Source organism: Durio zibethinus, chromosome 20 (assembly GCF_047325235.1).
Source record: "Durio zibethinus cultivar Kanyao isolate XHJ-2024 chromosome 20, ASM4732523v1, whole genome shotgun sequence".
Lineage (NCBI taxonomy): Eukaryota > Viridiplantae > Streptophyta > Magnoliopsida > Malvales > Malvaceae > Durio > Durio zibethinus.
The window spans coordinates 4,463,032-4,604,467 of NC_143181.1; the positions used below are offsets into that span (position 1 = coordinate 4,463,032).

At 32.1% G+C, this 141,436-nt stretch overlaps 15 protein-coding genes, 1 non-coding gene and 7 pseudogenes across 34 annotated transcripts; 14 read left to right on the forward strand and 9 right to left on the reverse strand.

The window, feature by feature from the left end:
• Nucleotides 1-1,505: 1,505 nt before the first annotated feature.
• On the forward strand, nt 1,506-2,632 carry LOC111315571 (protein PHOSPHATE-INDUCED 1-like). Its single transcript, XM_022917400.2, has one exon. It carries the CDS (start codon nt 1,590-1,592, stop codon nt 2,532-2,534), a length of 945 nt encoding a protein of 314 aa, XP_022773135.2. The 5' UTR covers nt 1,506-1,589; the 3' UTR covers nt 2,535-2,632.
• A 4,894-nt stretch (nt 2,633-7,526) lies between these two features.
• On the forward strand, nt 7,527-9,493 carry LOC111315570 (7-deoxyloganetin glucosyltransferase-like). Its single transcript, XM_022917399.2, has 2 exons — nt 7,527-8,315; nt 8,441-9,493. The coding sequence occupies exons 1-2, from the start codon at nt 7,799-7,801 to the stop codon at nt 9,376-9,378; spliced, it is 1,455 nt and encodes a 484-aa protein (XP_022773134.2). The 5' UTR covers nt 7,527-7,798; the 3' UTR covers nt 9,379-9,493.
• Nucleotides 9,494-11,657: 2,164 nt separating this feature from the next.
• LOC111314942 (7-deoxyloganetin glucosyltransferase-like) lies at nt 11,658-13,858 on the forward strand (annotated as a pseudogene).
• A 2,330-nt stretch (nt 13,859-16,188) lies between these two features.
• On the reverse strand, nt 16,189-17,574 carry LOC111314943 (protein TRANSPARENT TESTA 1-like). The gene is made up of 2 exons (XM_022916562.2): nt 16,944-17,574; nt 16,189-16,832 (listed from the first exon to the last, which is right to left on the reverse strand). Exons 1-2 carry the CDS (start codon nt 17,328-17,330, stop codon nt 16,407-16,409), a joined length of 813 nt encoding a protein of 270 aa, XP_022772297.2. The 5' UTR covers nt 17,331-17,574; the 3' UTR covers nt 16,189-16,406.
• A 1,585-nt stretch (nt 17,575-19,159) lies between these two features.
• LOC149513066 (uncharacterized) lies at nt 19,160-21,617 on the reverse strand. The gene is made up of 2 exons (XM_089749291.1): nt 21,154-21,617; nt 19,160-19,982 (listed from the first exon to the last, which is right to left on the reverse strand). The coding sequence occupies exons 1-2, from the start codon at nt 21,487-21,489 to the stop codon at nt 19,668-19,670; spliced, it is 651 nt and encodes a 216-aa protein (XP_089605417.1). The 5' UTR covers nt 21,490-21,617; the 3' UTR covers nt 19,160-19,667.
• A 3,925-nt stretch (nt 21,618-25,542) lies between these two features.
• On the reverse strand, nt 25,543-27,227 carry LOC111314944 (putative RNA-binding protein ARP1; annotated as a pseudogene).
• Nucleotides 27,228-30,186: 2,959 nt separating this feature from the next.
• LOC111288854 (zinc finger BED domain-containing protein RICESLEEPER 2-like) lies at nt 30,187-30,876 on the forward strand (annotated as a pseudogene).
• Nucleotides 30,877-31,047: 171 nt separating this feature from the next.
• On the forward strand, nt 31,048-31,857 carry LOC149513067 (zinc finger BED domain-containing protein RICESLEEPER 3-like). The gene is made up of 2 exons (XM_089749320.1): nt 31,048-31,722; nt 31,816-31,857. Exons 1-2 carry the CDS (start codon nt 31,048-31,050, stop codon nt 31,855-31,857), a joined length of 717 nt encoding a protein of 238 aa, XP_089605446.1.
• Nucleotides 31,858-44,880: 13,023 nt separating this feature from the next.
• LOC111315572 (putative pectin methyltransferase QUA2) lies at nt 44,881-50,109 on the forward strand. Of its 2 annotated transcripts, none has more exons than XM_022917401.2 (9): nt 44,881-45,098; nt 45,803-46,521; nt 46,632-46,764; nt 47,125-47,365; nt 47,839-48,064; nt 48,204-48,379; nt 48,502-48,805; nt 49,270-49,408; nt 49,531-50,109. In XM_022917401.2, the coding sequence occupies exons 2-9, from the start codon at nt 45,812-45,814 to the stop codon at nt 49,687-49,689; spliced, it is 2,088 nt and encodes a 695-aa protein (XP_022773136.2). In that variant the 5' UTR covers nt 44,881-45,098; nt 45,803-45,811; the 3' UTR covers nt 49,690-50,109. The 2 variants fall into 2 exon arrangements, with proteins under 2 accessions (XP_022773136.2, XP_022773137.2); XM_022917402.2 differs by having other exon boundaries at nt 48,234-48,379.
• Nucleotides 50,110-50,321: 212 nt separating this feature from the next.
• LOC111315575 (protein WHAT'S THIS FACTOR 1 homolog, chloroplastic) lies at nt 50,322-55,513 on the forward strand. The gene is made up of 2 exons (XM_089749384.1): nt 50,322-55,234; nt 55,343-55,513. Exon 1 carries the CDS (start codon nt 50,500-50,502, stop codon nt 51,679-51,681), a length of 1,182 nt encoding a protein of 393 aa, XP_089605510.1. The 5' UTR covers nt 50,322-50,499; the 3' UTR covers nt 51,682-55,234; nt 55,343-55,513.
• Nucleotides 53,037-56,388, reverse strand: LOC111315573 (uncharacterized). Of its 5 annotated transcripts, none has more exons than XM_022917403.2 (5): nt 56,323-56,388; nt 55,452-55,881; nt 54,032-55,364; nt 53,799-53,945; nt 53,037-53,673 (listed from the first exon to the last, which is right to left on the reverse strand). In XM_022917403.2, exons 2-5 carry the CDS (start codon nt 55,503-55,505, stop codon nt 53,156-53,158), a joined length of 2,052 nt encoding a protein of 683 aa, XP_022773138.2. In that variant the 5' UTR covers nt 55,506-55,881; nt 56,323-56,388; the 3' UTR covers nt 53,037-53,155. The 5 variants fall into 5 exon arrangements, with proteins under 5 accessions (XP_022773138.2, XP_089605509.1, XP_089605508.1 ...); XM_089749383.1 differs by having other exon boundaries at nt 55,452-55,931; XM_089749382.1 differs by having other exon boundaries at nt 55,452-55,975.
• Nucleotides 56,389-60,125: 3,737 nt separating this feature from the next.
• LOC111315576 (uncharacterized) lies at nt 60,126-66,569 on the forward strand. Of its 3 annotated transcripts, XM_022917408.2 has the most exons (6): nt 60,126-61,219; nt 62,050-62,191; nt 62,285-63,893; nt 63,978-64,195; nt 64,527-64,977; nt 65,925-66,569. In XM_022917408.2, the coding sequence occupies exons 1-5, from the start codon at nt 60,198-60,200 to the stop codon at nt 64,896-64,898; spliced, it is 3,363 nt and encodes a 1,120-aa protein (XP_022773143.2). In that variant the 5' UTR covers nt 60,126-60,197; the 3' UTR covers nt 64,899-64,977; nt 65,925-66,569. The 3 variants fall into 3 exon arrangements, with proteins under 3 accessions (XP_022773143.2, XP_022773142.2, XP_089605511.1); XM_022917407.2 differs by having other exon boundaries at nt 62,285-64,195; XM_089749385.1 differs by having other exon boundaries at nt 62,285-64,195; nt 65,594-66,494.
• A 384-nt stretch (nt 66,570-66,953) lies between these two features.
• Nucleotides 66,954-70,033, forward strand: LOC111315577 (5'-adenylylsulfate reductase-like 4). Its single transcript, XM_022917410.2, has 4 exons — nt 66,954-67,576; nt 68,079-68,266; nt 68,356-68,480; nt 69,373-70,033. Exons 1-4 carry the CDS (start codon nt 67,379-67,381, stop codon nt 69,822-69,824), a joined length of 963 nt encoding a protein of 320 aa, XP_022773145.1. The 5' UTR covers nt 66,954-67,378; the 3' UTR covers nt 69,825-70,033.
• Nucleotides 70,034-77,906: 7,873 nt separating this feature from the next.
• On the forward strand, nt 77,907-78,013 carry LOC149513068 (small nucleolar RNA R71). The gene has a single exon (XR_016330869.1). It is a non-coding gene; the product is annotated as a small nucleolar RNA R71 (small nucleolar RNA).
• A 1,189-nt stretch (nt 78,014-79,202) lies between these two features.
• LOC111315578 (14-3-3 protein 7-like) lies at nt 79,203-82,625 on the forward strand (annotated as a pseudogene). Its single transcript, XR_016330714.1, has 6 exons — nt 79,203-80,134; nt 80,355-80,619; nt 80,702-80,789; nt 80,924-81,030; nt 81,288-81,439; nt 82,482-82,625. The product of XR_016330714.1 is annotated as a 14-3-3 protein 7-like (transcript).
• A 10-nt stretch (nt 82,626-82,635) lies between these two features.
• On the reverse strand, nt 82,636-84,644 carry LOC111315128 (cryptochrome-1-like; annotated as a pseudogene).
• An 823-nt stretch (nt 84,645-85,467) lies between these two features.
• Nucleotides 85,468-86,867, reverse strand: LOC111315129 (transcription factor MYB93-like). Its single transcript, XM_022916724.2, has 3 exons — nt 86,659-86,867; nt 86,413-86,542; nt 85,468-86,312 (listed from the first exon to the last, which is right to left on the reverse strand). Exons 1-3 carry the CDS (start codon nt 86,789-86,791, stop codon nt 85,580-85,582), a joined length of 996 nt encoding a protein of 331 aa, XP_022772459.1. The 5' UTR covers nt 86,792-86,867; the 3' UTR covers nt 85,468-85,579.
• A 9,310-nt stretch (nt 86,868-96,177) lies between these two features.
• LOC111314945 (signal peptidase complex-like protein DTM1) lies at nt 96,178-97,638 on the forward strand. Its single transcript, XM_022916563.2, has 2 exons — nt 96,178-96,544; nt 97,261-97,638. The coding sequence occupies exons 1-2, from the start codon at nt 96,303-96,305 to the stop codon at nt 97,325-97,327; spliced, it is 309 nt and encodes a 102-aa protein (XP_022772298.2). The 5' UTR covers nt 96,178-96,302; the 3' UTR covers nt 97,328-97,638.
• A 195-nt stretch (nt 97,639-97,833) lies between these two features.
• On the forward strand, nt 97,834-98,827 carry LOC111315130 (multifunctional methyltransferase subunit TRM112 homolog A pseudogene; annotated as a pseudogene).
• Nucleotides 98,828-105,848: 7,021 nt separating this feature from the next.
• On the reverse strand, nt 105,849-121,856 carry LOC111315579 (uncharacterized). Its single transcript, XM_089749387.1, has 11 exons — nt 121,179-121,856; nt 119,066-119,512; nt 113,089-113,248; nt 110,539-110,894; nt 110,320-110,460; nt 109,994-110,221; nt 109,057-109,264; nt 107,834-107,970; nt 107,261-107,341; nt 106,473-106,539; nt 105,849-106,385 (listed from the first exon to the last, which is right to left on the reverse strand). Exons 4-11 carry the CDS (start codon nt 110,853-110,855, stop codon nt 106,086-106,088), a joined length of 1,479 nt encoding a protein of 492 aa, XP_089605513.1. The 5' UTR covers nt 110,856-110,894; nt 113,089-113,248; nt 119,066-119,512; nt 121,179-121,856; the 3' UTR covers nt 105,849-106,085.
• Nucleotides 113,108-121,653, reverse strand: LOC111315131 (putative mitochondrial adenine nucleotide transporter BTL3; annotated as a pseudogene). Its single transcript, XR_016330715.1, has 5 exons — nt 121,179-121,653; nt 121,054-121,075; nt 120,361-120,642; nt 119,066-119,512; nt 113,108-113,248 (listed from the first exon to the last, which is right to left on the reverse strand). The product of XR_016330715.1 is annotated as a putative mitochondrial adenine nucleotide transporter BTL3 (transcript).
• Nucleotides 121,857-124,704: 2,848 nt separating the features above from the next.
• Nucleotides 124,705-132,288, forward strand: LOC111315580 (synaptonemal complex protein 1-like). Of its 10 annotated transcripts, none has more exons than XM_022917413.2 (19): nt 124,705-124,972; nt 125,056-125,105; nt 125,358-125,565; nt 125,658-125,783; nt 125,940-126,038; nt 126,893-127,569; nt 127,654-127,902; nt 127,988-128,116; nt 128,195-128,263; nt 128,333-128,443; nt 128,649-128,756; nt 128,844-128,954; nt 129,031-129,117; nt 129,822-129,911; nt 130,054-130,161; nt 130,295-130,399; nt 130,555-130,617; nt 131,281-131,381; nt 131,856-132,288. In XM_022917413.2, the coding sequence occupies exons 1-18, from the start codon at nt 124,819-124,821 to the stop codon at nt 131,377-131,379; spliced, it is 2,643 nt and encodes an 880-aa protein (XP_022773148.2). In that variant the 5' UTR covers nt 124,705-124,818; the 3' UTR covers nt 131,380-131,381; nt 131,856-132,288. The 10 variants fall into 10 exon arrangements, with proteins under 10 accessions (XP_022773148.2, XP_022773149.2, XP_022773152.2 ...); XM_022917414.2 differs by having other exon boundaries at nt 130,316-130,399; XM_022917417.2 differs by having other exon boundaries at nt 127,238-127,569.
• Nucleotides 132,289-134,668: 2,380 nt separating this feature from the next.
• Nucleotides 134,669-135,673, reverse strand: LOC111314947 (uncharacterized). The gene is made up of 2 exons (XM_022916564.2): nt 135,333-135,673; nt 134,669-135,202 (listed from the first exon to the last, which is right to left on the reverse strand). Exons 1-2 carry the CDS (start codon nt 135,549-135,551, stop codon nt 134,768-134,770), a joined length of 654 nt encoding a protein of 217 aa, XP_022772299.2. The 5' UTR covers nt 135,552-135,673; the 3' UTR covers nt 134,669-134,767.
• Between the last annotated feature and the right edge of the window lie 5,763 nt (nt 135,674-141,436).

Below are 141,436 nucleotides of genomic sequence, written 5' to 3' on the forward strand. Positions count from 1 at the left end.
CAAAACTAATTAGAATACCTCAAACCTGCACGAGTGATGCTTTGCAAATCTAACTTAAAAATTAAATTCTGACACTCGTCCACTAGCGGATAGGCAAATACTAGTTCTATTCAACAAAAAGTAGTATAAAAACATGATCAACTTAAGCCAAGATTGTTGTTATTTGATCTAAACAATCTTCAATATCTGATATATATGCAACTTGAATTATGTTGTTAGATCGTATTTAAAACTGTAATTTAGATTAATGGTATTGAAAAATTAGAATGGTGATCATTCAATAATCAAATCAATGTGAGTAAGAACAGAGAGGGTAAAAGAAAAGGGTACGCAAAAAATTGATGTTCCTGACTTAAATGAAGACTAATATACTATAAATATGGTGGCTAGAAAAATTGCTATAAAGGGGTTTAACATTTAATTTTGCATAGTCTTCTGTTTTAATTTTGCCAGGAACACTTATTGTAAAGGATTGGAACAGTGTTTTTATTGAATTTTTATATACTCACTATGTCGCTTATCTAAGCAAGTACCTGACCTGTGGCTTCTGAGATTTAATTTTTACATGCTTGCATTAATTGAGTAATATTTCTCAAAGATTGGGAGGTTGAGAGCTTTAAATTTACTTGATGGTTTTGTTCATTGTTTCTGATTATTAAGTTTGATAAGTTGTCTGGTCAACCACTTGCAATTTCAAGCATGGCATCCGACCCTACAAAGCATGGGATGCGAGGGCTCTGGTTCTAATTCTTGTAGTTTAGTTTGAGAGGTTCTGGAATCCCATGATGTGACAGTACACTGTCGACAAACGAATTAAAGGATGAAGCTACCTTACCTACAGCTACATGTATGGGTATAAAGATTCTTTTGGCACAGAACAGAGCACCTAGAACACCCATACAAAATTTAATTGAACCAAAATGGCAAATTCTACAAAGTTTATAAGCATGAACAAACTGATTTTAATTAGTTATCCATGAACTTGAGAACCAACTGAAACAGGGATTTGAATACTGACCTAAAATTTTAATCTTTTTTAGAGTAAAAGGTTCCTGCAATTTGAATGATGTTAGGGTTTGAAATGATACTCAGTTTAATGACGTAAGATTGTGGGAACAGTTTCAACAACAATAATAAGACGAACATCGGTCCAAGAAACTGAAGTGAATCGAAATGCGAGCCAGCCTAGCTAAGAGCTTTAAAAACACATGCTGCCCATAGCTCCAATCTATTGGCAATCAAGGTAGGACAGAATTGCTTGCCATATTGGTAGCTTTGAAATCGATGTAAGCATTGGCTAAGTCTCCTAAATCTCCATGAAAACAAAATGGTTCAAAAAATAAAAGGGAGATTCTCGCCAGATGTCTCCCTCTCTCGTCTTATCTTTTCCCAGTTCTCGTGATCTCTGTATTTTAACTGCGTAGCTGCCAATGAAAGCTACCGCGCAACCCCTACCACTTTCTCAGTGCATGTACCAACTCACCTATAAATACCCCCTCACACTTATCCCGAAATCAAATTCAAGCTCCCTTTGTCCTTTGCAATTTCAGAATCTTTCAACACCCGGTACCAAATTTTAAGTCTTTCAAATGGGTTTCTATCAGTTAGCCAAAACAATGCCTCTTGTTATTGTACTTATTTACCTAAGCTTAGCTGATGTTTGTCTTGGAGCAAGAAAGCTAACCTCTCTATACCAGCCACCGCCCATGGCCCTGACTTACCACAAAGGGGCATTGCTTGAAGGAAATCTTCCTGTCTCTATTCTTTGGTATGGTGAATTCTCACCAGCTCAGAGATCCATCATTGCTGATTTTCTACTTTCTCTCAATCCACAACAGGAACACTTGGGTCCCTCCCCTGCAAAACCCTTAGTATCTCATTGGTGGAACACTATCCAAACTTATATGAAAAGAGCTGGCAGAAGCGATGCCCGTATTGTCTTGGCAAGCCAAGTCACTGATAGGAACTGCTCCGTCGGCAAAATTCTTAAAAGGTCCCAAATTTCCAGGCTGGCTAGACGAGTCCACTTGAAAGCTGGTGGATTAACTCTAGTCCTTACAGCCAAAGACGTGGCTGTCGAAGGCTTTTGCACGAGTAACTGCGGGTTTCATAGCTCAAACGCCAAGGAAAAATCCGTCTTTATCTGGGTTGGAAACTCAGTGACTCAATGCCCAGGCAATTGCGCGTGGCCATTCCACCAACCCATTTACGGACCACAAACTCAGCCACTCGGTGCCCCCAATGGAGACGTGGGTGTGGATGGCATGATCATAAACATAGCTGGTCTTTTGACCGGGGCTGTGACTAATCCATATGGAAATGGCTATTTCCTGGGCTCGGATGGCGCTCAGCTTGAAGCAGCATCGGCTTGCCCAGGAGTGTATGGTAAAGGGGCGTACCCTGGATATGCTGGAGAGCTGTTAGTGGATCGAACCACTGGTGCCAGCTACAATGCACAAGGCAACAATGGAAGGAAGTACTTGTTACCAGCCTTGTTTGACCCTGCTACTTCTCAGTGTTCAACGCTTGTGTGAGGGCGATTTTACTTTGCATTGTCTATTAATCTGCCCTAATATATGTAAATAAATTTTAATATCGTTATTATTATAAAAAAAACTCTTTCAAACAAAAATCTTGATTAATTTTTAGAGGACGAAAAGATTAGAAATCATATTTCAATGCCCACGTTTCTCTTCCCGTGTTAATAGTAAAAATTGCTGCAAAGTTCAAAATTTTTTCTATTGCCAGCCAGCGGGAATTGATAGCTCAGGAATCAAGATATGCAATTGTTAATTACAAAGGCAACTCACTCTCGGAATCTAAAGTTTGTATATTACTTGTGCTTAAAATTGGAATGCTTTCAAAATTTTGTAGTGGTAAGTGCTTACTTTTTCAAATGCCTTCGAGTTCTGCATCCATTGCTAGAAAGAACTTCCTTCGTGGTTCAACGGTAATTGTTGTTATTATTATTTTTTTTTTGCTGTCAATTTGCAAGCAGGAAAAACAGGCTGATGGGTTTGAAAAATACCTTTGCATTTCCTCTCCTCCAAATTTGAGCTGAGCATGAAGAGATTTGCTCTACCCACGTCCATGAAGGTGGGAGCAATCTTAGATGCCTACGCTGAGGTGGAAGCGAACTGGACCGTGACATTAACCCTTTTAACTTGGGCTCATTACTATCGCATCTTCCGCCCACATGAATTGGACTCCATTTTAGGCTGTCAAACCAAGCTTAATAACCACAAAGGAGGACCCTGCCCCAATTACAAGCCTACAAGACAAAAAAAAATTGTTGAAAAATGAACTCGAGAAAATTAGACATTTTTAAGATAAAAATTGCTTAATTTCCCGTATATACTGCATTTATTTACTTACAAGTTGCTTTAAATAACCATAAAAAACAGAATTAATTTCAATTTCTTTTATCCTTTTTCCTTTAGTTAATAAGGGAAATTAATGGGTTAAAAAAAAGATAATAGCGTTTTTTGTTTCATAATTCATTTTGAGTTTTTTTTTTTTTTAAGAATTGAGAAATAATGCACGCATGAAAAGCCAATTCAAAGTGAAAAACAATGATGAAGTCAGGGGTTTTTTGGTATTCTTTGTAGTGCATTGTTAGGTTTGCTTCCCAATTCCCCTTTTGTGCCAAAATTAGTAATTATAAAATCTTGAATTTTTGCGCCTATCTACTATCGTCTACAATTTTGACTTTAATCTAATAATAAAATATTTTTTTGAAGCAAATTAGGAACCTGACCGCGTCTGCGAGGCCAAAATCTTGAACTCAAAAGCCTGAAAACATTGTACTGTCAAATGCATGTTCAAAGCACGAAATTGACGAAAAAAATTGTAATAGAGACGTAAATCAATGGAAGAAGCAGCATCACCTGCCTCCTTTTAATATTCTAATGGTTTCTTTGCATATCAATTTACTTCTGCGTATGCAAACACAAATTTTATTTTATAAAAGTTTGGTCGAAAGGCAAAAATTAAAAGTACCGTATAAAGCCAAAAATATCATCCATTGCCTTACTGTCCATTGTCTTAATTTTGGGCGACTCAAGAACATTTCATATATTTATATATATCGTAAAATATTGATAATTTATATTTGTATAATATTTTATTTTAAAATTATATTTTATATTTTATATTAATATAAAACATATAAAATATATTTTTTAATTTATTAGATTTATATATAATTTATATTTAAATTCAATTTTAAATTATTTTATATTAATTTTAAATGATCAAATCTACTCAAGTTGAAGACTGATCAAATAATTGTGTTATTAGATGTTATAAAAAGATAAGTAAATGCCTACTAAGTCATGGCTGCTGTTTGACAATCCTCACCTGGGAAAAGACTCAATCGCTTGCCTATGCGTTGCTTTCAGATGAAGGCTGCAGTCAGTGATCATTCAAATGCGCGACAGGTATTGTTTTAAATCAGAGGTATATTTGGAAAAGTAAATCGGACAAGTTATACAAAATCAAATGATATTTACAAATTGAGGTAATAAAAAGAAATTATTAGAATAACAATGAGAAGAAATATTTATTAAAAAGGACTGTTATGCTTTTTTTTTTTTTTTGAAAGAATGGACTTTCTTTGCATAGATTTATTTCTCGGGCTTTTTCTTAGAAAGAGAGAAAGAAAGGAGGAAGAGGACTTGAGAGAGAGAGAAGTGAAAGTTAATTTTATTTGTTAATTCAAATATTTATTTTTTAATTTAAAAAATAAAATAAAATTAGTCAGCAATTATAAGTCAGATAATTATTATTGAACAATTACCCTAATTTGTAATTTTCCCCTATTTTGGCAGACACCATATTGCCATATACGATCAAAATTTACAACCGAGATATCTGACGGCTGGAAACAAGTCGCGCATGGTCACGCATTTAAGGTGTCGCTGACTATTGTCGCCATCCTGCTTTCAACAAGACTGTTGTCGCCAAATATTCAATTTAGCTCATTTTTTCATTTAGTCAATAGCCAAAAGGAAAATAAAAAATGAAGACCAATATGTATATAAGAACCAATCTGAAGTTCTGGAGGTTTCAATTCTGGACATTTTGCTTCAGCACACAGTTTATAATTCTGTTTCATTAGGTTTTATTTATTTATTTTAATGTTTGCTTTAGTTCCCTTTCAATACAGTTGAATGCTTCAGCCACATATTGGTAATTAGACAGTGAGATTGCATCCTGTCCTTTTTTAATAAAAAAATATATTTATTGTTTAATTAAAATATTTTTTAAAAATAAAAATATATTAATAATACATGATACTAATAATTAAAGATGTTCATAAATCATGTGAAAATTTTTTTTTTATAAGAAAAAAGTTTAGAGTAGATAGATTGTTCAACCTCTCATATCATAATAAAATGTATCATACTTGACAATTTAAAACAAATGATTATAAAACATATATTCGAGATGATCTTAACAAATAACTACCAACAAAACTCGAACCCAACACTTCTTCATTCATTTATATTCATCTATTTTTTAACTAATATTATTTAAAATTATATTTAAATATTAAAAAAATATTTTTATATACATATTTTTAATACATTTTAAAAATAAAAATAAAAATATTTTTATTAATTAAATAATATAAATAAAATGGAACTCAAATTTAAAAATTTTCATCCGAAACCTAACTCGATTAGTAAGGCCCGATCTATGCCTAACAAACTGCCAGACCCATGTACAAATTTACTATTAATAACGAGCAGTTGTCATCATAATTAGAAAGTTTTTTATCTGGGGTGAAAAAATGGAAATTATTTGTATTTATTTATCAGCAGTTTTCTCTATTGACAATACCTTGGCAAAAATAGTTATATTTTCATTGGAACAAACAGGTATGGGCAAATTCCATTAAATGTGCTCATTTATATTAGTGATAAATGCAATTTTTTTTTAAAAAATTTTTTTTTCCTGCGCCATAGCTATCAATGCACATTGCGCCTTACAGGCGGCAAAGTCTTGGATAAGAAAGTAAAGGATTTGGATTTTCTCGGTCCATTGTTTTCCCATTTTGGGTATTAATATTGATAACGCACAAATAAAATAAATAAATTTTAGTATAAAACCTAATTAAAAGAGCTATATAGTATGAGCTGAAAGGTCTGTGATATGGATTTATAGTTGGTCTTTAATGAAAATTATGATCTAAAATGTAAAATTAAAAAAAAAAATCAGATTCAATGTGTAGCCGATTTCTTGGAGCTGCCGTGGACCAACATCTTTCCCAAATCTTGATGTTTAGGTCCAATATCCCACCTATTTAATCAACAGATACAACTATTTGGTAAAACTTAAGATCATCTCCGTTGCTTTTAATGCAAATCTTTTTTTTGAAAAAAAAAAACCTTTTTTTGGTTATAATTAGAAATTTACTTTTAATATGCTTTTTTTGGACCAAGTACTTTTAATATGCTATTTTAAATTTCAAACACCATTTAGTTTTTTTTTTTTTACTTGAATTGGAAATATGAATATGTTTGTGCACGTAGATATTAATAATTTTTATATATGTAATTTTTTTTTGTAATGTCTACTTCAATTTATAAACACATATTTAAAATCAATTAGAACTAACAAATCTTCAGTTGATTTCCTCTTCAATAATTTTTCGAATTGCCCTCCAACCATGGGCACGAATTTTTGATCCAATCTATAGTTAAATATATTGCACCATATATAAGGAAATAATTCGAAAGGAAACAAAAATTAACTTAAAAACATATTAATTTGTGCATTTTTTTAGAGGAAAAACATAAATACAGATTCTGATTAAGGGACAAGAAAAAAATTACAGAAAAGAGTAATTTTTCATACCTTCAATCCGATTTTTTATCTACTTTCTTTTCAAGAAGTCCTAGGAATTACTTCTTCTTTTTACATTTTTAAAAAACTTATTAGTCTTTTACTAGTTCTTTTAATTGCTGTTATTTTGACAGTAAAAGTATGAAATATTAATATTATATAATATATAAACTATAAAATTTCAATATAAAACAATAAAGTCAAACAAAAAATTAGTAGTTGTTGGGTGATGAGATGAGATAATTATGGAAATTTATGACATGGTTATTAAGGCATTGATGACGATGATGATGATCATAATCTATGTATCTATATAAAAAGTATGTAAGGGATATGATTTTTTTTATGTAATAATTGTCTTTTGACTTTATGCAATTCTTTTTAATTGTTTGATTTTTTTTTCTAGATACTTTAATTCTTACTTCACTAATGTTTGGTTTAATTTTGATTTGTAATTTTGTATATAATTTTATGTTTTGTGTATGTTTTATGTTGAATTTGATCGAAATATCAAATTTTAATGAAAAAATTTATGATATTTTAATTTTATATCGAAATATTTTAAAATTTTATAATAATATATAAATCAAAACTTAAATTCAAATTTGTAAAGTATTTTTTTATTAAATAAAATTATAAAATATTTATATTAAAACGGATAATACTTATGAAATTGAGTAATGATCTTTCATGTGATTGCTCCGTTCATAGTAGTATTTTTTTTTGGTTTCGGCTTGCCTGAATTGTTTGACGTTGGACTTTTCTCCTAAAAAATGTGGACTATCAATTTATACTAATTTTTTAACAGGTTAGTATTGTAGTCGAAAGGCTATAAAAGGGGACCTAAATCTTTCCCATGGAGCATATACAATTCCCAATCTGTTGTTCATTTGAGTGTTTGTTTTCACCTTTTAAGTTTTGGCCTGCTTTCCAAGTGAAAAGATAGAGAATGGGTTCTTCGTGTTTTACAGAAAAGCCTCATGCGGTTTGCATTCCTTACCCTGTTCAAGGCCATATCGGTCCCATGCTAAAGCTAGCCAAAATACTTCATCAGAGAGGCTTCCATATCACCTTTGTCAACACAGAGTTTAATCACAAACGTCTTCTAAAGTCCAGAGGTCCTGATGCTCTTAATGGTCTCCCTTCCTTTCGTTTCCAAACGATTCCTGATGGCCTTCCTCCAACTGATGCTGATGCTACCCAAGACATTCCATCCTTGTGCAGGTCCACCAGGAAAACCTGCTTACCACACTTTAAACAACTTCTCCATCAGCTCAACGACTCCTCCTCATCCAACGTTCCTCCTGTCTCTTGCATCGTGTCGGATGGAGTCATGAGCTTCACTCTTGATGCAGCTGAAGAACTTGGCGTCCCTGAGGTTCTCTTTTGGACCACAAGCGCATGTGGCTTCCTGGGTTATGTTTACTATCGCAAACTAATGGAAAAGGGTTTTACACCTCTCAAAGGTAATTATAAATTATAATAATCCAAAACCAGTTCTCTAAAGATTGTTTTAAGCTTAAAATTTTTCCATTTTTATCATTTAATTTCACTGTCATTGATGCTAATTATTGCTATCTTTAATTTGCAGATGAAAGCTATTTAACGAACGGATACTTGGATACTGTCATAGATTGGATACCTGCAATGGAAGGTATCCGATTGAGGGATCTACCATCTTTTATCAGGACAACTGACCCAAATTTCATTATGCTTGATTTTATTTTCGTTGAAACTGAAAGAGCTCGAAAGGCCTCAGCAATAATATTGAATACGTTTGATGATTTGGAGCATGAAGTCTTGGGTGCACTCACTTCAATGCTACCTCCAGTTTACTCTGTGGGTCCCCTGCATCTTGCTTTGAATCATCAAGTCCATGACAATGATTTGAAACAACTAGGATCAAATCTTTGGAAGGAAGAGCCTGAGTGTCTCCAATGGCTAGACTCAAAAGAGCCCAACTCTGTTGTTTACGTGAATTTTGGAAGCATCGCTGTCCTAACAGCTGATCAGTTAACTGAGTTTGCTTGGGGGCTAGCAAATAGTAACCAAACGTTTTTGTGGGTCATCAGGCCCGATCTTGTCGGTGGTGAGTCGGCAATTGTACCAGCAGAGTTCGTGGAGGAGACCAAAGATAGAGGAATGTTGGCAACTTGGTGCCCACAAGAACAAGTTTTGAGCCACCCTTCTGTTGGAGGATTCTTAACACATAGCGGATGGAATTCTACCATTGAAAGTATATCTGGCGGCGTTCCCATGATATGTTGGCCATTTTTTGCAGAGCAACAAACTAATTGTTGGTATTCTTGTACTAAATGGGGAATCGGCATGGAAATTGACAGTAATGTTAAGAGGGATGAAGTTGAGAGACTTGTTAGAGAGTTAATGGAAGGAGAAAAGGGCAAAGAGATGAAGAAGAAAGCTATAGAGTGGAAGAGAAAAGCAGAGGAGGCCACTGGCAATTCCAAAGGGTCATCTTACAGGAATCTGGACCAAATGATCAAAGTTCTACACTCTCCACGAGATTAAGAAAAAATGCTTCAAACATTTTTATAAGCAATTGGAACATTGATATTGTGACTTAATTTCTATCATTAAGCTGTACTTTATAAAATATTAAATAAAGATTCAAAGACTATAAACATGCTGTTCTCGAAATTGTATGTAATTACTGTTTTCTTCATAGTTGTTTCAAACTATAACATGTCTCTCCATTATTCTAGAATTGATGCTGTATATCACCTAATCTCCTTGCTACTTTAAGTCTTTGGATCAAACCAAATAAAGAGGATGTGAAACTCTGGCAGGCAGGCAGAAACATTGGTTATAAACCATTAAACAACCCGTAAACTGACATAAAAACTCAAAATTTCTTTATAAAACCATGAAAGAATTTGCATAATATCTATCTGCAATGTTTGTAATAAAGTTTATGTTTTAGTTTTACTAAATCCAAGTATAAAATCTAGTAACTACATCAATCATATGCATTTATATATTACGTATGTCAATTTTGCCTTGAAAGATCTAGTATTGTCAACTTCGATGTTTTAAGCGGCTGATATACATTTTCTGGGTCAAGGTAATCAAGCAAGATGATCCAATTGCACCAATTAGCAGCACCTTTCATGTCCATATCAAAGAAAAGAATTGTTATTATTATGGCCAGCGTTTGGCGCTTTCAATACGTTTTTGATGCAAAAATTTTTAAAAAAAGGACAAAATTTAATGAATTTATTTAGGAAAAGTTGGTGAAGGTTTTTTTTTTTATTATTATTAAAAATGATCTAATAAAAATATTAATAAAAATTCAAACCAATAAATTAAAAGATTTTATTATATATATTTAGTATACAAAATTAAAAAAAATTTTAAAAAATTTTTGATAATTTTTCAAATTGATATTTTTATTAAAAAATTTTAATCAAATTTTTATCTGAAATAATTAATAATTAAATTTGAATTATAAATGATATTTTTAATACTTTTTTTATCTATTATTAATTTTCTCATTAAATTCAATCAATCCATTGATTTGTATTTTTTATTAACATTTTTATTAAATTCAACCAATAGTGTGGATTGTCTCCAATTTACTTGCTAATTGGAATTTTTAATTTTCCATTGAAATTCATCTATTAGTTGCTCGTAATTTAAGTCCCAACTAAAATTTTTTATGCATATGACCGTAATTATGAAATTTTATGCTTTGGGAGGCGTAATTATGAAAATTTTATGATAATATTGTGTATAATTTTATATATCTTGCATAAAAATATTACAAAAGATAAATGTTCTACATTTCAAAATGTCAATTTTGTTAATAAAAAAAAAATTATGAGCATTTTGTTTTTTCTCATGAGAAATTTGTACCGTCGACAACGGTGGTTCCAACATTGAATGGTGTTTGGCATTTAGGCTTTTTCCGTAGCCAAATTAAACTCAATGCCAAACAAAACCTGCTTTTGATTGTTTTAATCTAAATTCATTATACTTTTCTCCTTTTGTTTTCCATTAAAAGAAAGGGAAACAGGAACTACCAATCTGAGCCTAATCACATGTTAATGTTGTTAGAAAGAAACAGTATCCTAATTGTTTGTGTTGCTTAATAGTTTTCCACTGCATAAAACACATAATTCGCCCAAACAAAATTTATATAAAATTTTATAACTAAAATTCGTGAAATTTTTTTATTAAAAATGAATAAATAAAAAATTTAAATGGATAGATTAATAAAATTTAATGTAAATATCAATAATACGTAAAAAATTATTAAAAATATTATTTATAATTTAAATTTTATTGATATTTATTTAACGGTAAAAATTTTATTAATATTTTTATTAAAAATATCTATTGAATAATTATATCAAAATTTATTAAAACTTTTTTAAATTTTAAACAATTAATCTATATGATAAAATTTTTTAATTCATCAATTTTTATTTACTCATTTTTAATACGAAATTTAATAAATTTTACTTATAAAATTTCGTATAAGCGTTTTACTAGTTCGCCCTATGTAGTTGAGTTGCCATGTTTACGGCTCTACGCTTTTTACTTTTTAGCTTCTTCAGGAAAACCAATAACCCAAATGATTGTTTTCTGATCGCATGATTTATTCCACTTTCGAAAATTTCAAATATACTATTCTACGGTTCATCGAAGTCAAACAAAGGTGAATGTACTTGCTTTGTTTCACTGAATGGGGTTATGTAAAGGAAGTTCGATTTCTCCATGGAAGCAAATCCAAATTGGTTTTGCATCTGCATATTTTGAATTTTTTTTTGCCTGCTTTCCTAGTGATAATGGGTTCCTTGGAGTTCATAACTAAGCCGCATGCAGTTTGTATTCCTTTCCCTGCTCAAGGCCATATAAATCACATGCTGAAGCTTGCCAAACTACTTCATAACAGAGGCTTCTATATCACCTTTGTCAATGCAGAGTTCAATCACAAACGTTTGCTCAAATCCAGAGGTCCTGGTGCTCTCAATGGCCTCCCTTCTTTTCGATTTGAAACCATTCCTGACGATCTCCCTCCAACTGATGCTGATACCACCCAAGACATCCCATCTCTGAGCGAGTCCACCTTCAAAACCTGCTTACCTCACTTTAAGGTACTTGTCCATAAACTCAACGACTCTTCCTCAGCTGACAATGACCTTATTCCACCTGTCTCTTGCGTTGTTTTGGATGGAGTAATGAGCCTCATGTTAGGCTAAATAACTCCAATCCAATCAAGTCAGCGAAAGTGAAATTAAACAATCAATTAATCACACAACATATAACAATTTAACGTGGTTCGATCCAACCGATCAATATCTATGGATGAGAAACATGATCCATTAGTTGTAAAAAATATAAATATACATCAAAACCTATCAACCACTCAATAATCAATATTCATAGACTCTCTCAATCTCTTCTAGTCTTATGAAATATTTTCAATCCAAACAAACACATACTCATGTGCACTTTTTTAACATAATCAAACACATACCCATATGTACCCATACATCATACTTATGTGGATCCTCTCAGTCTCTTCTAGTTCATTCAAAAACAAACATACATACCCATAAGACGTAAAATCCCAATACTCATATGAGATGTCTATCCCACAAAACTCTATAACTCTCTTACATCTTTTTCTCATACATAATTTTGTAAATATTTCACCTATTTATAATTATATAAACTTGCCTATTAAGATTTTTTTTTCTTAAAATTTTTCTTTTGCAAGTTAAATTTATCTATTAAAAATCTCATTTCTCTTAAAATGTTGTTTTTATAAATCTTCTTATCTATCAAATAATATTTAATAAATCCGAAATAAATCTCATAAGGAATTTCGGTCATTATTCCTAACACTTCACTCATGATACAGCTGAAGAACTTGGTGTCCCTCAAGTTCTCTTTTGGACTACAAGCGCATGTGGCTACTTGGGTTATGGCTACTATCACCGACAGATGGAAAAGGGCTATATTCCTCTCAAACGTAAGATTCCTTTTAGTTATTCTTACTTTTTGTTTCTTTTAGTGGAACTGCTTAATCTAATATGTTAATTATTAATGTTATAGTTTCTTTTATCTGCAGATGAAAGTGATTTAACGAACGGGTACTTGGAGACTAGCCATGAAAGGTGGGATTTGCCTACCTTTATCAGGACAACTGACCCGGATTTCTTCATGCTAGATTTCCTTCTCAGAGAAACCGAAAGAGCTCGAAAGGCCTCTGCAATAATTTTAAATGCATTTGATGACTTAGAGCATGAAGTTTTATCTGAACTCTCCTCAATGCTACCTCCTATTTACCCCTAGGTCCCCTGCATCTTCAATTGAATCATCAGATCCATGATAACGATTTAAAACAACATTAGTCAAATCTATGGAGGGAAGACATGGAGTGCCTTCAATGGCTAGACTCAAAAGAACCCAACTCTGTTCTTTACGTGAATTTTGGAAACATCACTGTCATGACACCCGATCAGCTTATTGACTTCGCTTGGGGGTAGGCTAATAGCAACTAAACATTTTTGTGGGTTATCAGGCCTGATTTAGTAGGTGGCGATTCTACAATTCCACCACCAGAATTTGTGACAGAGACCAAAGACGGGTTTGCTGGCAAGTTGGTGATCACAAGATCAAGTTCTAAGCCACGCTTCTGTTGGAGGATTCTCAACCCAAAGAGGATGGAATTCTACGATTGAAAGTATATCCGGTGGTGTTCCAATGATATGTTGGCCATTTTTAGCTGAGCAACAAACAAATTGTTGGTTCTCTTGCACTGAATGGGGAATCGGCATAGAAATTAACAGTGATGTTAAAAGGGATGAAGTTGAGACTCTTGTTAGAGAGTTAATGGAAGGAGAAAAGGGCAAAGCAATGAAGAAGAAAGCTATAGGGCGGAAAAGGATGGCAGATGAGGCCACCACCAATAACAATGGTTCATCTTACAAAAATCTAGACCAAATGATAAAACCAAGTTTTGCCATCTCCAAGAGATTAAGTCAAAGTAAAATTGTTAAAAAAAAACCAAAAAATTTATATTTAACTCACTATTGTATATTAAAATCTTATACGCTATCAGTCCATCATAAATGGAAATTTCATTAATAAGCAAAGTTAAAGTTTAAAGACCCTCGAAAATATGTATCAATAAATTAAGTATTTAATTAGAAAAGAGAATTACGTGGGGAATTAAGGATTTTTTTGGTTAAACTTTCTCCCTTTTCAATCTTCCATTGTGTAGAGAAAATTGAAGGAAAATTTTTTTTCTTATTAACGAAAATAGATTTTTATGTTGATTGTGTGGTTTTGCAAGCAGCTCTCAGAAAGTTAAAAATATGATTGAAAAACAATTAACATGTCTTTCATGCTTTAACAAACACCATCAAAAAAATTTTTTTATTGAAATATATATCGCCATTAACGTTAGCTTAAAGCATCAAATTCAAATTTTCGATATCTCTTTACTAATAAAGAAAACAAGAAATCACGTGACTTAAAAGCATTTTATTTTCTTAAAAAAAATATTTTACTTTTGAAGGGAAGGGGATATCCTCCCAATTTTTTGAAACAACATCCAATCACAGTATCACATTACCTCATTTTGTTTGTGTTAAATATAGTTTTCTGTATTTTGATTTTTTTTTATCTTAAATATATCCCATGTGACAAGCACTTTTTATTGTTCTTTTTTTTTTTTTCTATTTTAAAAGGCCACATGGCAAGTTTGTTGAATTTTTTATCTCAAAATACTAACCGGTAAGTTTTTTTTTTTATTATTTTAAAAAAAATTTATATTTGATATATTATCAATTTATATACTATCAGTGAATCAGATAATGACAATTCATTAATAAAATAAATTATATTATAATACATCATTAATGGTAAGTTATTTTAATTTATATACATTAATTTTAAGAATTAATATTTATTCATTAATGAGTTGTTATTATCTGATTCATTAATAATGTATAAAATCTAAACAACAACATTATGTCAAATATAAACTTTTTTAAGAATGCCAAAGTCAAGAATCAAGTGTTAGTCACACAATGGCTTTTTTTTTTTTTTTAACAAAACAAAGTTGCAATACAAAAATTAAAAATTAGAGAAGAAATTGGAAATACTAAAACTAGAATCTCAAACTTATTAAATAATATATTTTAAAGATAATTATATGAACTAATTAAATTAAATTTTAAATTTACTAATAAATAATATAAATATAAATATTATAGGTTCTACTATAAAGTTGTCAAGTTCTTTCAGTCTCAAACCTTTGCGACCATGCATGTTGCATATCAAGTATGAAAAGAAAAAACCTTACCTCGTTGCTCAGGGTGGTGCAGAGCTTAGTTGTTCTACTTATTAATTATTTACCCTAAGTTTAAACTTTAATAGATTTTTTTTGGCCTTTTTAAAACTTTAATAGATTAATCAGTTATTAATGTTTACATAATAATATTTTCTTAGACTTCACACCCATGCAGTGCCAATGATAACTTTTCCATTCATTCTGAAAATAAATTGGTAAGGGTGAATTGAAACCTTTTCTTTTTACTGAATTATTTTGTCTTATACTCGGTATACAGATAATAATTTTGACTATTTATTTGAGATATTTTTAAGACTATAAGAAAGAAACAGAAAGTTAAATGTCTTCATCTTCAAAATTTTGTATTTTCAATAAAAGAATATTATATGATGAGTCAAAATTCCAATGATAAATACCTTTGAAACATATATTTGCCATAGATTTATGTACATGACTTTTGATTGAGAATTTTGTTGGTTCTATCACAGTAATTCTCCGGATGTACTTTACATTTTACCTCATACGAAACTAGTTTAAGTTATTATACTGTTGCCCCAGAACTAGGATTGAGCGTAATGTTGATTTTCAATGTTTGGCCGAGCAATACATAATATATCCTAGACCCACTTCTGCTACATACAAAGTAGCAGCCGCACACATATGACCACAACATGTTTTGCCAGTTTTCATTTCAGGGGCAGAGAATTCCTTGCACTTCATGATGCTTTGTTACGTCAAGAATCCAATGTTTTTTCACTTCAATATATCCTATTGTTCTTGTTTTGTTTGCCAAACATAGCACTATTCCTGTACATGATTGTCTGTAGCTGATGTCTCAGTTCTCACTCAACAGGAGATACCCTAATAATGTTCGAGCAAAGCCTATAAGTTTCCATCGTTACATTGTTGTTTTTATCCTCTCACCTCTATCCTTTGTTCAAGAGCCTGAAAAATCAACTCTAGGGAAGCATCAGGCTCGTAATTGACCTGCAATTCACTATTGCGGTACCCGAAAATGAAGCAATATTGCTCCATGCAATAATCTAAAGAAACAAAAATTTAGAATTTAGGGATCATTTTGTGTTTGAAAAACTTTTGTTTCAATCTCGAATGGGTATGATCATTAATATTCGACAACCATCATATTCATTGATTAATTAAATAAAGAGCCGGTCTAAATTTAGTGAAAAAGAAATACTAGTATTTATTTTAGGAGTTGATCGGGGAAATTTCAGACATGGAGGGAAGAAGCAGTATCCTCAGGTACCTCAACCCCATCAAATGATGGAGGTAAAGGACCGTGGCCTGAACCAAATGCCTTGATGTGGTCTTTGAGTGATCTCTTATGCTTGAAATCGGAGCCACAAACACAAAGCCAGCGCTTGCCACAGTTTTTCTCATGAGTTCTCCAGTCACCTTTCACTGCCAAGAGCTTCCCACACTTGCGGCACATGAAGGGTTTCAGCCCATGTTTCCTCTTATAATGTGTTTGCAATGTCCTAAAATCTTTTAGTGGCTTTGATCTGGGGTGTTCTATGTTGTTTTTGCATCCTTCGGCACAGCAGTAGCATGGAATACCTAGAATGGCTCGCGGTTGGGTTCCTTTCAGGGACTCAGGTCCTTTACGATACTGTGAACCATGTCCCCACATGTGCATCTGCCATGGAAATCATTGCATATCAGTGGAAGGAAACGGAAGGAAGGAAGGAAGTTAGAGAACTTACTCTTATTAAAGAGGTAAGTCGCACACAAAGAATAACATTTGCACCTGAAGGTTATTGTAACGATTGAAGGTTTTAAAGCAAACATGGCAAGAAAAATGTGTGAAGCCAATGAGGATTTGTTCAGGTGTTGGGATCCAATACTGTTTAGCTGCTCCATTTGCATGTTCCTTGCTGTTTGGATTGATCATGGAGCTACTGGAAGGATCAGGCAGAGCAATTTGCAAGGCCACGTTGACATCCTCTTCATCTGCACTGCATGCTTTAGGGTTTTCATCCATTGTCGTCTCGGTAGAGCCAAGAAAGCAGCTCAGCAATGGCATGGGCTCAAGTGAACTTCGCATTGAGCCTGGAAAAAGATCAAGTGGCTCAATATCAGTGTGATTTGTGCTAGAAACAAGATCAGAATCATATGAAATATCTGAAGGCTCCATTGACACAAAAAGGGCTGCAAGAGAATACAATTGCAAAGAAGAATGTGGTTTTATTTTATTGAATTTTGGGAGGTTTTATAATTGGCTTTTGGCCAATTCTACAGGGTGATCGTGAGAATTAAAGTCTTTAGTAACAGAAAAAAGTTGAGAGAATGAGAATAGAGGTAGGGTGTGGCTGGAGAATAATGCAGTTGAATGAAAACAACCTCTGTTCAGGGGCTCATAAATATCTCCTGCTTTTTATGTTTATCTACTCTTGGGATGGAAAGGAAATACTTTAAATTCTGTGGCCCAAGGCTTCTTACTTTAGCAATAATTGCACTACAGAATGTTGAAATTCTATGGCAATGTATTATATAGTCTGGTTTACTCTCACCAGTACGTAGTCAACACCCCGTTGGATATTGGACTGACAATTCCTTGCAGGAATGAAATGACTCTATTTCTACTATTGGGGACTATGACTCTGAAATCTTTTCTTTTTTTCTTGCTTTATTTATATGTCTATTCAACATTACAAACATTAATTAATTCACATCATAACGGAGAAACTCTAAATCCACAAGCGCAAGGACAGCTCAAGTAAAAGTAGCATTAATTGTCTCAATTCAAATTAAAACTAATTGTAAAATATGCAAAAAAAGTAACTGTGACTGTGAATTAGGATATAACTTTACTTTTAAAACAGGTTTTCCTGTGTGCACGGATGTCCCTGGTATGCATACAGTTACTTGGACAATGATGACTAGTCAACTCCACTTGGCATGAAGCTACTAGCTGTGGCCCGTTTGGCAGGCAATGCGTGGTCAGGAAATTTGTTGCTGAAGATATATATTGATCTTTCCTTGTGTTATCTAGGATGCAAAAAACACAGCCCCGGACCACATATTAATCCTTAGAAATACCACATATTGAAGATTGATTGATGCCATTTTTTTCATTTTAGTTGTGCTCCATTTCAGCCCTTCGTTCGACATCTCTCCAATCTAGCTAATTGTTCTATTTCTATTCGACCTAGTGCTTACAGCCATCAATTATTCAGAACAATTTATAATATTGGCATAACTACTGTTTAATTAGTCTACTGAAATAACAGATGGTGATTCGTGTTCTTTTCATCTGAAATATACTTCCATTATATTTGAAGGCACCAATGCCCTGAATCCGGCTGCTGATGCAGAGTTGACTAACACTAGTGTAGTAGTAGTAATTATCAGAATCCTTAACTTCTTCATATGCAAGGCATCCTCTTGACTTTTCAGTAAAAACTTTGTTGGACCCATTTCATAAAATGTGTGTAGTCCTCGCAAGAGAATGATATATACAACTGAAACAGTGTACTATGAACCTCATAATTCATTAGAGATAGTTGTTAAAAGACTTTAACTAACCTCCATTTAAGACATTGGCCAGCCGAAAATTTTGTGAAAAATCTAGTTTGATAAATTTATAGGCTATCATCTCTAATTAGACTTAACAATTCATGTCATCGTATCGTATAAAATATTGTATTCATATAATATTTTTCACGAAAATTATATGTCACAATTTATATCGACATGAAAATATAAAAAATATTTTATGAAACCTATTTATAATTCTTCTAAAATTTTAAGTGGTGTTATCTTCATATCATTTATTTATATCATTTTCATATCGTATCATCGTATCGTATTTTAAATTGTTAGGTTTACCTGCAAAGAAATTAGCTTTTTACCGTAACCTTAGGATATATAGCTACTATTGAAACTCTGGCTTTTTTTTTTTAATTGAGAATATTGGGATTTAAATCTTGATTACTAAAATTAATAGTTCAGTACTTTATCAAGATCACAAGGCTGTTGACATATTGAAACTCTGGCTTTGAGTACGTATAACTAGTTATGGAACTAATTTCAAATGGTAACTCTTTTCCCATCATATTTGGCATTTTATTTCCCTAACAATCGAAATATCGATAAAAATGGAACAAGAAATGCCTTGCAGACTTATGAAAGCTATATTAACAAGATATTCTGCTTGAACAAGAAATGAAAAAAGGACACGTTTTCATTGGCCCTCATTTGGATAGGATCCAGGGGAACAAATTTGTTGAACAATGCCACCGATGGAGGGTCTGTGAAGTGTTGTAAAACAAATCTTCTTTTATATTTCTTGGACATTAACACCATGCAAAGAAGCCATAAATGTAAATGAGCTAGTATTGCTAACTATAACTGATCCCATTGTTTTCAAGTACGAATTAATTCCCATTAAAACTCACTCTATCTGTTTCAAAAACTCAATTTCAAATCTTGAAAATGTATTGCTAATTAAACATAATTTCCAATTGTGATTTCAGACGGAGCCACCAAACCATATATTATGAATACCAACTGTATGTCTGGAGTTTCTCCATGTTAGTATCATAATGGTGGTTGATTTAGTCCTCCTTTTCCTTTCATAGGCCATAGCAGTAACTTGATGCAGTCCTCTCCTATTGCTAAATTGTTGAAAATATAAGATAAGGTGATAAGAAAAACATAAACTTATCAAGATTGTACAATTTGAACATTTTGGCAGGGATAAGTTCTTCCCTTTAGGTTTTTGGACTTTCAAAAGTGATGGCCCCAGCTTCAGTTTCTGTGGAGGTATGCTGTGGGGTCTGAGAATCTGACACCAAAATCCATAATAAAATTTATGATGAGCATAGATGTGAAAAGTGAAAACAACAATCTAATGAGAGAGATGAAGTCTAATTTTAAAATGTATATATATTTCCATAGTTACAAAAACAATGCCCAGCAAGTGATGTTTCACTAAGAAACAGGGCCACTCTGCTTGCCTAGCTTCCATGATAAGTCTTTATACATCATATTGGACCGGGGGCATCGTAAATTTGGAAAACCAATAACCATGAAACTACCATAGAAAGAGTTACCGTTTTACCGACCATTGGTACAGAAAGACCGATATCTCAGCATATTAAATGATGATAATTTGGGTTAGTGTTGTTAAACTTAATTGGAATTTCAGGACAATTTTTCGGCTATTTTTCTGCCTCAAATTACTTAACTATATAGAGTTGCAAAGTCATTCTTTATTTATATGTCATATTCCAAGAGAGATATTTGCCGCGAATATAAATAAAAAAGGTTTGATCTGTCAAAAGGATATCTGAATATTAGCTTTGCTACTAAATTTTGGTTAAACCTTTTCATATTCATATAAGAATAAAAGATATGGTTAAGAAATGGTTAATACAGTGGCAGTCATAGCATGCATGGTTAGTGGGCCTCTCCGCATTCGATCACTTGACTGCATGATCAGATTCAGAATCAACCATCATCCTTGATACTGAAACCACATGCAGTCACTATTAGCTTACAATTGCTCCTCTATCATGACTTTCCATTGAGTCATCATTTGGGTTGTGGCAATAACCAGACATCGTTCATTCACATGTTTGAAGTTGCTCATGTGGCCCCCCTCCCCTTTGGCGCATGCTACAATAAACCCTAATACTATTTAGTATCTGTGTCAGAATGTGTATATGAAAATCAGAGGAAGAAGAGAGAAAATTACTACTTATTAAGAATTGATATTAAAAGCACTCCAGCATTTAGGTCGATAACTGGTGAATTTTTTTACTCAGAAGGGTTGGATTCGAATTCCTCATATCTCAATGTACAAAAACAACAAAGCGATATTAAGAGTTCATATCATTTACATATAGCATTGGAAAAGTAGATAATTCAGTATCATATATGTGAAGCCTAATTTATGTTGGGATACAATGGTAGTTAAAAAATGGAAGCATTAGAGACTGATAAGAATTATTTACCTGTGGAAGAGGCGAAAAAATGCCTAGTGATATGAAAGGGTGGGGGAGGACAGGTGGAGAAGGACCCCTCCATCTGAGTAGGGTAGTAAAGATAGGACGGTCAGGGGATATGCTGAGCCTGGAGTGCAGGAAACGTTCCCCTGGGAGCTTACAAAGAATAGCCATAATATTATGGAGACCCCATTGTGGTAGACGATGATCCATACAGTTGATGATAGTATTGTGGCAGCTGAATTTGTGGATTGTAAAGAACCTGCATGCCCATTCAATAACATTCTTACCAAACATTATTGGCTGAACTATTTGCTTAATATTTGAACAAACACAACTTATCATTATTATGTCTTAATTTTGAGCTGAATTATTCTTCAGGAATTGAAGAGAAAGAGGTTCAGGACTGTAAGTTGGGTACCTGTAAACGTAGAATTTGTTAGAAAAAGAAAAAAGAAAAAGAAAAGAAAAGAAAGAAGGTAGAAATAGGAAACTAAAAAAAATTTTAAAACAATTTCTTTCTCTTAGAATCAAATTGCAAGAAGCAGCATCCTTATATAATAAGGAATCAATGGTAGCTAGCATATAAATATAACGGACTTATTGCAACGCTACCTTCTACCATGATATCAATTATTAGTACAAATGACAACATTGCCTTCGGTAGGTATTGAAAATTAATTCAAGGTATCCGTCTAATAAAGTTTTACACAAATCTAGTACCAAAATATCTGAGGACGATATAAATATATATATATATATAATGTAATTGACAGCTAAAATAAAATAGTTTTAGTCAGGAATATTTCATTATGTATTAATATCTATTCTTCGAATGTGATAATTTTTTTTTTGGTAAGAAAAATTTGGAGTAAATAAATTATTCAGTTCCTCATATCAGGATAAGATATATCTTATTTGATAGCTTAAGACAGTGATTGCAGGTTGTACATTCAAGATGATCCCAATAAGTAATCACTGACATAATTTGAACCAAGATTTTTTCATCGATAAAAACGAGCTTTAACCAATTGAACCAACCACTTATTGATGAGTGTGATAATTTTTATCTATATATTTATCCTTTTTTTCCAAATAATACATGTAATGTATAAGCTAGTTGTGGAGATTAGGCGCGAGAGGGCTACCTCTATAGGTTTTCCCCCCTCAAATCAAATGCAGCTAACAGCATTTAAACCTAGGAAAACCTAGGAAAAAATGGATGGGCATGAATCATGATCTTAGATGATAAATGAGAAGTAGCTCAAGCTCTACTGATATTAAAAAGATTGTCATAACAATTTTTCATTCGAAGGACTTGATCGTTAAATTTCGTGAAAATTTTTTAGAATCGTCATCAATCTTTTATAAGATCAATCTTTTATAAGATGTGATTAATCACCCAAAATATCATTTTTTAGTAAAAATTTTAAAATGAATTAAGAATTACTAAAAGAAGTTTAAGTCTACGAAATCAGAATTAGATCTGAGAGTACGGTTACGAGTGAGGAAGGTATTAGCACCCTCACATCGCCCATTCGAAGAACGGTACTAATTAAACATTTGTAATCTTATAATTTTGATAGCGTGGTTTTTTTTTATATTTAAATTTAATTTCTTGAAATCTATTTAAAAATGTATTTTTTGTAAAATTAGTATTATTATTTTATTTTTTTATATTCTATAAATTTTTCAACGCTTTAGCGAAATTTATAGAGAATCGCTATTTAGAAAATATTTCGAGAAAATTGATCATTCACAAAATTCTTGAAATCTCGTCATAAGATATTTTATTTATTTGTTTTAAAAAATTAGGAACATCCCGACTCTTTAGTGAGTTCCCAAAATTTATTAAACAAATTTTACGATTATCATGACTCTTCGGTGAATCCTAAAAATTTTTAAGCAAGTTTTAGGATTATTTCAACTTTTTGACAAAATCCTAAATAAAATTATTTTTTTATAATTAAAGGAATTTATTAATTAATTTTTATTATGATTATTTAAAAAAAACTTTTTATTATTTATTAATTATTTGTATTATAAAAAATTTAGATTATCCTAACTCAGCGAAGAAATCTAAATATTTATATTTTGCTTGTATTAAAAAAAATCGAACTCTTTCAATTTTTTATATATTTTTTAAAATATTCAAAATATCAATTATTATTATTTTCATTTTTCATTTTTATTATTGTTTTACATTGTCTAAATCAATCTTTATTTTAGTAAAAATAATTTTGAATTATCCCAACTCTATAGTGAAATTCGAAAAAATTATTTTTACTTGTAATAATTAAAGAAAACTAAACTCTTTTAGCTATCTTTAAAAATTACATTTAAAAGATTCATTTAAACATTTATATTTATTTTATTTATTATTTCTTAGCAAAAATTATTTTTTAAAATTATCTCAACACTTTGATGAAATTTAAATAATATTTTTACTTGCAATAAAATTTTATTTTCATTAAATAGTCATTATTATTAAATTTTTTTGCATATTATATTTTTAGATCTTTATTTTATTTTAGTTTCATTTTTTTATTCTACTTATTTATTTTTTTAAAAAATTATTACCAGTAATAATATAAAATAACAATAATAGTAATAATAATAATAATAACAATAACATCATAAAAATAAAAAAATAACATAAAAAATCAAAATCAAAACGAAAAAAAAAAAAAAAAAAAAACCTGCGAAGCGAGTCGGATTCAGTCCGGATGTCCAAAACGACGTCATTTTGAAGGGCCTATAAAAGGTATGTTTCTGTTTTTTTTTCTTTCCCCCCTCTCTCTCTAACCCAGAGCCTTTCTCTCTAAAAATTCAACCCCTCTCGTCGGCTGTAGTAAAACCTAATTTTCGGTTGGTCGTCGCCGTGCACCGGTGGCCGTAATCTTCAACGATGATGAAAAATTCAAATATCCTAGATTCCGGTGGTTGAAAAATTCAACGATCACCGAAAAATTCAAACTTTTTCAGATTTTAGTGTCAAAAAATTTAATGGTCACCAGAAAATTCAAACTTTTTCAGTTTTTGATGACCCAAAAAAAATTGAAAATTTTCCAAAAAAAATCCTAAATTGTTCCTTTTTGTTTTCTGAGTACTTCCTCAAACCCAAATTTTTCAAAAAAAATCTCAAACATCCTAGATCTAAAATTTTACTTTTGAGAAAAAAATTTTTGTTTACTATTGGTTCCTCAAAGAGGACTGTGATTGTTTCTTTTTGTAGAACCCCAAGATTTTTCCCCTTCTTTCCCTCTCTTGCATAACTTAGCTTAATTTATAGAACTTCTGGGATTTCAAATCCCATATCTTCTTAGATTTTCTTGTGAAAAATTTGGGTGTTTATCTGATGACTTTTGGTCATCTGATATCATGCTGTCATGTTAGGTAGTGTCAAGAAGAAATTTGGACCACTCTGATAGCTTAATTTCGGCTGTCAAAGTTGAAATCAAATACTTCTTTTTTTTTTTACTTTTTTTTCTTTTTGTTTTAAAGAATAATAATAATAATAATAATAATAATAATAATAATAACAATAATAATAAAAGAAGAAGAAAATTGGTGCCTACAAAGATGATCACAATATGTCACATAAATTCATGTAAAAGATAGAACAAATGCAACAATAGTTCATCATTACTACAAATGTCTATGTTCATAGGTATAATCGATTTCCATGCTTTAGACATTTTATATATGTAGTTGTCGTTTGCCTCTAAGTATGGCATCTGCTAACAAAACCCAAACTAAAAGTTCAAAGAACCCCAATCCCAGAAGCGATCACATAATTTATTTGAAAAAATTAAAGCCAATGAAGAGGAATTGATCTATTCTTTTATTAGAACTTTGATTAAATGCATCGTGCAAATGACTAAATGTTAACTGTAAATGAGCTGGATCATTACTTGAAATTCTCTTGGCAGATGAAGGCATTGAACAACTTCATTACTACTGTAACCATATTTTTATTTCTTAATAAGTAATATTTTTCTTTCACTCTGAGCTTACTAGGAATATAGGCAAATAAAAAGCATATAATGCAGAACATACTAATTACCTGGCTAAAAATGGATCCCTTTGTGTAAGCTCATATATATTTTTTTGAACTTGAGATTACCCTGATTTGGATCTTGATCACTAAAACTAGAAATCTAGTACTCTACCAATCGTTCACGCAACTGTTGGCATAAACTCATATATTTATATAATTTCGGAACACTTGGATAGATACATTTGGGTATTACAATGCACAGCCATACTTTCTGCTAATCTTACTGGATTTCCCAATCTGATTACCTGACTTAACTTTCATATGCCATAAGAATTAAACTTAGATTATAAATTGGTTAATACGTGGAAATATGATCGTTCATAATAAGGGATTATAACAAACTCAAATGTGCATTAGGATCACTCACGTTCATAGCTCTTCAATTTTTCTTATTATAAAAGAAAACAAGGAATCTGCCCGTCTGATTAACCTGTTTCATTTGTTTTCTTTAACCACAGCAGTGCCTCTAGCGGCTAGCCTCTCTCAAGACTCAGATTTATGCCAGTATATGCCACATACACTATATCATTGACTGCATTGGTATGGTAAAGTTCCGAATTTTTTTCTTTTTTTTTTTTAATGTTTTTATCCTAGTGATGATAAACTTCTAGTCAAATGCATTATTATTTGACTATGTACAATTTGATGTCCCAACTTTATTGAGGAAACACATAATTAAGTATAATGTACGGTTAGCATTAATATGTCCATGCTAAAATTTCAATGCATGGACCAATTTGGCACTTTCCCTATGTAGAGCATGGACAATTAATATCTTAAGTAAAAACAATAGGGGTACTCACGCATAAGGTGGATAAATGACAGGAGGTGGTGGTGGCGGAGGTGGAGGCATTGCTGCTGCAACTCCACTGGTCAATTCCACTGCTGCCTTGATTTCTTACTGCATTAAAATCTAGCATACCCAATTCATTATTCTCATCATCTTTTTTTTTTTTTTTCGCTTTCAATAATTGAATGGGGAAACTGCAGCTCATATCAAAGAGTAAGGGCCATGGGGACCTTGTGGCGGTGAAGGTCTAGTTCTTCCAAGTGGAGCAATCTTACAGTTTGCTCTTCTTCGATCAATTACAGGATTTGGATCAACACAAGCTCTCCTAGCTGATTCAGGATCACGGAAAGTAACCTACAGAAATGTATCGATATTTGTCAAACACCTTAATGCACAAGAAACTTAAGCCATTAACATAGTAAACTGATATATATGTATATATGAGAAGAAATCAGATAAAACTTACAAAGCGATATCCTTTAGATTTCCCTGTGTTTTTATCAGTTATGATAACAGCTTCAAGAATCTCTCCAAATTGCTCAAAACATCTACGCATTTCCTCCGTTTGTGTATCCCAACAAACACTTTTGTAAATGTTGTGTCACCAAAAGGTGATCGGTAATGTGGACAAACCATGGCATCTGAACAATGGGTAACTTTCCTTTTCCATGAAACTCTTTTGGTGGATCAAAGTTACTGCTGACAAGAATGGAGTAAGCCGAATCATCCGTAATTCCATCTCATTCCCCTTGCTCTCTATATCCATTTCCCAGGCCTCCTTTTTGCCACAAAAGAATGATAGAAGAGGACAGAGAATGAGATGAAGTCTGGTTCATGATGTTATAGAATTTGTTGCTGTTGTTATTACTTTATGGGTTGGTTAATCAAAGAGAGACAGAACGGGAAAAAAAAAAACAAAAATACTAGTTTAAAGACAGAGAGAAAGAGAGAGGGAGAGACCCGACAGCTTCAAACGCTAAGTTTCAGTCCATGGAGATATCGAGAGAGGGAAAGGGAAGGGGTTTGACTTTCTAATAGCGTATGCCAGCTGCGTGACTAAACGCGCTTGAGCCTATCTTCCCTGTCTCTGCATTAATGTACTCTCCTCATGAGCCACTCAATCCATAGTCCTTAGTTATGTTTTTGTGCTTCTTTTGTATGTTGTTTTGTTGAGTCTTTGTCTCAAAAATTAAACCCTTTTTTAGCTTCTTAATGTTTATTTATGCATTTGCATGTTTGTTATTTATTGATATGCAAATTAATATATTATTATTTAGGGGACCTTTTTGTGCGAGTTTATGTCTACATGTTAATCAAAATCCTCTGGCTGATAATGAAAATAATACTAATTAATACTTCTTCCATTTCATTTTAAGTTTTTTTTTTTTAATTTTCGTATATTAAAATTTTTATTTTTATATATTTACTGTTATAATTCAGATTTTTTTTATAATATTGATATACCATATTTTTCATTGTCAAAAAAATAAATTTTAAATATAAAAATGGTAAAATATAATGTTTAAAAATGAAAAAAAAAATACGTTATTTTTTGGAACATTCTAAAACACTTAAATGGGAAAAGGAATATAATTTTGCAAAGACAAATTATTTAATGTGATTAGGGGTGTAAATGATACATTAGTACTCGCAAGCTACTCGGATTCGATTCGAAGAAAACTCGAATTCGGTTCGATTATTATCGAGTCGAGCTCGAGTTCGAGTAGCTTGACTTATCGATCGAGCCGAATTCGAGTATTCTTATATCCGGCTCGAGTAGCTCGCGAGCCTAATCGAGCTTTTCTATTATATATTTATTTTTATTATTTTATTTATAAAATTACTTTTTTACCCTTAGCTAAAAAACCCTAAAATTTTATTTTCTTTCTTTTTCCCCGTCTTTCTCACTCACCAACAGCCCTACTTGCGGTGCCTTTTCTTCCCGAATCCCACTCCATTGTCTTCAAAGCTTGTTCCACCCTTTCGAAAGCCCTTTCTCCTCTCTCTAAAAAGCTTGAACAGAACCCGATCTTGAACAGAACCCATTCGACGTTTGCAGCAGCTTCAGCAACAGCTTCAACAGAACCCATTCGACGTTTGCAGTAGCTTCATTCGACGTTTGCAGCAGCTTCAACAGAACCTGATCTTGAACAAAACCCATTCGACGTTTGCAGCAACTTCAACAGAACCCATTCGACGTTTGCAAATAGAACCTGATCTTGAACAGAACCCATTCGACGTTTGCAGCAGCTTCAACAGAACCCATTCGACGTTTGCAGCAGCTTCAGCAGCAGCTTGAACAGAACCCATTCGATATTTGCAGCAGCTTCAATAGAACCTGATCTTGAACAGAACCCATTCGACGTTTGCAGCAGCTTCAACAGAACCCATTCGACGTTTGCAGCAGCTTGAACAGAACCCGATCTTGAACAAAACCCGATCCTTCAACGAAGCCCTGCTCGTTCCACCCATTCGACGTTTGCAGCAGCTTCAACAGAACCTGATCCCTCAACGAAGCCCTGCTCGTTCCACCCATTCGACGTTTGCAGTAGCTTGAACAGAACCTGATCTTGAACAGAACCTGATCCCTCAACATAGCCCTTTCTCCTCTCTCTAAAAGGTAAGCTCGTTCCACCCATTCGACGTTTGCAGTAGCTTGAACAGAACCCGATCCCTCAACGTAGCCTTTTCTCCATGACATACTTTTTTAGTGCCATTTTTTTATTAAATGTTTTTATGTTAGGCTTCCAATTCATGCTAAAAGGTGGTTTAAATAAGAATGCCTTAATTAAATACCTTTATGAATGCCTAAATTAAAAACCCTTATGAATATTGTGGGGATGCAAATCGAGAACAACAATGAAAGGGGGCAAGGTGTTATAGCTATTTGTTAGTATTGATATTCTCAATTCTGATTTGTTTGTCAAACACTATCATATTATACTTTTATTTTTGTTGCAAACTTGTGAAAAGCAGTATGTTCTTTGTGAAGTTGCATTTAAATACTGAATTTTGTAAACCAAAAATCTCTATATTATTAGCAAGAAAGTAATTGAATTTGGGCCACTTCAAGACTTGCACAATACGCTTTATCAGTAGAAAAACTTTTGGATGGTTCATATTATTTAACAAAAAAAAAAGGTCATTGGCTCTATTGTTTTTAGTCATAATCATAATTTGAGCTTTCATATAGTTCATCACTAATTTATTGGGGACTGTTTAATGTGAATACTTTTCTTCTTTATGCATATTAGATTTGTTAGAAAATAACCTGACACTTATTCTAATGAGATTGAGTTAATGTTATATAAATACTAAATAGGCATGTATAATTGTAAAAATTAATAAGAAATATTCATTTTAAGAAATTGATTTTAGAAATTGAAATTATTATCGAAGTAGGTAATCTTAAATTTATTAAAATTCCTACAATATTAGTATATTTTCCCAAAGAATAAAATTTTATACTCTTCCAATAATTTGTTCTCGTAACTTGTTTAGCATGTTTCTGGCAATAAAATTTACCACACATGTTTCTAACAACTTGTTTGCATTATTGTTTGATCCTAAAATTATATTATTGTTTTGATTTATCTTTTTTTTTTTTTTGCTATAGGAAACTAAACATGTCATCAACCACACCGGATATCTCTTCTATACCAGTTCAGCCGACAATAAATTTTTTACTAGTCGAATTGTGTCAGATAATGGTAATGATTCAATGAATGAAGCTTTAGATGCCACTAATGGTAACACAGATAAAACACCAGTCATTGATGCCAATGATAGAGAATGTGATAATGCTGACCCTGAAGAGTGTGAAGAAAGTAATGAGAAAAAGAGGCAAAAGACATCTGCTGTTTGGTTAGAATTCAAAGAAGTCACTCTTTCTGATGGTTCCAAAAAAGGAGAGTGTGTCCATTGCAAGAAGAAGCTAGCAATAAATACAAGTAAAAGTACAACTCAATTTAAGAGGCATTTGATAACTTGTGTTAAGAGAAAAAATTTTCAGAATCAATAACAAATTATCAACTTTCAGCCAGTAAACACATGTGGTGATGTACAGATACTACCTGCTCTCACAGATGGCAAGTTTGATATGGTAAAGATGAGAGAAGCAGCTGCACATTAGATACTTATGCACAAGCATCTTTTTTCAATTATAGAAGAGGAAGGTTTTAACATGATACAAAAACGTGGAATGCCTGAATGGGAAAAGGTATCACGTAATACTATTAAAAAGGATTGCATGCAAGTTTATGAAGCAGAAAATAAGAAATTAAAGGCATTGTTGAAGACTGTCAGCAAGATTAGTTTGACAACAGATTTGTGAAAATCAAATAATCAAAAGATTGGGTACATGATTCTTACAGCACACTTTGTAGATTCTAATTGGAGATTGCAAAAGCGTGTTATTAACTTTGTTCACATACCTCCTCCTCGTCGCAGTGTTGAGATTGCTGATTGTATTTTTAAGTGTCTAAAGGAATGGGGAATTGAAAACAAGGTGTTTACACTTTTTGTGGACAATGCTTCAAGCAATGATGTGACGATTAGAATTCTTAAAGACACTTTTTCAAGAAATAAGATGTTGCTTTGTGGAGGAAAATTATTTCATGTTCGGTGTTGTGCACATATCTTAAATCTCATGGTTCAAGATGACCTTTCTGAGATTAAGAATGTGATTGGTGATGTTCATGAAAGTGTCAGTTTTATTAATCAAAATGAGGCAAGACTTAACTCATTTTTTGATATAGTACAACAGTTACAATTACCTGATAGGAAACTCATTCTCGATTGTAAAACACGTTGGAATTCGACATTCGAGATGTTGTCGATTGCAATTAAATTCAAAGAAGTATTTTCGAGACTCAAAGAGTGAGAATCTCATTATGAATGTTGTCCAAGTCATGAAGATTGGGAAAAGGTGGAGAAAGTTTGTGAGATTTTAGAAGTTTTTAATTAAGCCACTAAAATCATCTCTGGAAGTGATTATCCAACTTCAAACCTGTTTCTAAATGAAGTTTATCATGTGAAAGTGTTGTTGGATAAAATGATGAATGATGAAAATGAATTTGTTCAAGCAATGGTTCGTAAGATGAAAAGTAAATTTGATAAGTATTGGGGAGAATGTAATTTGTTGATGTCTATAGCAGCAATCTTGGATCCAATGTGCAAAATGAGGGTGATTGAGTTTTGCTTTCCTCGAATGTACCCTGATAAAGAAGCAAAAGAAAATATTGCTAAAGTTCGAGATGCCCTTTATGAGATTTATGATGAATATGCTCGTGAGTATCAATTTGGCAATGAGCATAATGCTGAAACTCAAGTGCATGATAATGGTATTAGTGGTATGAATATAGAAGCTTCTTCTTCTGGTTGGTTTGAATTTGCAAATTATGTAAAATCAGTTGAAACTGCTCAACCACAACAATCTGATTTAGATGTCTACCTAGCTGAAGGTTGTTTTATCTGTGAAGGAGATTCCACTAAGTTTCATGCTTTGGAATGGTGGAAAGCGAGCACTTTGAAGTATCGTATTTTATCCAAGATGGCTCGGGATATACTTGCTATTCCTATCACTACAGTGGCTTCAGAAGCTACCTTTAGTGTAGGAGGTAGAGTTATTGATACTTATCGTGCTTCTTTATCTCCTGACACAGTGCAAGCATTACTTTGTGGAGGAGATTGGTGTTGGAATCTTCATGGAGTGAAGAAGAAGAACAAAGTGATTTTTTTTTATTATTATTTTGTTATTAGGTGACTATCATTGCTTTAATCTAATTGTTAACTATTATTTTCCTTTACTTTATCTATGTAGAAAGAGAAGAAATCAATTGAGATTGCATTTAAAATCCCCTAAAGTGAGGATATCTAATATCTTCTATACAGGTATGAAATATTATTATTAAATACTTTTAATTTGTCACAACATTACTAAAGAAAAATAGGTAGTAGCTAGTCTAGATTGAGCTTTTTGCATTATAATTTACGAACCATAGGTTAACTAATGATAGAAACTCATGTTAAGGTAATTGACAAGATACTGTTTATATTTTTTTGCTCTGATTATAAGACAACTGACAAGATAAAATCCATGTTGATGCTAATGTTAAAAATTCAAAGTTATTGATCATTGTAATAATATTACAATCTTTTTCTTGTATGGGTACTTTTATCGTTATTCTTATTGTTAATTATAATTTCTTTGTTTTGTAATTATTCTTTTGTATAGGTTTATTGAAAAGCAATATGAGCCCAATGTTCATTTGAAGACATAATATTGTGAAGGCAGCATATGTATTGTTGTTGATTTGTTGTAACTTATTTGTGAACTTATTGGCTTGGATATTTAATATCTTTCAATTAGGATTTTAATTTTTAAGTTCCATTATGTCTTATATTTGTGTGTTGTATTTGAATCATTTAATGAGACTTTTATTTGCTTAAATTTGGTTGTTGTGTAAGTTATTATTATTATTATTGTTGTTGTTGTTATTGTTGTTGTTGTTATCTTGAAAATATAATATTTATTAGGTTTGATAAAAATTAGTTGTAAAAGATCTCGAGCTCGAATAATCGAGTTTTTTTTCGAGTATAAAAATCAAGCTTTTTTTTATATATTAATCGAGCTTAATCGAGCGAGCTCGAATAGCTCGAATTCGATCACGAATCGAGTTCGAGTTTGAAAAATAAAACTTGATCGAGCTTGAGTCGAGTATCGAGCCCCGAATTGTGAGTCGAGCTCGAGCTCGAACTTCTCATTATTCGGCTCGGCTCGGCTCGTTTACAGCCCTAAATGTGATAGGTATCTCCACCAAAAATAAAATTGGTGATTATACAACTTTTCAATGGGAAATTAAAAAAGAAATACTAGTAATGAGCAAAACAGTGATTGCTGATTCTGACAGACAACATAAAAGAATTAACCAGACTTGTATACGGCATTTAGAAATCAAATTGGAAATGCTTGTTTGTCATATCCTTTGTTGTAAAAGATAATCGAGTTTTTCTCTAAACAAACCCTTTTTTGCTAATGAAAACAGAACCGCAGGCACAGACAAACAAAGGGCCATTTTATCTTAGCTTGGGCCAGCGTTAGGTTCGAATAGGATTGATAATGATTGGGTTCGATTCCTTTTTTTGTGTTACATACTATTATAAAAATTTAAAATTTAATTTAAATTGAATCAAATAAAATTTTATTAGATTTATCAATTTTAATTTGTTTGTATTAGTTAATATAAAATTTTAATATATTTAAGTAAAATTTGATATAAAATTATTATTTTTATTTTATAAAAATTTAAAATATATATAAAATTTAAAAAAATATATAATTCAATTCGATTTTTTTATCAATTTTTTATTTTTTAATTCGATATAAACCTAATATATACATATATATATAATATTTAAAGTTGATTTTAATTAAATAAAAAAATTGATCCAAATCAAATCGCACGTTATAATTTTGAATAAATTTTTGAATTTTTTGATTTTTTTCCTTATTTGTAAGAACGAAGAGACAGCTATAACAAACCCTAATTCTATCACTATGAGAACAACGAGCTGGATTTCATCTACTTTCTTTTACACAAAGGATACCATTTCTCTCTCGCCTTTGTTTTTTATTGTTTTTCTTCTCATGGGTGAGGCCCATCCTACCACAAGCCAATCAACGGCAATTTAAAGTTGCAGTCTCTGTGCATCTCTCAACACAAGTTGTTTTCTGAAAAATAAAGCATTTTTCCCCAGTATGCTTTCCTCAGAGTCTGCTTCCTATGGCCATCATGCTTCAATTCTCCTACCACCAAAAAGAATTGCCCTTTTTCAAGTAGTGAAGAACCACTGTTCCCTTACCTAATACCTAAAGCTGATTCTCCTTTCACTTTCTTTCCGGATATTTTCTCACTTCAAGTACTCCTAAATACAATATTGTCAGCAAAAATCTTTTGATCAACTTCCTTAGATTGTATATCTTGATTCTAAATTCCTAGCTGCATATGTTCTAAATTGAAAAGGTTGGGATCGAATACATTTATCTTGAGTTTTGTATCTTCATAATAATTGAATTTTTTTAATAAATTAAAAATATCAATAATTACATGATTTATTAATAAATATTGAATTTTTAATTTTAATAATTATGATTTAAATTCTGACAATTTTAAACATAAAAAAATATTTTTAATATATGAAATTCGATATTACCATATTAATTTCCATTATCATCAAATTAGTTACAACGAAATGATTAATTGCAATAGGTGTCAAAAAAATCTTTGTTCTCTTATAAAGCAACATCCTAAATCCATGCAAGGGTTTAAGTGAATTTGTATTATTATAAAGAGTTTGGGTGTCAATTTTTTTTAATAGTAACATGATTAAGGATTTAAATTACAATTACGATAATATTTTTTATTACATTGCATTTATCATGGTTACAAAAATAATGGAGATTATTACAATCGTAAATTTTTTTTTAATTTTACATAATTTATTATAAAATATAATAATTATAATAATAATCATAAATTTTCTTATTTTATAATTTTTAAAATAATTTATAACACTTTATATTTTTATTTTTTATATTCACAATTTTTTTAAGATTATAACAATGAATTCAATTTTTTTTATCAAATTTTTGCTTGAACCAAAATTATCTTCAATATTATAACAAACTTACTAAATTTTCCATTTCCTTTCAACTATTCACCCTAAACATACCCTCCAGCTAGCATTAATGCCAACCAATATATCAAACCCACTCACCCGCCACATCCCTCCAAATTTCCTATTTCTTTTTTTTTTAAGTCTTTATTTCCTTTGGCTTTCATTCACTCACCCCCCCATCCCTCCTGCCTCAGCCTCCAATCCAGTGTCCAATACCGACACACTCCAGCCTTCATTCCTCCAGAGTCTTGTCTTCATGTTTTTTTTTCTTCACTCTTCTTCTTATCATCTTTCTTACAAAGACCCAAAGCTCAAAATTAATAAATCAGTAAAAATCCTCCCCTCTCGGCCTCTCCTTCCCCATCAATTTCAACACACACTCAACTCACAGCCCATAGCTTTTCGGCGTCCCAATTACAAATCAATCATCAGAGTTTTTTTTTTTTAACAGCAATATGCAATAAGCCAGTAAATTTTCAAAAAAAAAAGTGTAATTTTAATTTACTCTTACCTTCATATTGCTTGTTCTTCTACACTTAATCTTGATTGAAGTTCAATTTTGATGAATTTGATTGATTTAATTTTTTTTTTCTTTTAAAAATAAAAAATGTGGACAAAAAATGAGATAGTGGCAATAGTGTATCATTATTTTCGCTATTACCCATTATGACATTCTCTTATGGCCAAGTGTGTTTCAAATTCACGACCGCTTTTTTAAAATAGTGGTGACGGTGGGAGATGCTCCCACAAAATAACGGCCATTATTTTACTGTTGCACATTTACTTAATTTTATGAACATGTCAGTTGGACGTCAAGCAGTTCAGGAGTTACAGCGAAAATTTTAAACATTAAATTTTTTTAGTAATGAAATGATAATCAAGTGTATCCTGATTTAGTGAATATGAAAATTGATTTTATTAATTAAGAGATTATCGTAACAAAGCTCTTTTAACAGCTGCTCTAACTCATTACTATATGTTCTTAATAGATTTACAATGTCATGTCCGTGAGATACGATGCAATTAAGCTTGCGTGTAGCATTCAAAATCTATATTTGAAACCCCAAATGAAAAAAAAAGGCATTCAAAGCCCTAACAAGACTGAAAGTTGGAAGCCTAAACTGCCAACACTTGGTGTAAATTAATGGGCTTCAATGATTGGATGTGGCCTCTTTACATGATGCAAAAGACACTAATATTTGGCATCAAAATAGATCACTAAACTATGGGTTTCAAATTTATTAGTCTGTAGTCAATTATGGAAGAATTGGTTTGCAAGTTGGCACCTGAGGGTGCAAGTGCAACTTGGGTTTGGTTAACTCCAGAACCAGCTCAACACGACTAACAGGGATTGGTTTGGGTCAGGTAATAGCTGAACATGGTTAAGTCGGGTTGACACCCATACGGATCTGGTCCAGACTGGACCCAACCCAAGTTGCATCTCTGTTGACGAGTGGCAACTACAGAAAATTGATGTGATAGACAGCATTCATTGGAGAGCACAACTGTTTGGAAAAGAAGGAATACAAGAAAATTAAAGTTTTTTGTCTGGAAATGAATATATCTGAAGGAATTATGAAGAACATGGAGATCTATGATTATAATTTCACAGTGAAATCTGTTGTCCTGACTTCGTAGACAAAAATTCCTCACTCATTCTTATGAGTAGGTATGGCCCATAGATTTTGGACTACATATAGGCTTGATTAATTTTAAGGCTGGGCGTAAAGTTGGCCCAGCGAAGCTTGAACTAATATATAACATTAGCTTGTAGTAAAAACACAACTTTTGAATGTAAGTGCAATACTAAGCACATTATGATTTGTGTTAAAAGCATTTTTAAATAGATAAAGGTGAGTCAATTATAAGTGGAGTGGTGGTTTGAAATTTATGATTTAAAAATAAAATTATCAAATATTGATTTAATTATTTATTTTTTACGAAAATAATCTATTTTTTTTCCAACATCATATCTTTTTTAGATATTTTAATTTTTCACAAAAATTTTTTAAAATAATACTATATATTCAAAAATCTTCAAACATAATTTTTTATAATAATTTATTACCGCACTTTTGAAATGCATTTTTTTCAAACCCGATTTTTTTACACTTACAACAATAATGCTAAACTAAGAATTTTCAAAAATTAAAATTAAAATTTATTTTTATACAAATGATTCTTTTAATTTCATAAGTGAAGTGAAGAAATTATCACGATTCGAATATTATTGAAACCTTTGGGCGTCAAAACATGTAAATTATCTAGAATAAAATTGTCACTTGCTTTTACATGCCTTGGCTTTGCAAATCTTTGGATGATGAGTGGAATAAAGTTTCCATTTGCACTTTCATTCCTCCCATATCTGATCTTCGCATATGTATGGAGAGCTGAACAAAGTTGAGGATACTGTCTTTTTATCCTATCATCATTCTCCTTGCAGTCTAGAATAACTTGAAAGATTGGGGCCTGAAGAATTGAACGAGATATCAGCATTTATTCTTCAAATTTTATCACCAGATCACAAGGCTAGTTGTCCTCCCTTCTTCCCTTTTATTTTATTTTATTATTATTATTATTTTTTTGTTTATCACTAGCCTATTGATGATGTTGGATGTGGTAGCTGCAATACAATGATTAGTTGCTTTCATGGTCACGGTTCTCAGTCGCCTCCATGCTTATTCTCTTAATAAAGACACTAGTATTTTCATCGATCATTTCCAACCCTTGTTCAACCACCATCTGCTCAGAAATTTACTTGGGTGGCTAAATCCCAGCCATTTTGTTGATGATCTTGTTACAGTGGCTTTACTTTAGTTGGGATAAGAGCCACTTGGGTCAATTTCAACTATGAAAATCCCGTTCAATTTGCATAGGATATGGAAGAAGTCATTCCAAAAATTATTGGCCTTTAGGGATAAGGATGGAGACTTTGTCTTGGACAAGTTGTGAAATCGTAAGCTTTGGCAAGTTGTTGTTGGCCCTCTAAAAAAATGGAAATGTCATAATTATGATAAGCCAAAAGCTTAAGTAGGGGTTGGTTGAATAGATATATCAACCAGGTTAACTCAAATCCAAAGAAGTTTCTGGCATTGATCTGTTTTGGTTTCTTCTGCCTGTGAAAAGAATGGTAACTCTTTAACATTGATTGATATGGTTATCAGTTATCACCAATTAAGCGGTGCTCCTTTCTTTGTCTTGGCCTAGTCCCCACGGGAATGACCGAGTCAGAATTTTCAATCAGGCTTCAGTGCAAGGAAAAGTACTTATGTTGGGAAGTGGGAACATATCTTATCGCTGGTTCAAAATCAAAACCCAATTTAAGCTTTTAGCATTTTAGAATATGGCGTCCCAATTCGATGTTCACACCATCGCAGCAAATGGCGTCCCATGCAGAATTCATGAATCTCGTAATTATAATTATATTTATGTTGGTGCCGAGTTGCGTTTTTAAGGGGTAAAATTTTGAAATCAAAATAAAATAAAAAAAAGAGTGGTTAAAATTAAATATTATGAGTAATTTTAACATTTGTATTTTAACATTTAAATCAAAATTGACTAAAGAAATAAATAAAAAGGAGATTGTAATGAAATACAATAAAGTAAGATGGATCATATTATTTTTGAAAAGTGTTATTTATACGTAAGGTGAGAATTTTGAGCAAATTAAATTGTTTGAAGTCAATTCTTAAATTAAAAATGATAAGATAGATCGAATTAAATTAAACGTTAATCACACAATCACAGAATAATTAGTCAACATTTAAAAAGATTTAGTGAGTAAATTGATGAGATGACAGAACTAACATGATCTTATGAATTTAAATCGATTTAACAAGTCAGCTCGATTTAAAAATAAAAAATATATTTGATTATTTGTTGACTGTCTTTTAATGAAAAAAATATATTTTACCTTTTCAAACTAAAAATACCGTGTAATATTTTTTAATCTATATTATTACAGCATTTAATTTGATGTTTGCATAAATCATTAAATTGCTGAAGTTTGAATACGAATTTACATTACCTACAAATTTGAACGAGTTTAGATAAATCATTCGGGCTATAAATTGTTTATTCTTGATCACAAATCATTAACGTTTTTCCTCATTCTTGATCTTTTCATATGCTGAATCTTAGTCTATTTGGGAAGCTGCTGTGTTTTGGATATTTCGATTTTGCAGGGAATGTTATGGTGTCAGGGGACCTATGAAACTCGCTGACACGAGGGCTCACATGCAAAATTTATAATTGCTATACAGGAAAGAAATGGGAGAAGTATGGAAATTATGAATTTATGACTTTTTGTCTAACCATCCAAAATTGAAATAATATGGCCCCAATGGCTTAATATAATCATAAAGGTGAATGGGCCTAAGCTTTACATATAATGGTTTTCAATTTTCGTGATTATTATTGCATTGGATTGCAATAGATTTGTCTCTTTACTTAGTTTTAATTTCAGCAGAATTTACTGTGGATGATAAGTTTTGAAGATGAATTATGCTCTTGACTTAATAGCCAATTTTCCACTAAGTTTTTGGAGTGTGGTGGGCTCCCATTTTCATCGACTTTGCTAATGGTGGGTGCGGAATCTATCAAAATTAATAGACAATATGGGTAATTAGGCGATTAGGCCATTCAGAACAGAAGTGAACAAGCCTAAATTTGTCTCATTAATGAGCAGTTGAAGTCACTCCAACCTTAAATTTCCAATCATTGTTATGTTTTCCCAACATCAAATGATAATGATGTCTGCTGTTAAGCCACTAAACATGCAATGGCGCCCTCGAATGAGCTAGGTTTGTTTGATGAAGGTCAAAATAAAATACAAAGGCATCCCGAGGCAGTTTGCTGCCTGTCTTGTGCTTTACAGGTAGAAAAGTTTTGTCTAAAAAAAAAAATTATTTTTACACTAAGATTTGAAAAGTAAAATTTTGAATGCTTTAAATTAGTATGTACAATATTTTTTAAAATCGTTTTAAAAAATTTAAATTCAAATAAATTTCAAATATATTATTAAACAAATTTTTGTAGGAAAATATGTTATTATTTTTTTATAAATGACAGAATTTCTTATTTATATGAGAACATATTATTCTATTAATTAATCCAATAAAAAAAACTAAAATTTGATTCGATATGTCCCTAAAAACGTGTCAACTTCGTTTTTATTATTCTCAATCACTAAAAAAAGTAATATAAAGCAAAAAAAAATTATTTTAAAGAAGAGAGAAAAGAAAAAAAAAAACCCATTTGATTTAATTATTTATTTTGCACTTTGTTAGATTTATACGTGTGAAGGCTTTGAATCTGTGCCCTCAGACTTTGAAAATTTGCTGGCAAATAGAGAATACATCCTGCATGGACCACGGTGGTCCTGATTTCATCTGATTATTTCGCCGACGCTGACGAATCTCACTTATTTAAGGCTGTAATTGCGAGGAAAAATGTTTTAATGGGTGCAAAAATAATGGTTTTGGCATTTAACGTGAAAAGATCACCAACGTCGTTTCCATGGAAACGTATTTCACTTGGTTGCGACCTTCGTAAACAAGTTGTTGTTTTGAATTATTGGTTTAAGAGTTTTTAGTTGATTTATGTATTTATTTTTAAATAATAATATCTAATAAATATAAAATTTTAATTTCAATAAAGTTTTATTTTAAATTATAATCTCTTTTATTAAAAAAAAATATTGAAAGAAAAAAATTTTTAAATGTCAAATTTTTTTCTTTGAGTTTTGTTTTATTTTACAAAATTTGAAAGTATTTATAAACATTACACGTTAAATTTTAGATCCTCCTATGTTTAAGGAAGGTGAGACCTAGACAATGATCGTGGCACTTGAAAGCCAGATTGAATTATTACGGAAATGGAACGCCATCCATGCACGTATTGTTCACTGAAATTGGCTTTAGATGTTGAGAACCATGAAGAACAAGTTTTCGGTGGAGGGACACCATATTATTAATTTCTTAAATTCATCAAGAAAATGAGAAAAAAAAAAAGGAAAAAAAAGCCTTCCCACCAAATAAATTACTAGTATCAGATAAATACATTTTTTAAACGAAACAACCATGCGATAAACGTAATTAGTTTGATGATGCAATAAAAACATATCGACCTCTAAATGAGCAATTTGATTTGAGCAATGTGATAAGATATTATCGTTAATTTTGAAGGCTAATATTTTATCTTGTTATCATCGTATAAAATAAATTGTTAATAATTTTTTAAATTTAAATATTTAATTTAAAAATTTATATTTGATGTATTCTTAATATATAAATTTTATATATTATAAATAAATGAAATGATAATTTTCATTAATAAATAAATTTTTGAAAAATTATTAAATTATTAAATTTTAATGTATTTATTTTAAAAATTAATATTTATACATTAATGAATTAATATCATTTTATTCACTATTCATATATAAAATTTATACACTCGTTAAATATAAACTCTTAATTTAATGATTGCTTTATATGATTTTTTACTTAAAAATAAGGTTTTTTTTTTGTTTCAAAAATAAATTTTTTTCTCAGTCATATGATTTCACATTTTTTAATTAATTTTTTTTTAAATATACCTTAAATTTTAAATTTCACATTTTTAATCTCATTTTTGAAATCTAAAAATTTTACTGTTATTATATTTAATAATTTATCTTTGTATATTAACATCCAATACTAGTAATAATAATAAACATGATATAAAATTATTTTTTTTAAAATCAAAACATTTTGATTCGGGTGCGAGTAAAAAATAAGCCATACTCACATCAAATCTTTGCATAAACAGAAGTTAAAAAAATATATATCTTATAGCATGCAGTAAAAAGGGCTGACCGATCGATGCATAGTTTCCATACTAGAATTTAGAACATCTTAATGGTGAAAAAGGAATATTTTGCACGACCTACAAATCTAATTAAAAATATTAATATTTGTTAATTCGAGTGATAAAAAAATTAGTTTTTAATTTTATAAATAAAAAAAATAAATTTGAGAAAGCTTTTTTTTTTTTTTTATGAAGTTTGATTCAACTTAACTACAGATTAATCAAAATTTAAAATGATTTTCAAACACCAAAAGATACTAAACAAAAAAAATATATCGTTAAAAATAAAGTTCATATTTAAATACAAAAAAAATTATGAAATCAAGATTGAAATTTCAAATAAGTTGGTTGTGGTGTAAACAAGAAGGATTACCATTTTTCTTGCTTTATGTAATTGTAAATATTTAAAACATTTACAAAAAAAATCTTCTTAGCACATATATGTCTAATAAATAAATATATTATATATTAAGAATTGTCATGTAAACATTAATGAATTTACATTTTTTATTAAAATAACAAAATTATTACTAATATTAAGTTATCAGCACATTCATATTGATATAATAATGTTTAGTAACATATATTCTTTTAATTCATTAGAATTACACTTAATAGGGAAATATTATAATTTAATTATAAGGATTAATTCAATTAATAAAGGGTTAATCTATCAAAGATATATAATAAATAAATTGATAGCAGCTAAGATCCTCTGCATCGCATGGAACCTTAGCGGTCGCCTCCTTAACTGCCACGTCATTTTTATTCTAACTGACAGAGCGACGCGGCAGATCCGGGCCCACATCGTCCGACCCTTCTCCGAATTTTTTTTTTTTTGAATAGCGCAAATCTACTTTGTTTGCATGTTACTTTGATTGCTGTTTTGTTCTTACAACTAGAAAATTTCCCCAAAGTTAAAAATTTCTCCAAAGTTTCACATAAAATGGTAAATTTAAATATGTTAAAGGGTCAAAAAAGTCATTAAAAAAATTCAATAATAATCTAAACTTTATTAAAACTTAATTAATTACTATAAAATATTAAAATTTTAAATAATGACTAATTTTAACAGAGAAAATTTGTATCTTTTGCCATCTAAATACTAAGTCCTATGATTTTTGGTCTTTTAATATTCAAACTCATTTACATGGAACCAAATTTTGATGAATTTATCTTGATCCAATGCATCTCTTTACCAATCACATTATCCGATGTGACTAGATAATAATATAATAAATAAAAATTATATTTGGTACGTAAAATAATATAATAATTATTTTATATTACGTTTAATTTGTATCTAATTGAAATAAACATGATTATAAGAAAAATTATCATTTTTTTAATAGGATCAATCATCTCAAAATAAAAAAGAATTATTTTTAATTTATAATATTAAACTTATATATCTTATTATAACCTTAAAAATTATATCATTAATTTAATTTGTATAAAATTTGAAAAAAAATAATTTTAATCAATAAATAAATTATCTTACTTTAATCATTGCATACATCAAACATAAAATAAAATGATATTATTTAATTTAATCATATTTATAATATTATCTTATTCTATCATATCATAATTTTATGTATCAAAATCACCTTTTGCTAACTTAATTCTACAAGTATATTATTTTAACAATGAAATGATTTTTTATTATTAAAAAATATATTATATATCAACACAGATACTTGTCTTGCTACCATTATTCTTGATATTGTTTTTAAATTAGTTAATATATTATTTATAGTAATAATTTTGTATTAAATATAATAATTGACAAATTTATTCATGAATTTTAATGTATTGAGTGAAAATATTATTTTATATATTATATATATTAATATTAACAAATCTCTTCATAATATTTACCCTCAAATATTGTAAGATTTTCCTTATGTGAATACATCTTAATGTAGATTTAAGATAATTACTCATTTAAGCTTATTCTTTTATTCCCTATGCTAATTGCTAATAATTTTAAGATTATTAAAGTAATTTAATATCTAAAGCAATCTTATTACTACAATAATTTTATTACTCATAATTTAAAATCATTTTATTTGGTTAACTATTATTAATTTTAGGAATGAAAAATGACTATATTTTGTATTATTAAATGTTACGTATCATTTAAAAATACTAAAATAATCATATTATATAATTACAGAAATTAATAATTTTAATATTGTATAAAGATAACAATTTTGTAAAATATTAGTAATACATTATTTACTTTACAATAGAATATGATCAACTTATTAAATTAACAATTATAGTTATTGATAAATAAATAAAATTTTAAAAAATTGAATATAGATAATAAAACTAAATATATTAAAAAATAATTAAAAAATTATAAATATATTAAAAAATAAAAGAAAACGCATATTTTTGTTTAATTTGGTATAATAAATATTATTTTAAAAAAGTAAAAGGATAATATTACAAATAACCCTTAAATTATAATAAAATGTTTAATATAATATTAAATTTAAAAATCTTTTAATGTAACACTTAAATTATAAATTTAATAATTAATATGATATTTGAAAAATTATTTATTCATTATGTGTTATCATTTAAAATTAATAATGTTAAAAATAAATAACACATTAATCAATAAATTTATAATTTAAATATTATATTAAATATTTTATTATAACTTAAAGATAATTCGTAATATTAATTGATTGATAATAAAATGAAACAAATGAGCCACTTGGGATGGAAAATGGAAGATTTTTTTTTTTTTTACTGATAACACTAAACTCAGTTAACAACTTTATAAATAATATTGATTTTAAGGTAATTATTTTATACATATAAGTAAAGGGCTAAAAAAAAATTACTGCTAATAAAATTTGAATTAAAATATCAAATCTCAAGTCTAGTTCGTTCTAAGAAAAAGAGAGGAAATTTTAGACATCCCAATAAATTTTTTTACCATCAGTGAAATATTCCAAGTTGAGTAGTCAAACAAGTGTTCCTGCAACATAGTCGGGTAGGGAACTTCGTTCTTTGAATTTTCTCTCTCCTAAAGTCTTGAATAATAATTAAATGAAAAATTAATGTGATTTGAGATTTGATTAATACAGTTTTAAGATAAAATAATTGAATTTTACAGTTCGGATCCAACTGGACTCGTGGCGATTAAGCGCGTTTATTAGTAGAGAAACACTGTCTGAAGATAATAGCTTGGGGGAGAGTTTAAAAATTGACAAAACATTGTCTATCTTTATTTATTAATTGTTTTACATGTGTTTAATTCATTCAATTTTTTTTTTCTTTCTTTGAATGATTATTTCGATTATTATATAAAAAGAGATTGATTTTTCAGCTTTTCTCTAGCTCTGTCGTGATTGGATCGATACAAAAGTCGCCTACACTCTAACTGTGAGTATCGAAGGGAGCTCGAAATAAGGAAGGCGACAAGAACAAAATAGAGTCTTCTGTAGTTTTAACAAATGGAAAATTCTTCTTAAATCCGCATTTGATGAAATTACGCTGAGTTTAAGGCTGGTTTTGCGCCATCTTTCCATTTCCAGCTCCGCTCCTACAAACAAGGTACTGTTTTTTTATTCTTCTTGTGTGTGTTTTCTAACTGTTTTTAAATTTGTTAGGTTTTATATCATTTCTATTTTCCAATGGTTGATCCAAAATGGGTTTTGCTAATTTCAATCTGGGTTTTCATTAGATTGTAGTATTGGGTAGCAAAGAGAAGTGAATTTTAATGGAAAAGAAGTGATTTTGAATGGAAATGAGCTTACCCTTTGTTACTCTAAGGTGGCGGAACTCACTCAAAGAGTTTGTTATATGGAAATGTATTCACTTTACTTTCCTTTATTTCCATCAAGTCTTAAATTTCCCTTCCTTTTATTTTTTCCCTATTGTTGTTTCAGTCTTAGAATCGTTCAAAAAAGCCACATTTTTTCTTCCCTCTTTTTTTTTTTTTTCCCTTTCATTGTTTTAAATTTGTTTTCAAAGTGGTTCACTTTCAGCAGGGTTTATGGATCTAGTATCTTAAAATTGGGAAAATATCTAATTTTGATCTTATCTTAGTGCGGCGTTTCTTTGCTTAAGTTAAACCATTTCATGATTGTCCTTACTAAGATTTAACGTTTTTGAGAGGAATATCACTGGTTTAGCTTGTTTCAGAGAGTGGTTTAGGTGGTATTTTTTTGGGTTTCAACTTTAACAACTTCACTGGGTTATTTCTTGAAAGTTCACCTTTTCTTTTTTCCCCTCTGGCTAACTGTTGGGGGTTTCAGGTTAGAAAAATGTCCCGGCCTCTGCATCGAGGTGTATCTGGAATGCAGATCTCGGGCAGCAGCAACGATTTTTGGGACTCCCAAGTGCAAGTTCAAACAGAAAAGGAAGATTTGGATAGAAATCGTTCTTCTAATCAGAGCTATTTATCGCTCAGGTTTCCTTTAAGGTTACATTTTCTGGATAATTCACCTTCCAAATATGGTGACACTGAGAATGGTTTTGCATCTGATCCCTTCAGTGTTGGCACTCCAAGAAGCCGGCATAAGTTAACAATGCTATTTTTGAAGTTAAGTTTAGTTGTGATTGTGATTCTTGCTCTGACTGGATCATTTTGGTGGACTGTCTTGATATCAACGTCGACTAGGGCTCATATATTACATGGTTATAGGCGACTTCAAGAGCAGCTTGTCTCTGATTTGTGGGATGTAGGGGAGCTTTCGCTTGGTCCTTCAAGGTTGAAAGAAATAGAATTCTGTCCTGAGGAGTCTGAGAATTATGTTCCTTGCTTTATTGTTTCGGAGAATCTTGCTTTGGGTTATTCTGGTGGTAATGAGTATGATCGACTATGTGGACATGGTTCAAGGCAAAGTTGTTTGGTTCTTCCACCTGTGAACTATAAAATTCCTCTTAGATGGCCAACTGGGAGAGATGTTATTTGGGTTGCTAATGTTAAAATTACTGGTCAAGAGGTATTTTCCTCAGGCAGTTTAACCAAGAGGTGAGTGGACGTTTCTCTTGTCGGTGAACTTTCACATCTAACTGCCTTCATCCCCCTCATTCTTTTCTTATAAAAGTGTTTCTTCAACTCCTTGCTTTATGCAATAGCAGGATGATGATGCTGGAGGAAGAGCAGATTTCTTTCCGTTCAGCCTCGCTCATGTTTGATGGTGTAGAAGACTATTCCCATCAGATTGCTGAAATGATTGGACTGAGAAATGAATCTAACTTCATACAAGCTGGGGTAAGGGGGAATTTTCCTTGGAACTTGCATGTTGAATTGAACTGTTCCATTATTTGTGATTTTTTTCCTTTGTCTATTTTATTCTTGAAAGGTTATATCTGTTTAGCTTCAAAGTTGGCCTACTTTTTAAAGTTACAATTTACTTCACAGCATGAGTAAATTGTTAATGATACATTTAATCGCCACCTTTGGCTTGCACATTGCAAATTTGGCAATATAGGCCTGAATTAGCTTAAAGCCTTCTTTCAACAATACTGGAATTCCACAGCACCATCATTCCATTAGCATCTTTTGCATTATCAATAACAGTTAATGTATCTAGTCCCCCAGCCTGGTCTGAATTTACGGCTACTGTTGCAGGTAAGAACCATGTTGGATGTAGGATGTGGTTATGGTAGCTTTGGAGCACATCTCTTTTCCAAACAGCTCTTAACCATGTGCATTGCGAACTATGAGTCCTCGGGCAGTCAAGTTCAACTCACTCTTGAAAGGGGCCTTCCTGCAATGATTGGCTCTTTCAATTCAAAACAATTACCTTATCCATCTCTTTCATTTGATATGCTACATTGTGCACGCTGTGGCATTGACTGGGATAAAAAAGGTATCAGCTATCAGTTTGAAACTTTGCTAGTGTAAAATTTGCTGCTTCTTTTCCCATCCTTTCATCCCCCTCTCCCTACCCTGATATGTTATAATTTCTTATGTTAATAGAGTCAATATGTGTTGACATAGACTTAGGGCTAGAATCATTTTTTTTATTTAAGTATGGACAGAAAAAATTTTGTTAAATATTCCATATATGAAAGGTCCTTTTTGACTGCTTTTTGATGCATTTGGTGGTGTTCACACCTGCCAACTGATGGTTAATTTAACAGAATGCACAAATACCATGGTCAACTTCCTTCTTACTGTTTAAAGACCTACAAATTTGCCACACCCTCACCAACTTTTAAGTTGGCTAATTTTAATTTGTGATCATGTTTTGATTCCTAAAAGTGTCCTGTGTGGCTGTGTCAATGTTTTTGCGTTTGAGCTGGTTGTAATTAAACTTTTATGCTAAAATGTGCGTTACAGATGGTATTTTCTTGATTGAAGTTGATAGAGTTCTAAAGCCTGGTGGATACTTTGTGTGGACTTCACCTCTTACCAATGTTCAGAGTTTTCTTCGGAACAAAGAGAAGCAGAAAAGGTGGAACTTTGTTCGTGATTTTGTAGAAAGTCTCTGCTGGGAGTTGATGTCACAACAAGATGAAACTGTTGTGTGGAAAAAGACTAGTAAAAAAAGTTGTTACAACTCCCGGTGAGACAATTTTCTTGCTTGATTTACATTAATTTCCTTAAAAAATGAGTGTATTTGGACTATATAAATCATGAAAATCTTTATTACTTGACAGCAATAGGTGGTCCTTATTATTGTTATTAATCATTCATGTTTCCAGGAAGGCTGGTTCTGGTCCTTCTATCTGTAGCAAAGGACAAGATGTTGAATCTCCATATTATCGTCCTCTTCAAAACTGTATAGGTGGAACACATAGTCGTCGATGGGTTCCCATTGAGGAGAGAGCAACGTGGCCCTCTAGGTCTAATTTGAACAAGAATGAACTAGCTCTATATGGTAATTTGATGTTTTTGCATGATTATTTTAGATAACAATTCCATCATGATAAACAATGATGACAGAAATTTCTGACTGCACTCTGATTTATCTGTTTGCTAATCTTTTTGATATTTTATCAGGTCTACACTCAGAAGAACTCAATGAGGATACTGCAAACTATAAAACAGCTGTTTGGAATTATTGGTCTCTTCTGTCACCCCTAATATTCTCGGATCATCCAAAGAGACCTGGTGATGAGGATCCTTCTCCACCTTATAACATGCTCAGGAACGTGCTAGACATGAATGCTCACTATGGTGGTTTAAATGCTGCATTACTGGAAGCAGGGAAGTCTGTCTGGGTCATGAACGTAGTCCCAACAAGTGGACCCAACTACCTTCCCTTGATTCTTGACAGGGGCTATGTTGGTGTATTACATGATTGGTAATCCTCTTTTTCTAGCTAAACTTTTTATTTTTATTTTTTGCTTTGTTGTTTTAATATATTCCTGATATGAAGATGGAATATGACTGCTTCTTATAGTAATTCCTATGTTGCGAAAATAATTATTTTCAGCAACTTAATATACTTAGTAATATACTTTTCCCTCTTGAAGTAAAATCAAATTAGTTGCAGTGAATGGAGAAAGAATTTACATATTTAAAATGTATTCCGTCCTGTAACATTGATAAGACTTAAACTCAAGCAAACTCTGCTAGAGGATGTCTGTTAAAATTTGATGTGTTCACTGAAATTTGAGTTTGAAGTTTGGACTTCATATTCACAGTTGATTAACCACGCATATTTGTAAAGATGTGATTTGCCATAATGCTTTTTTGAGCAAAATATACCTTTCATCGTTTGTTTCATGCTTTATTTGTCTTATGATCCATTTGCATCACTTTCAGGTGTGAGTCATTTCCAACATACCCCAGAACGTATGATATGGTGCATGCTGATGGACTTCTATCCCTTGAGACTAGTCAACATGAGAGATGCCGCATGCTTGACCTATTCACTGAGATAGACCGGCTGCTTCGTCCAGAGGTACTAAAACCAAGCTATCAATTATCAAATCAGGCCACCTTTTAGTTCCTTTCCAATGCTTTCAATGGTTTTGTTTTCTACAGCTATGTTTTAATATGTGATAGATTTAATGGTTGGTGCAGGGTTGGGTGATAATCCGTGACACAGCTCCTCTTATTGAATTAGCTAGACCTCTAACAACTCGGTTGAAGTGGGATGCCAGAGTCATAGAAATTGAAAGTAACAGCAATGGGAGACTCCTTATCTGTCAGAAACCTTTCTTTAGGAGACAAGCAAGCTAAGAACAATTTTCTCGAGAAACCCAAGTTGAAGTCGTGGTATTCAAATTCATTTTGTGCATGCTTATGTAATCATCATAAAGCTCCACCGTGGAAGGGGGACACCATATATTTTGAACTGAAAGAGGAAAGCAGAAAGATGGTAGATAGAAAGGAAAATGAATCTTGATGATGTGACCAACGACAACTCCTATGTAGCCGTAAGGCATTCATAGGGCTTTGTAATTACTAAAAGCGTGGCACCAGCGAAATTGAGAAGTTGAGGATTAGATTTTTATTTTTTTATTTTTAAATTTCATGTTATGTCTCATTATAACCATACAACCACATGATTGAGATTGTGAAGATGATTTACGGAATAAGCAAGTGCTACTAGCTGTGCAGTATAGAAAAAAAAAAAAAATTTCCTTGGCATTGCATTTATGATGAAATTTGTGTTCATTTCTCTTTTTCTTCAATATCATTTATGTTCAATGGAAGGAAACTCATTTTGAACAGCAATATTGCTGTACAAATTAAATGATTTATTGCATTATTTTTGTCTGATATAATCTGTAATATATAATTTTTGTATAAAATATATATGAATATAGAAATTATCATAAATACAATAACTGACAGAGCTCTCATGTAGCAATGCCTGCATCAAGAGGTGCATATGATTATATGGAAAGCGTACGCCCGATTCAATTCAACACTGAAACCCTTAATCAGATTATATATGCCACAAGACTGAGTGTGAGAAAAATCGTTAAATTATTATTATTATATATAGTCATGCTATTTCACAGTCAAACTCTTAATTAAACCGTCATGGCTTGGCATTTCTTCTTCCTCGCAAAACCCCTCTTAAACCCTAACCCTAAATTCCTAAATCCACGCTCTTTCTCCACCTCTTTCCTCATAACAAAAACCCCGAAGAAACACAGACCCAAACGCCCCAAACCCGACTCTCCTCGCACTCGATCCGTGACGCCCGACTCAAACAAAATCCCTCACTTCGAATCCCTCCTCGACCGCGACGCTACCTTCCGATTCCTCACGAAAACCAAAGAATTCCTCTCCAAACAACCCGAACAAATCCTCCGCCTCGACGATGCCGGCAAACTCTATCGCGAACTCGGATTCCCCCGTGGCCGCAAAGTCACCCGATCCACTTTCCGCCACCCGCTCCTCTTCACCACCTACCGGCACTCCGACAACAAAATGTGGCTCGGCTTCACCGATTTTATGGACCAATTACTCCTCGAAGAAAAAGCAATCATGGAAGCCATGGAAGAAGATCGAGTCACGAGAATCCGTAAATTATTGATGATGTCGAAAAATAAACGGATTCCGTTAAGTAAGATTTACCATAAAAGGCTTATATTTGGAATTCCAGAGGGTTTCAGGGACAGAATCGAGAAATACCCTGATTATTTTCGCCTTGTGGTTGAAGATGATGGGAAACAAGTCCTCGAGTTAGTAAACTGGGATCCGAGTTTAGCGGTAAGTGCATTGGAGCGGGAGTTTTTAGTGAATGAAGATAAGGTGAAGAAAGCTTTCAAGTTCCCGGTTAAGTATGGGAAAGATTTAGGATTGGAGGAAAATGATGTGAAGAAACTTAACTTGTTGAATACATTACCGTTGGTTTCGCCTTATTCTGATGGGTGGAAGTTGGATTTATGGAGTTTGGAAGCGGAAAAATATAGGGTTGGAATTATACATGAGTTTTTGAGCTTGACTTTGGAAAAGAGAGCTTTGATACATCATATTGTGGAGTTTAAGGAGGAGTTTAGTTTGACTAGGCAGACTTACGAGATGCTCAAGAGACAGCCTCGGACTTTTTATTTGGCGGGGACAGAGATGAACTGGGCAGTGTTTTTGAAAGATGGGTATGATGAGAATGGGAATTTAATTGAAAAGGATCCACAGGTGGTTTTCAATGAAAAGCTTTATAAGTTTGCTCAAATGCAAGAAGAGGAATTGAGTTCTGGATTTGGAGAGAAATTATGAGATTTGACATTTTTTTAGTGGTTAATCATTGGATTGAGTTGCTGAATAACAGAGTCAAAATGGGCTTGGAATACTGCTGGAGGGACAGAGAGTTTTACGATCAAGATGAATGGTGCATAGTACATATGTAAGGTATCAAAGATTAATTATTTTCAATATGCTGCACTGTTCTTTTATGTTAATCTTGTGATGAAAAAAACTTGGTGTTGCTTCCCTGTTATTGAATATAGTAAAAAAATGCATAGCAGCCCCAAGCTCTAATCTTTTAAATTCAACAATTCAAATGATTATAATTAGTCATGAATCTCATGATCACATGAAATGATGTGTTAGAAATTATGTTTTCTGTGACAGTGGTTAAAATTACCCCAGGACTTGTTTTGCTAATACTTCCATGTACTTACTAATATCCTATTGTAGTAGTATTCTCTGCAATTAATATATTAATCAAACAGATCTTTTCTTTTCTTTTCTCTTTTTTTTTTCCCCTTTTGTAGTGGGAAAAGAAAATGAAATGGCGTCTGTGATACAACTCCTACCTTTTAAATATCACTATTAAAGTGGTCAAAATTCATAGACACTCTGTTAAGCTTTTTATCTAAGCAAAATTATTCTTTTTTTACATCGTTTTGCCTGTTATTAGTGATTAATATGCAATAGTAACTTGGTGAAAAGTGAAACATAGCACATTTAGTTCAGAGTCTTCATCTGAGTTATATTCCTTTTATATGATATTATACAAACAAATGATTAAATTTTATCTCTCAAGAAAAGGGTTTATTACGTAATCCATAAGAGTGAAAGGAAGTGCAAAACGGGAGAAGAAAAGGTTTCCCGTTGTGACTGGGATGATAGCCTCCGCTTGTAGTTGAGTCCCATTTAAAAGCATCCCTAGATTTCATCTTTTGGGGCTCTTCAACCAATTGGCTTTTGTCTGTGCAAAGAAGGTTTAAGTGACATCACTTTAATTTCCAAATCACACTTTTTTATCTGAAAATCAATTAGACTTCTCTTTCTACTTTTTCTCTTTATTGCACAATGACCTTTCAGGAGACTTTATTTTCCTAAATAACTTTTATCCATCAACTAGCCTTCAACTTCCTAAATTGGCACCTTTCATGAACCAGCTGTATATTTAGTATATTTCTGGCATTGATATGCATATTTTATTGAGAATGGTATGTGTGGTGAGCGCAGCTGCTTAGCCTTCCTTGATAAATCATAGGGCTGAAGACAGGACATGGTAAATTTCATGCTACTAATCTTAATCTTGTCTTACCATGCCTATATGTGTAACATCTAACTTTTCCCATTAGGTTGAGCAAGATAGAAATTAATAGATCATGCATTAACACTTACGGAAAATAAACTCAAATCAAATTACCGAAGCAAGCAGTTTTTAGGGTCAAAATGCAAAATAAAGGAAATAAAGGAAAAATTCCCTTGAATTCTCCAGAAAAATTACCGGCAAAATCTAATGGGATGAAGAAGCTTGTGCAGCTGACTTCACAGATAAGTGATGACGACTTCGGCTCTTTGATTTATTTTTGTTCTCCTGCTCAATAGCTACACTACTTCTTTGCGCACTGGAGCATGTTGATCCACCTTGGCTTGCTCTTTTTACCGTTTTTCTTCGAGAGCTCCGACTGCCACTCCCTATGGCAGCTTTGGCAACGCTATCAGTGAGCATTTCCCTTGCCCTCTGTGGTTTGATGGGTTGCTTGTTCAGGTACATCAGCTTAGGGAATAAGCTACACACTGTCTTGCGCAGCTGGTTATCACTAATGTTGCTCTGAACTGGATTTCCCAACAGATTCAATGCTTGCAATGAATTGTAGTTGGCAACAAGCTGACCCAGCGCTTTTGTTGTTGTTATCTTGTTGAAGCTGAGGTCTAAGACTTTTAACTTCAAGAGCCTATGTAGCCCTTCAACATCACTTATCTTGTTGCCATCAAGGTACAGTTCTTTGATCAAGGTGCAGTTTGACAACCCTGGCATCATAAAAATACACAATGCACTTTTAGAATTACATGCAATTATTTAAGGAGGATGTCTTTCAGAAAATCCAGAAAAGGTTTTGTATGAAAGTTGCAAAACAGGTTCACAAGTTAATTACCATGCCCAATTCGAGCAATGCGGTTGTAACTGAGGTCAACTACTCGCAACCGAGTTAGTTCTTTAAGTCCTTCAATGGTGTTGATCTTGTTTCTTGACAAGCTGAGTGTGTGAAGGCCCTTTGGCAGTGATCCTGGAGTAACATGGGCTGCCATGACAGCAAGAATCATGGTCATATCTGAGTTCAAACTAATTAGCATCTTAAATGATCATTAACTTTTTTTAAGAGCATACCTATAAAGTTGTTTGACAAGTTGACAGACCGAAGGCTGGAGAAACCTGCAATGACTGGTATAGCTTCCAAACCTATTCCTGAAATGTGAGCAACAGTTGAGGAAGAATTGAGAGTCTGAATGACGCTATTGTCATGTAAAATCTCTTCAGAGAGATTGATATCTGAACGGCGAGTCAAGTTGGTTGTGCTTCTTGCTGGTGATTTACCAGTGTCAGGAGAAGGCGGAAAGGTTATGACCTCTTTGCCATTCACATCATCAGCAGGCTTTTTGATTTGGGTATCAAGATCTCTCACCCACTCATCTACTCTTGTGAAAGATGATGATGAAGCAGGGAATGCAACCCATTGGTTCTGGGGCCATAAACCAGAAACTCCTATATGAAAACCGTTCCAGCTCTGGTTGTCATTACAATTCCTAGTGAAGTCTTTGTTCGAGGACTCTGCAGTAAATGATCCAGGTGATTCCACCTTGCTCAGTTTCGTTGCTTGATGTGGCTCAATTGTATCTGAAGAGTAGCCACCAAGCTGGTTCAAAGTAGCAGTGACAGGAAGAGGCTGTGGTTTTGTCGTCCAATGTTTGTGTAAGTTCCGGTCGCTCCATAGGAACAATTTCCACCATAACCTTTTGCTTCTTGATGGCAGAACTTGACTGGAAGAATGTTTTTTCAACATCACTCTGTCAGCACTGCAACAAGTCATTACAGAAGCAGGGCTACAGGGATTGTCCCTTGATCTTGCAGATAACTCATGCAATTCTTCAAAGGACTGAGACGTAGTAGGAGGCAACTGAGCAGCTACATTTCTTAGCACATCCCTTGTCTCCAAATTAGAGCAAGAGCGCTTAAGCTTTGGTGAAGCCCAGAACTCAGCCCGCCCGATCCCTGGATCACTGATATGTCCACTTTGAATCATATCAACAACCTTATCAACATCTTTCTCTGCTTTGTTGAGAAACTCTTCCTTTGCTTCAGTTTCAAATGAATCTGAAGAAGCCAACCTTGTAGTTCTGAATTCAAATTCTTCTTTACCTGAATTGGCCAAATGGTATTGGAGATTAAAGTCGGAGAATTCTCTCTTAATTGAGGCATTCTCTTCATGCTCATCTTCACCTTCGTATGCTATTTCTGCTGCATCACATCCAACAGGACTCTCATGGCTGATTACCTTGACATTGCAAAGAGAATCCTCCTGAGAGCCAACAGGTACAGGGACGGTAAAAGTTGTTGATTTCAATTCATCATTCTGAAAAGGCTGCACCTTTTTTTCGAGCTTAATTTGGAGGGTTCTAACCCCTTTCTTTTGTTCACCAGCTTTTGAAGATGCACCATCCCCCTACAAATAAACAGATTGAAGAAGATGAGGCCGGAAATCACTAGGTACACAGAATTGAACTAATATGTAAATTATAACCCTTCTCACCTTATCTTTCTTTTTCCTCCTGGTCAATAAAGAGAAGCAATTGAATTTTTCCATTTGACAAAGGTGAATGATTCCAACTCTCAAAGAAGACTGAATAGATGCACTGTTTATTTCGTTTTTCCCTCCCTTATCCTATTCCTCTTCTCGAACTTAGTTTAGTGATGCTCGTATCTCTACCCAATTCTTAATTATGCTTTAACAGTGAAATTTGAGTTGAAAAGATCACATGGGAGAATGATTGATCCAAAGTTAGCCATAATCAATAGGAAGGGCACCAAACCAATGACCGTGTACAATTGTAAGGCGAATGAACATCGGAGATGAAAGGGCCAATGCCTTAGCCGGCCTGACAAGGTCTTACTAGATTGTCCGCCACAGTTGTATGCCCGGCTTCTCTCCAGAAGCTTCACCGAAACCTTCTTTAAAACTTCTGTTTATTCACAAGAACAGAGCCAACCAGTGAACAAAACTCCAGAGCTCCTTCAAGGTAAGAAATTTTTCACACTTAATTTGAGCAAACATGTCTGGCCAAAGAATTAGATAATCCCAAAACCCCATTAAGAGAAGCTAAAACTTTATCGTCTTTCTTCAAACAAACGAGGGAATCTCACAGAAGACATTTCCAAGTTCTCATTATTTCACAATACATCAAATGCATTATGCATCAACTCTGTCTCTGTCTCTGTCTCTCTCTCTCATGACAAACAAGTCAAATCAAATTAACCCCATTGAAAAAAAAAAAGAATTAAACACCCAAAGACAACTTCTTTCACTCAAGATTCTGAACAAAAACTTGGATCTTGAATGCAAATAAAGTTTCCGGCACATATAAGGAACATAAGAACAAAACAGATTGGAAGTAGAAACTAACCTGCTGAAGCTGAACTCCGCCAGGTTGTTGATCAAATAACTTCTCTCTAAAACTTGTTTCTTGGTTGACAGAAATTTTCCAAGCTTTAGATCTTATAAAGGAGCAACAGATACTTGAGAGGAAGGTAGAGGTGGTGAAGGGTGATAATCAGATGTGGCAGCAGGATGAAAATTGCAAGTCTTGGAAGGAAGTTACTGGAAATAGGTAGAGACTTAAAAAATATATATAGTAAAACAACATATGCGCATGCAACACGATGTAACGGAAAGGAGCCTCAGCCTACCATTTCACTTATAACAAACAAAAGTAAAAAAATAATTTCACCCTTGATTGTCATTCTCTCCTATTGCCATTTAGCCATTCAGGAATATTTTTCCAGTGGGTGTGGGGTTTACAAATCTTCGTTAATGCCACATGCTTCTGAATTTTCCTGTCCCCACCTTTTTCCTGTGATATGACGGGAGCTTTTTCATTAAAAAATTTATCAAAATTATGCGCACCGTTGGATCTGTTCTTTAGCTTTTTCGTGTGGGAAAAGACGGGTTTGTTATTAGATGAAAGTGGTGATCCTGAAGAGTCTTTGGTCTTTTTATTTCTGGGAAATTAGAGATTTGCAGTTAGCTGTCATGTCGTACAAGATTTGATGTTATAACGTACGGTTGAAGGATTTCATGGGACTCCTCTCTCTCTCTCTCTGTCTTTGCTGCCTCGGTTCGGTCATCGGTGATTTTTGGCTTTAGTAGCTTTCGTAGATTTCTCCTACTAAATAATTTATGTGAATTTTCGTCATGTCGGCAAATAAATCTTTGTTTCCTTGAATTCTTTTAAGACGAAAGCTTTTGCTTCCCAAACGTGCTGATTACCAAATCGCCCACAACAAAGTCAACTTTTCATTAAAGAATAAAAATTTGCTGTTATGTCAACTCTTCATCGTAAAATAAAAAATATTTGATCAGGATAAAAAATAAATGTGAAGTTTTACTGATTATACTCAAACTCGTATAAAAAAATCATTCAATTAATAGTATTTAAAATTGTTGTCGACATTTTTGAAAGCAATGATTGAATGCTTTACTGAAAGGTTATTTAGGAGTTAATTTCTAAGACAAAAATTGATTAGGGGTGTTGAAAATAAGATTTTGGGACTTGTTCTGATAGTTAACTTGTCAGAGAAGATAAAGTAAAGAAGGCAAAACCAAAGAATTTGAGAGTAATTCAATGGGTTAAAATGATGGGTCTGTGTTTCAACTCTACCTTTTGTAGTATGAGAAAGTATTGTTTCGATAAGTGGATAGATGGTTAGTTATCAAGTTTTAACGATCACATAGTTAATCAGAGTTGACATTGGTAATTTAAGGATTGAATTGATGATCAGGTATAATTGATTTAACTTTGAGGGTAGATGAATTGAACAGGTTAAACATTAGGCACCCAAACTTAAATCCTTGCCTTGCCTCTCTCAACAAAAGCTAATCGTTTTACAAGTTATGTCAATATAAAATTCTTTATTCAGTTAGTCGGCCGTAGATGCTACCGTAGACTGCGGTTATGAGGGATATTGATGAGTAGGATATGAGGAGATTAAAATCTTTTATATTTTTATTTTTAAATTTTTATATTATATTCATTTCTATAATTATATTCAATAAATATTTTAAATTTATTTTTATTTTTTATTTTTAGAGTATTTGATGGGTATGAATATTTTTATATTTGTAATTTTTTTAAATAAAAATAAAAATTATTTTTTTACTTTTTATATTTTTTTCTTGTATATTTATATAACTTTTTATAAATATATATTAATACATTTTTTAATAAAATATATTAATTTTAATTAATCTAAAATAATAATTTATATTATTTAATAAAAAATTAATTTACTAAATATATTTAAATATATAAAAGATATGAATACAAAATCAATGATATATTATTTGTCTTTATTTTTATATTTAATAAAAATTTAAAATTATATTTATCCTTATAATATAATATCTATCCGAACTCGTGAGATAGAAAAAATTATCGTGAATAAGATTAACATTTAAAATTAGTGTTGAGACCCTTTTCCATCGTGATTTCTGATTTCAGTTTTCATGTGGATGAACGCCGCCAAATTGTGAGCCCAATTTTGACGCCTATTTTCTCTCTATTTCCTTCTCTGACTTGCTTTAAGTCGCTAACTGACATGCTTCCTTTTGGTTCTAAATCTCTAAAATTTCGCAAATTTTGTGAAGCACGAGATCAGCATAAAAGGATCAATGAATTGATTATGATCGCCGTTGTCACCGTTCACTCATCCTATCAACCATGATTCTTCACATTCAGTCATTAAATTACCCTGGGATCAATAAATCCTGAAGGCGGTGAAGGACCATGGAAGTTTCAGGCTTTCAACACTTTTCTAGTTTATTCACCTGCTCCTGGTAGTAAGTTGTCTTTCCAGAATCTCTTTATTTTTGTAATTCGCCATTGGTCTAGGATGATAGGATCAGCCAAGGTTTAGATATTTAACAAGTGGATGGGTCAAAACATTCCGCAATAACATCTCAAACGAGAGTTAAAATTAATCTTATTTGCTAACTTGGAAAATAACATCGGCTTCTCCCATAACACTCCAAGCTGTTCCAGGAGAGATATCTTCCAATTCCAAGAATCACACAATTTTTCGTCAATATTTTGTCATTTGAAGCAACAGAGTCAATATCTTGTTTGGTGAAAGCAGTAAAAGAAGAAAAACTAACTCTTGTCTGAAAAAAAATGTCTGATATGACATGCAAATGGTTATCAGATGCTATTGATCTACTTCTCTGCTACTTCCTGGATATAATTGCTTCAACTATCACATCCCCCAACTGTTAGAACAATATCTGCTGATCTCCAATATTTCCCAAAAAGAAAAACAATAATCGATTATGGACAAATCAAGAGTAGATTTATTGGTTTAGTTTCATGCAAAAGATACAGCAAAATAATTCTCTCAAAATTTTGGGTTTTTGGCCAAGCTATATCAGGTGCAACAAAATCTTTCTTACAAAGAAACATACAGGCACAAGAATCAGTTTGTTTATTCAAACCAAAGTTAAAAGGTCAAAAGGTGCTTTAAAAGCATTTACAGGTAAAATTGGGTTCTGAATCTCCCTGCCGTGGACCGAAAACCAACCTCTCGTGTTGGTTTGAGCTGGTGGTTTTACTTGTATTAGAAAAATTTAGCACATAAATTCTCCTTTTTTTTTTTTTTTTTTTTTTCTAAAGTTACTTACATGTTAGAAGAGAATGTTATATCTCAACCGGAGCAATAATTCTTTGTAGCGCCCTTAACTCTTCATTGGGTGCCATTTGAGTCAAAGCTCATTGGCTAAAGTAAATGATTTAATTTTTTTTTATAAAGTCACATTTTTGGAATAGAAAAAAAAGGTTGTTACTAATGAAATTTAAAATCCAAATCTGCTTGATACAACTTTTAAAGAATGACGAAATGATCTTAGTTAAGCCCCAAATTCATTAATGAATTAATTTGCTTATAAAATATTGGGAATTAAGTGTCACTTGAGCTCTCGGACAATTGAAAATGGACTTCGGCAGAAACATCAACGAGCCCAAACTAACAGATTCGGGTAAGAATTGACCCAATCGAAGTTAAAGAAGGGCCAAAATTGGGCTTAGAAAACCCAGTTAGATCCGAACCAGCCCGTTTTTTTCCTTGAATATCGACGTGGCAACACTAGGTGTCTCAAGTTGCATTGAAGAACACAAGTCAATGGGGTAATTAAATCAAATCCCTATCTCTAAATCCCAATGCTTCGTTTTTTCTCGATCAGTTACATCCAGATCTCTTCCGCTTTTTTAGAATCGTTTTTTTTCTCTTTTTGATGGCCTCCACCACCGTCGAACACTGCCATCACCACCACAACGACCTCTACCTCTACCTCGAATCTATCCCTGTCGTAGATCTACGCCTACTCTCCCAACCCGATCTCCTCTCCCTCTCTGTATGCTCCTCCTCTCCTTCTCCTTCCAATGCCGAAACCGAGCTCTTCACTCCCAAAATTGACCGCTCCGTTTTCAACGAATCCGCCGGCAGTCGCAAACAGACCTTCTCCCGCCTCCGCCTCGCTGCCCCCCGCAGCCACCTACACCATCACCATTCCTCTCCTTCCTCCAAACCCCTCCTTTCTCGTCCTCTACTCCTAGACCCCGAACCTCTTGACGAAGAAAGCTCTAACATCCTCTCTCTACTAAAATCTCTTTTCAACATCGATGATTCGCTCACTGCTAACACCAACGAAAACGAACCGTACGATGATAAGGATCTTGTGCCGGTTCAAATAGAATATCCAAAAGAGAATTTGGTTTTGCAGAATATTCCGGTCGGCATTGTCAGTAGTAGTGTAAGAAAAAGGAAGCGAGGGAGGCCGAGGAAGGACGAGAAAGATAATTGGTTGATTGAGAGCGAGAGTTTAGTAATGGAGGAATATAAAGAAACGGAAGCCTTTGATAGGGTAAATGAGACGGCAAATTCCGGTAATATTAGCAGTTGTAGTGAAGGGAAGAGGAGGAGAGGGCGGCCTCGAAGGGAGGAGAGTCAAAGTAGAGTGATTGGGAGCGAGGAAAAGAAAGTTGAGAGCGAAATTGAGAGGGTAGCATTGGGGAATGTGGAGGCGATTTTGGGAATTGAAGAGGAGTTGAGGAGGAGGACGGAGGGGATGGGTACAGAGGCGGAATTGTTGGAGTTTATGAGTGGGTTAGAGGGGGAATGGGCGAGTAAAAGACAAAAGAAGAGGATTATCGATGCGGGTAGTTTTGGGAGTGTGCTTCCTAAAGGGTGGAAGCTTATGCTCTTTGTGAAGAAGAGAACCAACCATTTTTGGTTAGCTTGTAGCCGATATATAAGGTTAATCATTAAGTTTTTATTCTTTCTTCATTTTAATACTCTTGTTAACCATAATGTGTAGATTATATACTAATGCTATTTACAATGTGTGAAATATGATATATGTGATGTTATGCATGAATCATAGTATGCCTATCAGTGATGTTGGTTCTGTCCAGCTTTTTTTTTTTTTTAATTGAAAATTTCATTCTCTGGTTTCTGTTGTAGAAAATAATCTAGATTCTAGAGCCAGCACTGAAATATAAATTGTTTTATCAATTTTTCAGGTTAGTTTTATATAATATTCTTGTGTAAATTTTTATGTAATACTATTGAGTGTATAGACTATAGAGTAGCATATAATTGCTTACTGGTTTTGGTTCTCAGATTAGGTGTTGAATAAACCCAAAACCAAGTTAGAGAGATGCTAGAGCACTTTCACTTGGAAACTGATTAACCAAAAAGGAAATTGATAAAGTCGGACCCCAGTCATTGGATTTATTTGTTGCTTCAGATAAACTAGATTATGTCTTTGACGTTTCTAGCTTGTACTATATTAATATTCAAATGTTCATTGTCTGTAAGTTTGTCTATGTTTGTAGTTTAGCAGTTATTTCATGATACGTTGGATTTTGAATTTTTCCCAGTGCTATATTTCCTTAACCCGGTCCTTCTCCTCCCTCCCCTCCTAAACCAAAAATATAAAAAAAAGGAAAGAAAAGATAAGAGATAGAGACCAGAGGAGGTGGGATTCTAGAAGTTTATTGATTTTAATGTTTGTTTTGCATTTTTTTAAAACTTTGTTGGTTGTTTCATTCTCACACTCTCTTCCCTAATTTGGTACTATCCAGCCCTAATGGGCAACGATTTGTGTCCTGCAAGGAGGTTTCTTCATACTTGCTTTCCTCTGGGGGACTTAAAGATTCAAGCCTGGCAACTTTGAGTCACACTGGCTGTGGCATTGGTTCTGTTGTCAAACCAACACCTGGAAATGTAAGTTATTGACTGTGTTTGTATTTATCTGTTACAGTTCATCTCCATCTTATTATACTTGTCGATGACAAGAATGTTAAATGCTGTCCACAGTTGCCTGTTACATCTATATCTTCTGGACATGACATGCGAGCTCCTTCACTAAGAACAGGGAGTCCAAGGGAAGTCCAAAGAGCTGAAACAATAAAATGCCACAAATGTACCATCACTTTTAATCAGCAAGATGATTTTATATGCCACCTGTTATCATCTCACCAAGGGACAGCAGAGAGTTGTGGACATAGTGCCTCAACTAATGAGGAGGTGATAATCAAAAATGGAAAATATGAGTGCCAGTTTTGTCATGAATTATTTGAAGAAAGGAATTGCTATACTGGCCATCTTGGGATTCATGTGAAGAACAATATGGAGAAAGTTGAAGGTTCAGTTGCAGTGTTAACTGTACAAAACAGCTATCAGCCTTTCAATTCCCCTGGCAACAACGAAATAAAATCAGATAAACAAAATAAGTTCTGTATCATAACTAATTACAAAGGGGAGATCACTGGTACTACTGCTGCTGCTGCTGAACTTAATGGTTGTTTGAGTTCTGAAAAGGTCTTGTTTACTGCTGACAAAAAAGGGATTTTTCAATCTTCAGATAAAACAGATGTTCGATTTTCTCTTAACTCAATGGAGGAGAAGAAGAGAGAGATGGCTTTAAAAAGCAGTTTGCTTGCTCCAAATGCCGAGGGAAATATGTTTAGTAATGAAAATATTGACAATAGATATTTTGCTAGGTTGATGAAAGGGATAGAAACTGATTGGAAGGATAAAGTTATGAGGGTTGATCCAAAAGCTGGTTGTGCCAATACTCATTCAGGGCCAGATAATATCACAATTGATGTCGAGCAGCAAAATTACTTTGAAGGCTGTTCACTTACTCTTTCTAGCAACAAACAGAGAGGTAATCTCGTAGATTACATGAAGGGAGCTTCTGTTAGAATGGATTCTGCACAGGAAAGAGGTTGTGGATATGGTTTAACTTCATCTAAAGATGACCAAACATGTGACATCAACCATAATTTGATTCTTGTCTCCACTGGCACATTGGATGATCCAGAATCTATTGTGGTCAGTGAATCTGGGAATAATAACTCTACAATTGGTTTTAAAAGCAAGCTCCGAATCAAGAAACCCTCACAAGAGGACCGCGAAAGTGCCTTTCTAACTTTACATGGAAGGGGGCAAATCTTTGCTTCTGACAATAATGCATTTAAGGTCTCTAGCCAGACCTTTGCGGTGTCTGAACTTGATGAAGACCAAAAGTCTAGTGGATTAATTCAAGGTGTGTACGGCCGTGACAATGGATTGGATGCTAACATCCTGGCTAGTGTCAAGCATGAAAGGACTAAAGATTGTCTATTCGTTCGATCTTCATATAAAAAAACATTTACTGGCACACTGGAGGAGCATGAGGATAAAGGTTATGAGAGCAGTGTAAATGAACAACCTGCTTATCAGCAAAACAGTAACTATGAAACTAGTATGGATGAAGTTTCTTTCATTGCGATAGAGGAGCCCAAACACAAAATGGAAAGCTCCTTGTTTGGCAATGCTCATGCCAGACTAGGCACATTTTCTCTGACAGGCAATGGGCAGGACAGTTGTTCCCCACTTTTTCCTGGGAATGGTGAGAAATTTGCCAGTAAAAATAATAAAGGTGCGTTCGAGGACTTCTTCTGTCTATCTGATAGAGAGCAAACACATGCTGCAAATAATTTGAACATGGTTTATGGTGGCACAGATCATGATGGGTCCAGGTCAGAGGATTTTGAAAATGCAAGGAATAATGAAACAATGGTTGGTTTTAGCAATCATGCCCGACCTTCTGAGGATGCCATGACTGAACTCACATGGAAAAGTGATGAAGGAAATGCCCTGCTGAGTGGCTTGGCTGATACTTCATCTCAATTGTTGCAAACATCTGGTTATTACCCCACATTCAACCTAATGTCACATAAGGTAAAGACATGTTCACTCTTACAAGCTATGACATAATGCAGGAAAGTGTAAAACTGTTATTGCACTTGGCAAAACTATATGATATCAATGTCAAGGATTGTTTGTTATGCTTAGAAGCTAGTTTTTCCACATGTGGGATATTGAGCTTTTAACTTAGGGGAAGTAAAGGTCTGATGATAGACGTCCTGCTTCCCCATAGAAACCAAAGGGATAGCTGATCTTATTTTTGCCAACTAAGTTTAGCTTTTAAATAAAAAAAATAATGAAAACGAATTATTGTTAGTTTTGAGTTAAAAGAATTTGACATGTATGATTTTGTTGTAATGGACAGGGTGAAAGTGAAATGTTCGACGTTAGTGGGAAGTGCAGCACTGTTACAGGTTTTGAAGGGCTGAGATCAGATAGCATAGAAAATATGGAATATAATTTTCTGACTGCTCAACCAAGTTCCCATTCAGGAAATTCCAAGGTATCATCATATGATTCAGAGATGGAACTGAAATTTGATTCCTCTGTTTGGCTTGAAAAGGAAGCTTTGCCGCTATTTCCTAAGATAGCTGACAGACATCAGGTCACTACCTCTTGTTCCTGGTGTGGAAATGAGTTTTATCATGAGGCTGTTGACAATGGGGCACAAAGAAGCTCAATGGTTATGTGTGCCAGCTGTCAGGCTAGGTTCTCTAGGAACCATGATTTTATGTAGAATAGCATGTCTGCAAGCACACCAGCCTGTATGAGGGACTGCTTCTTGCATGTGTGATTTCTAAGATCTGTGATTTAAGGTAACTTCCACATCCAAGCAAGCGTATTATTTTCTGCATATAAGCCAAGTTTTCATGATTGCACTAATTTGATTGATATGTCCTATTTTCTGAAGGACATTTCAAATGTTAGAACCATTTGATATAGTTCCTAGCTCAATGTGATATAGTTCAAGTTGCTTCGGGCTAAATATTTTAACCCAACATGGTCAATGGAAATGATCACATATATTAACATTAGAATTTTTATTCTGGAATACAACTAATAATGTCTGTGCTGTTCCTTTTTTTCCCGCTCAAAATGTTGTAAGGGAATAAACCTTGTGAGAGCGGTCAGCGTCTTTAGTGGGATTTGTCCTATTTAAGGTCATTCAAGCTTGTTTTGAAGCATGGGCTGGGCTATAGTTTAATGGATAGTATAATTTTTAAATATTAACCTATCAAAACTGGATACAACCTGCTGTGCCTGATTAAAATATCAAAAGTTTACTGTATTCTCCTATATAATTTTGTGAAAGCTACTTGTCTGTGATTTTGGAGCATTTAAGAATTCTAAATCTGACATTATGTATTTGCTTTCACCCATCATGTGCTTTGGCCCTTTCCTTTCATATGATGTGATTCGCACTCATGCAAGATACTGAACGGGAATTCTGCCTTGAAAGGGTCAAGTCATTTTTGATCAAATGGACAGGTCGAATGCTTTAGAATTTGGTTCAAGGCTTTCTCTATGTGCAGGTTTTTTAGTGTCTATGTACACTTACCTATTATTATGAAAGCATGAAAAAAGAAATGAATGGCAGCCTCTTTTTATTGTTTGCTTCTGTTCATCAACAGTCTATAAAATTTTGCCTTCCCTCTCAACCTTGATACTCCTAAACCCTAATGAGAGAAAAATAGACAACACTCCTTAAAAATGGTAGACAATAACCATATAGGTAAGATAATGGCTTCCACATCTTTTGCAGACACAAGCTGAAACGAGATGGAAGGCAGTATTGGTCTGCTGACGGGTTCAATCACATTATCGGCTGGTGACATTGCATGAGGCAGAGTTTGCAGTTCTGGTAAGACTTTCTTTTGCGTTCTCACCGCCAGATCTTTCTCCCTTGTTCCAGGTGATCTCCTCATCAGTTCTGTTGACATTGATTTTTGAGGATCTTGTGTGGTTTCTTTATCTCCAGCGTAAGAAAGAATCAAGAAAGCATTTTCATATTGACTTGGGCATTAACCGGGATGTATGACCTTAGCTTTTACACATTTTGAAATGTTTGGTGCAGCGAGATTATTTTTTGAGAGTGTGCTGCTTGGGGCTTGGCTCATTTGTATTATATATGACACGATCTACGTTCCCTCCCAATTTCTTCTCCATTTTACTACCATTTGGTGTGTTAAAAGTCTAAACTAGTGGCCTCTTGATCATATTCTTCTAAGACTAGTTGTCAAAAACTTGATGGTATTGTAATTGTCTTCATGATAGAGCTTTTCATAGTATGTAGCAATTCAAGGGAAGCAAAGAAAGCTATAACTAAAGATAATAGCAGGAACCTTGTATGTCATGTTCTTTTCTGCGCAATGTTAACATGGAGTAGGCGACATAAGTTGTTTCAAAACCGTTGGTATTACTTTCTGTTCCTTGATATGATGTCTGACTGGTAAAATGTATGTACTCTTTTAGTTGTAAATAATTTGACTCTTTTCTAAAAAAAAAAAAAGAAAATAAATATTGATATTGGTAGCATGAAATGCGTGTTAAGGAGAATTGAAATTTTAACGCCCACACCCCCCCCCCCCCCAAAAAAAAAAAAAAAGAAGGCTTCTTCGCAATTTTGGATTGCCCGAGAACACGTAAAATTGAAAGAGGAAGTAGAAATAAAAATGAGAAGTCAACAGTAAATTTTTGCTTGTCAATAAAAAATAATTTATAATTACTTCTTTGTTCAACCATTGGCCGAGAAAAAGTGCCAATTTAAAAAATTAAAAAAAAAAAGAGGAAAGAAAGTAGCGTCGTGGCGCAACTTCGTGATTATGCTATCATCAAATCATCATCGTCCCCCTATTCCATATCCCATCATCTCTTTCCTCTTTCCTTCCTCCCGTTTTCCGAACACCAGATTTTACTTCTTAAATGTAAAATAAATTGCAGTACTGTACTTTATCTGTGGCCAAAAACCTGCTTTCGCTTCAACTCTGTCCGACCTACTTTGTTCCTCCCTAATTAAAATACCCCCCAAAAGAAACCAAAAAAAAGAAAAGAAAAGAAAAAACATGACGAGTTATTTCTCTGTTAAAATGCAACCACTTTTCCTCCCTACTTTCTCCTTTTCCGTTTCCATATCTCAATTCCCTTTTTAGGTTTAATTGGCTAGTCCTTTTTCTTTTTGTAATTTTGTGTGAATCGGCAATCCGTTGTCGGTTGTTGATGGATTCGAAGGCATGGCTAACGAGGATCCTAATATTGCTTTTATGGTGGAAGCTAACATGCGCCATCTCCGTTCCCCTAAGGATTCCTTTATGTCCCAAGGTCTCCGTTTCCGACGCGATCTTTGACTTTCTACACTCCTATTGTCCCATTCACTCTGATTTTAGTGAATCTATCGATTTCGTTGGTGTTGCCGAGGTACCTTGAGATTTTTTTTCCTTTAATCTGGTTCTTTTACCCTTCCAAAATTTATTCATTTTATCCCATCTATGCGGGTAAAAAAAAAAAATCTCTTTATTTGCTGATTTGATGCTATATTGTGTCTATTTTGAACTAGGTTTAGAAAATTTTTAGTTAAAGTTATTTTATTTGGGTGTTTCATTTTTGGCCGCTTGTCAGAGTAAACGTTGCTTTAGATATAGAAAATTGAGCTGAGAAATATCTTTATTGATTTTTTCTTATTTTATTTATTCGCTCAAAATTCTGCATTTTGATATAAATTGGCTATATAAGTTGTTAATAATCTTTGATCCTGGTGGAAATGGAGATATGCCTACCATTAAATTTCATTTTTATTTATTTATTTCTATGAAACCATTTAGTATTTCTGAAATTAAGTCCTCGTTAGGTTTGCATTGAATTCTGATTGTACTTTTTCTTTGTACAATTTTTAATTATACTTCTCTTTGTTGCTGTGAAGGGAGATGAGGTTTCATTGCAAAAGGCACTTAACATGGTTCACAAGAATAGTCATGAATATGTAGCTGTGCTTTTCTATGCATCTTGGTGCCCCTTTTCAAGGTCTTTTAGACCAAGCTTCTCTATCCTTTCTTCTTCATATCCTTCCATTCCTCATTTTGCCATCGAAGAATCAGCTGTCAGGCCAAGGTTTGCAAATGAATATCTGTCATTTGGTATTTGTGTGCTATGAATATATATCTTGTTAAACTAATTAGTGGTGGTGTTGATTTCTGCAGCATACTCTCGAAGTATGGAGTTCATGGGTTTCCTACTCTTTTCCTTTTAAATTCTATGATGCGTGTGCGCTATCATGGAAACCGGTCTTTTGAATCTCTTGGTGCATTCTATAGTGATGTAACTGGTAAGGCCTTTGTTTTGCTACTTTTTTGTGACTGTATATTATGTTGAGTTGATTTATTTAGTAGTATGTTTTGGCTATTGGCATACTTTTATATGTATTTTTTCATTCTTCATTCTCTGCTTCGTTATTTTTTTTTTGTTCATTATTCTTTCTGGTCCTAGCCAGTGAGTTGTGATTAACCTGTCTCTGGTGCTCAATTTATCATGCATTTGGTTGTGTTTGTGCACAAGATTATGGATTCAATGGGATAAGAGTGATAAGACAGTTTTGAACAGTAAACCATCTTCATTTTTTTTCTTGCTTTTAGTGTATGTAAAGGCTAAAATGTACCCATCTCATCCCAGATAATCTTATCCATGTGCGATATTGCAGTCCTACTTTTCTTCATAAGATTGTATAATCCTACATGTATAGGATGATGCAACATGAGATAAAATAAGTTAAATGAAGACAATTAACTCATCAGTCTTGTATTACCCTATTACAATATCTGTGATCCTATTATAGGTACCATCTGTGATATTGTTGGATATTGATACTATCTGTGATCCTACATACCAAAGTCAACAGAACCTTAAGGAGTTTTTTTCTTTCCTGCAATGGGCTTTAATGAATTTACAATCCCTTACCTCCCGTTTGCTTCCCAACTGAAAATGCAATCCTTTCCCTAACCAAGTAATGTTATTTGTGATGCTTTCACTTCCAAGATAGAGAGCTTGAGTGAAAAGAAAAGTGTGATGGTGTTTATTAGTATTCTACATCTGGAGGCTGAAAAAAGCATTCCTAACCTCTTTGCTTTGCCATTTATCTGAACGGTATTTTTTGTTGTTCCTTTTGTTATTCTTATTGCTCTTCTTTAATTTTCTAATGAAAATGTTTTACATTGCTCTAGGCATTAAGAACAAATCTCCGGATAAAACATCAGTGGACAAAATTGGACACTTGTCAAATAATGAGGAGCATAATAGCACTGAGCAGGAAAGCTGCCCATTCTCATGGGCAAGATCTCCAGAGAATTTATTTCGACAAGAGACCTATTTGGCACTGGCCACCACTTTTGTGGTTTTTAGGTTGCTTTACCTATTTTATCCAACTTTGCTCGTATTATCTCAGTTCACTCTGAGACGGCTCATTCGAAATGTGAAGTTGGGGAGTTTGTTGGAACATCCTGTGGCCTATCTGAAACGAGCAATTCAGTTGTTTAATTCCCTGAAAGAACCTTGCAAGAGAAGCAACTTGCAAGGCGCAATGAATGCTAGAGCATGGGCGTCTAAATCCCTTGCCACTGTTTCAATCGGTGATGCCAATACAAGCCGTGCTGTGCCAATGAGTGGATCTCGCTAACTCTTTTAGCTTTTGTGGGATAGGTATTAGTTTCTTATAAAAACAGATTGGCTGCAATCTCGTGGAAGCTGGAGGAGCTTTTTTGTTTCAGATTTTTCTGCAAAGCAACTTTAGTGTTTAATTTGAATTATATTATTGTATCTTGACTAGTTAATTTTTCATTTGTTAATATGATTGAAACTTCACATCTTTGCCCATAAGCGGCACTACGACTTCTAAATAGGTTTATACAATAAGAAACGCAATGTATTGACTATTGGCTCTATTAAAGGCATGTTTATAACGTTCTGTTAAACAAAAGCAGACCTTAATTTCATTTGCTATATTATTTTTTGAAGCTGCAGAAATTTTTCCCGCCAGTTAATTTGACAGTTAGTCTTTTAACTTCGAAATTAGGAAATTGCTATATATATATATATATATATATATATATATATATGTGTGTGTGTGTGTGTGTATTTTGTAATCTGTACGTGTTAATTTCACTTATAAATCTACCTTGACGTTTATTTATTTATTTATTTTTGGGAGGGGCCGGGTGTTCGGGTGGTTGTTTTAATGTTGAAAGTGATATGTTGCCAATCCAATGGCTGTACTAAATCCGCCATCTGCAATTAGTGAATTAATGAAAATTTAATAAAGAAAATTAGTGTTAAATAAAATAATAATGTAATTAAATAAAAAAGTATAAATTTCTTTTCATAATTAAAAGAAAATTTTTGAATATTTAAAGCTCAATTAAAACCTAACTAATAATTTTTTGAAAAAAATAAGGAATCAAAATATTACATTAAAAAATAAGGAATAAAAATAATACATTAAACGTTTGAGTTTTAGAAATGAAAAGTTCGGTAAAAAAAAAAAAAAAATTATAATGTACAATTAAATTTGTAATTTTATATGCACAATATATAGGTAGTTAAATTTTTTAATTGTATTTTTTTGTCTATATAAAAAAATATTTTGAAATAATAATTAATGTCAACATGCTTGTTTAATTAATTGAATTTTTTTTTCATTTTAATATTTGTTTAATTAATTGAAAAGAAATTTTCATTTTAAAGAACTAAAAAATTCAATGAAACAATAATATTACATAAAAAAAAGAGAATTTTTATTGAAAAAAGAAAGAAAATCTAATTATTTATTGCATCTACAAATAAAATTTTCAACAATTTATGAAATTAACCATATCATTACAATTATTTTTAAAGGAAGGGCCAAATTATTAATTTTGAAGGGGTAAAATATGATTTTAACATTTTTTGGAATGAAAATATACTTATTTTAAAGTGATTTTAAGAAACCAAGAGAGGTTAAAGCCCTTGCCAGCCCTTTTTAGATTTACTTTTGGTAACAGACTAGTCATAAAAAGATTATTTTTCTTAAAGTTTTTTTAAATGCAAGTTCTTTTTTTAAATTCAAGATTATAGACACTCAATTTGGTTCAGGTCCGGATCAATTGGGTCTGATCCAAATGGATATGCCCATTTTATTTTTTTGTATTTTATATTTTATTATTATTATTATTATTATTTTATTTATTTTATTTTTTCCTTTATATCTTATGTACTTATTATTTATTTATTACTATTTATTAATATATATTTATTATTATTATTTGTTAATATTTATATATATTTTATTTATCTAGTTATATATTTATTATTATTTATCTATTTATCTATTATAAGTTATCTATTATTATTTTTATTTATCTGTTAATATTTTGATATATATGATTATTTTTTTTAATTATCTATTAATATTTTTTTTTCTTTTCTTTTTTGGTTGGAATTGGATTTTTGAGACTCCTATCGTGAATAGAGATTCAATCAGAGTCCATATTGGATTCAATGATTGAGTCCAATCCAAGGAATAGTTGGGATTGATCAGAAACTCTTCTGATCAATCCTTATAAATAGACCCACGGATCAAATGACTGAACAGGGAGAAAAAAAGCAAACACTGACTGAGAAAGAGTACACAGTGAAGAAACAAAAGCTTAAAAAGGTTTTGGTGCGTTAGAATAGCTTTAGGAATTGGTGAGAAATTTTTAGAGAATTTTTTTGTGAATTTTTTGTGGAAATTTTTGGAAAATTTTCAGATTTCGGTTGAATTTTTTGACGAAGATTAAATTTTTTGACGACTATTCCGGCCAAGTTTGAATTTTTCGATCAACTTCCTAGTTTCTGGCAACCATTTTCAGAAATCGATCAATTTTTCTGTGAACTTTTGATGAAAAACTCAGATTTCGACGAAAATTTTCAGAATCCGATGGACATTCAACCTGAGTTCTTCGGGTTTTAGAGAGAAAGAAGAGAAGAGGAAGGAAGAGAGAGAGAGGAAAGGAGGATTCTGAGAAAAAAAGCTGACCTTCAGCCTTATATACCTTCCCCAAAACGTCGTCGTTTTTACGTTAGTAACCCAGAGGATCCGCGCGTTTTGTCAAGATCCAACCCAACCCGAGCGTCGACCCGCTTTCGACTCGCGTTCAACCCGAGTGCGAGCCGTTAGCCGAGCCGAACCGAGCCGAGCCATTAGTCGAGCCATTTTCAAGTTTTTTTTATAATTTTTTTATATATATTTATTATTATTATTATTTATTTATTAGATTAGACTTGTTTAATATTTTTATTTTATTTTATTTTTATTATTTTTATTATTTTTATTATTTTTATCTTATTTTCTTTAAATAAAATTCAAAAAAAAAATTTTTTGAGGAAAAGTTGAAAGTATCAATTTTCCTTGAAACTAAGCTTTTTAAAGAAAATATTTTTGAGGAAAAGTTAAAAGTATAAATTTTTCTTGAAAATAAGCTTTCTAAAAAAAAATATTTTTGAGGAAAGTTGAAAGTATCAATTTTCTTTGAAAATAAGCTCTCTAAAAAATATTTTTAGGAAAAAGTTGAAAGTATCAATTTTCCTTAAAAATAAGTTTTCAAAAATGAATTTTTTGAGGAAAAGTTGAAAGTATCAATTTTTCTCGAAATTAAAGTTTTCGAAAAATATTTTTTGGGAAAAGTTGAAAGTATCAATTTTTCTTGAAATTAAAGTTTCCAAAAAATATTTTTGGAGAAAAGTTGAAAGTATCAATTTTCCTTAAAAATAAATTTTCAATAAAGTTTTTTTTTTAGGAAAAGTTGAAAGTATCAATTTTTCTCGAAATTAAAGTTTCTAAAAAAATATTTTGGGGAGAAGTTAAAAATATCAATTTTCTCTGAACAAAAGCGATCATTTTTTTCTTCTTTTTTTTTCTTGAATTTTCTTTTAATGTTAAATAATCCGATGATGGAGCCTCTGTAAGTGAAATAGTAGTTTTCTTGCATACTTTTAAGGTGAAGGGATTTTTTCAATTTTTTGCTAAAAGTATTATAGTCAATTAAGAATAATTTCTAACAACTAATTACTTGATAAATTTTTAAGGCTTATTGGATAACATAAAATTAAGCTGGTACCATCTTTTGATGGGCGTTGTGAGGGTGCTATAACCTTCCTCACACGTAATCAAACTCTCGAATCCTGTTCTGGTTAGTAGACCTGAACCTATTCTTTTAGGGACCCTTAAACTTAGGTGTTCCCCCGAAAGGATAGATTCCTTAGGTGGCCAACCGCACATAGATAAAAAGATTGGTGGCGACTCCTTAAGTCAATGTCTAATGATAGATCCCTAGATCTAGACGTTATAACAGCTTGATGACTCCGCTGGAAAAACTTTGAGAGTCAGGCCAGCAAATAAATTTGGTTTATCCAAAAGCTTAATAAAATTGAACCTTTTGTATATATTTTATTCATTCATATTTATTAATTATGTCATTCATATGCATATGCATAACATGAGCTCTATACCCGAGCTATGTCCCTCTAGGAGGGAGTAAAGTACCTATTGCTTTCGTGAGGTCTAATGCCTTCGCAGTGGCTAGCGAAATACTCCCACTCAAATTGAACCTTTTTCGCTTGTAGCCTGTAATGCGTGAGGATTAAGGTGCCTTACTAGTCTGTGATGGACAAGGATGTAAGGAGCAATTTGAGAACCTTTAGACTTTGACCTTAAACCACATATAATGAACCTTAAGAGTGCCTAACCTATAGATAGAGCCATCACTCTTCCCTTTTAGAATTGACCAAAAGCATAGGATTTATTCCTCTTATTCTGTGTGATGTTTAAATTTACTTAGTTATTTTTTTTTCTGGGTATACTAACCTTTTCCCTCATTCGTCTATATTGGTTCATGCTCATATCATACAGTTGCATAAAGAACATTTGCTTGAAAGACGATCTTTAACAAAAATTATTTCATGGACTCCACCGAACAACTAATTTGTTCTTTATCCGTATTAGCACCTTGTGAGACACCCAACGAAGTAAGGGCCTAGTCAGAAAAGATTCAACTAAAGATGGAAGATTGTTTACCAATCGGATATGATTTTACCTTGTCTCAAGAAATATCTATCCTCCTCAAATAAAACAATCTAGAGGATTTGGTTGATATCTGAAAGAAGATGAGTCCATCAAGACAATAACAGTTCTGCCAAAGACACAGATATATAGCACACCTTCTAGCAGTAATTGTTGATGATCAATTAATCAGAGTTACAGGATAATTCTAAGATCCTGCATATAAGTGTTTCGTCTTTAATGAAGTTGATATGACTCCCACCATCGAAGAATATTCAATTTTATTAAGTTTGCACCTTAAGACTTCTGATAAGATATATGTCAAAAAACATAAGTCAGGATTTCGTAAGGGTTTGGCTCAACTCATGGGGATAGACAAGAAAGTTGTGGATTCTCATACAAAGAAGAAACAAGAACAGGTTTACCTACATTGAAAGTTCTTTCATGAGTTTCTAGTGTAATATGCCAATGAATAATGGGGGTTAGATATATTTACCTTAGCCATATACAGAATGGTGATCTTCCCAAAGGTTTTGGGTTATATTGAGATAGCGGTGGTTGACTTCTTCGAGAGTGTAATCAATGGCTGTAATCCGTCAACGGTAATATTAGCAGAGACTATTAGATCTTTGAGTTACTATTGTCGGAATGGAGGGCGCTTTATAGGTTACATATAGTTATTGTACTTATGGATGAAAAGCCATTTTGCATGGGGAAAATGATGCTTTCTCGAAGCTTTATATCCGTAATCGAGCTCCGATCAAAGAATTCTGTGAAAGTGGATGGTTAGAACGAAAGTCTAAAAAAATCGACCTTCAGCCTTATATACCCTCTCCAAAACGACGTGATTTTTGAGTTAGCAACCCAGAGGATCCGCGCGTTTTGTCAAGATCCGACTCGATCCGAGCGTTGACCTGCTTTCGACTCGCGTTTAACCCGAGTGCAAGTTGTTAGTTGAACCGAGCCGAGCCAAGTCGAGCCGCGTCTCCGAGCTATTTTTCTTCCTCAAGTCGAGCCGAGTTGAGCCGTTAGCCGAGCCACTTTCAGGTTTTTTTTTTCATTTTATATATATATATTAATTATTATTATTATTATTTATTTATTAGATTATATTTGTTTAATATTTTTTTATTTTATTTTTATTTTATTTTTATTTTTATTTTTTTAAATAAAATTCAAAAAAAATATTTTTGAGAAAAAGTTGAAAGTATCAATTTTTCTTGAAAATAAGCTTTCTAAAAAAATTTTTTTGAGGAAAAGTTGAAAGTATCAATTTTCCTTGAAAATAAGTATCAATTTTCCTTGAAAATAAGCTTTCTAACAAAAATATTTTTGAGGAAAAGTTGAAAATATCAATTTTCTTTGAAAATAAGCTCTCTAAAAATATTTTTGGAGAAAAGTTGAAAGTATCAATTTTTCTTGAAATTAAATTTTTTTAAAAAATATTTTGGGGAGAAATTAAAAATATCAATTTTTTCTGTACAAAAGCGATCATTTTTTTCTTCTTTTTTATTTTCTTGAATTTTTCTTTAATGTTAAATAATCTGACGATGGAGCATCTGCAAGTGAAATAATAGTTTTCTTGCATACTCTTGAAGTGAGGGGATTTTCTCAATTTTCTGCTAAAAGATTAGAGTCAATTGAGAATAATTTTCAACAACTAATTTTTTGGTAAATTTTTAAGGATAAATTGGATAACACAAAATTAAGCTGGTACCATCTTTTGATGGGCATTGTGAGGGTGCTATAACCCTCCTCACACATAACTGAACTCCCAAACCCTGTTCTGATTAGTAGATCCAAACCTATTTTTTTAGGGACCCTTAAACTTAGGTGTTCTCCCGAAAGGATAGATTTTTTAGGTGGTCAATCGCACCTAGATAAAAGGATTGGTGGCCACTTCTTAAGTCAATGTCTAGCGATAGATCCCCGGATCTAGACGTTATGACAAAGATTTTTTTTCTTTTATAAGCACAAGCATTCTTTTTTTAAGTGTCAGTTTACAATTTTTATTGCAATCTTTTTTTTTTTTTGGGCTAACTTTAATCTTTCTTTACAAAAGCATTTTGTTTTCCTTAGTTTTCTACTATATTCAACCATCCCTTAAACTACCAAGTAATAATTGATAGTTTACAAGTTCTATTTGCATTATTTTCATTATCTACTTTTACTTGCAATCAACCAATCTTTTTCATTTATTTAAATATAAGGCTAGTAAATAATCAATTTTGGTACTTGATTTCGTACCTATCAATTAAATCATAATTCTTATGGGAACGATACTCTGCTTACTCACTAGTATTATTTGATGCGATTTGTGCACTTGGAGGCTATTTAAAAAGAAGTAATCAAGTTTTTAACACCATTGTTAGGGACTATATTGGTGTTTGAAGATCAATACCACTAAGGATTTTCACTGTTTTGTAATTTAAACACATTTATTTTTATTTGTTTAATCTATTTTTAATCTTTTCTTTGTTTGCATGCGTAAATCTTGTAGTGTTGATTTAGCTTCATCAGACAAAGAAATTGAAAGAATGTTTAAGCATTTAAGGAAATAACAAACACCTAAAACAAATTCAATGACAAATGCAACAAATAAAGGTCATAAAACTTTGAAGGATTATGATGTTCCTAATCTTAAAAGATTTCAACCATCAATAAGAAGGCTAGTGATCCAAGCCAACAATTTCAAGATAAAGCTTTCAATAATGGTCCAAACTTTTATTCAATTTGGAAGATTACCTAATGATGACCCAAATCTTCATTTCTTTAAGTTTTTTAAACTGTGGGATACATTTAAATATAATAGAGTTTCTAATGATGTTATAAAACTAAAATTGTTTCCTTTTTCTCTCAAGGATAATTCAAAAAGTTGATTATCTTCATTTTCATCCAACTCCATTACCATATGAGACAATTTAGTCTAGAAGTTTCTCGCCAAATTCTTTCTGCCTACCAAAATGGCAAAGATAAGGAACAAAATTAAAACATTTACACAACTTGATGGCAAAACCCTATATGATGTGTGGGAGAGATGCAAATAACTGTTATGCAAGTTTTCACCTCATGGTTTTCTATAACGGCTTTAGATTCATATATTCTATAATGGTCTGACACCACCTATGAGAACAACTTTAGACTTAGCTGTTTGAGGAGCTATAATGGGTAAATGAGTGAAGAAAGCATATAAGTTAATTGAAGAGATGGCTGTAAACAATTATCAATGGGGTATTAAGAGAAAAGTAAATAAAAAAATTGCTGAGGTTTATAAGTTAGATGCACTCACTTTTATTGCATCACAATTAGCTAGCCTTACTAAAAAGATACATGCCATAGAAACCCAATCCCAAATAGCTACCAAAAATGAACCCAATCCCTAATCGTCCCTGTCTAAGCCATCCAAAATTCATTTTTGGTAGCTACTAGGGATTGGGTTCCTAGGGCATCTATCTTTTTGGTAAGGCTAGCTAATTGTGATCTAACTCATAAGCCTCAGTAGTTTTTTTATATACCTTTCTCTCAATAGCCCATTGATAATTGTTTGCAGCTATCTTCTCAATTAACTTGTATGTTTTTACCATTGACTTACCCATTATGGCTTTTCCAGCAGTTGAGTCTAAAGTTGTTCTCATAGGTGGTGTCAGCTTATTATAAAATATCTGAATCTAGAGCCATTATGAGAGACCATGGTGTCGACACTTGCACAATAATTCTTACTATCTCTCTCATACATCATACAAGGTTTTGCCATCAAGTTGTATAAATGTTATAATTTCATTCCTCATCTTCGTCGTTTTGGTAAGTGAAAAAAAATTGACAAGGAATTTCTGGACTAGGTTGTCCTATATGGTGATGGAGCTGAATGGAAGTGAAGACAATCAACTTTTTCCTTTATCTTTGAGAGAAAAAGGAAACAATCTTAATCTTATAGCATTATCATAAACTCCATTATATTTAAATGTATCACAAAATTCAAAAAAGTTAGAGAGATAAAGATTTAGCTCATCATTAGGTAATCCTCTAAACTGAATAGAAGTTTAGACCATTTGAATGATTGAAGGCTTTATCTCAAAATTGTTGCTTTGGATCATCGATCTTCTTATCGCTATTTGAAATCCTTCAGGAGTAGGAATGGCATAGTCCTTCAAAGTTTTATAACCTTTATTTGTTGGATTTACCATTGGATTGGTTGTAGCTATTTGCTCTCTCTTTAAATGTTTATGATGTTCCATCAATTTCTTTGTCTAATGAAGCTAAATCAACACTACGAGATCTACGCATACAAAAAAAAAAAAAAAATCAAAACAGATCAAACAAATAAAAATAAAAGTGTTTAAATTATAAAGTAGTAAAAATCCTTATTGATATTAATCTTCAAACACCGATATAATTCCAACAACAACATGAAAACCATGATTGCTGCTTTTGATATAACTTCCAAATGCATAGATCGCAGCAAGTAATAATAATGAATAAGTAGATTATCATTCCCATGAGAATTATAATTTAATTGTTGGGTGTGCAATCAAGTATTAAAATTGATTTTTTACTAACCTTATAATTAAATGAATGGAAAAGATTAGTTGATTGCAAGTAAAAGTAAACAATGAAAACAATGTAAATAAAACTTGTAGAGGCCAAAAACCAACTATCCAACTATCTCTTGGTAGTTCACGGGATGGTCAAATATAGTAGAAAACTAAAGAAAACAAAATGCTTTTGTAAAGAAAGATTAAAGTTGGTTGAAAAAGAAATATTGAAACAAGAATTGTAAACTGAAACTTTAAAGAAAAGAATGCTTGTGCTTATGAAAAAAAGGAATCTTGAATTTAAAGAAGAGAACTTGTATTAAAGAAAATTTTAAGAAAAACAATTTTGTTATGATTAGTCTGTCATTCTAGCCAAACTAAAGAAAACTTAAAACAAAAACTACAAAAAAAAAAAAGAGAAGAGTAGGAAAAAAATTGAATGATTTGCAAGTGAAAAGAACCAACCTATTTGTAGGCATAGGTTTGGTTAAAGGGAATTAGGATTACAAAGTCCTTTTACAATTCAAACTCTTGAAAGATTAAACTTTATTTTAATTTGGAAGTAGTTTGATTGATCATAGAGTCTTCAATTGTGGATTGCATTGGCCGAATGAGGTTTCTTGATTGATCTTCATTGCTCATGTGTCATGCCTTATCATCATCTTGCAATGTTGATAGGAGTTTCGAATAAGCTTTGAATATCCAAGAGCAAGCCTCTTGATGTGTTGCTTGTAGTTCAAACTCTTGAAATAAATCTTTAAAAATTCTTCTTAAATAAAAACTTTAATTATTATCTCTTGTAAAGTATTTATGTTACATTTAAATTCTTTTAAAGTGATCAAAGAATCATTTTGTAATAAAATCTCTTCTTAGCCGAATAAATGTAGGCGTCATTGTTCAATTAGAATTCTTCATTAGCTAAATGCTTATAGAATTCTTATTACTAGTTGGATTCAGCTAACTTCCTTCTCGAATGGTTGAGTACTACTTGAATTAGGAGTGGTCTAATCTTGCATGGAATTGCAGGGCTTTGCGTAGCATTCATATCCCATATGAAATAAACTTAAAATATCAAGAATTCACACATTAAACGTATTAAATTCAAGCAAATTTTCAAAATTTTTGAAATAAACGAACTTGTGAAACATTATAAATTTAAAACAGTAGGTTTTAAAATTCTAAGTCTAAAGAATGGAGTCCCCGGCAACGGCAACTAACCTACTTTTCCTAAAAGGCAGTTACTTTCCTTACCCCTGCTCTCCCAAGCCGCAAAAGCCAGAGTGCAAAGACTCGAATAGAGAAAGAAAGAGGCGATGGAGAAGGAAAGAGAGCAACAAGTTTACTTGGCAAGTCTCGTTGAGCAAGCTGAAAGATATGACGGTAAATTTTTATTGTTTTTTACTCGTCAAAACAAATCTCTTTGTTGATATGTGTATTTTTTTACCCTTTTATTTGGAGGATCTCTCTGTTTATTCTCGAATTTTATTTTATTTTATTTCAATTGCATGAAGGACAGGAGGAGGATTTTTTAATCCTTTATTTCCTCTGATTTAATTGATAGTTTCAATTTTTTTTGGTGATGATTTTTTTATTATTGAAGAGATGGTCGAGGCCATGAAGAGCGTTGCTAAGTTGGATGTTTAACTGACTGTGGAAGAGAGAAATCTGTTGTCTGTGGGATAAAAGAATGTGATTGGAGGAAGAAGGGCATCGTGACTGATATTGTCTTTAAATTGAACAGAAGGAGGAGCATAAAGGAGTACAGGCAGAGGGTTGAAGATCTGCAATGATAAACCATCCGTCATTGATAAGCATCTTATTCCATCTTCCTCAACAGGGGAATCGTCTGTTTTCTACTTTAAGATGTGGGGATTATCTTACTTGCCTGTGTGTTTTTGTAGGCAGTGGGTATGAATATATCCTTATTTGTTGCCCTTTCTTTAACAGGAAAGGAGATTATTTTCGTTATTTGACGGAATTTAAAGCAGGAGATGATCGTAAAGAAGCTACTGATCAGTCGCTTAAAGCTTATGAGGTGAGTGAAAATCCCCCCCCCCCCCCCCCCCAACTTTTTATTTTTATTTGTTTTTGCTCTATTTTTTTTATCTTTTATCAGCCCTCTTCTATTTTAATTTCATATCACGGAATTGATGCAGTATTATATTGTAGGCTGCCACCTCCGTTGCAAGCTCAGATTTGCCTCCAACTCACCCAATTAGACTTGGCCTGGCTTTGAACTTCTCTGTTTTCTACTATGAGATATTAAATTCTCCAGAGTGATTAGAATGCATCCCTCTTATTTACACACACACACACACACATACATGTAATCCACTTGAAAATTTCTTTTCATTGGGGAGAATGATGGCAATGCTAATATTTCCTTTCATTTAGTGCTAATCTCAGAAATAGTTTCCTCAATAATCATGGTTTATTGTTTACTTATTTTAATAATTATAGATGAAGCATGAAGTTACTGATATGAGTTCTACTTTATTAGTTAGTTTCTATATAATGTGACGCAATAGCTGAGCAGGGCTTGCCATCTGGCTAAACAAGCATTTGATGAGGCTATTGCAGAGCTTGATAGCCTTAATGAAGAATCTTGTAAGGATAGCACCCTTATTATGCAGCTTCTTAGGGATAATCTCACCTTATGGACCTCGGATCTGCCAGAGGAAGGAGGTAAGTCCTTTGCAAGTGTGTCTGTGATTTAATATGTTAATATATATGTATTTGCACATTTGAATTGCTATGATTTGCTTATTATGCGACTGGATTTTTATATATTTATGGTTAGTTTCAAGAAGCATAACTCCTTTTCCTAATCACCTACTGCTGTTAGCAACTTCTATTGTCAACTGCCACTGATACATTCCATTTTGTAAATTTGTTATTTGATATTCCGAGTGAGCAATCAAAAGCGGATGAAGAGGTAAGATTAAAGAATGGGCTTGTCGAGGTAGGAAAGGGGATTGTGACCTATGGCTTGTATCAATTTGTTCATCAGTTGTTTTCAGACTTTTACTGTATTCTCTTCTGTTTAAACGTAATTGAATCTATTATTTTATAGTCTTATGACTTCAAGTTTCTTTTGTGTTTCAATTTTTTGTTGTCTTAATTTGTTTTTTGATCTTTTGCTATCTGATATGTGATTAGCTTTACACTTTGCATTTTCTTCAATACGTAATCACGCTTCGCATCCTAGCCTATGCTTGGATTTGGTCATAACGGTAGCTTAAAGGTCCAATTTGATATTAATGGAGCAGTAGGGTTGATTTTGTGCTGGAACCTTTTGTAAAGTTCATGGCATAGGTTAGTGTTCAATCTCAAACGTCCATTTTGGTAATAATGCACTGGCTTTGTAAGCATAAATTTCATTGTTTTCAAATGCAGTTATTTTGAGTGATAAAGGTAAATTGAATGGAGATGTTAGAACAGGTTTTTTACTGAGGGCGCTCACTCAATTTGGTCTGTTGATCGATGCTTTTATTTCTAAGAACTTCCAAAACCAAAAAAGCACAAATAAGAATCACAGAAATGTGGCAAATATAAGGTCACAGGCTCGCACCAATCCAAAGAGCCGCATTCTGATGTTTTTTCAAACCTATAGCTGTAATGACACCAATTAAAGGATAGCTTTTACCTCAGCTATGAGCAGAAAATGAGAATAATTCTGGACAATCTCCGGAAAAACTACTACTAATACTAGAAGATTTTGCTGCAGAATCCTCAGCATTTCCCACCCGGAAATTAAATTGCGAAAAAGTGTCGTTGTTACGAACTGTTTGCGTAATTCCTTGGTTTAATGCGTCTCATTGTGGTTCTTGATTTATATTTACATGTCTTGGAACTTCTGCTGTGTATCTTCTGCTAAAGTTCTAAGATCCGAATAAGGTTCTTCCTGTTCGCCTTATGCTAGCAACCATCTGATCCTCATATCGTCGGGTTGTAACTGGAGCATTGTTTTTAGCTGGTTCAAGGTTTTCCTCCATTTGTATGTTTTGAGGAAAGACAAAAGGAGCTGATTCAGAAGAGTCTCCAAGGCCTTCCGCAGTTCCATTCTCAATAGCAGCTCTTGAAGCTGCTTCTTGCTGCCACATCTCTGAAAGGGCTTCTTGCAACCTGGCTATTGCAGCATCAATTCCTACAATAGGCAGAGGGTAATTTGATCCGAGCTCAATTCCAGCAGCTTGGAGTACAGATTCAGGAGCATTCCATGGATGGTGAATCCAATCAGTTGTTAGTCTTGCAAGTTCAGGAGGCCACCTCCGGACATATTCACCGTTTGGATCAAATTTGTTACGTGTAATTTTAGATACGATATGATCACATGATACGAAAATGACATATAATAAATTATATTTTCTATAATTGGATTTCATATTTTAATTATATCGACATATTTAAGATATGATGTTATAAATGTTGTGTTTTGTGTTTTACACATTTAAGATATAATTAATTAATTAATTGTATTTTAATTATATTATCATATCAACACATATAAAGGACACGTTTTTAACATGCATATAATCATGTTTTAGTATTTTATTATCTTATCATTTTGATTTAATGTTGAATTATTGATTAGATTTTTAGTGTTAATTGTGTTTAATTATGTTAATTATGTATAATCGTGTTAATTGTATCATGTTACTCATTTTTAAAATGAATTAAAATATATTAATTATATCGTGTCATGTGTAACACATATAATAAATTTGTCGTGTTCGTCTTTTAATTATTCGTGTTATTTAAATATTCATATCATGTTCGTATTAAAATTATTTGTGTTATATTTAAAATCATGTCTGATACAAAATATAATACAATAACATAAATTACAAGATTTAGTCGCTATATATGATCCAAGAAAACTTTGAATGGATGAAAATGTACATATGTTATGCAATACAGCTTAAGTATACCGAACAAGTTCAAAAAATAGAAACATAATTATATCATTATAATTAGTAGAAATATGTATGTACTTTAGGGTGTGCATAAGGAGTCAACTAGCAAAGATAATCTGCAAGACAGTTGACAAATTTCAGCCAAACCTGTGGATTATCTATTCGGTCAAACTGACGACCATCTGGAAGAGTACCAGATATATACTGCCAACCAAGCGGATCGCTCTCTAAATCTGCATCCAAGAATATCCCAAAAATACTTCATACCCCATCTCCATGGAAGCTGCAGAACCTTTACAAAGAACTATACTAGTTTGTAGCTTAACCCATTAGATTAAGAAAATTTTTATCCTCACTTCTTTCCATCTTTACCAAGCAAAGCTTAAATTCTAGAGCAAATAATGCATTAATTTGATTAAGGTCTTAGGATATTCGTACTAGTTAGGACTTAGGATTAAAGAAAAGGAAAGCATTTTTTTTGGTAGAAGGGTAGCCAAAGTCTAAGGAAAGAAATGAGAAAAAGGATTTTGCAAGTGCAGGAGATCAATCTCCATTTTTATAAGAATTTATCTACTATGCAGAGGTAAATGAACCATTTGAGTTAAGTCCGAGATTAAAAAAGTTTATTTGCATGCAAGAGCAAAGATATAGTTTTCATTCTAAGGGTAGTTAGAGAGCTTGATTTCTTTTCTCTCAAGGGATTGACTATGTTATACCTTCAAATTAACCAATCCAATATATTTACAAAGTCTTCAGAATTAAAAGCCAATATGAAGCACATGTCAACTACCAAATGGAGTGCTCGTCCAGTTGTATCTTTTCTGCGAGAGAGAAAGATGCCTTGAGATCTTGATTAAAGACGAGTTGGTCATGCTTGTCAAAGCAACATATATAGAAAAACAGGATATGGTTAGGTTTCTTCTCTTCTCCTCCCTTATATTATCCCTACTTGAAAGAGAAAGGAAAATATTCATTACCTAATCCTACCCTTTATATTAAATACTACTCAAAGTTTCTTATGTCAATGCAGTTATATGGTATATATGTTAAACGAAATCTTTTGCAATAATTTGATTTTTCTGGTTTGGAAGATGAGATATATACATACATACATATATATATATATATATATGTATATGTAAAATTGGCGGTGACAACAATTCATCCGTGGCTTCGAGTGGCAACATCATGAGTTTTTCATGATCATAAACAATCATAATATTTATTAAGAATATAAAAGGGAATTTTCCTCTATTTTGTCTTGCCGTACAAAATTGGCACCATAAAAAATTTAAGCTGTCTTATATATATAGCATGAGTGGGCAGTATTTCTTTTGTTAGTGTTGTCAAATTTTAAAGTTGTTGTAGTTTATATTTTTTTATTAGCTGCATTTTTTTTTTTTTGACTTTAGCAACAATTTGCAAGAGGATTGCCTAACATTTCTATGTAAAACATTGAGAAATTACACTCTACAACTAGACATGTTTAATGTTTTAACTATTTACTCGAATTTGAAAACTCGTTTGAAATTTGAGAACATTTAATGATAAATATGAGGTCTGATAATAGATTTGAATTTAAATTAAAAATTCTTTTAAAAAGGATCGAATCTTGGATATAACATTTAAAACTTAAGCTTAATTCAACTTGATAATAATGTATATTTTATATTTATAATTATATTATATAAAAATAAATAAATAAATAAAATATGCATACACATTAAATACTTTATTGCCTACATGTATAAATATAAGCAGTATAAATATGAAGAAAGATTATATTTGGGTATTGGAGGTTAATTATACATGTAATAAAGCATGAGATCGATGCAATGTTTATCTACAGTAACATCAAACAATGGGAAAAGCAAACTCCAAGAGTATCAATCTTTTAATTAAATATAATTTAAGAAATATCATGCATGACAGAGTCCTCGAAATAGAGTTCAGGCCAGTAGGGAGAAGCGGCTCCATTATTATTGTAGCTAGTAGTACTGCTTGCATCTCCTGGATTGCTGAGTGATGTCTCGGTTACTGTTGGAGGAAGGGTAAGGGATGGAAGAAGCCATGATGATGAGTTATCGGTTTGGTTATCTCCTGGGCTGACCATTGTAAAGTTGGAACAGTGGCCCGTCTCACCATTCAACGATGTTTGGAAACTGAAAGGGACTTGTGGGTCTGGTAAGTGAGATAATAGAGTAGGATGGTGGAGTGGTTGAGAGGTAGCATTTCCAAGTGAAAATGGAAGAACATGGTTTTCTTTAATATGAGGAACTGATGAATTTAATAAGTTGGAAGCTTCCATGTCTGCAATGCCATTTTGAGAATAAGAATTGTTGCTCGTTGTAGCTGCAGATTGGACAAGAATTTGTAGGTATTGAAGCTTAGCCAATTGAGCAGCTTCTGCCTGTAATCTTACAGCGTGCTCATCTAATGGATGAGTAGTACTGATCTCCACGAGGTCTCTAAGGCTAGCAAGGGCTATGAGTTGAGGCAAGCTTGCAAAGATGTCAGTTCTTGGTTGATGGGTCATTGGATCAATCCCCATCTGAATCAGCTTTTTCTTTAAATGGGTATTCCAGAAGTTCTTGATTTCATTATCTGTGCGCCCTGGTAAATGCGTTGCAATGGCTGACCACCTTTAACCAAAAACAAGAATATCAGAATTAAAACACAGAAAAAGAGAGTGACTTTCGCTAGTTTTATATATGAATCAAATTTTGATGCAAATATAATTACTTGTTTCCAAGAATGGAATGCAAATGCAGAATTGTTTGCTCTTCATCTTGAGAAAATTTGCCCCTCTTGATGTCAGGCTTTAAGTAATTTGTCCACCTTAGCCTACAGCTCTTGCCACATCTGTTGAGACCTGCAATGACAATTTTATGTTTTTAATAGAAGGGAATGAAAAGACCTCCTCTTCAAAGAAAATAAATTAAAGGAGAAAATAATGAAAGAGATTATAATTAGGATTAAAATTTGAACCTGCAAGCCTAGGCAGGGCTCTCCAACTACCATGGCCATGTTGCTTTATGTGGTGAACCAGCTTTTGGTCTTCTTCAGGAGTCCATGGTCCTTTCTTGAGGCCATTCTCATCACAACAAGGAGATCTCCCCATGTTCTTGTTAATTTCTATTCTCTCTATATTTGCTTAAGTTCCTTTGCTTTAGTTGCTTGGCTTCTCTCTGTCACCACCAAATCTCACAAGGCATGCTATTTATACACAGTCTTAGTAGTGTTACTTCCTATCCTTAATAGTTAATTAATAAGTAGTATAGAAAAATGTTCCACAATTTTTGTTTGGCCATTAAGATTGTGACACCTCTTCCTTATTAGCTTATTTCACTACAGTAGCGATCCTCCCATTGCTTTTAATTTATCTAGGTAATTAATTATTAAATATTATATGCTACAATATTATTGTTATTATTTTTTATACAAAAAAAATCGTAATTTAAAATTAACGAAAGAGATTATTGATATTAAAATTTAAATATCAAATCTTTTAAATATTACATTTTAAAGATGACTATATAAATAAATTAAATTAATTAATCACTTATGATATTTTTATATACGCTTATAACATAATTCACATTATGATTACATATAATACACAGATGTAAAGAAAGGAAAATTGATATTTGCTTTTTATGTACATACATACTTTATTATTATTATTATTATTATTATTATTATTATTATTATTATTATTATTATTATTATCTATAAAAAATAATATATTTAACTTCATTTTAACATCGTGATTGGAGTTGCATTAATTTGATTGCAATTATAAATTTGACCATAAACACAATATCAAATAAAATAAAATTGTGATTAAAAAAACTTGATTGAAATAAATTTTTTTTTTTAAATAATAAATTTATATATCGAGATTTACAATTGTGATTAAGATTCTCTCAAGCTTAAATTTAAATCACCAATCACAACCACATTATGAAATGATGACTACAAACTCAATCTCAATCAAAACTAGCTAAGCCTATATATATTAAGACCAAAAAGATTGCCTTAAAGTTCCAGTTAAATAGTATAAAAATGCTTTACCTTAATACTAAACATCCGAAGTTTTCACATAGTTTCAACACAAAACCATAAAGTAGCAGCCGATGATCAAGATTAAAATCTAGGGTAGATATATCCGGTTATACGAGAAAAATGGCAGAAATGTATTTTCAAGGTTTCCAGAGATAATGCAAATCGGATATCTTAAAACGTGGCTATGCCAAATTGGTCAAAGGGAAACCATTTCACGCACGCAAGGGAAGGAGTATGTGTATTGCTTCCTCGTAGTATTTGTTTGCATGGTTTCATGAAATCCCTAACGTCGTACTACTTATTTTAGATGATACTTAAATTTAGAGAACCTAAGCACTGAAATAAATATATATTTATTTTAATATTAAAGTGATTGATTAAGTTATTGTGATGATATTTAAAGTTAAATTAAAACTTTAATAATAGAATGTAATTAAAAATAATATATCTTTTACTTTTTTAAAAAATTAACTTGTACCTGTTTCCATAACATAATTTTTTTTAAAAATATATATTTTTTAATTTATTATTATTATTATTATTTGTATTTGAAGTTATCTGAGTTTGATTTTTTATCATGAAGATTAAAAATTCAACGTTTTATTAGAAAATTATATGATTGTAGAAAATTCATTTTTTTTTATTTTCACTTAGATTGTGAATGTGCAATATCTATAATAATTTACATTATAAATTGGACAACATTATTTATTAATTATTTTTTTATCCAATACATGACGACATGTAGTGACAAGTATAAGACGATAATTCGTGCCACCAGTAAAGGCGGCAGCATTAATTAATTTTGTTTTAGTTTTTTAAAATTTTTTATTGATTATATAAGTTTCAAAAAATATAATATGATTTTTACTGGTAAAAAAAATAGAATATGAAATTTTATTTATTTATGTCTATCTCACAACTATGGAACTTGAATTAAGACATTTACCAACGTTTTTTAAAATAAATGACTGATCGTCTTGTAATTTTTTCTCTCATTTTATTTCCATTAAAGAAGCATTCAACACAATTTATTCGGAGGTAAAATTGTCATAGCAGCCAAGATATTAAAAAACACATCTTTTAATATTTTATACAAAGAGTTCGTAGGTTAAGAATAAGAAAAAAAATTATAAATGTTGTTATTTAAATATTAATATTTTTGGATGTTATTTTTAGAGATGATTGTGTAAATCGATTAAAATTGATTTTTTTTTTTTTAACCCAAGATTGTACATGACTAGAAGAGAAGTTGGTTTAGCAAACACCCGCAAACCAACACCTGTTTTTTCTGCAAACAAGTAACAATAGACATCCTTCAACGATAAATAGTTCGATTGCATTTGTAGCTAGCTAGCGCTTGTCTTCATCTTCGTGTTCTTTTGCAGAATTTCCATTTTTCTTGGCTATCCTTCTGTCTTTTTAAACAAAGAATTAAAGCAGAAGGTTATCCTTTAGCACAAGCCAATGTTTTTTTCTCTTTTTTTTCTTCTTCTTAAAGTTTGGTTATTAAAGAAATAAAAGCTATCAACCCAAATTTTGCGAAAACCAAATTTAGACAGCATGAGAATCATTCATCAGAAATTGTATCTTCGCATTTGTAATCATTCAACCTAGGCAGAGATAGTCTATGAATAATATGGCAAAAGTCCACCAAAACCTGTTAAAAGTGAGTCTCATATCATGTTAACTGAATCTAATTTCTACTATTCAATCAACTAGTTACATATAATTGCTCAGGGAATGAAACCCATTTTTCTTTTCAATTTGGTTACAATTGGGGATGGATGTAAGCAAATAATATATCCTACAGATTTCCAGTTTTTGAAAAAACAATGACCACTCTAAGGTCAAATATATACTAAATCTAATACTTTGAGCTAATTCCTGGGGTATTTTTGAAATTGCATTAATTTCTTGGTTGTTACTTCTCCAAGATTGGCAACTTGCCTCATTCATAAGCTAAGCTCTTTCAAACCTAAACCCTTGTTTTATTTGCCAATGTAGTCAGTGTCAATGTCAATTGCCAACGGCCACAAGAGTGAGAGATACCATTTTTGGCTATAATTTTTTCCTTTCTTTCCACACAAACCTTAAACTGTAAAAGTAAAACCCCCCATTGTCTCTCCTTCAAATTAGTTAGTAAATGTTTGGACTTTCCATACACAAGGAATAGTAATAGAGAATTTGATCCTTCAACCAAGGTTCCTTGTCGGGTGGACCAGAGAGTGATTTGAATAAATAAAGATGTGATGTCATATAAAACTTTTTAAAATTTTTAGTTTTAACTTTTAATATATGATCTGCTACGTTTTCAAGTGTCAGCTAAACAAACTGATTTGCTTGCTTCAGCAGGTTTCCAACCAATGCATCTAAAATCTGAAGTCCTGGCATTCACCTTTTTGGCCTTAATCAGCCACGTTCATGATCCCAATATCTGCATGCCGACATATCATGCCAAAGATCTCGTCCGACTTTTTATTTGCAAGTAAAAATTCCCCCAACGGTTGAATTCAACCCCTGAATAGTTTTAATTTCTGCTGTTTTCCTTTCCTTTCTTTTTGTAACTTCTTCCAAATTTTTAAAGCCACTGTATCCTCCCGTAATCCACATTAATTCGTATCATTCACTAAAAAACTTGACGAGGATGGCTTATCGATTAAGCTTGTCTCCAGGAATTCAGAAAATATAAAGGAACGGTTGGAAACCCATTTCAGAAAACTTGTGTTTAAGTCCCTAATGGATAACCTAATCAGGACCATGAGATGATAGAAGAAATGGCAAGAAATCTAGTTGACTTTAAGTTAGCCACCATTCTGTACAATCAAAATCCTAGTAGTATTAAAAGAAGACCTGTAAGGAGAAGTATGAAGTCATCAATTATGTTTGCAGCCAAAGCCATGACCAGTAACAATGATAGACCATAATTGTCATATCATCTAGATCCGAAGATTTATCGCTAGACATTGACTTAAGGGAGTCGCCACCATTCTTTTTTATCTAGGTGCGATTGGCCACCTAAGAAATCTGTCCTTTCAAAGAACACCTAAATTTAAGGGTCCCTAAAAGAATAGGTTCAGGTCTACTAATCAGAACATGGTTCGGGAGTTCGATTACGTGTGAGGAAGGTTATAGCACCCTCACAACACCCGTCAAAAGATGGTATCAGTTTAAATTTGTGTTATCCAATGAGCCTTAAAATTTTATCAAATAATTAACTATTTAAAATTATTCTCAATTGACTCTAATACTTTTAGCAAAAAATTAAAAAAATCTCCTCACCTACAGAGGCTCCATCGTCGGATTATTTAACATTAAAAAAAATTAAAAGGAAGAAAGGAATGATTGTTTTTGTGCAGGAAAAATTGATACTTTCAACTTTTTTCCAAAATATTTTTTAGAAATTTTAATATCGAGAAAAATTGATACCTTCAACTTTTCCTCAAAATATCTTTTGAAAATTTATTTTTAAGGAAAATTGATACTATACTTTCAACTTTTCTCCAAAAATATTTTTTGAAAAACTTTAATTTCGAGAAAAATTGATACTTTCAACTTTTCCTCAAAAATTTATTTTTTTGAAAATTTATTTTTAAGAAAAATTGATACTTTCAACTTTTTCTCAAAAATATTTTTTTTAAAATTTAATTTCGAGGGAAATTGATACTTTCAACTTTCCCTCAAAAACCGTTTTTTTAAAAATTTATTTGTAAGAAAAATTGATACTCTCAACTTTTCCTCAAAAATCTTTTTTTTGAAAATTTTTTTTTAAGGAAAATTGATACTTTCAACTTTTTCTCAAAAACTTTTTTTGAAAATTTTTTTTTAAGAAAAATTGATATTTTCAACTTTTTCCCAAAATTTTTTTTTTGATTTTATTTAAAGAAAATAAAATAATAAAATAAAATAAAAGGGAAAATAAAAATAAAAATAATAATAATAAATAAAGAAAAGTAAACTAAAAATAAAATAAAGATAAAAGAATATTAAATAAACCTAATCTAATAATAAAAATAAATAAATAAATAAATAAAACTTAGAGCGGCTCGGAGAACGGCTCGGCTCGGCTTAAGGAAAAAAAACGGCTCGGAGAAACGGCTCAAGATGTCGGCTCGGCTCGACTAACAGCTCGGGTAGGCAGAACGCGCGCGGATCGAAAAATAGATCGACACTCGGGTCGGGTCGGATCTTGGCAAAACGTGCGGATCCTCTAAGTTATTTAACGCAAAAACGACGTCGTTTTGGGAGGGTATATAAGGCTAGTTCCTTCGTTTTTCAGCAGACCGAACCTCTTCCCTCTCTCTCTTTCTTACTTTTCTCTCCCTTCTCTTTAAAACGCCCGAAGAACTCCGGTTGAATATTCACCGAATTCTGAAATTTTTCACCAGATTCTGAAATTTTTCATCGGAATTTAAATTTTTCGTTGAAAGTTCACCGAAAAACTGATCGATTTCTGAAAATGTCATCGAAAACTGAGAAGTTGGCCGGAAACTTCAAACTTGACCGGAATCTTCGCTGGAAAATTCAATGTCCGTCGGAAAAGTCACCGAAATCTGAAAATTTTTTAGAAATTTTCAGAAAAAAATTTCGCCAAAAATCTCCAAAAAATTTTTTTCAATTCCTAAAGCTGTTCTAATGCTTCTAAACCTTTCTTGGCCTTCAAATCTCTTCTATATGCCTTTTTCTCTCAACCAGTAGCTGTTTTTCTCATTATTTTTTTTTGTTCTGTTCCTGAGGATCCTTTTTATAGGGATTGATCAGAAAGTTTCTGATCAATCTTAATTTCTCTTTGGATCTGGATTCAATCATTGAATCCAACATGGACTCTTCTGATTGAATCCTAATCCAATTTTCAGCCGGATAAATAAAAAAAATCAAATAAATCAAAAAAATTAACAGATAAATTAAAATTAAATAACAGATAAATTAATATATAATCTGATATACCTATAAATTAACAGAAAAAAAATAATAAAGATATATATATTAATAAATAGTAGTGATAAATAAATAAATAATAAATATCTAAGATAAAAATAAAAGAAATATATATATAAAAAAAACACTAATAATAATAAAAATAAAAATAAAATAAAAATGTAAAATACAAAAAATAAATAAATAAAAATAAAAATAAAGAAAAAAAAAACATAGACTTACCTATTTGGATAAAGTCCAATTGATCCGGGTCTGGACTAAATTTGGTGTCTACAATAATAAAATGCTTGCACATATTCTTTAATTCTTGTTCTCCATTTACTATACGGGCAAAATAAATTTGGTGATCAAATCTGTAAGATTTTCACTGGAGATGCATATAATAAGTTGCAGTCTCCTTCAGCCATATGAGACAAGCCAACACTGTCAATTTTGGCCCAACCAGTACTCACCAAACTATAAGGGATTTTTAATATGGTATGAAAATGTCACGGAAATTGAATATCATGTGAAGCAAGTTGGTTTATTTTATGCTTAACCAGGATAAAAAAATGTGCTTAGTAGTTGATGCCAGTAGCTTGTAATTTCAGCCATACACTTGCAGTCTGTTAGGACTTGGACTCCGGCTGGTATTGACATCAGTAGCAGAGATAAGACTAGAAAGAGAGAGCGAAAGTGATGGTTAATCAAACAAACTAATAACAAACAATTAACTCAACATCACTTTTATGAAACAACCTGAATGGTTACAGTTCAATCTAAATTTCAACCAATTTTGAAGTTAAACAGATTGTGGGATGTAAATGTTGCAATATATATCAGAGTAGAGGTGATTCATGGTGAAGTGTATGTGCATAATATATATACATATGTATAAAGTATCCTTAATGCCAATCTTTTGTCGAATTTTAACCTTCATTTTTGCTAAGAAGCAAGCTGAGATCTCCTTACAAGTTTCCCAATGATCAAAACCCAGACTGATGCAGCAGCTTTTCCAAACATACATGGAAAACAACAGTTTTTGCTCATGGTCGAATTGCAAATTAAAATTTCTGGTTTTTGCGTGACAATCTCCAAAAATGCATTCACCAAAGAGAAAGAGGTAGCATAAAGTGTATAAATATAGTGGATCGAGTCCCTCAACAATCAACATGAATACGTGATGATACAATTTTGTTGTTAAACATATTCAAAGCAAACGTAAACTGTGCATGCAGCTCTAAGTATTCCAATGAAATTTAGTGGCAAAAGAAAAAACTAGTGCATATAAAACTTTTATTAAAATTTCATCATGATTTAATATTTAGGGAAAAATGTAATATCATGAATTCTACTCAAAGTCAATTAGATAATGGCAAAAAAAAAGTCAAATTTCTACCATAGTTGAAGTCAACAACTAGTATGAGCTGTAACCTACTAGATTATGATTTTTAATTATTTATATTAACAACAAATGAAAATAGAAATACAAAACAAGGAAGCATTAGAAAGAAAGTTTTTATGATCTCTGTCTTCATAACAATATATGTTGTTAATCTTTGAGAGTATCTCAGTGAATATTTTCTTCTGCAGTGGTTAACCTAATCTTTCTTTATCAAATAAGCATCTAGGCAGTATCATCAGGGGCAAATCTAGGAGGTGGGCAGGCAGAAGGGCCATGGCCTCTCACCCCCCCCCCCCCAAAAAAAAAAATGATAACATTATAGTATAAAATTCAGTTCCCTTAATATAAAATTCGACCCTTTTTTCCAATTTGGTTCACTATTTTGGTCCTCCATGAATTTATTGGCTTCACCCCTGAATATCATGTTTATTAGCTATAATTCTTAATCACACTATTTCAAGGGGCAACGATGCAATAAATAGTCTTCTGCTTCTTGGACTAGTTAAAGAATTCTTAAGAGGGCATAGAAATTTTAGTTTTGAACCGGTATGGCAATATCCCTTCCCCTTTCCTCATGAGTTATGCCCATTCTATGTACCAGAAAATAATGCAGTTTATCAATTTCAATGAATCATTTGTAATTATAAAAAACGAACAGAGGGTTTCTTTTCAAAATCCAAGTTTAATTCCCCCTTATACAAATCAGTAAAATCGATCATGCAAAACAAAGAAAAGATTCTAATTAAGGTAATGTATTATATATCTAATTTCTTGTACTAAATGACTTCTTTGAAGAATCTATGAATTATTATCAAATCTTTATTTATAAAATCAATCTGCCAAATCCCATTAGGACAAATGATCAACTGGTTTTTATTACTAGTTTCTGTTAAATATGTAATATTTTTAATTTTCATCATCCCATTTTCTTTCTAATGAAAATTAGAAAGCTTTCACCTAGGTTTTCAGCTAGTTTATATATATATATATATATATATATATATATATATATATTTATGTTTAACTTGAAATTGAAGTAAGGTAAGATCAAGCTTGTAGATCAGCCGAATTTGAACAAGCAGGCTCAAAACCAAAACATGGTGGGTTTAATGAGGCCAAAGATCCACTTCAACGGTTGGTATATAACCATGGCAGAATTGGACCAATCTTCTGATCCTTCTGGCTCTGGTCTTCTCTTTCCCAGTATAACAAACAAATCTTGTTTCTTACTTTCTTTCCATATAATAGTATCTAGATTCTCTTTTGAAGGGACCATAGTATAGTCCAACCCATTTGTTAACAACGTAATTTTTTTTTATTTGAATTTTTTTATTTAAAATTATAGAATAAAATTTAATCATTGAAATTACAAATTTAATATTTTATCTATAAATAACATGGCTGTTGACAACAATCATGCATATATTGTAAAAAATTGTTCAAATTTCAAATGGTTAGCTAAAGTATTCCTTGCATTGGCAAAAGAATTTTTAAATTTAATAAATAAGATTTAAAATATTGCTATAAACCGTTTATTTATTATATTAATTTAGTATTAAATTTTTTAAATATCACTTAATTCTATTGGTGCAAAACAATGTATTAAATAGTTTTCTTTTATGTTAACGGTTGATTAGAAGCCAGTGATTTTGTTCTATGTAGTTTAAGGTAGTAAACATGCACCTAATTTTCCACCAAAAACGAAATTGTAGTTTTTACTTGTTAGATTGTAACATCAACATTTAATGAGCAAATTTTCAGTATCAAATGGTAATCGAATTATTGTAATGTCAATCTGAAACCTTAACCTCTTACAGACTGTTTGAAATTTGAATTGAAAAAAAAATTAGGGAAACATAGTGGTGAAATGAAGAGAAATTACTAAAGTACTTTTCTATGGTTTAGACATTGCATTGAAGAAATGAGTTATAATTAGAGAAGAGGAATAAATCAGAAATAAGCTGAATTTTGAACTGGGAAATGGTGCATGGCAATGCAAACATGTACCACGTTAGGCTTGGAGAAATTTTGAGAAATACTTCATCCAACAAACACTTAAAGAAGCGAAAGGAACCGTTGAGACAATGGGCATTTAAAGCAGTTAATTCTTTCTTTAGTTTCAGCAAAACACCCAAAAAGGTACGATTCACACCCACACCCTTTTTTTCTTCTTCTTCTTCTTTAGGCTTTAAATTATTGGGTACAGCCAGGTAGCTGTCATCTTTTTTTGTTACTTGGATTTCAAATGGCGAATAATGCTGCTCTAAGGTCAACTATAGTATCGCTAGCTGTGATCATAGTGTTGGTTGGGATATGCACGTTATCTTTGAAGAAAATGATAATAACTTATGCGTTTGGGATGGTTGGGATTTCTGGGATACTTTTGCCTGACTGGGATTACTTCGATCGTGATTTTTCTCGCTGGTATTATCCGGCTACTGCTGAAGAAAGAGCAGGTCTTCCTGCTCGAAGAACTGGATTAAAAAGGTTAATTAGTTTTTCCTTCTTTCTTCTTCTTGTCATTTCGTCGTATGTAGGTCATTTACAACTCTCCTCCATTTGTGATGCATATTTGAAGGTAATAAGATGCTATATTTTTCCTAACTAAAGTACCATTTTGGTTTCGGAGAAAATAGAAAAAACCGGTTGATTGATGGTGAAACATTTTTCGACTGTAGGTTCTGTTTAGGTTTAGTTTCACATGGCGGTTGAGTTTCAGTTTTTCTTACTCATTTACCATTACAGTACCCAAAATCAAGCTTACCCCATTTAGCTCAAGTTCATTACTCTCGGTTGGTTCAATAGAGCCATGGTTAGAACTGTTTTGTACTCCATAGATATAAATATATAATTATTAAACTCTTTATTAAATCGGTTGGTAAGTTCAATTCCATCTGCCATGAGTGCTTTCTGATTAGACTTTTTGCTGGTGCATGACCGGTAACCAGTACACGCATTAAGCATCCAACTCTCTCTACTCTAACGGTTTCATAAATGTATGATCTATACTCAAAGCACGTGCTAGGTTTGTTCATGGTGTTTTCTTTCAATACCCTTCTCTGTCTAGCTGGGAGTCTGGAAAATTTGTTGAACTTTGGGGAAAATAATTGTATTGGAAATTACTACTATTTACCAGTATTTTTTAGGAGATGATTTGATTATTAGTTTTTTTTTTTTTTTTCTCAATGCTCATTTGTGCGCAGGTATAGGATCTACTCCATGAGAGTGATTATTTACACCCCAATTTATGGCTTCGGCCTGTACAAGTGATGGACTTTCATATTAAGTTAATCAAGGAACTCTATAGATATGAATTTCATTTTTCGACTGAGTTTTGGATTGTTCAGTGTTTGCACACTTTGGATTGTTAAATCTGATTGTGACTGTTGCAGATATATGTCTCAATTATTCTCCTAATTGTGCCGTCAAAGAAACCAGCTTTCAATTTTTCATTGTAGAAATCAGAACAAAAAAGATGTGGATGTCAGCCTGTGCCATTTCATTTAAGTGACAAATTATTTTCAATTCTTTATAGTCTTCGGGGATTTCTTTTACTTTTAATGCAATTTGGTAACAATTTCACATAGGGAATGTTACTAGAAAAAAAAAATGGTCTCATTGTAATAAAATATAAACGTTTAAAAAGTAATGTTAATAGTAATCTTTTGTTGTTTTTGTAATTTTTGTTTAAATTGGACGGATACCATTTAGTTTCAACGTCATAACCTAGTTAGACCTTTATCAAAGACAACCCTTTACTTGCATTAATTATTCAAGAAAACTATATGCTCATCAAATTACTTTCACCATTAACCATGAGATCTTCATTATTATTTTTAACTTTTTTACCAGAGGAAGTACTATAACATTTTTTTAGCAGAAAGTACTGTGACTTGAACTTAAAGTTTTTAGCAACATCTTAAACCACACCCACCACTTGAACTAAAACGCAAGTAGCCGTTTATTTCTACTAGTACAAAAACTTTATATATTTTGAGCTACGCCTGAGTTCTAAAGTTGGGCTCAAACCTAAGCCAGCCATAAGAACTAGGGCTTATCGTTAACAACACCAAACATTTCAAATTGCTATATTCGTCCTTCCGCAGAACCCACAGTCATACTTCTGCTGTTTGTTATATATTGAACACAGAAACCAAAACAAAGAAACAGGAACAACCGAAAAGACTGAAATCAAAGGAACCAGATGAGGTTGCTAACTCACAACATGTCGTCAAACAAGGGGTAACCAACGGTTGCCCTCTCACGATCGAAGTGGAAAAAATGGTAGAAAAGCAAGTCGAAATCAATCACGATTTTCCCCGGAACATATTTCCGAAGGTCGATTGGAAAGCGTTTTCTGATGCTTCGAGAATCATGGGCTACGTCGAGCTTCCTGAGGAGGCACCTGAGCCGTCGGTATTAGAGCCGGATTTGGAGTTTATGAGAATGTTCCACCATTCCCTCTTGGAGCTTCATCTCGAGGAAGGTGCTCTTGTTTGGCCCAAGACGGGCAGGAAGTTTCCAGTTAATAATGGAATTTATAATATGTTCCAAGTTGAATCGAAGAAGGCCATGTTAGTTATCTAAGTCGTTTGTACATTTTTTTAACAGTCAGTATATATGAATCAACATGTTAGTTATTTTGTTAAAAAAATTGACACAGAACTACTACAAAAGGAGATTGTTACAGGAGGAAATACAATTACATCCATTTCCTACATTCAAGAATTTCTTTCTATCTCTCTTCTTTTTTCTTTTTTCTCTCCTTAACTCTATTTATGACATTTTAACTACTGGAATCCTAAGTTTTCATAAGGGTGCTTGAGCTGACAATGGTTCAATTGAGCAACATCATTTGTGATATTAGAGCCTCGGTTCTTAGCAAATGACAGAGGGTATGACAACTAGGTTGTAGAGAGACATGGGCCAGATGCAAAAGGAGCTAGAGAGGGTGGAGACCAATTTTGACACTTCTATTAAGCAACTTAATGATAAGATTGATTCTTTTGCAGAAGTAATGTGTGGTATGTTTGAAAAGATCATGAACAGTAGGCAAATCTCACTTCATTAAGTTGAGATGGGAGATTCAACAGCACCATCAGCTAGGAAACAGAAATCTGTCATGGGTGATATGGAATGTAGTAGGGTCATTATTTATAGACCCCTTTCCACTAGTGAACCAGAGGAAGTTGCAAGGGTACCAACCAAGTACTCTAAGTTAGAATGCCCAAAATTTGTTAGGGACAATTTCAAGGGATGGTTGTTGAAGATCAAACAATTTTTTAAAGCTGATCAAACTCAAGAAAATGAGAAAGTGAGGATTGTGATGATGAATTTGGAGGGACAAGCCTTACAGTGGCATCAGAGGTTCATAAAGAATCAAAAAAGTTTTTAAGAGGTAAGTTGGCTCACTTATGTTATTGAGATGAAGACTAGATTTATTGAAACTGAATTCTTTGATCCTATGTTAGAAATAGTAATGTTGAAGCAAAACAATACGATTGATGAATTTTATGAGGAGTTTAAAAGTATATTAAATTTACTTTCCATTTTTTATGACAATGCTTTTAGTATATTTTTGGGAAATTTAAAGCCTGAGATTTGTAAGCCTATTAGAATGTTTTATCCTAAATCCTTAAGCCATGCTTACCAGTTGGCCAAACAAATGGAGTCCCTAATGTATCATGTGCCTAGAAAACCTTATATACCTTACAAGAATCCTGTACCGACCCTTCCTATATCTCGTAATAATCCTTACACCTTTAAATCTACATTACCCCCATTGTTACCAACCCTAAAAAATCCTTTCTTAAATTACAACTAGCCTACTAAATCAACCAACCCCATAAATACCTATAAAACCACAACCAGTAAACCTAAGTCAACTTTAGTAAAATTCAATGTTATCAAAATACCAACCTGTGAGGAAAGAGATGATAAAAGGAAGAAAGGACTTTGTATGTGGTGTGGGATTAAGTTTGCACCAAGCCACATGTGTGTTAAGGCTCAATTGTACCAGATATTTATTGAGAAAAGGGAAGACAATAATAATGATACTAAAAAGTTCTGTGACAGTGTAGACAATTTGGAGGAGATTGAAGAGGAAGATCGTGAAATATAGAACAGGCATATCATCTCCCTATATGTTGTAATTGGAGTTGAAGGTCATATGACCATGAGATTATATGGTCGAATCAAAAACCAATTAGTAGTGTTCTTGGTTGACTCTGAAAGTACCTATACTTTCATTGATCAATCCTTGATTAAGAAACTGAGATGTAACACTCAGAAGATTGCTGGAATCAATGTCACTATAGCTAATGGTAACAAATTATCAACTCAGGATGTAAGTAAAGCATTGACTTTGGAGGTTCAAGGCCTAGTCCAGCATACTGATTTTTTTATGCTACCTCTAATGGACTGTGAAGCAGTACTTGTGGTGCAATGGCTATAGACACTAGGACCTATTTTATGGGATTTTTTCTTACTGAACATGCAATTTGCTATAGCAAACAACTGGTATAAACTATTAGGAATAAAGGCTGTTTAGGTACATATGACTACAAGTAAGCAGTTTGCTAAGTTAAAGGTGGTTAGTAAGACGAGTGGACTAATGATGATATCTGGTATTGGATCTTTTCAGTCTTGAGATAAGTTACACCAGTTTAGTCAACAAACTGATTTACCATATGATTTGCAAGAATTATTACTAAAATAGTCTCTAGTTTTTGAAACACCTACAAATTTACCTCCACAAGGCCTCATGATCAAAGATGCCTTTGATAAATAAATCTCAACCTGTTAAGATTAAACCTTGCAGGTACCTAATTGTACAAAAAAAATGAGATTAAGAAGATAGTAGCAAAAATGAAAGAGGCTAAAATTATAAGAGATAGCAACAGTTCATTCACATCTACAGTGGTTCTAATGAAAAAGAAAGATGGCTCATAGAGGCTTTGTGTGGACTACATGTAGTTGAATAAGATCACACTTAAAGATAACCTTCCCATTCCTTTAGTAGAAGCATTGTTAGATGAATTATCTACTGCTTGCTGGTTTTTTAAGCTGGATATCCGATCTGGTTATCACCAAATTAGAATGGATCCTGCAAATGTTCATAAAATAGCTTTCAGGACTCACTAAAGGCATTATGAGTTTTTGGTCATGCCCTTTGGATTGATTAATGCACCCTTTACATTTCAAAGTTTGATGAATAGTGTATTTCAGGCTTTCCTTAGAAAATTTGTATTGTTGTTCTTCGATGATATCATGGTTTATTCATCAAACTAGAATGATCATTTAGCACATTTGCAGCAGATGTTTGATGTCTTAGTTAGAACCATTTATTTGTTAAACTTTTAAAGTGTGTGTTAGCTTTATGGTTAAATGGTGATCCAAGAGGGGGGTGAATTAAATCTCTTCAAATTCTTTCCAAATAATGATTTCAATATAGTTGAATGAAAATTAAGACAATATGCCCTTTTGATGAAAATATAATGAAAACAATAATAATTAATGAACTTAAAATCAAATATGAACAATAATAAATTATAAGGAGATATGGATAGAGAAATCAAATACATTGATTTATAGAGGTTTGATCATTCTCCACAAGGTACCTACGTCCTCTCTCTTAGTTGTCTCCACCAAGACTCCAATCCACTATGTGTTGAAAATTACAAATAAGCTTCTCAAAGCTTTACAAACTCAACACTACACACTCTTAAGGGTTATCCTCCCCTTTAAGCTTACAAGCACACAATATAAATTTTTTTAAAGTGTTTTGAAAACTTTAAGAACCTCTCAAAGGTTGAGTGTTTGCTAATTTGAAGTATACAATGGTATAGACAAAAAAATGACGAATGAACAACAAAAATAATTTGGATAGAATAAATGCAAAGATATAGACTTTGAAGCTCTAAAAACTCTTGGTTATTTGAGAGAATAAAAATATTACTTGTTGGCTCTTGCTCTCTTGATTCATCAATCTTCTTAGTGTGTTGAAGTGCCCAATTTATAGAGAAATTAAGGAACTAGCCATTGGGGGAGCTTGGAGTGAAGAAATGCCCATTGGAATTATGCAAAAGTAGCTGTTGGAATGTTCTGGGTCTTAGGAGATCGATCCCTTCCCTTAGGGGATCGATTGGGTCAGCTTTAAAACACCCAAAAATCATGCATAAATGGCTTTACCTGATCGATCCCTTGCTTGAGGGGATCGATCTATTCTTTAGGTGATCGATCCCCTATGTGGGGGGATCGATCCCTTTTGCTTATTTTCGGGCAGGGAATGCTTTCTGTTTAAAAATCGATTGATCCCTTTAATGGAGGGATCGATCCCTTTTCTGGAAATTTGAGGGAGGCGATCATTCTGTATGAAAAAGTGATCGATCCCTTCTAGAGGGGAACAATCATGTCTATGTTAGGTGGTAGTCTCTCATTCTGTACTCTACTTACTAATTTGATCATATCTTGAGTTATACAAATCCAAATCACAAATCGTTTGAAGATTTAAAAACTAAACTTAAATGGCTTTCTATCCATGTAAAGTTCATCACCTAATTCACTGTATACGAATTATAGTAAATTTTCAAATCTACCCCTTATGCAGTTTTTAGACAATTGCAGTATGTCTAGTAAAAATTCAAAATCTTTTCTTAGAAAATTTGGATTTTCATTTTGTTTGATCCATTAGAAAATAGACTCAAAGAGCTTTCCAACCATATAAAATTAAAGTATTAAAACCTTATGAATTTATACAAAAAAATAAAATAAGTTCAATGTTGGAAAACTTTGTTATTGTAAAACAACTTTTCTAAGTTAATCTATTTCTCAAAACCAATATTATCAAAATTGTATTAAGTCTAAAATGAATAAGTTCACTTTAAAAACAACAATTGGACTTTTATTTAAGCTCAAATAAATAATCTTTAAAGGTAGATTTGATTTGAGAAATATGACACCAAGAAATGTTTGTTTAAACTTTGAAAATCATATTATTTATTTAGTACCAAAAATATAAAACTTAAGAACATGTACTAAATAAATCTTTTTCAAAATCTTGATCAAGTTTATTTAGCTTTAATGTTTTATCATTTCAAAATAATGATTAATTCAAGGTTAACAGTGTGACTTTGGTGGCACTCAAATAAAGTATTTGGGGCTCGTGATCAGTAAAGGGATAGTTGCTATGGATAATACCAAGGTTGAATATGTTAAACAATGGCCAATTCCTGGGTCTATTAAAAAATCAAGAGGATTCTTAGGCCTTACTATGTATTATTGCAGGTTCATTAAGGGATATGGAACTATTACGAAACCATTGACTGACTTATTGAAGAAAAATACCTTTAATTGGCAAGAAATAGCAACAATAGCTTTTGAGAAGCTCAAGCAAGCCATAATATCAGCTCTTGTTCTGGCACTGCCAGATTTTAACTCAACTTTTGTAGTTGAGTCAGATACTTCAAGTTGTGGAATTGGTGCTGTGTTAAGCAAGAATGGTAGGCCAATTATTTATTTTAGCAAAGTTTTATCTCCTAGACATCAGGCACTATCTGTTTATGAAAATGAGATTTGGCCATATTAGTGGCAGTGAAGAAATAGAGTGCTTATTTAACTGAAAGGTATTTTTAGATAAAAATAGATCACCAAAGTCTTAAATTTTTTGCTGGACCAAAAAACAAATATGCCTGCTTAATAACTTTGGTTTGTCAAGATGATGGGATTTGATTATGAACTTGTTTACAGGAAAGGCTCTACCAACATGGCAGTTGATGCTCTTTCTTGAAATCCTACATCCTTGTTATATGCTTTATCTTTTGTAACTAATGATCTAATGGCCAAGATTAAACAATCTTGGTTGAAAGATCCAATGTTGATACATTTCTTGCATAAGCTCAAGAACAACCCAGGACAATCTCCTAAGTACACTTGGTAAGCAGGTCAGTTAGGAAGGAAGTGAAAGCTTATGGTGGGAGTTGATTTGGAGTTAAGTAAGGATTTATTGACATTTTTTCATGATTCAGTGGATGGAGGGCATTTTGGAGTAGAAGCAACTATGAAGAGAATAACTAATGTGGTATATTGGAAAGGAATGAAAAAGGTAGTTTGGCAACATATCGGAGAATGCATAATTTGTTAGAAATGCAAATATAAAACTGTCTCTTCGGGTTTGTTACAACCTTTACCAATTTTTGATAAGATATGGGCTTATATGTCTATGGATTTTGTAGAAAGTTTGCCTAAGTCATTTGGGAAAGATGTTATAATGGTTGTAATGGATAGGTTAAGTACGTATGCCCATTTTGTCACTTTAGCTCATCCTTTCATTGCCATTATAGTTACTCAAGCCTATCTAGACAATGTGTACAAGTTGCATGGAGTACCTAATACCATTGTCTCTGATAGAGATAGGATTTTCACTAGTTTTATTTTGGAAGGAATTGTTCAAATTATTAGGAACCAAGCTAAAAATATCTATTGTTTATCACCCTCAAACAAATGGATAGTCTGAAGTGCTCAACAGATGTTTGGAGACATATCTAAAGTGCAGACATGAAAACAACCTAAGCATTGGTCCTAATGGATCTCTTGAGCATAATGGTGGTATAACACTAGTTTTCACACTTCCATTTAGACTATACCATATGAGATAGTCTATGGTCAGCCTGTTCCCATTCATCAATCATATCTACCTGGAGATTCTAAAGTGGATGAAGTGGATAGAAGTTTGCAAGCAAGGGAGGCCACAATCAAAATTTTGAAATTTCATTTGTATAAGGCTCAAAATAGAATGAAGCAAGCTAATAGACACATGGTTGATAGGCAATTTGAGATTGCTAATTTAGTTTATGTTAAGCTCTAGCCATACAAACAACAATCTGTCATCAATAAGTCTTGTTTTAAGCTAGCTGCTAGGTACTTTGGCTCATATAAGTTGTTGGAAAAGATAGGACCTGTCGCATACAAACTAGAATTGCCTGCTGAAGCGAAAATTCATCATGTCTTCCATGTTTCATAGTTGAAGAAGCACATTGGGAAAGTTCCAACACAATTTAATCTTCCTATGATTGATGCAGATGGAATGGTGGCCAAGAAACCAGTGGCAATTCTAGATAAAAGACTAAGTAAGAAAAGAGGTAGAGCAATCACAGATGTTCTAGTACAGTGGAGTAACAATTACTCGAAAGATGTAACTTAGGAAGAATTATATGAGCTACAGAAAAAGTTTTCTTGCTTCAATCCTTGAGGACAAGAATTATTTCGAAGAGAAGGTAGTTGTTACAAGTTGAATCGAAAAAAAAAATCTTAGTTATCTAAGTCATTTAATAATCGTTTATATATATATATATTTCTTTTACAATTGGTATATATGAGTTAAAATCTAAGTCATTTATATATATATATATATATATATATTTCTTTTAGTATATATGAGTCTTTATTTTAACTATTTTGTTAAAAAATTTGACAATTGATATTACAATGATTACAAAACTATTACAAAAAGAAGTGGCTACAGGCGAAAATACAATTGCACTCATTTCCTACATTCTAAAATTTCTTCTTATCTCTCTTCTTTTCTCTCTTTTATCTTTATTTTTGAAATTTTAGCTACTAAAATCCTGAATTTTCACAGGAGAGCTTGAGCTGACAGTGATTCAATTGAGCAGCATCATAATATGCTTCTACATGACGATGAGGTTTAAGAAACGGCGGCCAATAGGGCTGCGGTTCCAATCAGGGTTTTGACTTTCTTTTTTGGTCTTTGTTTGGAGATCAGACAATGCTGTTTTAATTATAAAATTAAAGACTGAAAATTTCTTCATTAAGTTATAACCCGTGAAAGCTTTTGCCGATGTGATGAATCATAAATTCTATGTAATCTGTTATGCAAAATGCATTGCTATTTGCTACGTCCACCTCGGTGCTGTTAGCCCTATTGGTGCAAACAAATACTATTCATCATTCACGATGAGAGAATTCTCAGCTATAACCGTTTCTTAAACCCTATAGCCCGTCAAACTGCTCATCTGTTTTTGCAGCGAGGGGTTTCACATGGGGGCGGAGGCACACCAAAGACCCAATCAAGAACATCCAAGTACTTGGAGCGAAACACTTCTCTCTCCTGTGCGTAGCAGTGCATTATGATTGCTGTTGACAAGCTAAAAATTAACACATCAGCTCTCTTCAGATTCATCGACTCTGGCAAATACCCGACATCAGCCATGCATATAAAGAAGCTCTCTATGGCTCGTGCAAGGCAGTAGATTGATATCTCAATCCGCCTACTTTTCTTCTCAAAAGCCAAGGCCAGACCCGGTGGAAACTGCCCAATAACACACGCTACATAAGGAACCCAAAAAAAAAAACACTTTAGCTTATAACTCACATGATAAATTGGCAAGTCATTTACCGTTCCAATTACCACCATCGGTATGTTACATTTTCTGATAAACCAAAACATCAGGCAAGTCCACATCCTGCTTAAGAGTTAGTGGTTAGCTCAATGACAAAGATCAATATTTTCAATGAGCAAAATCTAAAAACTCAAGGTACAAACTAATTACAACCAGATGCAGTGATGCAGAAGTTGAGATTTAGAGTTTCACCGGATTCCAAAGTCAAAACTCTATATGGCCATCAACCGAAAATTTCAGTAAAAATTTTTCCCTCTGTTTTTCTCCAAGTCTTTTGCAGGAAATTATGAACAGTATTTACTATCCTTGTCAAAACCAACAATCTTGATGTGCTGACAATCAAAGTGAGCTTTGGAACAAAAAGAAAAAGACATTCAAAGTGGACTGCCACAATAGAAGCACAGAACCACTAATGAAGCTAAGAAATATTCAAAAGCCATCGATGGCATGTGAATGTATATGAAACAAATGATTGCTCATCACCGACTAAATAAAAGATTGTGGACCAATATGAGATACCAATCTTCATAAGAACAACCTAAGTATCAAAGAAAGGAAAAGAAGGAAAAGATTGGATGAAAAATTTTGACAAACAACAACTATGCTCTAGTTACTTTAATGGCAACACTAATCTCAATTACAATTACTTATCAAGAAAAGAAAACTTTAAAAGGGAGAAGTCTAAATTGAACTTGAAATACAATAGGAACGACTGATGTTGGAGAACAAATAGACAATGTTGTGAAAACAATGCATGACACAGTACAAATAACAGAACACTAACCAAGCAGATGTGCAATAGGAAGATAAAAATAAGCTTGATCTGCCAGTACCAATAATACTCTTTCCTAATATTGTGAAAGGCCTGCATTAAGGTCAAAAGAACTATGTCAGACAATAATGATAACATGAAGCAAGAGGCAGGTAAGGGGGGTGGGGGAGAGGACAGAAAGAAAGCAAAAGACTAGCACCAATTGGTTTCTATTAGAAAAAGATAAAGAAAGAACAAGACTACGGTAGGGTTTTTTCTGATGCTCAAATTATAAGGTACTTAAAACATAATTAGACGTATAATTCTTCCTTAACCAAAATATTATGAAGCAAATGTTTTGACAAGCGTGCCAAAAACTATAGTATCCATGTGCCATAACAAGCTCAATTTCACATCAAATTGTAAAAGGGCATTTACCTACTGTTCTAACCATGGAGGGCCTGAATCATCTAAAATCTACAACATATAAAGTAAACAAGTTTCTTTTTTTCAAATAATAATAATTAGCCAGATTGTAAGTGAAAATTTCACCAAATTTCAGCTAAACAGTCTTCAAGAAAGAGAAAAAAGTCAAACCACATTTACCTTTTCAAGAGGCCTTGCCGATGAACTATCAATGTAGGAATCAAATAAACTGGAAGATATACAGGTAATGCCCTTTTATATGCTTCAATAAAAAAGGTAACAACATGTGCTCTGCATGATTGATTCCCGTGTATCATCTGCAAATAGCTTGAGGATTTAAGCATAATTCTCAAAAGTAACTATATACTTTTGCCAGCAAACTACAAGCATTACTGGCTAGAGTGCTTGAATTCAAAGACTCTTCTAAACTTTCAAAGTTATCTCAGTAATTTAAACAGAATCACAAACAAAATGATTCCTGCAAGAGAAGCTAGTTTGTTTTAGAAATCAAGCATATTGCTTATGCAAGCACTCTAAGGATCTTATCATAAAGGGAACAATTGCAAATAAGATATGTTTGCAAGGCTCATAGAGACTGCAAAGAATGATCAAGTGCATCACATAGTTTTGTGTAATGGATAACTCCGGATTACATAGTTTTGTGTAATGGATAACTCCGGATGATAACTACACAATTTTTAAGCTGTCAAAAACACGTTCACCATGCGCTTCTACATTTATGAGTCAGCACATAATTTTGACAAGAAGACTGAAAAACTAAATTAGTTATCAAATTCTTAAGTTGCAAAGCAGTATCAGGCTGATAACTACACCAACAGAAGTCACAGAGCAAAAAAATACAAAGTTGTACATCCATGTTCAGACATGTGCTTTGTCTATTCAAATATCTTCATCTCTCTCCTACTCCTGTTTTCATAATTTCTGATAAAGAAGCACGAAGGAGAGTTTTTATCCCATAAAAATGATATTCATGGGATTAAAAAAGAATGAGGGAAATGAAAGGCTGAATGTCAGTTCACATTACTTTTCTTAACCAAGACCTTCTTACTAAGCTTTCTTCAATTCTTACAAATTATTCTATTCAATAGGCATCTAACTTAATCTTCATGAAGATATTAATTTCCATACACATCTTTCCTGATCGCAAAATGAAGCACCCATTTAATGGTCTTACTCAAGATATGGTCCTAAAAAATTAAAGCACAATAGTGAAGCCTTATTCATATTATGGACATTATGTAGGGGGAAAACGCTTTGCTATTATTGTTTTTGTTCCAAAGGAAGAAAGAAAGGAAACTGAAGAAGGAATGCATACTACGATTAAGGTATATACATTAGTACTACTTGGCAGAACAACAGAAAAGGAGAAACAAGGATCATACCGTACAGGGGACTTTCATGTTTGGATCTAATTTAATGTCTACTCCTGTTGCCTTGTAAAATTTTTCTATTTCTTCCAAATTAGTGAATGGAAGCCCACTTGCAAGCTCTTTTACACCATGCAGAAGAACATTATCCTTTCCACAGTGTTTTCTGAGAAAGGACTTATATGATGAGGGTAAACTATCTTGCTTCAGAAGGAAAGAGGACCTGAAAATATAAATGCTTCCACTTAAAAATTACACCCAAAAAAATAAAGTATATTCATCATCTTCTTAGGAAAATATATTGAGTAAAATTTTCCCAGATTGTGTTTTAGGATGCCATTACGTGTACAACTTGTAAAGCTACACAATGTCATCCAGCTCTTCTCAAATGATGCCTAAAAAAGTATAATGATCACTTACCTTTAATTCAAGCAAATATTTTCACTTTATTTTCACATATTTAGGCTTTTACCAACTTTTAGATTTAAGTATCTAAGTTCCTGCTATGAAGCCTAAGATTTAATGAACTTCTAACTATAGAGATGGCAAGGCAGCATGAAAACATTTGAATTTTGATGCCAGCTTTAACAGGTTGAATGAAAGTTAAAAAGACAACAACAAACAACAGAGTCCCTTAGCATGCTGATTAGATCACTCATGACTCATTTCATACATAGTCTGATATATTTTAGAATGCCTGCAAAATGTTACAGTATCACAATTTCTTTTTCTCTCAAAATCTTCCACCAAGGAAATTGTTAAGAGATTGGTAACTTAATCTGGAAGACTGGGTTCTTAATCCAGGATACTGGAATCCCAGGAGGCTTAGTCACCTAGTCTAGGTGGTAACTTCTACAACTGACAATTACCATGATCAACGAGAAGAATTGCACTAAAGTTTAATAGCAGAAAACAACAAATATAACCAAGAGAAGTTAACAAAGGAACATACAAAATTTGCGAAGAGGAGAGACACATAAGGAATATGTCACCATGCTTCCAAGTAAGCGGTTTACAAAGCTTCCCAAACCGTTTACTTTTTATTCCACAGCGTGATGCCAATACAGCAGCTCGCATGAGTATGTATATAGCCAAACTCGTATGCAGTGTATTAGGCCCAGTAAGAAGCATGGAAGGCCCTGCAACCAGTCCTGCTACTAATGCCCTCCATTTCGCAGTCCTGATTCAAAATTTAACACTTCACTAAATCAAACTCAAGTTCAAAAACATTTTCATTTTATCAATTAAAGATAGGAAAATTAAGATAAAGATCATTGCCTGTTATGTCCTCCGAGAGCACCAATAATTTCATCTACTGAAACATATGTACCGGAAAAAGTTCCAAGAAAAAGGCCGTATCTAAGTGTTTCCTTAATCGCCATAGAAATTGCTTCTTTATCAGAAAAGGCCTCAACTTTCCTAAATGAAGAAATTACTGCTTCATTATTCTTAAGCAAATTAAAAAGAAATGATCAAATTTTATTTTACAACAATTGCCTGGATTTTTTGCGCCGCAAGCGTGCTAGAATCGAGAAGAGAGCTAAGCCACCTTTAAGGCCAGCTCCAATTGAGAAGCCTTTAGCTGAAGCGACCACAATTCTCCGCAGCTTCTCCGAGTCCGTTAACAGAATCGTATCAAAACCAAGCACAGAGGAAGAATATGACGAAGGTTTGGATCTCGCGCAATGCGTGCAAGTCTCGTCATGCGATCCGGGGAGACCATAATCGGCGGCGCCATCGTGAAAACCACCATTCTCGCCGGAGGAAAAGGAGCAGCGACAGCCGTTAATGGCTCTGTCGCCCGACGGCGACATGGCAGTGAGCTAGGGTTTTGCGAGCCGGAGATACCGAAGCTTGTTGGAGAAGGAAAACAACAAAAGATATATTATTTCAGAGCCATCCACGGTTGGTGGGAAATTAGTTAAGAGTTTCAACCTTGGTGATTAATGCACACCATATTTTTCTAATAAAATTATATATATATATATATATATGTATATCAAATCTCACTCAATCAACAAGGCCATGTGATTTGCGTCCATTAAGCGGATGGCAAATCAGATCAGAGTTTTTCAAATATAAAGTCACTACATTTTTACCCGTACAAATGAACAGACGTTTTATATTTATTATAATATTTTATTTAATTCATTAAAAATTTACATAAAATTTTTGTACGTTCAAAATTTTATATTTATCATTAAATATTTATATTTTCCTTTTTATTTTTAATTAAATTTATATATTTGATATTAAAATCTTTGATTTGATTTTTAATTTCATAAATTAAAAGTACAAAATTTTAAAATAAAAATATAATTTATCAACAATTTTTAAATAATTTTTTAACCTCCATTATAATTTAGAAAAATATATTAATAACTATTAAAATATTAAAATATTTAATTAAATTCATTTCATAAACTTGATTGCTTAATTGATAAAAAAGAAAATTTTGCTATGTAAAAAATATTTACATAAAATCCAAATGTAGTAACTGTTTATAAATTTCAAAAAATTATAAAAAAAAATTGATAATTAAAATAAAATATAACTGAAATTCAATAATAAAATCGATCAAAAGATTAAAAGAATTTTGAATTAAAGATAAAAATATAATTTAAGAAGTCGAACCGAAAAGAGCTCAACAAATTCTAAATCATTTTTCAATCCCCTCAACATTTATCTTCTACATGGGTACATGCACTTATGATTAGAAATTTCCATTCATTATTAAAAAAAATAAGAAAACTTCAATTTTAATTTTTTTTTTCACCATAATAGAACAGAATTTAGAGTAACAATAATAGAACAGATATATATAAACCAAAAATTATATGAAAATCAAGAAATGAAAACCTTTTTAAAAGTAAACCAGATATTCAAGGAAACAAAAAAAAAAACACTTCTTTTTTCTTAAAAGATCCATTTTTTATTTTTATTGATAGTATAAATCATTGTAAAAAGAAAATAAAAATAAAAAAATTTAAGGGAGAAAATAAAGTCTTCAAAAAAAATGAATGAAAAAAATACATTTAGATGAAGAATTTGAAAAATATTTGAAATGGAAGAAGAAAAAAAAAGTTTTAGATAGAATAGAATAGTAAAAATCTATTTTATTTTTAATTCTATATCAAGTATTTTAAAATATAAATAGTTGAACATGATTTTATATTTTTATTTAAATAGGTGTTTTTATCTACTTATTTAACTGATATTTTTAAGTCTTTAAACCAAAATTTTTAAATAATAATTTATGCATACTTTTATCAATTTAAACAAATTTAAATATTTTTAATAGATTTGAATAATATTAAATAAAATAAATAATCATATATTCTTTTATTCATTTTCAAATTAATATTTGAATATTTATTATTCTTTAATAATTTAGTTTAAAAGTATTTTATATTTGATTATTTTGACAATATATATTATAATTATTTACTATTATCTTATGTATCATCAAAAAATTAATTGACCTAAATATTGATGTAAGCAAATCTTATTATATTTGTATGCTATAATATAATATTATATATAATTTTTAGAATTTGAAACATAAATTATTCAAATGAGTGATGACAGAATCTGCGAGCCCTCAGATCATGCGCAACACTGACAGAGCATTGCTTAGAAGGGGAGTTCCAGAATAAAACTGAGTCTGTGGATGGGTTTTCTGTTTTTCCAATTATATTATAAGCAGAGAAAGTTTATGGGGATGGAAAACAAACACAAATCATGTGCCCGTCTTTTTGCCCGAATATGGTGACACGCATTTTTAAATCCTCCTTATTAAATGATTCAATGTCATTCATCAATGACATCATCACAGGTTGGCCCCCTCCAACCCCCAATGTCCCTACCAAGGGCCTGATCTTATCCATGAGAGACAGAAATGAAAATGACAATCACTAGATTATATTATATAAATTATATAATTAAGATAAAGCTTTGAAACTATGAAAGTCAAAATTCTTGGATGGTAGATCAATAATCAAGAAAATAATTGAAGATATCAATAAAGTTTAAATGACTAATTCTTACCATTATGAATCTTTTGTGCTGTGCTCGTTTTATAGTCACCGTACAACATCTTACCAGTTCTTTTCCTGAGAGTGGGATCCATTGTCTCAATTCAGTCCACTTTGAGAAAAATCTTCATAAACCCATATATGAAATAAGTTATTGCAGCAGAAGGAAGAACCTGAAGATGAAAAATATCGGGGAAATTTAAAAATTAAAAAAAAGCAATGTTATAAAATTCCTTTTAATAATCATTATCACAAATACCACACAAGTAAATACATTCTGGGATTAGATTATCTAAGCAGAATATGGTTCAAGAAGGATAAATCAAATTTCAGCCATTAGGAACTTAACTTAGCATCAAAAGCCCCATATGGAAAAATTATAAAATAAAATTGCATAAAAAATTAAGAATAAAGTTGAACATATATTGAAACACTGTTAATAAAGAATTATATAAACATTTTAGATTTATATATAATTAATTAGAAGGTAAATTAGGAAACTAAATCTTCTTAAAAATTGATCCTATGATTGAGAGATTATCTATAATAATTTTTCATCCTTAATTCTAATGATACAAATACTTAATTCTAAAAATACAAATATAAATATATAAATTACAAGATTACAATCATCTGAAAATAAGTGTTTTTTCACACTCTTCTTCAAGATGTTGAATAGGTGTTTTTCATTCCTAGCTTGAAAATAATTTCTTAAAATGTTGCACTACTAAAACTTTTAGTCAACACATTTACAAGTTGATCTTTCGTTGATACATACAATGTACAAATTAACCCACTATCTAGTTTCTCTTTTATGAAATATTGATCTACTTCAATGTGTTTTATTTTGTCATGTTGCATAGGATTGTGTACAATGCTTATTACATATTTGTTATCACAGTATAGTATTATTGGTCCATCTCACTTGATCTTCAAATCTTCTAGAATAATCTTTAATCATAATAATTTACAAATTCCATGACCTATTACTCTAAACTCCATCTTTACACTTGATCTTACCACCATCTTTTTTTTTATTCCTCCAAGTCACAAGATTACCCCTTAGAAAAGTGAAATAGCTTAAAGTGAATCTTTTATCAGTTACTGAACTTGTATAATCCATATCTGTGTATGCCTCTACAACCAAACCCAATTTTTTTTTTGAATAAGATACCTGTCTTAGAATTGACTTTCAAATAGTACAATACACGATCGATAGTCTGTACGTGCACTTCTTTAGAACTATACATAAATTGACTTATTACATTCACAGCATATGCTATATCAGATCTAGTATGTGAGAGAGAGATGACTCTTTCAACTAATCTCTAATGCCTTTATCTATCTACAACAGCATCTTCATTAGTTTTTTCAAGTTTATGATTAGCATCTATAGGAGTATTTACAAGTTTACATATAAGCTTTCCAATTTTCTTTAAAAGATCCATCACATATTTTTGTTGCAAGATAAAAATATTATGCTGTGAGTGAGCTACTTCAATTTTTAGGAAGTACTTCAATCTCCTTAGCTTTTTTATCTCAAATTTTCTAGCTAAATACTATTTGAGATTCTCTTTTTTTTTTCATCCTCGATTATAATTATATCATTAACATTCACTAATAGAAGTGTGACTCTCCCTAAATCAGAATCCTTGATAAACAATGTGTGCTCTCTTTGACTCTACTTATATCTCATTGCGAACATCATTTTGATAAATCTCTCGAACCAAGCCCTATGAGACGATTTAAAGCCATATAAAACCTTTTTCATCTTGCATATTTTGTTTACTTCGAGAGGACTTCCAAATCCCAATGGACATTTCATATATATTTCTTATTCCAAATCACTATGTAGAAAAGTATTCTTTACATTAAATTATCGAAACTGCCAATTGTAATTTATAGCCAATGATAATAAAATCATAACTGTATTTATTTTGGCAATTGAAGCACAAAATTTCCTGATAATTCACTCCATAAGTTTGAGTATAACCCTTAGCCATCAACTTGATTTTATACCTTTCAACGGTACCATTTACTTTGTACTTTATAGTAAAAATTCATTTACACAAAACTGAATTTTTTCTTTTAAGCAACTCTGTTAGTTCTTATGTCTTATTTTTCTCTAAAGCCTCAATTTCTATTTTTATAGTTTGGCTTCATTTCTCACTGGATAATATCTTGGATAATATATTTGAAATAGAAATACTATTTAGGCTCACAAAAAAATTTTCAAATGACACAAAATTAAAGATTAGGTATAGTAGATATTTAGTACATTTTCTAATTCTTTTTCTAATGGCAATAGGCAGATTATAATCACTAGTTATAGTTTTAAAATATTCATGATCATTTTAAAAAATAGAGTTAAAAACTATAGTTACCTCATTTCTAAAGCAAGCTTTTCAGTTTCCTTTAAAAGATTTATCACATATTTTTATTGTAAGATAAAAATATCATGCTGTGAGTGAGTTACTTCAATTTTTAAGAAGTACTTCAATCTCTTTAACTCTTTTATCTCAAATTTTCTAGCTAAATACTATTTGAGATTCTATTTCTTTTTCATCTTCGGTTATAATTATATTATCAACATTCATTAATAAAACTGTGACTCTCCCTAAATCAGAATGCTTGATAAACAATGTGTGCTCTCCTTGACTCTACTTATATCTCATTGCTAACGTCATTTTGACAAATCTCTCGAACCAAGCCCTAGGAGACTATTTAAAGCCATATAAAACCTTTTTCAGCTTGCATACTTTGTTTACTTCAAGATGACTTCTAAATCCCAATAGAGCTCTCATATATATTTCTTCTTCCAAATCACTATGTAAAAATGCATTCTTTACATCAAATTGTTGAAACTATCAATTGTAATTTACAGCCAATAATAATAAAATCATAATTGTATTTATTTTGGCAATTGAATCACAAAATTTCCTGATAATCCACTCCATAAGTTTGAGTATAACCCTTAGCCATCAACCTAGTTTATACCTTTCAATGGTACCATTGATTTGTACTTTACAGTGAAAACTCATTTACACTAAACTAAATTTTTTTCTTTTAAGCAACTCTGTCAGTTCCTATGTCTTATTTTTCTCTAGCCTCAATTTCTATTTTTATGGTTTGACTCCATTTTTCACTAGATAATACCTTGGATAATATATTTGAAATAGAAATACTATTTAGGCTAACAAGAAAATTTTTATGGGATGGTAAAAATTTTTCAAATGACACAAAATTAGAGATTAGGTATAGTAGATACTTTGTACATTCTCTAAATTTTTTTTCTAATAACAATAGGCAGATTATAATCACTAGTTATAGTTTTAAAAGATTCATGCTCATTTTAAAAATAGAGTTAAAAACTATAGTTACCTCATTTCTAAAGTAAAGATCAAGAACTTGGATTTGCACTTGTTCAAGATCTGAAACTTTCTTTTTTGAGTACACTTGTAATTCCTTCATAGAATCAAGAACTATATTATCTTTTGTCACATCTTCTATGTTTGGAATGGGTTCAGACTCAAATTCACTATTTGACTTAGACTAAAAAGAAACATATTTAGACTCAAAAGAATTAATAGGTGAAAATATTGAAAAAGAAGACAAGTCAAGCAAAAAAAAATCTTTATCCTTATCTTCTATGAATGAAGTCTCCCTTTAAAGATAACGTTGAGTAAAAAATGATTTACTTTATTCAAAAGTGACAAAAAATTTTTTATAGGAGGATAATAGCACTTATACCCTTTTTGAGTTGATGAATATCTTACAAAAATGGACTTAGCTCTAGAATCCAACTTTTCCTATTATAATAATGAACATGAACAAATGATGTACAATCAAGTATCCTAGATGTGAAGTTCTTTGTGATATTAAAGTTGAGATGGAATTGTGAAAGCAGTTTCATAAAAGTTTTAAATCTCAAAACCTTAAAAGTTAACTTATTAATAATGTGTGACAGTGAGAACAGCTTTTCTCTAATAAGATTTGGGTACATTTGCTTAAAAAAAAACACTCAAATTATGGCTAGTAAATGACTATTTTTCCTTTCTACCGCTCCATTCTGTTGTGAAATATTAACACGAGATGATTCATAGATAATTTTTTCTTTTTGGAAATAAATAAATAAACTCTGATTGAAATAATCTCTTGCATTATTAGACTTAAATCTCTTTATTTTCACTCCAAATTGATTTTAGAACATGTTTTTAAAGCTTAAAAACATACCATTCACATCTGATTTAGATATAAGTAAAAATATTTAAGAAACCTTAGTATAATCATCTATGAAAAAAACAAAACCCCTTGCACTATGAATTGTAGAGAGAGCCCATATGTCATATGAATCAAGTAAAAAATAGTAAAACTTTTTTTTATTCCTAATTGAAATAACCAACTCTATGCTTTGCAAGTTCACAAATATCACAATGAAATTTTTTAACATTTAATATTTTAAACAAATAAAGAAACATGTTTTTCAAAGTTCCAAAAGAAAAATGTTCAAAATGAAAATGATAAAGCCGAATTTTATTTTTATTGAAAGATTTTTCAGAAAGAAATGACAAAAATAAAATATTCTTGATATTACTTATATTGTTTGATAATTCAAGATAGTATAGTCAATCATTCTCCTTAGCAAATCCAATCCTTTTTCTCGAACTCTAGTCCTGTTGTTAGGGAGATAAGTCACACTTGGAGCTACGAAAGCACACCAAAAAACCCATACATATATATTGAACACCACTTAAGCCCAAAAGCTTAAGCTATTGGACTCTTGGGTCTTCATTGTATATATAAGACATCCCATTTAGATTTTTTTGTCATGTAAGATTTTTTACTTAAATGTTAACCTTATTCTAACAATCTCTCCGTTTACTTGTAAGTTCTGATCAAGTCCCACCTCCACTTCCCCATGTAAGCAAGTCCTATCAACACCTCCTTTGGGCCAGACAACCTTATGTCTTGGATAGTCTCAGTGCACTTTAGGCCCAACATTCAACCTTGCCTCTCTATGGGTCTAGGTTGTCTCAATGCCACTCAAGCTTGTACTCAATCATAGCACACACCCTTGCTGCCTAGGTTGTTTCAGTGCTTTTCAAGCTTGCGATCAATCACAGTCTTAACCTTGCATTCCATCATAGGTTGACTCAGTACATCGCCTTCTTTCTTAGGTATTCTAATTTCACACACTCACTGCATCTAAGTCGAACCTTTTACTCTAATATCAGTGTTCGAGCACATGAAGTTAATGAATGCAACCAATCTCCGCTCTGCCAACAATCTCCTCTAGCAACACCACTAGGACTCGAATACGTAACTTTTGACTTTAATGCCATGTGATAAAAATTAAGAAATAAAACTGTGTGAAAAACTAAGAGTAAAACTATATGTATATTAAAAAACTGCTCATAAAGAAATATACAAGCACCTTAGTTTATATACAACTAATTAGTAGGTAACTAGAAAACTAAATTTTCGTAAAATTAATCCTATAATTGAAGGATTGTTTATCCTAATTTTCCATCATTAATTCTAGAGATACAAATACTTAATTTTAGACATACAAATATAAATATATAGATTACAAAATTACAATCAGCTATAAATAAATGTTTTCCCACACCACATTTGATAGTAAGCTCAATATAACGACCGCATACCATCTCTAAAGATGACATCAAACATTATATTGTATTGCGGTGAAAAGCATATGAGCCACAAATAGTGGTGGAGGGGGGAACAAGTAAGATATCCCTTTAAACACTATTAAAAGATCAAATGTTATAAATCATATACATAAGTAGAAAATAATCAAGTTTATATAATTTCAGAATGGAACAGAAACATAAATGTAAGATGAACTCTCGTTTTCTGCTGTCATCTTTGATTGTTAACCCATGTCGCATTTATAAAGAGGTATAATTAGAATAAAGCTTCTGAGAAAACTTCCTGAGGATTTTATTAAAAGCTTCATATCCACTTACTTGTAGCAACCTGGGAATTAGCCCAGAACAGAGACCTGGAACTCCTCCATGCTCAACAATCCTCACAGCAGTTGCCAGTGCACCCATTTTGCTTGCCTGGACTAGCAATTACAACTGTCTTCTTGCAACTTCAGCACAAGTACCAGCAATAGCCCAATATGGTAACGTCCAGACTGGTCCCAACTCTAGCTGATCCAAAGCATTCAGTTCCTCCCCCAGCTGACTCATGCTCTGACTTCTTTTCCTACCTTCCAGTGAGTGCAGATAAGCTGATTTCAACATATCATACACACCATAGAATACTGCAGCCGAAGGTGCCATGCTTACAATAAAGGGCATTGGACCTTTGCATAGCGAAAAGAATCCCTCAGTTTGAATCACTTGGTGAAAAGCACCAACTACACCGCCTAAGGCTTCTCCACCTGGTGCCATTATCTTAGTTTGGATCTGTACAAATGGAACAGTAAACAAGTAGTCCGCATAGAAGACGAGTGGAGTGAAAGGGAGAAAAAGAAAGAAAAATTAATCAGCAACTGGAATGCACCAACTGGAAGCATGAAGGAGTTTAAGCGCTTGTAGGTTGCACACTAAGTGCTCTTTCATAAATATCAAAAGTATAGAACAGAATAAAATAAAGCATAAAAAAGTTGCTTTAAGAAGTTAATGATTATTGGGACAATTTCACAGTCAGTAAAAAGAGGTTCTCTCAAAGTGTAGCTAGTTGCAGTGAGCCTAGTATTTGACAAAAGCCTTCACAGATGAAAAACTTATAATATTTCAACGTTGTTCAGATATCTGCAGTTTTAATATCCCTTTTAGCATAAAATTCTCAAGCTAGAATCACGCTTTCTTTCTTATTTTATGAAGATCTCAAATAACACTTTGATTCCATGTGACATTATCATAATTTTAATAGTAAGATGTCCCTGGAGCCACTATCCTTCACCTTGATTGGTCAAAAATATTAGGCTGTACATCTTAAAGTATCAAGACTTAATCATGCTAGGCACGACATGACATTGCAATGACAATAAAGGGAAATTCTCTATAAAGTATTCTGCATTAAATAAACACTACTTGGCAAGAGTAGAAAAGCACAAAATACAGGTAAACAAGATTATCACGATGTTTGGTCCAGAACTAACATAGAGAATTAACAATCGACCATAAGCTATTTATAACAGTCTGCCCTATGTACAATATAGAAGCACATACACTTAACATGCTTACAAGAGTATGCTCAAATTGAAGATAGAATAATCAAAAGTGGAATGAAATCTTATGTTTCAACATACAGTGTCACGCGGTAAGCAGAGTATGGTAACGGTAATGCTGCAGCACCAGCCAAAAACCTCTCAAATCTGTGGTTTCCTCATTTCCAGACAATCTAAGCAATTGCTTCCTATACGTATGGTAAGCATAAAAATTCACAGCTTTAAATGGAGCTGTTCGAAGAATATTAATTAAGTTTCCTTTCCAAAGCTCAATTAATCCTTGCGTCATAGAAATCTTCTTATCAAGCTCAAATATATTCCTTTGTTGGCCACGAACTATACATATTCCAGCTTTAGGGTCCACTTGGATGCTATTGCACCCCTGCTATGTTAGGTATTTTTTGGCCTGAATTGCAGGGTAAGATGCATTTGGATAGCATTCCATTGCCTTTCTAATCTTTAATTGGAGGGAAAAAAATCCAGTGCTTCACTGATCCATAAGACAGTCAACTGTTCTATGGTAAAATTGAAATAAAAAAACAATTTTCAATTATAGCAATTTGCTGCCTTTGGTCCATCATTCCGTTGCCTCATATTCAAACATGATAATAGACTATCTTGGTTAATCTACTGTCATACCGAACTTTACCATCACCACCGCGATTCCAAAAAACACATATCTACAGCAATCTCACTTTTACGATAACTTATTTCACCGTTACTACTATTTTCAGTCTATCAGAACTAATTTCACTGCACATCCACGAATGAAACCTTAATTGGGGCAACAAATGTTCTATATCATTAAAAACAATAATTAGAGTGGAGAATTTAAAAAAAAAAAAAACATAGTTTCTCGGCAAATAGCACATGACTAAATTACAATTAAGTTAATTTACCTAGAAACCATGGCTGCGACAGCTCCAGCACACAAATGCTTGCCAAATGAGCCATGCTGGGCCAGCACGGCCCATTAAACTAGTTCGAGAGGGCCACGTCGCGTCACCCTAATTTCCTTTCGGCTACAGCTAGTCGGCTACTACTTGCCATTGGCCATTGCTTTCTTTTTTTACTCCATTTTCTAACAGAAATACCTTGGGTTCTGAAACAAGCCCATAATTGCTCAAGCGAACGAACATAAAAAAACAAGTCCTTAACCACAACCGCCTCACGCTTTTGCCTCCGAGCAAAGCAAGCCGTTCTTTTGGAAGCGGAAGAATCTTTAAAAGGGGAAATGAAGTCGATAAAGGAAGAAGGAAACGTGGGGTCGATGAATAAACATCTGGGGACGAATAAACTACAATCTGAAGGAAATGAATGGTGAGGTTGGCTCTCGGGGAGGGAATTTTTTTATTGGAGATGGAATTTGGGCATTATTAAATGGTGGATTTGGTGTTTGAGGGAAGTTTATCATTTTTAGGGGAGGAAGTAGAGAGGGGTCAAACGAGGGGTGGAGGAATCGAGAATGAATAGTGGGGTCATCAGCAGTGGCTTTGCTTCCGTCGCAGAACCAACTACATTACAAGTTCTTCCTCTTGTGTTGTTCTGCCCTTGGAGTTGGTTTTGTTCCTCTGATTGTTTTTATTATTACTCTTTTTCTTATTTTTATATAAGTAGCGTAATGGATAAAGGAACGCAAAATAATCTCACTTTTGAAATTTGCTTCCTTCTGAAATCTAGAATCCAATCATTTCATTCGAATTTGGAAAAGACAGTGCTTTTTAAGTTTTTATATTTTCTTTTTAAAAAAGATAGAATTACATTTGGATGCACCATAATGTCGTTTTGTTTTTAAAATTCAGATTTCATTGAATTATAAAATGGTTTTTACTTCTATTTAAAATCATGAAGTTTTCAATCAAATATATTATAATATAAATAAAAGAAAAGGATTAATTTATATAGTATAATTTTTTTAATTTTACATATTTTTTAATTATTAATTTTAATAAATTTAATAAATTAAATTAAATTTTTTAACTTTTAATTATCTTTCTCGTTTTTTAATCTATTCAAATTAAAAATTATAAAAAAACTTTTTTAATTTTGTATTATATAAATTCTATCCCTTCTAAATAAAATTTATGCATTAATCATTTTCTTATTTGAGTATTAGGTATTAGAGATGTCATCATACCGGATTTAGCACAGATTGTATTGTCCATCCCCCTTGCCGATTTGGATTTTGGATTTTCAACCCTATCATGTTTTCGTCCTTATCCATGAGTATGCTCACCATCTCTATCCTTATTCGGACAAGAGAAATCCTCCTTTGCATATTTTATATTTTATTATATAATTTAAAAATATTATTTTTATCATTTCACTTATTTAAATAAATTTTAAAATTCATGATATAAAATATATTTATTATATATATAAAACCAAATATTAAAATTATATTTAATATATAAGATTATAGTAAAATAAAATAATATTATAAATTAAATTAAATTATTTTATTTTATTTTATTTTATGTTTGATATATACAATAATTAAAATAAAATAATTTATTTATTTATTAAAATTATCCTTCTTAAAATTGATATAATTTGAATTATTAATATAATTTTTAAAAATATAATTAAACATTTAAATATAATCTCATTAATTAAAAATAATTTTTTCACTTAAAAAAATTAAATAATTTTTTATAAAAAATATTAATTCTTTTTATAATCTTTATCTTTTTTTAATATAAATCAAATATCATATATAATAATTATCCTCTTATCCTATTAATATTCTTTTATATTAAACATTATCTTAAAGTCTAAAAATAATTTTTCAAACTCATTCTTGTTGGAAGGAAAAAGAGAATTCTTCATAGAATTCAAGCAAAATTGACACAGATATGACACCACTTGCACTTGCTTGTGTAACATAAATTGCTTAGACATTATACATTTCTTGTCGTGATAATGTTAGCTACTACAATTGTTTTGTTTTTTTTTTTTTTTTTGTTTCTGTTTTTTTTTTGCTTAGAATGAAAATTTTATGAAATAAACATATTTCTTCATGCAGAATAAAATAGTCTAAGTATATGTCCCTGTGATCGGTTTTATTTGTTCAAGATAATAATTTTAAGATATATATTTTATGTGAATATGATAGGATCAAATAAAAAAGGTAAAATCCAGTTTTTATGAATAATAATTATATAAGAATAAGATACTGTTATCTCTTCCATATTTAAAAAAAATAATGTTAAGATAACATGAGACTTCGTTTGCCTTGATTTTTAAAAAAATTTGTAAAAAGAAATATATCTTTTTGCCCAGTTTTTAATTTTTTTATAATAGTTTTTAAACTTTTATTGGTTTATAAACATGTGAAATTGTGTTACCATTGTATATATTTTATTTTGATTCAAGATGAAAGATTATAACTTGAATGTAATATTTTTATCTAAAATCTTAACATTATATTAATTAATATTATTCAATTAGAGCTCAGTCTATTTTGAAAAAAATTATATATAATCTGTCTATAACTATGTAATTAGTTAATAGTATTTGATAAAATACTATATTCATAATTTTAATAATTAAAATTTAATCTTTAATAATCTCCTGCAAGTTCTTATAATAAATAAGAGTAATGATGTATTTTTTTAATTATTATTGTAATATGAGCATCGTCCATAATTGGACCACCCAAAAACAATCATATTATGGTTATCGAAAACGAATCAAATTAAATATTTCTGTTTCTCAATCTTTCTGATTTGCTTCTATCAAATCAGAGTGAAAAGATTAAGAAAAAAAAAAAAAACAATCATTCACAATCACTTTTATTACTGGTACCATAAAAATTCACAGATAATCTTAATATACTTGTACAAAAATAAAATTTGTTAAAAAATATAATTATTTTATATAATAATAATAAAGCTTCAATATCTATAATATTGATTAAAAATTTAAGATATGATAAAATACTACTGTAAAAATATTTTTTTATTTAATATACTATCATTACCAAATTTTGTAAAAAGGCATATTAATTACAAAATTTCTTTTATAAGTATTACCTTAATCAAAAGCATATTATTTATAGTAATTTTAATATAATTAATTAATTATAATTTAAAATTATATAAAATTTATTAAAATTTTATATGAAATTTATATTTATAAATGATCAATCTCTATTATATTATTATTTTAATTAAATAATTATAATATTATAATAAAAAATTATAGATAAAATACTCCGATTTAATTAGTTGTTACTGTTTCTCTTTGCGTTGTCTTATTTTCGCACGCGTCTTATTTTTTAAAAAAATATTAATATATGAAGGAAGAAAAGCGCTTAGTGGATGCTGCAAAATGTTAAATTAGGACCGAGCACATACAATTGAAACTCCCTTTAACGGATTTCCTTCCGTCTCTATAAATACCACATCTCCTTCCCGCTTAATCAATTTTCAATATTCTCACGAAGAAAACACTCGGATTTTCGGAGAGAGCCATCGAGAGCGATTGAAGCGAAATTTCAAGGGTTTCGTTGGTAGATTTGATCTTAGGTCTTTGAAGATGCAGAAACTAGGGCTTCCAAGCATGAAAAACTTGGATCGTTTCAAAACCTTATCATCCGTCTCCGGAGCCCCGAAAACCTTCTCACTCTCTTCGCGTCCATCTCCCGATTCAATTTCTTTGGGAAGTTTCACGAATTTGAAACTAACTGCAGGTTTTAATCACAAATTTTGTTCTAATTATAGTATTTTTTCCAAGAATTTGAACGATTTTGATGATTGATTTGTTTGCTTATAGAGAAACTTGTTAAAGAGCAAGCTTCTGTGAAGACCGATCTGGAAATGGCGGTACTTTCCCTCTCTTTCTCTCTCTCTTTCTCTATCTCTCTATCTGTCTCTACTTCTTCTTCCTTGATATTCATTAAGCTGCGTGAAAAACACACAAATCCAACATTTGCTCTTTTTTTTTATAGCTACTATTCTTGCTTTTGTTAGTTCTTCAATGCTATGAATATTAGGGTTTAGTCTCACGAGATAATGGAGATCTCTTAATTTTCTGTCATTTAACGGCTATTTGACTAATGATTTTAACAAATGTAGAATTCTAAGCTGAAGAAATCAATGGAACATATTAGTGTATTAGAGGAAAAGTTGCAGAATGCTTTCAACGAGAATGCTAAACTCAAAGTAAAGCAAAAGGAAGATGAGAAGCTCTGGAAAGGTCTGGAGTCTAAATTTTCTTCAACTAAGACTCTTTGTGATCAACTCACTGAAACATTACAGCATTTGGCCAGTCAGGTTCAGAAGGGTAGGTGTTTTATACATATGTAATTTCTCTGAAATATCATTGTTCTTTATGATATTTTTTAAAAATGTTTTAACTATTTTTTTCTTAAATAGCTGAGAAAGATAAGGAGTTTTTTGAAGGTAAACTATCTCAAAGCTCAAAAGCAATAGACTCATTGAATGAGCATATGGATGGCCTTTCTTTGAAGTTAAGTTCTGCAGAGGAAACAATCAGAAACCGTGAGTTACTTGTATTTTATTCATACAAATTCATTCTGTTTGAATAGTTATGATTGTTTAAGTTATCTATTTCTTTATAAGAACAAGACCAGAGTACATTGTGTTATTTGATTTATCATTCCACAATGTGTTGGACATTTGGTATTTCGAGTGCAGGTAGAAAGGAAATAGAAGAACTCAAAATTGAGAAAGAGGAAAATGATAGGTTTTACAATGATGAACAGTGCAAAACCACGAATCTCATAGAGGAAAAAGGTGAGCGTATTGCTTGGCTGAGTCTGAACAGAGGCTTTCTCATTTACATTGAAAGACTAGGAAGTGGTTGCATCAGTAGATATTCACATGAATATATAGCCTGATGGGGTTCTAGATTAATGTTTTGGAAGATGTTTGAAGTTTATGCATGTATATATAACATGCATGCCTCGCATTCCATTCTTTCCCGGCAGTAAACAGAGAAACCTTTTTTATCAATCTAGGAAGAGATACTACCCACAAAATTAAGATAGAAAAGGATAATAAGTGGTAATCTTATTTTACCATCACGTAAGTCATGCTGTAATTATCATTCAGAAGGGCTTTTGTGAAATTGAGCCTAATACTTATTACATCATGAGTCTTTTACCACTTATGATCCTGTGCTTATAATATGAGTAGAATTCAGTAATGATCCTGATTCATGGTAACAAAGCAAAAGCTATTGAATAAGTTTTTTACCACTTGTGATCTGATTCATTGTAAAATAGAAAAATTGTTGAATAAGTTTTTTACCATTGACTTAGGATGCTTAGCTTTCTCTGAACTCCCAATTGTGCAAAAAGAAGAAACTTCAATTTTAAGTAGGTCAATTTCTAACATATCTCTTAGATTAGGTACCTTTTGACCAAAAATATGGAAATGCTATCCACTCGAAGGGTACAGAGATAAATACTCTTTGTTAAGAAATAAAGCATCATGTGCTTACAAGGCATAAAATGAACATGTTGCAGCCAAAGAAAACATTATTAGAATCATAAGCATGCTGATTGATTTTGAGGTGTAAGTTTTAGCCATCAGAATCTAGTATTTGCTTCATAAATAGCATCTTTGTGGAATATTTTTGCATGCAGATGCTCTGATAAAGAAATTTGAAGCAACTGTGGCAATGAATAAACAGGCTGCAGAGAGTTTAAACTCCAAAATCGGGGAAGTTCAGCTTGAGTTAAGATCAAAAGAAGATGAGATAAAATGTTTGCTAACCACTCAGGAGAACTTGGAGAAAAGGAAAAGTGATCTTTTGTTGAGTAATAATGAATTTGCTAAAAAGCTATCGATATCTCTCCTTGAGATTAAACATCTTGAAGGTTTTGTTGCTGTGTTGGCTGTGCAGTTGGTTGAACTGGATAAACAAAATCTGACTTTTACAGACAAGTTCGATGAACTAAATTCTCTCTATGACACTTGCTTTCACTTAGTCCAACAGGAGAGAGATCTTGCAGTTAAGCATTCTCAAAAGAAGTACGAACAACTCCATGATAGATTTTTGTACATAAAATCAGAAAGGGATGCATTACAATTGGTTAACCAGGAGTTAAAAAGTAAGATCAGTGAACTTCAGAAAGCCCAAGAGTCTGTTATGGCCCAGCTTTCAGAAGAATGCAATTTAGCTGGAGAGAGAATCCAGAAGTTGGAGTCAGAAGCAGAAAGTCTGGTCTCAAAGAAGATTGAAACAGAAAAGTTAGTTTCAAAACTGGAGGAAAAGATTGACACGCTGTCTGAAAGTTTGAGATCATCTGAAAATAAAATGGTTTGAATATTGATTTAAATTCATATTTTCTCTATTTGAAATAGCCTTGTTTCTAACATAAGCCTATTTGGTTTTGTCCTGCAGCAAGATCTATTGCTGAAAATGTCAGCTTTGGAAATGGAGAACAGAGATAATACAGAAAAAATGCAAGCAGAGATACAGGGAAAAATAGAAGAAATTGCAAATTTGGAAAAGGAGTGTGAGAAACATGAGGTGCAGTTAGATTCTTTGGAGAAACACGTTAGTCAGCTGCAGGTCATGTTAGAGGAAAAAGAACAGCTTATCCTGCAATATAAAGAAAGAGAAACAAAGCTGGAAGATCAAATTTCAGAGGTTTAGGAAACAGTTACAGAATATGTAAATTTCAAACTCTTATACAGGCTTTCAAATAAATTTGTGAGTCTATATGCTTCTGCAGAATCAGGCAAAGCTGACAGCTGCTGAAAGTAAACTTGTGGAAGCCAGGAAGCAATACGATATGATGCTAGAAAGTAACCAGCTAGAGTTATCTAGACATTTGAAAGAGATATCTCAGAGGAATGATCAGGTATCATTTTTCTCTCAATGTGATATGAATCCTTAAAGGTTTTGGCAATCAGATTGATACTCTGAGGAGTTTTCTTAGGCGATTAATGATATACGGAGGAAGTTCGACTTGGAGAAGCAGGAGATTGTTAAACTGGAAAAAGAGAAGGTTAGCTCATGATTATTATATGTTGTAATTTGCAGCAAATAGTGGTTCTCACTTAGTTTTAACTTTCAGGCTGACAAAGTTGTTGAAGAAATGGAACAGAAATGTGACCAGAAGGTTGCAGAGTGCAAAGAGGAATTAAGGCTGCATTTATTGCGCATTCAAGAGGAAAATGCTGCTTTAGTATGGCACTGGAAACTAGTGCAAACTTAAGATCAAGTTGTTTGTTATTCTCTCAGCATATATGAGCTTTGCTATTGCTAGTTCACACTGTTGTGCTGTTATTTTCTGATCAAGTTTGTTTATTTCAAATTATAAATATAAAATACATTAGTGCACATCTATGATAGTGCAGGCTATATATTCTAATGTTATTCTTGTCTTGTAGGTCACTTGTCTTCAGCAGGAGCATGATAGAAAGGAACTAAATCTCAAAGCTGACAATCATGAGGAGCTAAAACGTGCCCAACTTCAGGCAGAAAATGAATTCAGAGAGGCATTCACACTGATAAGTTTTTAAGTTTGAATTATTCATATTAGTGTTAGATGTATTTAATTGCTAATAGTCTAAGAATTGGTCTAGAAAACAACATCTCTTAGGAATGAACATGAAGTTCAGATGAAAGCTCTGAGGTGTCTATTTGAAGATGAGTGCAGAAAGCTTCAAGAGGAGTTAAGTCTGCAGAAGTCCAAAGTATGTATTTGCTTCACCTTTTATATTAAATGACATAATATGTGCTCTGAATGAACTTTATGTTAATATATTGCAGGAGGACAGGCAGAGAGCTTTATTACAACTGCAGTGGAAGGTGATGGGTGACAAACCACAAGAGGAACAAGAAGTGAATTCAAAAAAGGTCGGTTTGTTTCTTTGATATATTGCTCATACTCTCTCTCTCGTCCTGTGTATGCGTGTAAAGAATGGAACATACCAGCAAGTATCACATAAACAGTTTCATGTTGTCCAAATGTGTAGACACCAATCCTCCATTGTTCAATGCGTTATATCTAGGCTTCGCAATGATCATTTTCACCAAAATATTACATTGAATCATGTTTGTACTTTTGAAGACAGTTTTTAAGTTTTGGCAACTGGATTTAATTTTCATCGTGCATTGAACATAGCTGGAACTCTTTCTCTGCATGATTGACTGAATCTGTGCTTTTGGAAAGGGAAGCACAAGTGGATGGAGAGTTATGAAGAATGGTACAGTAGGTCACATATGTCACCAACATACCATTATGGCAACCAAGATCATAGCAGAGTTTATGCTGAGACATTCCATACAAACAAAATGAACTAAAACACACACACACACACAAAACACATGTACACACAAACAAACATGCAAACTTGGCGGAGATAGATTTTTAAGCTACTTGGAGTCAGAAGCCTTACCTTTTATGGTTTGCCTTGGAGTAGGATTCAGATGTGGAATCTTTCAATATATGTGATTCAGATGTGGAATCTTTTGATAAGCATATATTAAAAAGTAATTACATGTGTAGTATAACACATTATCTAAAATGCCATCAATTTGATGGATTCCTTTTCTTGCAGGATTATTCCATTTCTTCAATCAAGAAGAGAGATTCTGGTGTTAGCAAAAGAACTCAACATGCTCTGGCAAGGCCAGAGAATGGAGAGAAGGTAACAAAAGGCAATATCATTTTGCCTCCCTTGCTAAATGCTAATACAAATTATTAAAGTAACCGCGATTGCTTTCGATATTGACTACAGAAATCACCATAATATGCAAGGCACCTTAAATGTCTTTTTATATTGCCTACAGGAATCACCATCACCCGGTGCAACACAAACACCAGTGTCAAAATTGTTGAAGAAAGTAGAAAATGCAAACACAGGAAGTGTAATGAGCATTCCTAAGCATCATAAGAAGGTATAATTACTTATCTGCTGCCTTTTGCCTTTTCTATTTTCCAGTTAGGTTTGCAAAAAAAGGATGAGATAAAAAGTCATCTTTGATATTTATTCGGCTACTGGGTCCTGACACATCCTCCCAACCTCCTTAGTTTTACCTTATGGCATGGCAGGTAACTCACCATGAATATGAAGTTGAAACTTCCAATGGAAGAACAATTACAAAACGAAGAAAAACAAGGACAGTCTTGTTTGAGGTATGTATCTGACACCATATTTGTCTATGGAAAGCCTACATCATTTGTAGACAACCCAGATGTGATATAGGTTGGTCAGTAGAGTTTTGGATTCGTTTATACACACACAATCACACATAACCCATGCTGAATTTCCTTGTCTGACGTTACATCAGGATCCAAGAAAACATAAGAAAGTGCGTACACCAAAAGTCAATACCCCTAGAAGTTTTGTCAAGGTACTCAAAAGCTAAAGTATAGTTCCTGGGTCTTTGTTATATTTCAATATCACCTGCACTATTCTGCTGTAAGCATGACTGCTTGAAATATTCAATTTATGCTTGGCAGAAGAAAAAAGAAAAAACAAAATTGGCTAAGTCATTAGGGGATCAACAGTTAAATTTAAATTCTTTTATACTTTCCCTCTGTTTTTAGAATTCGTAGTGTTCTGGTTTTTTATAATGATTTTGCTAAAAGAATTATAGGCTGAATGTAGAAGAGGTTAAATTTTTTGTTCTTGCTGGATTTGGTTATATGAGTAGCTTCTTAGTGGATGCCATGAGAAATGGTAGAGGAAAGAAATTCCAGTTCCTTATTAAAAGAGGTATGACCTGCAACTAATGAAATAATAAGCCTCCTTAGAAAAATGCTGAAGCCCAAATATTTAGCATCAGTTGGTTCTGGATATTGTAATGGGCTGTAAATATACTAGACTGATTAACGTAAGGCAAGGAATTAGGGTCAGACTTGCTAGAAATGGAAACAAAAAGAGATAAAATGCAAATAAAATAGACTCTTTATCGTAATGATCACTTGTATCAGGATATGCTCCACTGTTTAAATCAAAGTGTGATTCCTTCCCGATATTAGAGGAGTTCATTATTGATATATTTTTCATGCAGGGAACTAAGGGAAGTCATCCAAATGCTTCAAACATTGGTGATTTGTTTTCAGAAGGTTCTCTAAATCCTTATGCAGATGACCCATATGCATTTGATTAAAGGTACTGTCAATTATCTATTCTAGCAATGAACGTCTAAATAAGATGCTTTTTTTTTTTCTTTTCCTTTTTCTATATTCTTTGGAATAGTGGAAACTAACTACCTTTGCTCTTCATAAAGCAATTGAATTTGGTGAGTATTTGACATGGGAATCTTGCTTTCATCTGATTTATATTCTCATGCCAATCATTTTGTAGTGCCTAAAATACTCCTAGTGAATTAATTATTGGTTCTGCCTATCATTCTGCCTCGAGAAGCTGTTAAGAATTTGAATTGGAAGTTCGAGATGGCAGGCTTTATTGTTTGGTTGGCCTGTCCCTCTGAGTTTGCTTAGCATCAAATTATTCAAAAGGGATGAATTATAAACCGTTCATAAGATATTCTAGAGCAGACCATCTTTTCATTTTTCTACCAAAATGTGGTTTCATCTGGATTTGACTGTAAATTTATCTTGCCACTGATGCTTAAATTTGCAGGACCGATGTGCGTGATATTGATACCCGAAAGGCGCCTTAATTTTTCACATTTAAAAAGAGCTTTTTCACGCGGTTCTCTGGATGGGCAATGGACAGCTAGACATTGCAATGGAGATGCATTCTATCATTCTTTTCTGTTTGCTAGAGGCATGTGATCATATGATCTGATTTTTGCAATTTCAGTTGAGACCATTTCATTGCTACAATCTGGCATGTAAAGTGTTTTGTAGATAAAGGACTGTCCGTAGTATTTAGAACTTTTGTGCCGTGTGATCAAGCACAAGTCCTGATGAAATCAGGTGACAGACTGACAGCCACAAGCTTTTAGCAAGTGTGGAGCTTGTTCAACTGAACGACCAATTAATGCTCCATTTGTGAAGGGTTTTTTTTTTTTTTTTTGCCAGTAAATACAAATCTGAGATGTTCTAGTTCACTTGACTGGGCGTATAGATTAAAAAAGCTGGGCATACAGTAGGTTTACCAGATTGAAAAGCCTAGAGCTACGAGTATTAAACTGGTGAGAATAGGTGGGTCATGGTTGCTTGTTTACTTGTGTATGACGTCTTTGAGGTACCTATTGCAAAAATTCACTCTACTTGAAAAAATAGTCAAAGTTTTCAAGATCATCTTTCTCAACTCCTCATTTTGCGTATCTGACTTGTTCTGTGTGGGATCCAAGGTCCCCGGCTGCATGCATGCTGTTTATCAACTTATTAACATATGTTAATGCATTTGTTTAACATTTTTCCTCCTAGTCTATAAGTTTGAGCTTAATTAGGCCAGCAAGTCTAGATAGGAGGGGCATTGTGTCAGGTGTTTTTTTACCCCCTAAACCATGTCAGAATCAAGTATTCCGTGCACCAAAAAATAGACTTATACTATGCACCAAGTATCCTAATATCTTCAAATATCACACAATCTCGAATGCAAAGTATTGTGATGCAAAACCGTCTGTATATCTTGCAAAGAATCCCATTCCAGGATGAGATTATCAAAATCCAATTCCAACACAATTTGTAGATTGACTAGCATAGTTGACGCTTCTGCAATTAATGGATTTATAGTATCATGCTGGCCAGAATAGAGCCATTCTCATCTTCAAGAGCAACTCCTATCCCCATTGCGTCGAGGTCTTTCTATTATTACAAATTGACGAAACATCCATCCAAAAGAACAAGGAAGCCTCCTATTTCCAATTGTTGTATCAACTCTGATAGAAACATTGTATTCAGACCATCCGGCCCCGATGGGATGTATTCGCATCTATGCTTTATAAACTCCTTCTGCCATAAATACTCTCAACCCACGAAGGATCTAGTCATATAGAGTTTCTAGCTATTTGTTTTAAGTTTTGCAACACAATCACTGAATTTTTGGTAATTTATTTTAGTTATTGGGTCATGGGATTTATATTTAAATGCCTTCTCTGACTACATATATGTTCTCCAACAGCTGACGGTTTGAGGGTTGAAGGTTTATTGGAGCTTCTTGACTCTGAAAGCTTGGGTGTTGGTCTTCCATCACCTCTATGGTCATCGAACCACATTGACCTGATGGCAAGTTTCAGACTCAAACCACCATCCACCTCTGAATCAGGAAATCTGATAGCAACAAAGAGATGCGGTAGTAATTACATCTGTTAAGAAAATTTATGAAGAAATACCATTAGGAAATTTGTATGCACAGTTATAGAGTCAATCTCAAACCACAGTATCAAGCAATTATGTTTGCAAGCACACCCCTTTAGATACTTTCTGGCAGTCTTGCTACCCAATTTTTCATAGCACTGTAACTAATGCTGATGATACCATTCGAACTTCTTTTTCCTTACTCTGCTATATATAATATGTATCAGTATTCTATAGCAGTCTCCAATTCATCAATTCTTGCGTAATGGGTATTAGGGGCTGTTTTCTCATTTTATGCCAGATCAATCTCTGCTGTAGCATAACAACAAGGCGAGAGAGATTGTTGTTGGTATTGTTTCTGACTAGAAAATTTTTAAGGGTTTCCATGCTACTGCAAAACTCTCAAGTTATGGGAAAAAGAATTGAAGTTTATCTAGTTTGACTATGTTATGCATAAATTCAAATCTATAACTAGAATTAGCATTCATGTATTCATTTCATATAAAATATTGGAATATATGTTACAATTGGTATTAACACAAAAGCATAAAGTATATTTTTTATTTTATTAAATTTATATATAATTATCATTAAAATTTTAATCTGCATCACTTTCATATTTTTTTTATTATCCGCATCATATTTTTGATTGCCCACATCCACTACAACTATCCATACCACAATGAAGCCAATAAACGCTAAACGGTCTTAAGTTATAATATTAGCTGCACTAATTTCTGATTAATCTTTATAAACCCATTCAGGCTATTGCAGTGTAAACAAAAAACAGTGAAGTGACGAGTGGAAAAAAGAAGTTTCCATTGCTTTTTCTCTGTCATCTGGATGATCAGAGAGTGAAGTTGAAATTGAGGTTTCGCGCTGCGTATTAGCTTTCTATTGAAATAGGCAAAGCATCAGAGGCAAGAGGATGCTTTTTTAAGAGATAGCTATGCATGCACGAAAGAGAGCCAGTGAGATTTTAATTGCAAATTGAATCGGTGGAATTCATGAGTAAGCCACCATAATATCTCCGATTGCTTAAACAAAATTAAAAATATAAAGCAGTTCCATAACTACGATATACAAGTCAGTACACTATGTAAGTTAGTTTCATTTCTCTCTCTCTCTCTCTGGGTAGACATTTTTCTTTGGAGATTAAGAAGCTTATGTATCAGCCAAAACCTGTAGATAAGACTATTTATCTTTTCAATACGGATTAAGAAGTACAAATTTAATTAACACACGATGGAGTGGATATGTTATCTAAAAACTTGATGATTCTTACTAGCACAGGAGGCTAAGCCTTTGCTTGAACAGTTTTGGAGGGCATTGGTCTGGTGGGTGCATGAATTTGCAGTTAGGGCACGCAGGTGATGACTTGCATAGCATCACTAACATGTGGCACCGCATGCACACTGTTGCTACCATCTCTTGCTGTTTCTCATCCTCTTCCTCCTCTGCCAACCATGAAAGGTTCTGCGTTAATCCAACGGATGTGTTGATCTTCTTATCAACTGAACCGGCTCTCCCATGGCTAATAGAGTTGTGCTTGTTGATCAATTGGTGATCCATTGCATTTATTTTCCTTACTGAATCGCATGGTAGGTTTAGCTCAAGGTCTAAGCTCATGTGGCCAGAGCTTGGGGGCTCAGGACTTCTCCTTGGATCCTTAGAAGTTCTCGCATGAGTCCTTGTATTGTAAAAGTGTATCTGCCCAGACTGACAGAAGAAGCCAAAACAATAATAAGATTCTTAGTATTGTTTATGTAACAGTGTTACTACTGCTGAAACATATGCTTCATCTGGGGTTCTGATTAGAAAGTCAATAACATAGGATATGTATATATACCTGAATATCTAGACATCTTTGCCACTCTAAAGGTAATGGAGTCTCGTGGTGTAGCTCCATATCAAACACTGATTTCGTGCTTTCTGCTTTTGATCGCTTCTCGAAAGTTTCTTCATCACCACCTAATGGCTCTTCCAACTTTCTCTTCTTTGATGAATTCTCTAACTCCGGTGTTGTCTTTCTCATGTCTGGAGACAGGAAGGCTTGAAAGGAAACCATATAGAATCAAGTACTCCAAAGCTAGCTAGCTTTCTTCTCTCTTAATTTCTATCTTCCCAGAGAGAGTGATCAAATGGTGAAATGTTTAGGTGGTTTTATAGGCTGAAATTAGGGGTATAAGGGCATATAACTGCAAGGGAAGAATCAAATAGGGCAAGTTTTTGGAGGTAGAAATAAACCAAAAGAGCCTACCTATGCATGACGTGCATTCCAAGTTGGCTCTTCAATTACTACACAGCTCCAAGCTGCTGCTGTTCAAAGCTAAGGTGACTGTGAGCCAACCTCTCGTTGGTCAATTATATATGAAATGCATTCACCTGATCTTGATGGCCCCTACAATTAAGCCCTGGCAAGACACCAAAACTTAACTGTGCTTACGTGACATTACATAATCCTCTGCCGTGGGTTTTGAAGCCATAATTGAAAGTAGTAAGCTGAGCCAAGCCAAAGGCCAAAAGTTAAGAAAGGCGGTGAGAGGTGTGGGTCATTAAATGTGGAGAGTCTGTGAAAAGGTGAAGGGGGAAAGTTCTTCAATGCCAATCCATCTTTAATAGCTTAAATAACTCCAACTTCCACAATTAGGTCACTCAAAGAACTAAAACTTTTAAAGCTTTCAACACCCCCCTCCCCCTTTCCCCTTTGCTTTTAAACAAACCCCATATCTCATGACCTATATCAATTAATCACCCCCAAGAACCCAAGCTTTTTAAAGCCCTCAACACCCCTTCAACTATATCGAAAAAACACAACTAATTTCCCATGAGCTCACATTTCTTGTCTTCCCCACACTGTATTTTCTTTTTTAAAATCACCATACCTCTTTATATTCTTGGACCAACAAACAAACCTCTTCTTCGATCCTCCGTACGAAATAGTCATAAAATCTTTCAATGGTTTATAATTTAGATTCGCCTTTAATAATACAATAAAGGGTAACCCTCATCTTTCCTAAACGCCAAGCATTTAATTAATTATATATAGCCAAAACAAAACTATTCAATAGACTAACTTTCAAATTGGATTAATTCAAGTTTAATTATGATTATGAACTAACAGTATGTATATATGCATCATGTTCATTTATGTTACATGCATCTTGAACTCGCCCGTGATATGGGGAATATAGTTTCACTTGAAAAAGGCAGCTGAGTGTGGAAGCAGAAATTTTTTTTTAAAAAAAATGTTTCGTATTTTATACAAAAGGGATCAATCGTAATTCAAGAAAAAAATTTATTACAGGTATTTATAATTTAAAATTTAAATTTATTAAATATTATATTTTAATTATGATTGTACGAATGAAATGAAAATTGAAATAAAATTTTCTTTGTATGAGAAGAAGATGCAGCATGTGCATGGGGGATAACTGATATCCTTAGCCGAATTTCACCAACCAAATATAAATTGGTGGGGGACCCAAAATAGACTAGACAGCAGATGACTTAAATACCAACCTATTTCATTACTAGTAGCAAAAACAGTAGACAACATTTAACGTCCTTCTTTCCAAAGCTAAGGATATTTTGGTAAGCTAATTAAGCCCTTTCCATCCCTCCAATTTTCAAATAGTGCTTCTAAATGCACCATCAATTTTGTTTCATATTTTTATTTTTTAAAAATTTTTTACAAGTAAATTTATTTAATTATCCTTTTCATAAATTCTTGAATATTCATATTCGATAAATTTTATGATTTTTTAAAATTTTATTTTTAAAATTCATATAATTTATTAAAAATTTATTTTTAAAAATTATAAAATTTTACGAAAATCCATTTGCGTAAAGATAAAAATTAAAATTTTAAGGAAAATTACAAAAAAAATTATTAAAATTTTTTATAAATTAATGTAATGAAAAAAATTATTATTAGAAAAAATTATAAATTTTAAAATTAATAAAAAAACTAATTTTACTAGTTTAATCTTAAAGAAATAATTAAATCTTATGAGACTCTAATTAAATTAAGGATAAAATAATAAATATAATTTTTTATAAAATTAATAAATGTAATTTTTTGTATTCAATTATTAAAATTTTGTAATAACTTTAACTAAGCTGAACTCTTTGGAGAAATCTCTCCATCTATTTATTAAAATAGGCTTCTCCTGTTAACATATTAAATTTTCAAAAAATTAACAGTATTTAATAATATTACTTGTACAGTTTCAAGAAATTTCAACTCTTGTATATTGATTAAACCTTATAATTCTTTTATCACCCTTTAAAACATTAAGAGATGAAATGTTTAATTAAAATTTTATAAGATTTTATTATTTTTCTAAAATCAAAATAACAAAATTAACTTTCTTTTTATTAATTTTAAAATTTATAATTTTTTTTAATAATAACTTTTTTATTACAGTAATTAATAAAAATTTTTCATAAAATTCTTTTTTTATAATTTTTCTTAAATTTTCATTTTTGAAAATGAATTTTGACAAAATTTTATAATTTTTCAAAAATCCAGTTTCAATAAATTATATAACCTTTTGAAAATAGATTTTCCAAAAGTTATAAACTTTATCAAATATGAATATTTGAAAATTTTAAAAAATATATATTTAAATAGTTTCATTTACAAAAAATTAACAAAAAATAAAGTGTGAAAAACAAAAATCGTGATGCATTTAGAATCTCTCATCTTCAAATTGAAGTAATTTGTAGACAATAATTAAGGGAAAAATAATAAAGGTCCAATTCATTAAAAGCATTATTGAGACAGAGAGAGAGAGGGGGTTATAAGTAAGTCTACCTGCCTTCATTAACTCCCATCTTGAATTCACTTAAATGCAGAATTCAAGGGATGACCATTGAAAACCCACCTCGCTTTCTTCAACATCTTTCATCGTCACCCTCACCACCGGTTTTCCCTTCTGTTTAAATGCTCTCAACCCACCTCTTCTTCCCTTCATTTATGTTTTTGTTCCTCTCTAGCTATAGCTACTTCAACCTCTTTCCCTCTCTCTCTCAAATTCAATGTTAATTGATAAGGTTTTAATATCAGTGCCCACATATAGAATAACTGTCAGAATCTACTATTCTCACTAATAAATTACATGTGAATCATTTTGATCCCCAAAATAGGATTTTAATCCCATTGTCACTTGGTTAAAAGCGGGTACCAGCATCACAATTTAATATTGAAAATTAATTATGGTTTTGGAGCGGCAGTTCCCATTGGCCGCCCATACCTGTATTACTTACTATTAGGTAAGCAGCAGCTAAACACAAATTGAGTACTGCTATATCCACAATCTATGACCCAAAAGAAAACTGTAACTTTTTCCCGTTTTTGATAATTGAGATTGTTGGGGATTTGATTCGTAAAATTAAGAGTTCAATCCAATATAGTATAAATGAATCCTGACATTTGATTTTGGAGTATTAATTAATATTATATCTTATTTGTTTTCGTAAGATTTATTCTATAAATTCTATCATATATAAAAATCAATATTATAGGATATTGAAATTTTACATACATGAGAAATAAATTAAAAAAAAATTTTGGCATTCTTGTTAATATAGCTCTAGCTAGCTGGCTAGGTTGTTTGTTGAAGTTTATTATTTGAAGAAATAAAAAAAATGCTTACATTAGTTAAAATAATTGTCGCTTTGTATGTATAAATATATTTTTATAGAAGTAAACTTGATTATAGCTAATACTATTGTTTTATGTATATTTCCCCATTTTTCCCATTGTTTGATAGAGTACTTGTTGATAGGGAAATTTAACATATATATTTTTTGTGGTTGAATAGTAGTAATATTATAGTCTTGTGATGACTGTCAATAGCCTATATATATACCATTTTTTTTTTGGATTTTAACATTAATAAATAATAATTATTCATTATTGTCAAATTAAAAACTAGACGTTCATTTTAAAAGAAATTAACCTAAATAATATATTATTCAATCGATCTGTTTGTTCTCTTCAAAAGTAAGAGGTTTTAAAAAATAAAAAAAAAAATGATGAAAATTTTATTGTAATGATTTGTATATTACAATAAAGCTTAAATCCTATTTATATAGAGGTCAAATGTTACAAAATAAAATATACAATAAATAAAAATAATGATTAAATCAATTCTTATAATCAACTAAATTAATATCTAATATTCTCTAAATTAATATCAAATCAATCTAAAATATTATTAAAATATTATTAGAATAATATCATCAATCTAAAATATTACCAGAATATTACTACAATATCACTAATAGTTTTATATTCAAACACTGATAATTTTTTGTTGATGCTATCCAGAATGTAAGTTCCAACAAAAAAAGAGATTAAACCGCATATATATATATATATATATATATGTTCTAGCTTTTGAATTGAAGTAGAGGAAAAACAAGTTATTATTTAGGTCTAATATAATGACACCCAGATTAAAAACATAACGGGATAATGATGGGTTTTGATTTTGAAAACAATTTCAATAAACTAATCCAAATAGAGTTGATATACAAAGATATATAACAAAGAACATGAATGGAATTTTTTTATACCAAAAAAATTGTAGTGTAAAAATAAAAAAAAATAGATAATAAGTGTAGAAGTTCGAATTTCAAATTTATTTAATTTTATCTTTTAAATGTGATTGTATAAATTAATTAGATTAAATTTTAAATTCAACATCAATAAAATATTATAGGCGTCATATATAACTCCACGGGAATTGAAAAAAAAAAAGGATCCTGGAAAAATTAATTGAGGTGAATGGATTTTAGATATTTGTTGATCAACTCGTGACTCTTCCATCAACTGTATATAGCCAATATAGGTTGCCTTTCAATAAATTGGTATATGAGAGAATATCTAAAACTTTCGTTACCTTAATTAATCTACATTAGGGAAACACAATTCTCTCACGGTACTGCTTCTATAAAAGAGGTCATTAATGCTGTTAGCTGTGGCTTACATGCTAGCTACTAGCTACTAGTCGCTTGTATTAATTAATAATGATGTATATATAAATATATATATATATATATATACACACTTGCATATATACTCTTAAATAGAATATAACATTTGGAGTTACCTATGGCCTGAAAAGGGGATTATTGCTTAGAGTTGAAATTGGGCATTGGGGAAATCAGTTGTTCATTGTTCAACAATATTGTAATATGCAAATGGATGGTACGATCCTTTGATTCAGCTCAAATGGTTAAAGCTGGGCTGGGATTATGTAGAAAATTCTAGAGGTGATCAAGCTGTAAAACTTTTTTATATATATACAAAGAATTAAATGTGCAGAATTGAAATCTTCGAACAACAAAGTAGTTTTTGAACATTGAAGAAGGCAATTTGTATATGTTGTTATTTGTCATTCATGTAATAGAAGAAGGTAATCATGGTTTCTGTAGTTTCGTAATCTGAATACAAAAGGCGGTAGAAAAGCCAGAAGGGCACTTTAAATATATGGGAGAAGAGGCGAACGTGTTACATAGATGTATATATACCTGGGCAGATGAAAGTTTATTTATATGAAACAGTAAGAGCATTAAGAGCAGCTCTCCAATTGCATAAATCAGTTTGATTACTTACTCAAAATATTTTTGGCCCCATCACTCTCCCGTAATAACTACTGTTCAACAACTCAACTTTGACCCACTGAATCAAAACATACTGATCATACACGCAACAAAACTATTAGGAGAAAACAATGAAAAAACTGATCATTACAACTTTCTCTCATGCAAACATACTTATTATTCGTCCCTACAATTAATATTCAACTAAAGATTGGATTATGGATTGCTATAAGGGCAAAACCATTTGGACCAATTCAAAACGGATAATATCTTGTAATTGTATGTATTTAAACAAATTTTGTATCGACAAAACTCAATTTAGAAACCAGTTTTTCTTTT

Excerpts from the sequence above, each read along its gene's own strand:
- LOC111315579 (XM_089749387.1), bottom strand. The coding sequence starts at position 110,855 with ATGTCGCCGTCGGGCGACAGAGCCATTAACGGCTGTCGCTGCTCCTTT. Across the intron at positions 110,222-110,319 it reads GCTCTCGGAGGACATAACAG|GACTGCGAAATGGAGGGCAT; the intron begins GCAATGATCTTT and ends ATTTTGAATCAG. Across the intron at positions 107,971-109,056 it reads ACATGAAAGTCCCCTGTACG|ATGATACACGGGAATCAATC; the intron begins GTATGATCCTTG and ends AGCTATTTGCAG.
- LOC111315580 (XM_022917413.2), top strand. The coding sequence starts at position 124,819 with ATGCAGAAACTAGGGCTTCCAAGCATGAAAAACTTGGATCGTTTCAAA. Across the intron at positions 128,264-128,332 it reads TTAAACTGGAAAAAGAGAAG|GCTGACAAAGTTGTTGAAGA; the intron begins GTTAGCTCATGA and ends TTTAACTTTCAG. Across the intron at positions 128,444-128,648 it reads AAGAGGAAAATGCTGCTTTA|GTCACTTGTCTTCAGCAGGA; the intron begins GTATGGCACTGG and ends CTTGTCTTGTAG.
- LOC111314947 (XM_022916564.2), bottom strand. The coding sequence starts at position 135,551 with ATGGTTTCCTTTCAAGCCTTCCTGTCTCCAGACATGAGAAAGACAACA. Across the intron at positions 135,203-135,332 it reads AAAGATGTCTAGATATTCAG|TCTGGGCAGATACACTTTTA; the intron begins GTATATATACAT and ends TTCTTCTGTCAG.
- LOC111315571 (XM_022917400.2), top strand. The coding sequence starts at position 1,590 with ATGGGTTTCTATCAGTTAGCCAAAACAATGCCTCTTGTTATTGTACTT.
- LOC111314943 (XM_022916562.2), bottom strand. The coding sequence starts at position 17,330 with ATGGAGCCTTCAGATATTTCATATGATTCTGATCTTGTTTCTAGCACA. Across the intron at positions 16,833-16,943 it reads ATCGTTACAATAACCTTCAG|ATGCACATGTGGGGACATGG; the intron begins GTGCAAATGTTA and ends TTTCCATGGCAG.
- LOC149513067 (XM_089749320.1), top strand. The coding sequence starts at position 31,048 with ATGATGAATGATGAAAATGAATTTGTTCAAGCAATGGTTCGTAAGATG. Across the intron at positions 31,723-31,815 it reads GAGTGAAGAAGAAGAACAAA|AAAGAGAAGAAATCAATTGA; the intron begins GTGATTTTTTTT and ends TTATCTATGTAG.
- LOC111314945 (XM_022916563.2), top strand. The coding sequence starts at position 96,303 with ATGGCGAATAATGCTGCTCTAAGGTCAACTATAGTATCGCTAGCTGTG. Across the intron at positions 96,545-97,260 it reads CGAAGAACTGGATTAAAAAG|GTATAGGATCTACTCCATGA; the intron begins GTTAATTAGTTT and ends ATTTGTGCGCAG.
- LOC149513066 (XM_089749291.1), bottom strand. The coding sequence starts at position 21,489 with ATGATAAGTTGTGTTTGTTCAAATATTAAGCAAATAGTTCAGCCAATA. Across the intron at positions 19,983-21,153 it reads TTTTTTCGCCTCTTCCACAG|ATTCTCAGACCCCACAGCAT; the intron begins GTAAATAATTCT and ends TTTTGGTGTCAG.
- LOC111315570 (XM_022917399.2), top strand. The coding sequence starts at position 7,799 with ATGGGTTCTTCGTGTTTTACAGAAAAGCCTCATGCGGTTTGCATTCCT. Across the intron at positions 8,316-8,440 it reads GGGTTTTACACCTCTCAAAG|ATGAAAGCTATTTAACGAAC; the intron begins GTAATTATAAAT and ends TTTAATTTGCAG.
- LOC111315577 (XM_022917410.2), top strand. The coding sequence starts at position 67,379 with ATGGATTCGAAGGCATGGCTAACGAGGATCCTAATATTGCTTTTATGG. Across the intron at positions 67,577-68,078 it reads ATTTCGTTGGTGTTGCCGAG|GGAGATGAGGTTTCATTGCA; the intron begins GTACCTTGAGAT and ends GTTGCTGTGAAG. Across the intron at positions 68,481-69,372 it reads ATTCTATAGTGATGTAACTG|GCATTAAGAACAAATCTCCG; the intron begins GTAAGGCCTTTG and ends ACATTGCTCTAG.
- LOC111315573 (XM_022917403.2), bottom strand. The coding sequence starts at position 55,505 with ATGGAAAAATTCAATTGCTTCTCTTTATTGACCAGGAGGAAAAAGAAA. Across the intron at positions 53,946-54,031 it reads CTTGTCAAACAACTTTATAG|CCCATGTTACTCCAGGATCA; the intron begins GTATGCTCTTAA and ends CTGTCATGGCAG. Across the intron at positions 53,674-53,798 it reads CATTGCTCGAATTGGGCATG|GGTTGTCAAACTGCACCTTG; the intron begins GTAATTAACTTG and ends TTATGATGCCAG.
- LOC111315129 (XM_022916724.2), bottom strand. The coding sequence starts at position 86,791 with ATGGGGAGATCTCCTTGTTGTGATGAGAATGGCCTCAAGAAAGGACCA. Across the intron at positions 86,543-86,658 it reads AGCCCTGCCTAGGCTTGCAG|GTCTCAACAGATGTGGCAAG; the intron begins GTTCAAATTTTA and ends TTGTCATTGCAG. Across the intron at positions 86,313-86,412 it reads CATTCCATTCTTGGAAACAA|GTGGTCAGCCATTGCAACGC; the intron begins GTAATTATATTT and ends TTTTGGTTAAAG.
- LOC111315575 (XM_089749384.1), top strand. The coding sequence starts at position 50,500 with ATGGCTTGGCATTTCTTCTTCCTCGCAAAACCCCTCTTAAACCCTAAC.
- LOC111315576 (XM_022917407.2), top strand. The coding sequence starts at position 60,198 with ATGGCCTCCACCACCGTCGAACACTGCCATCACCACCACAACGACCTC. Across the intron at positions 61,220-62,049 it reads GCTTGTAGCCGATATATAAG|CCCTAATGGGCAACGATTTG; the intron begins GTTAATCATTAA and ends GGTACTATCCAG. Across the intron at positions 64,196-64,526 it reads TCAACCTAATGTCACATAAG|GGTGAAAGTGAAATGTTCGA; the intron begins GTAAAGACATGT and ends TGTAATGGACAG.
- LOC111315572 (XM_022917401.2), top strand. The coding sequence starts at position 45,812 with ATGTCCCGGCCTCTGCATCGAGGTGTATCTGGAATGCAGATCTCGGGC. Across the intron at positions 46,765-47,124 it reads CTAACTTCATACAAGCTGGG|GTAAGAACCATGTTGGATGT; the intron begins GTAAGGGGGAAT and ends CTACTGTTGCAG. Across the intron at positions 48,380-48,501 it reads GAATGAACTAGCTCTATATG|GTCTACACTCAGAAGAACTC; the intron begins GTAATTTGATGT and ends ATATTTTATCAG.